The 141,550-nt window shown below is 43.7% G+C and overlaps 5 protein-coding genes and 3 long non-coding RNA genes across 15 annotated transcripts; 5 read left to right on the forward strand and 3 right to left on the reverse strand.

Annotated features, from left to right (window-relative positions):
- Positions 1-8,565: 8,565 nt before the first annotated feature.
- Positions 8,566-18,097, reverse strand: TDP2 (tyrosyl-DNA phosphodiesterase 2). Its single transcript, XM_027451871.3, has 8 exons — positions 17,981-18,097; positions 14,975-15,358; positions 14,793-14,881; positions 12,376-12,549; positions 11,012-11,103; positions 10,461-10,579; positions 9,952-10,122; positions 8,566-9,198 (listed from the first exon to the last, which is right to left on the reverse strand). Exons 1-8 carry the CDS (start codon positions 18,095-18,097, stop codon positions 8,917-8,919), a joined length of 1,428 nt encoding a protein of 475 aa, XP_027307672.3. The 3' UTR covers positions 8,566-8,916.
- On the forward strand, positions 15,185-20,929 carry ACOT13 (acyl-CoA thioesterase 13). The gene is made up of 3 exons (XM_005023065.4): positions 15,185-15,319; positions 17,916-18,100; positions 20,215-20,929. The coding sequence occupies exons 1-3, from the start codon at positions 15,227-15,229 to the stop codon at positions 20,369-20,371; spliced, it is 435 nt and encodes a 144-aa protein (XP_005023122.2). The 5' UTR covers positions 15,185-15,226; the 3' UTR covers positions 20,372-20,929.
- Positions 20,930-27,778: 6,849 nt separating this feature from the next.
- On the reverse strand, positions 27,779-34,998 carry C2H6orf62 (chromosome 2 C6orf62 homolog). Of its 2 annotated transcripts, XM_027451868.3 has the most exons (6): positions 34,420-34,564; positions 32,752-34,005; positions 31,090-31,266; positions 30,383-30,505; positions 29,619-29,753; positions 27,779-29,092 (listed from the first exon to the last, which is right to left on the reverse strand). In XM_027451868.3, the coding sequence occupies exons 2-6, from the start codon at positions 32,878-32,880 to the stop codon at positions 28,967-28,969; spliced, it is 690 nt and encodes a 229-aa protein (XP_027307669.1). In that variant the 5' UTR covers positions 32,881-34,005; positions 34,420-34,564; the 3' UTR covers positions 27,779-28,966. The 2 variants fall into 2 exon arrangements, with proteins under 2 accessions (XP_027307669.1, XP_071890947.1); XM_072034846.1 differs by having other exon boundaries at positions 32,752-34,998.
- An 8,103-nt stretch (positions 34,999-43,101) lies between these two features.
- On the forward strand, positions 43,102-48,666 carry GMNN (geminin DNA replication inhibitor). Of its 3 annotated transcripts, none has more exons than XM_027451870.3 (7): positions 43,102-43,174; positions 43,649-43,713; positions 45,485-45,583; positions 45,935-46,070; positions 46,805-46,887; positions 46,963-47,073; positions 48,175-48,666. In XM_027451870.3, exons 2-7 carry the CDS (start codon positions 43,657-43,659, stop codon positions 48,364-48,366), a joined length of 678 nt encoding a protein of 225 aa, XP_027307671.1. In that variant the 5' UTR covers positions 43,102-43,174; positions 43,649-43,656; the 3' UTR covers positions 48,367-48,666. The 3 variants fall into 3 exon arrangements, with proteins under 3 accessions (XP_027307671.1, XP_027307670.1, XP_005023118.1); XM_027451869.3 differs by having other exon boundaries at positions 43,145-43,241; XM_005023061.6 differs by lacking the exon at positions 43,102-43,174 and adding an exon at positions 43,384-43,504.
- A 3,702-nt stretch (positions 48,667-52,368) lies between these two features.
- LOC140001896 (uncharacterized) lies at positions 52,369-59,920 on the forward strand. Its single transcript, XR_011807624.1, has 3 exons — positions 52,369-52,813; positions 53,375-53,521; positions 59,748-59,920. It is a non-coding gene; the product is annotated as an uncharacterized lncRNA (long non-coding RNA).
- RIPOR2 (RHO family interacting cell polarization regulator 2) lies at positions 54,397-114,385 on the reverse strand. 4 transcript variants are annotated; one of them, XM_038173984.2, is made up of 22 exons: positions 114,228-114,385; positions 87,341-87,467; positions 86,134-86,289; positions 85,413-85,491; positions 85,168-85,191; positions 84,292-84,345; positions 81,417-81,566; positions 80,449-80,512; positions 76,376-76,419; positions 75,394-75,519; positions 73,375-73,523; positions 72,503-72,632; positions 69,552-70,244; positions 66,308-66,378; positions 64,706-64,874; positions 63,275-63,410; positions 62,229-62,390; positions 61,425-61,583; positions 60,578-60,780; positions 59,082-59,165; positions 57,204-57,294; positions 54,397-56,194 (listed from the first exon to the last, which is right to left on the reverse strand). In XM_038173984.2, the coding sequence occupies exons 1-22, from the start codon at positions 114,286-114,288 to the stop codon at positions 56,094-56,096; spliced, it is 3,033 nt and encodes a 1,010-aa protein (XP_038029912.2). In that variant the 5' UTR covers positions 114,289-114,385; the 3' UTR covers positions 54,397-56,093. The 4 variants fall into 4 exon arrangements, with proteins under 4 accessions (XP_038029912.2, XP_012958418.3, XP_038029911.1 ...); XM_013102964.5 differs by lacking the exon at positions 66,308-66,378 and adding an exon at positions 66,746-66,930; XM_038173983.2 differs by lacking the exons at positions 66,308-66,378; positions 114,228-114,385 and adding exons at positions 66,746-66,930; positions 101,873-102,126.
- On the forward strand, positions 62,323-64,599 carry LOC119715776 (uncharacterized). Its single transcript, XR_005263188.1, has 3 exons — positions 62,323-62,460; positions 62,582-62,729; positions 63,814-64,599. It is a non-coding gene; the product is annotated as an uncharacterized lncRNA (long non-coding RNA).
- On the forward strand, positions 73,438-85,416 carry LOC110353367 (uncharacterized). Of its 2 annotated transcripts, none has more exons than XR_002403765.4 (3): positions 73,438-73,585; positions 79,739-79,876; positions 80,591-85,416. It is a non-coding gene; the product is annotated as an uncharacterized lncRNA (long non-coding RNA). The 2 variants fall into 2 exon arrangements; XR_003495567.3 differs by having other exon boundaries at positions 73,439-73,585; positions 82,712-85,416.
- Positions 114,386-141,550: the final 27,165 nt, after the last annotated feature.

A 141,550-nucleotide genomic window follows, 5' to 3' on the forward strand; every position in this document is an offset into this window, starting at 1 on the left:
TTCAGATATGTCACTCGTGACTTTGTGGCAACATTATTTCATAACATATATAATGTCCATAACATTATTTTAAAGGTTTCCTAAAAACTGTCAATGGGAGGGCATCTATGTTCTCATTGCATTGCACTGTCTTGAAGTGGTGACATTGCACAAAGACAAAGTGGTTCAGTGAAAGTCAGAACTGGTTGACTTTTCTTGGAGATTTTACTTAAAACAGCCCTTTAAAGATGGATGTTGTGGTATACCAAAGCGAAAATGGAGCTACCTTTCTTACAGCACTAGGTTGAGATACAGGATTTGAGCACTGAAATTTCCTTCATCTTCAATGACAAGTATCCTGATCTATCTAAAATGGCTACTTAATGGAAAGTAGTAGTACATGAATTTGGCAAAGATAATTAAAGATCGATGACAACTTTTTGTTAGAAAATAATCCACATCGTATATGTAACTCTAAAAAGTCATTATAAACCATTGGATTTTATCATAGGAAGTACATTTACCTGACTGAAGCATATATTAAACACACACACACACACAATAATAATCCTTATTGTGGATTAAACTAAGCCTACAAAAGAAAAAAAAAAAAAAAGTAACAAACAGAATAAAGATAAGAATACGAATAAGAAAGCAGAAGCTGTTGTGAGTAATTCTGTGGTACAAAGGGAGAGCAGTTTTGATGAAAACTGCATGAGCTGTAACACTTATAAATATAGGTAGTTAAAGTAGTTTTGTAAATTATCACAAATCATTTATATGTGTAATCTGCATTCCATCATAACAATGAAGAAAAACTAAAAATATTTCTCATACCTCTTTTTCCAAAAAAAGACTGCATGCACCAAAGTACAATTTTCCAGTAATCGTACACAGGCAGATAAAAATGAATATACTATCCCACACAGAAAAATATCTCAAAATGTACTGAAATCACAGTGATTGTGGACATAAATATTGGCGATTACTACATTATATGTATGACAAGAGACATTATTATAGGAAGATGCCAACATATATGGATATTTCAAGACAAGGTGGGATTGATGTGTGTATGAGAGAAAAAAAAAAAAGAGTAAGACCCTCTACACTTTTTGGGAGGGAAATTAAAGGCTAGGCAGGGCACATACTGTAGAATGGATGTGGTATCTCTCCTTGCAGTAGGAAGAAAGGGTCAGAGCCCAGCCCAGGCCACTGGGCTGATGATATTGATGCTGGCTAGGCTTACCCAATACAAGATAAACAGTCAGTGAAAGACTGAAGCTCATCAAAAATGCTTTTTCTTTACAGCTAGCAGTCCTCTTCATTCAAAAAAGCACAAAAATGTTCTTAAGAAAACACTCTCCAAGGACTGTGATTCTGTGTGATTCTGTGTGTGACTTATTGAATGATACGCAATAAATCGTTCAGTCAAGCTTGAAGAAGAACAACCACAAAAGGTACCAGCATATTCTTACTAAGCAGGAAGAAAGGTTTTATATGGCACTTTCTTAAAATTTATGAGTGAATAAAGTAGTCTTGAGAGAAAGTTCCCAGTAATGGATTACCTATAACAAGAATGACCAAGATAAACACTGAAGGTTTTTCATAGCTGTAAACAAAACAAAACAAATCCTGGGGTGCATCAAGCACGGCATCGCTAGTAGGTCAAGGGAGGTGATTGTCCCGCTCTACTCTGCGCTGGTGCGGCCTCACCTCGAGTACTGTGTGCAGTTCTGGGCACCACAGTATAAAAAGGACATGAAACTGTTGGAGAGTGTCCAGAGGAGGGCTACGAAGATGGTGGAAGGCCTGGAGGGGAAGACGTACGAGGAACGGCTGAGGGCACTGGGCCTGTTCAGCCTGGAGAAGAGGAGGCTGAGGGGAGACCTCATCGCAGTCTACAACTTCCTCGTAAGGGGGTGTCGAGAGGCAGGAGACCTTTTCTCCATTAACACCAGTGACAGGACCCGCGGGAACGGGGTTAAGCTGAGGCAGGGGAAATTTAGGCTGGACATCAGGAGGAAGTTCTTCACAGAGAGAGTGGTTGCACACTGGAACAGGCTCCCCAGGGAAGTGGTCACTGCACCGAGCCTGACTGAATTTAAGAAGAGATTGGACTGTGCACTTAGTCACATGGTCTGAACTTTTGGGTAGACCTGTGCGGTGTCAAGAGTTGGACTTGATGATCCTTAAGGGTCCCTTCCAACTCAGGATATTCTATGATTCTATGATTCTATGAAATAAAACAAAGTGAGCAAAGGCCACAGATAAAAGCAGGAATTAGAAGTCAGGATAAAAGCAGGCACTAGAAGAATTAGAAGGAATTAAAAGTCAGCCCCTAGCTGACCAGCTTACACATGCATAATTGGTTTGGTGTAATGAAGACTACCTGATGAAGACGACAATATGGCAGTTTTCCTTTTGCATTGGCTGCTGTTTTCTATGGCCAGCTGACTATTGATCCACCTCCCTCCCATGCAGTTAATGGAAATTCCACAGGCAAATAAAAGCCACATTTCATCTTAATTTTCATCTGAAATATGATCTAATCCTTTCCACTCTAGGCAGCCATTTATTCCTCATTTTCCTTTATTGATGTCTATGAGCTAAAACTTAAAATGATTTTCAACTGCAGTATAACCGAGGCAGCAGTTGACACTGTGACCGTGATTACTGCTGCACCATCAGCCGTGCTAAGGCCACGAATCAGTGTTTGTTTTCATTTGTCTTTGAGGCAACATGCAATGGAAAGTACCCTTAAAATGTAACTCTGCTATAGCTGGAGAAATATATTGATTTGTCTTTATGGGGGGAAAAAGTGCCCAGATTCCTCAGCAAACAGCAACAGAGTTGTAAAATGTTTCTTACTATCTTATATTCAAAGACTCTTCCCCCCACTCCTCCCCTAATATCTTAAAAGTAACTTGTAAATAGTCTTTTTTGAGTTTTTAATATTTTCCACTGAATTATTAGCAGCGAAATATATAGAAAAAAGAACTGCAAGGGAAGCTAAGGCATTCAATTCATTTGTAAAATGGTAAGGACAATCAATACTGTGGGGAAGTATTATTACATCCAGTTATTAATTCATAAACTACAGTATATTTCATCTCATTTCAACAACAGCAGATGTCTCCATTTCCCATGAAGATCCCTACAGGTCCTGTTATGAGAATCATAAATAATATGTGCTAATGAGGTACGAATTGAGGAAGTTGGAAAAGCTGACATTTTCATCCATCATTCTACATGATGTTTAACAATGGATTACCAGCCAATAATTCCTCTGGTATGGGATTAAATAAAATAGCAGGCTGTTTCAGCAGGCTAGCGCAAGGAGATGGCAATAAATCTGTTCAATTATTGTATCACCAATCCAGTTTTCACTGCTAAGGATATTACTATTTCATTTCGACTTGTTCATGCATCGTAGACTATTTTATTTCAGCCAGTCAATGGAGGAAACTACAGTATTTTATAAACTGAGCTGCAAAGACCTGGGCTTTGAAGGAGTCTAAGCAGCTCAATGGACCTCAGGCAGATAGAAGAAAAGCTACCAAGCTCCCACCAGACTAAAAGGACACTGAGAAATACACATTTTAGAAAGTACTGTTTTGTTTTCAAACTAGTGTATCTAAAGACCAAAGACTGTCCTTAAGAAGCTGTTCAATGGAAACAGAATTATTGGATCCTCTATGATGATTTGTACTTCATCTTGATCCTGTGGTATATTGAGAGTTAGATCATTCAACATATCCTCTGTCCTGGCAAATTAGATTGCAAATAACTGTAATACAAAATTTATTTGCAAAAACCTTCCACAGAAAGTTACTTTCTTTGCTAGCCTGACCTTTCAAATCTGACAAACTCCCCTTCCTTGTAATGAAATCTGAGACTTTGCACTTCATTCACATGTTCTCCCCAGAACAGGTAAGCAACTCTGTGATGAGCACCTAGATCTACACATCCTCTTTCCACTTTTCATAAGTTTACCAATTTTCATAAAAACATTGAGCTGGAGACTCCACGTTGCTCAGCTGGTGAAATCCCACATGCTAACAACAAGTATCTTCATCTGAAATCACCATAAAAGTACCTGTACACAGCTTTTTAATAAAATATTAGGCATTTCTGTCTCAAATTTTGCTCTGTCCTAGTTGCCTCATTTACATTTTCTGCTGAGTGACTATGTTGTGTTTGCAGGCAAGACATGCAGAAATGGTTCATGCATTTCTTTGGTTTTTACAACTGCATTCCAAAATAATTGGCCTATTTCCATTTGGAAATACACCTTTCTCTGCTTACCCTTGTTCCATAGAAAAGTGGTTTATCTTTGTTGGTCTGGGCAACATTTCAAGTGCACAGTTTCATCTTCAAGTGAAATAAAGCACAGAAAGTTGTGAATTTCAAACTCTAATTGTGAAGTTCTTGTGCTAATTTGCACCTCCAGCCTGTCAATGTCCCCAAATCCTCTGTTCCACCTGCTAGCAATGCCCGTGTGTTGCCATGTTCTGCTTTGTCTCTCATGAATCACCAACACTTGACTCAGGAAAATGGTATTTTGAAGGAGTTACAAAATGGTGTATAAAAGAAAAGTGTTCTAAAGATGTAAAAATGTCATCTCTACAGCATACATGTACAGCTGTTTTTACCTCATCTTTTTACTTGCCTTCTGATTCCCACGTTACCCATACTTTTTAACAATATGACATTTCCTGAAGCTACTCATTTTATTTATTTATTTATTTATTTATTTTGGTATAGGGAGCCCATAACTGAAGTGCTTGCTGTATAAAGCAAGGAATTAAATCTCTGAACTATAACACTGGATTTATTTTGTATATATATGAAGGTGCCTAAAGGAATAATCGGTTTATATATATATATATATATATATATTATTTTTTTTTAATGCTATATACTCATGGCAATTTTGATTCCTCGGTTTCTGTGATTTGCATATGTTTAGGCCAACTTACAGAGGCTGAAGTGTGCATATTTGAAGTGAAAAGCACAATGTGAATTCCCAACAATTATTCTAATGGAGAAAGCAGGAGGGAAAGGATGAGAGCAGCAGCTGCCACTCTGTTCCCTTTCTCTGCACAGCAGTAGCTGCTCCAGTGCCCTTGACTTTCTTGCATGCGGATTTCCTTCTCCATTGAACAAACAGGACAGAGTTCCACGTGTCAGAGCCATGCAAATGCTGAAGTGACAGAGGCGAGAAGCTCATCAGCAGCACCTGGTGTTCACTCAGTCTGCAAGCTCCAGAAATGCTATGAAGTGGAGGAACAGGCCGAGAAAGCAGGTTTGCCACAGATGGCTGAGGGTGAGATGGTGTTTTCTTGCTGAGCCAGTTCTTGTCTTTCATAACACTGATGAACGAGTAGGCTTAAAGCTGATGAAATAATAGGCTGAGTGTGCTGCAGTGCTATCTGAAGACCACCAAAGCTTCAAAACATAGCCTACCAGGTAAATATCCATCTGGTTACTTCCAGCTGCCTTTCCACAGTAAGTGCATTCGTTTCATTTGACCAAAGCCCTCTGAAGTTGTCAACTCATTGCTGGACATCTGGAGGCTTTTTGGAGCCTGCCTCTGACCTGTGCTGCCCACCACCACCACCTAATGGCCCCTCTGAACATCCTGGTGCTGGTGGCAGGGAAGCCCTGGCTCGAGGCACCCTGGACTCTCATCCTTTCCTTAGTCAAAACTGTAGTATTATGGTAACAATTTGTGTTAGTAGGTCGATTTACATCCATGGGTATATAAATAAACATAAAAATATGGATAAAGCTTCACAATTTAAGTACATGGATATAGAAATAAAGATAGAAAATAGGGATAAAGCTTTTGTCTTGCCTGCCCTCAGCTGTGCTTGTGTTATCTTCACTTGGGGTCCCTATATTCTCCAACACCCATTTAACCCTCCTGTTTTCTCTGCTGTTACCAAAATGGCAGTGTTACACTGGTGGCTTCGCATTTTCTGGGATTCTCTTTTCTTTGAGCTGATGTTCCACAGCATGCATTGTTGCCAAGAAATAAATAGGTGTTCTTTATGCATCTTCATTAATTAATCTTAACTGTACTCTTAGTAAACACAAACCCTGGGAAAGCCATCCATTCACTATTTTCCTCCCTAGAAGTTTAACATTTCTTTAGTTCCATTTATATCTCTTGCTTTTTTACTCATTGCAAAACGTTTTATTGTGGCTGTATTTAAGACTGGCTCTGCCCTCAGAAAAAGAAATAATCTTAATATCTGCATCAAAGTACTAATAAAATAGTGTTGCTTCCAGTAGCGTATGATTTCCGGATTTCCTCAACATCCAGCGCTTATTGCGTTGTCTCACGTTTTCGTGTTTGTGCAAGTCCTTTGGATTGTATGGACACCATAGTATTAGGTCACTGAAATAGGAAAAGAAATCAAATTGCAAGTTGTAGCCCAAGAAACCTTTTGCTTTGTTTTGCTTTGCTGTTTCTACCCCTTTAAATAATTATATTCTCTTTTCTTACAAGTTTTAGTTGCCACATTCAGCAGATATTTTATCTTTTACATCACTGATTAAATTAAGAGGCAAATTGATGTAAGGGCTCTTACTGCTCTTGATTGTCAGTAATTTGGGTACTTACTAAGTGGTTCAAAGTGTATTTAATTAGATATATAGTGCTTCACATTCTATAGTCAGTGAAACATGCAGCATTTACGTCATCTTAATTTTTAAGTCTGATTATTTCTACTGTATTTCAAGAAGAGTTTTAAAGGCTGTGAGCATAATTTCCTCATTCTGAAAGAATGATTAACCACTAATTATACTGAAAAAGTCTTCTTCTTGCCCATCTTTGTAATTAGAAAAATGAGTTTGCCCTTACAGAGCATTCTGTCCCTGCTTGTTCCTAATGAAAATGCTATGTCCCCGCTCACTATTTCAGAGGTTAAGACTGCTGATCAAAACAGGGGGCAGATACTCAGTGCTGAAGATGAATCTGGAGTTTAGGCATGGAGCTACACCACATGCTGCTCTGAGTCCCCAAGTTTTCCTTCTTTCCTCCCCAAATTAAAAACCTATCCTAACCATCAGCCACTTTTTTCTTATCTTCCAAAACTGTCGGGAAGATGCAGCCACATAAGCAAAGCTAGCCATAATGCAGGATACGACATAAAACTGTTCATTTTGACAAAGCATGAGTTTATTGCACTTTCCCCTCTCCAAGAACTTTAGGAAAGTTACGGTCACCTTCTCCATGCATCCTTTGGCTGTAACTACCCGGCATGGGGAGGAGATGTAAATGGTGAAAACAAACCTCATGACATTTCTTTGCTTTTAGTGAGGAAGAAAGGGACATGCAGCACATCCAAAGGCATGACTGGGCCAGGCCCATTTTAAACCAGGAAGATAAATTCTGGCATCTATTTTTTACTTTTTTAATTGAATTATTTATTTGGGAATAAAACAAAGAGATCTTGGGCTCAACGGTGTTTTTTTTTTTAAAAAAAAGTTACTTCCTCTTCGATTTCGAAACTCAGTTATTATAAAATAAAAGGATACACTGAGAGCGATCAAGACACTAGGATTCAGACACCCTTTCCAAAAGGCAAGGGCCTCTTTCACCTTTAGTAAGAGGAATGTGGGGTTCGACATTTGCATAAATGAATGTAGAGTGCTATTTCTCCAGCTGATTTCTCTGGAGATGAATTAACATCCTGAGGTTTATCTGTTTGTTTGGTAAGGTCACCTCTAGTGAATCAATGGAAAAACACACGTACCTCTGGCCTTTCCATTCTTGGGATGAAATTGGTTAAAGATCCTCTTTCAGAGTAGGAACCAACAGATTCACCTTCCCCTGTCCTATATTGTGAAAAGTCCCCAAGACCCAAGGAAAAAAAATGTATTTTTAGACAAACATATATATAGTTTATTGTTTGTAATTAAGAACGCTGTGTGTTAGTACAGGCATTTGGTGCACTTTGTACACCAATTGACAGGGGTTGTCTGTGCTTCCTCTCCATGCGTGTGCACTGAACTTCATGCTTGAAATTTAGGAGTGAGACTTCTCATTTTAAATCAGCTTGGTATGATACCATTTGGTACTTTGCACATCTATAAAATGATAGGTTCCACAAGACTGGTTACAATGTTCTTTGAGAAAGAAAGCCTATTTATCTTCTGCAAAGTCGGTTAGACCTTGAGCTGCTTTTCTAAGAGCATTCTGTTTTTAGAAGCTCACCAGAAAGATAGTATCTTTTAATCTGCAACTCATATCCAGGTTAATAAAAATAAGCAAGGTATATAACATCCCAAGTGTACAAATTCCATGCACCTTATTACATATAGCCTTCTCATATTTTCATATCATATAGAGGGCACATTGTTTGTAAATCTATTCAGTATTTAATTCTTACTTAAGAAACCCTTTTGTGAGAATCTGCCCATTCTTTCCACAGCTCCCTTATTGTCTTGCCTGAAGGGGTACAAACCTATTTACAACACAAACTTCAGAAGCTAATACAAAACACCCCACAAAAGACACTGTTGTAAAGGGTAACAGAAATAGTTACAAAACAAACAAAGCAGTCATACTAACAGTATTTTCAAAAAGCAGCAGCATTTATTATGAGATTATGTTACATGACAAAATAAAAGCACTCTTTAAATCACCTAGTGATTAAGGAATTCTATTTAGCTTTTTCCTCCTCTTTTAAGACTGGAATGTGTTTTTGTTAAAAACAAATGTTTAAAAACATGATTCAAGAACAGACGAATACAATAAGGAAAAAGGAAACCTGGCATTAAATGAAGACATTCCAGCAAAATTCAAAAGCAGAGAATTCGCTATGCTTGAAAATTTAAATATTTCCTGCTTAAATTCCGACAGTAAAATTTTGGTAAAACAAGAACAAAACCCTTAAAACCGAACAATACAATCCTTTTTTTTTCTTATAATATCACATCAAAGTTACACAAAAGACCCCAGTGATCACTAGGGAATCTGCCACAGTCTAGTTTTTCTAATCCGATCAAGTCCATACTTCGTGGAACAATATTTCCTCCTTCTGCTGCAGGTCGAATGTAAACACGATCAAACCGCAATTTGCATTTATTCTCTATGCCCAGGTTAGTGTTGGAGCTTGTGTCCCAGGTATAGCGGCAGTGTTGAGGTTTACCCAAAAACTCCCACATATCCATGACGTTGTTAGGTAAGCCACCTAGTTTAGTAACCTGAGGGGAGAAAACAGAACTATGTTGTCAAAATACCATTTTTTTTTCCCTGCAAAACATCAGTTGTGAAAAACAAATATTTGAGAGGCATTTCTAAATTCTGGTATTTCTCAGTAGACTCTACAGCGTGACCAATTTCTGTCATACCTTCTACATCCAAAATATGCTATAACACAAGTGTTTGTTTCTGAAATTTTGAGGTACGGGGGTCAACACCATGTTCTCTGAAACAAGGTCATTCCAGCTCGCTGCAATAGAATTTCTCTATTAGGGAAGGATGAAACCCTCACCTTTACTAATAATGTACAATTTTCACTTTTAAGATCAGCAGCCAAACACGGCTTCTCATCTTGAGTATCTCCATGACGGAGGATGAATTTTCAAATCCCAAAACCTTTCACCAGAGCACCCTCTTCAATTATTTTATTAGCATTAACTCTCTGAAAATCAGAGTCGAACAAATAAAGATCATGATCTCAAAATCAGAATATGCTCTGAAATTTGAAACTTCATTAACTACCCCTGCACCTACTCAGAAATACATATTGAGAATTCAGCATTTTGTGCTACAGCTGTAACAAAAGCCTCAGCATAGCAATACCTCAGCTTCTTACTCTTAAAACACGACTAAGCAAAAAAGCATGACTAAGAAGTTGCAGATCTCTGCTGTGTAGTTCATTTTCCATAAAGACAACAGAAAAGTCTGAGAAGAGATTGCCAAAACACCTCAGAATAACCAAGTTGCTTAATTACCTCACTGTCTCTGAGGTTTGTATCCCCTCCAAATATAACAGTGGTGGACTCAGACTCCTCCTGCATTTTGTTTAGCACTATTTGCAGTTGCTTCACACGCTCCTTGGAATGGTCTTTAGTGCTCTCCAGATGGGAAGTCATAAGGCAAAGTTCATTACCAGATATGCTAACCTGTGCATGAAACAAAAGAGCAGTGTTACTTTCCACACCATGATACGAAGTTCAAAGACAAAAAGTAATCACAAAGTAAATTACTGAATGACAGAGTGCTGGTTAATACTAATTTTAAATTGGAGAAAAATGATTTATAGGAGGATTGTAGGCTTCCAGTTCGTTTCCAGAAGTTATAAGACTGGAAAACAAAGCGTGGGCAGTAACTTAATGATTTAATTTTGCTAGCATCAAATGCAACGCAGTTCATATGTTTGAGTAAGGCCAGACCAGCCTTTCCTGTGATTTTTTTGCTTTACAGACAGACATGCAGCTGCAGGACATAATGACCGACTCACATGCACAACCAAAAGGTTCCTCATCATGGATGTTGTTGGAAAGCCTACTATCTCTTGTTTTAGTAATTTCACTCTTGATTTCTTCAACAGAATGACAGTGAAATAGCCATCTATATTACCTAAAGAGGAACAAGGAAAGAAAAGGTCAAAGTTATCTTCTGATATAGCATGAAGTTAAAGATCTTAACTAGATCTCTTTACTATGAACTGGGAGAATAATTTGTAAGATATACAAAATCATTAATTAAAAGGTTCATAATGTGGGTGTGAATTTTTCAGATTTTTTAATCCAAATGTGTAACAAACTACTTATCTATAGCACTTCCTTTCGCTAATCTTGCTATCAGTCCTTCAAAATGCAGAAAAAATACAAAGGAAACCACCAGTCAAGCGAGCTTTTCGTTGGGATAATTTGCATCAAATGACATGCTGGTATCAAAACACAGGAAGTATTTTAAGTCCTTCCTTCTTCAGCTTCCTCTTTTCAGCTGCTACAAATGGTGCTTACTTTGTCTAGTTTCTGTCTTAAGAAATTGAGGCTTACTTCTTACCTGGAATAACAGTGTAACTGGCTATTCTACTCTGTAGAATACAAAGATACGGTAAGATGACCTCCTGTAAAAACACGACATCTGGACTGTATCTGAAATCAGCAAGACAAATTTTTAAATTAACTACTGAAAGGTAGTATTGTTACACTCTGATGTCAAACAGAACAAGGTCAGGGATTTCAGGTGCATTTTTTCCTCATCTTCCTACATATTTTGAGACCTCATTTAAAAAAAAAAAAAAAAAAAAGGAAGAAAAAACCTTATCCACTGTATTTAGTAGTGCATAGACATACCACCAATGTTGAAGGCATGAAACAATGATTATTATGGATACAGTACTGACATGGTAATAAAATGCATGACTTATTTATGTCTTGATCTTCATCCAGTTTCATCAGCGCCAAGCTCCTTCATTCCTTAGAGCTGTGCCATCAGTAACAGTTCATGTGGGACAGCAGTCCTGAAAGCGCCCATTTAGATGCAACTTTACAGCTGTCCCTGACAATTTTTGCTACGATGCTGCTCTAAGAAGGTGAATCACAGAATCATCTAGGTTGGAAGAGACCTCCAAGATCGCCTAATGAAGGACAAACCTAAGGCCTTATTTGCAGATGAAGAATAAAGTCACCCCAGATTAATAAAAATGAAGTAAAATTTGATTTAGTTAAGGGTTTTCTGCTGGATTTATATGAAGAATATTCTTATATGAAGAATAAATTTTGTTTAAATCAGTTTAATTAACATTGATAAATTACTGTATGAACATACACCACTTTACGTAATTATTAAATTGCTCATAAATATATTAATGTGAAGCTTCCAATGGTGCAAGTATAACAGGTGATCACAGATTCTACTGCTTTTATCTCAATTTGCACATTGCTATTTTGTATAGACAAGTAACAGTAATGGCAAGAGAGACATTTTTCAAATAACAAAACAAACAAAAAACCTTACTGACCTTTCAAATGGTTTGCTCTAGAATTAAGTTACTCATATTACTGGAATAAAACAATCAAGTTTCTTCCAGTTTCATCCTCTTTTTGCGTATGTGTGGGAAGTATGAAATATGCTCTTGATGTGGGAGTGCATCTTGATGTAAACAATATTGTTCATTAAAAAAGATTTTTAAAGTAGTTCTCATACTACCTGTAACCCTTGAAATGCTGTGCAAGTTCAGACCTCTTCCAACTAGTATTATCAACTTTTATTCAGCTATTTAGGATTTGTAAGGGTACTGCATTACTGAATCTAATTTTAATATAATTTGGGCATGAAGACTTTTTTAAAGTATCTAAAATGAGAAGCTCGCTTTCTGCTTTAAACCTGGGTACACAACACAACAAAGACGAAGCTATGCTTACAATGCCAGGTAAGAACAGACGCCTCTAGCTCGCTCTTGTAGATTTCTGGAGTCCAGCCCATCAATGTTCCAGGTTATCAGTGAGAAGCTGCTGTCATCATCTTGTTGCCCTGAGTCTGCACCAGCGTCGCTGACATTACTAGTAGCATCACTAGCATCTGCTGTGAGGTCAATACTAAAAAGATAGTCACGTGTTTGTCAACATGCATAATACTGTTCTTCCTGCAACTACCTCTAATGTCTTTGAAAGTACAGTGGTTTACATCCATTACAACTTACAGGTGGCTATCTAAAACATTCCCAACAAATAAGTTAACATACATTGAACTCTTACTGTAATTTAGAAGTGCAGTAACTAAACATACGGACCTCAATCACATAGTGCTTTACGATATAGGAGAATTAAGGGCGTCTTATTCCTCCTCCTCATAGACACAAAATAACATTTACCATTCTGATTTAAGTTATCCGATGGCAACCAATGTAATCCAATGAACTTGAGCAATTCAACTCTTTCACCCTGCCGGAGGCAGTCTGTGTATATTAGTTACGTAAACACTCTCCATTATATTAGAAACAAAGAATTGCTGCCATGACTTGCTTTTATGCGCCCATCTTCATAACCAGGTAAAACTTTTGAGTCCCCCTTGAGCAGACATGTGCAAACTCACTCTGACAAACTGACAATCATTTTCTCTGGGAATATTCACCCCCAAATCCCACCTCAAAAACACAGGGCCCTATTGGGGGCCTATTGGGCCCTGTTGACTTGATAAAGACTGACTGAATAGTACTGTCACAGTATGAGTGCCTAACTTGATGAAGACTGAATAGCACTGTCACAGTATGAGTGCCTAATCTAGCCACTGCTCGGGGATCACGTCACCAAAGGGAACCCGACTCCTCCAAAGCGTGGCCCAATGTGAATTCCTTCAGTAAAGGGAGAATCTAAAACAAAGTATGTTCAATAGGATAGCTAAGACTATTTTGGCAAAGTTGGGATACTGGACCTTTGTTTTTAACCACAGAATTTATATGCTTACATGGAAATAAGGCCTTGAAACAAAATGTATCTATTCCCTAGAGAGTAGCATTGTGTTTTTTTAATTTCATGCTGAACAAACAACCTAAGCCTCCACTGCCACACGCATAATGTAAACAGAACACAAAAAGGAAAGCATACAAAGCAGAGGGAGCTAAGGGCTATTTAGATAGGTTATCTTTCAAAATTTTCATGGTCCCATTTTATATTCATACAGTAACCTGAATAACAATGAGATGAAGTACCAAACTCTGCTTGGACTCCAAGAGGTGTGGAAAAAGCAAGTGAAGCAGTTCCCCATCCACTTAATACCCACTAGCGTATTCAGTATGGGGAGGGAGAAGGCATTTTCTGTTAGAAAAATGAAAAACAGGAATCCTAGAGAAAATGAAATTGCCTAGTACTGACACCAGCAATAGCGTTCCATTATCAAATACCTAACTTTAACCTGTTCTTCTATATCAGCTTGGTTATCGCTGCTTATGAGCAGCAGTGCAGAGGTCATGCTAGAGGCAGTGCAGATAGACCAGCTACTACAGCTCCTCTCTAGCAGCTAAAAAAATACCTTTTTTTCACTCCTACGTGCCTCACCTCCTCAAGGCCAACACGCCAAGCACCTGTCTGTAGGTGATAGGCACCGCAAGCCCCCTTTTACCTTATAGCATACCACAACTCAGCCTCCAGGATTCTCCCAAGACCAGACCTGAAAGTTTTGCAATCATTGCCCTAGCACACTTCTTTAAGTCAGCTTTTAAGCTGCCAATACCAAAGGCAAGATGGTTGGGCAAGGGCTTGCTTAAAGCCCACCGGGAAGGCCCAACACTGGGCAGCAAAACACGAGCAGGTCTGAAACTGAGCAGGTCCCTTTCCACCGAGGCCTCCATCACCTCCTCCCGACACATCCTGCATGCCCCAGCTGAAGGCAGAAGCTGCAGGGCAAAGCCAAAAGGAAGAAAAAAAAAAAAATAGACCTGTACAATTTCATACAGACGTGTTCTGACTCGGTGTGGACTGCCTAGCATTAACGTTTAGGAGGCCTGCTTTTTTCATATATACAGCTATACAAAATAAAAACAGGCATGTTGTTACCAAACACAGCTTACTCATACCAACAAAGCCCACTGGGGCTCTTCTACTAAATGTGGATGTACAAAACAAATAAACCCCCAGAAACCAGCTTCCCTCACGCCTCATCTCAGCAAGCCCTATGGGTGTGCTGCGGGGCAGTCGGTCTGTTAGAGGCACGGGGGGGGGGGGGGGGCTTCGACCCTTACTTCTGCAGGGTGTGCATGCAGGGGGCGATGTGATTTATGGAAATATAACCACGGGACGAGCCGGGCATCTTGGGGTCGGGCATCTTGGGGTCGGGCACTCACCAGCCCCCCGGGTCCATGCGTGGCGGCGGCTCCCTGCCTCCCTCGTCCTTGTCCTCCAGCGGCTGCTCGAAGTAGGCGTTCAGCGCCCTCTGAAGCACAGGGGCAGAGCTGATTTAGGGCTCCCGGCTCCCCCCATCCCACCCCGTCCCGTCCCATCCCATCCCACCCCGTCCCCCTGGTACCTCCAGGTGCCAGTCGTGGCCGCCCAGGGCTTCGCACGCCGCCGCCGCGCTGCAGCCCGTGATGGCGGCGAACTGGGCGCTCAGCGCCTTTCTCCGCTCCATCTCCTCCGTCTCCATCGCGGTCCCCCCTTCCCCTACCGCCGCCGCCGCCACCTCCATGGCTTCTGCCGGGCACAACGGGGCGGGACGGGGCGGGCGGAAGGGGCTGGAGCCGTTCCGGGCCGGGGACGAGAGGCGGCGGTGAGGGGCAGCATGCCGGGCGGAGCGGGCTTGGCGGCGGAGGGCTTGCGGGAAGCCATGAGGTACATGGTGGAGTCGCAGGGCTTCGACAGGGTGCTCCGCAAGGTACGGCGCTGCGAGGGGGCGAGGCGAGGGCGTTTCTCCCTTCGCAATAACCCAGCGCCATGATCACCTTCAGGGCTGGGAGACTGCGGGGTAAAACGTGCTCGGAAGGAGAAAGGAGCCCGTGCTGACAGCCCCTCCTCGAAGTCTGGCTGGAAGTACCAGGCACGGCTTGCTGTGGAGGGATGTGCTTGAGCGGTGTAGCTCCCGTGTAACGCTACCTAATGATCCCAAAAACAGAGCTCAAGGGACATTGCCGTGCCTTCTGGGGTCGTGCAGCCTCTGGGTTGTGTAGGGCTTTCCCGTGAGGCACTCTGAGGATCCTCGCTAAATTTTGCAGCGCCGGGATCCTGCTTTTGGTGCCCTGATTTCTCTTTGTTTACATACCCGTGACGTGCAGAGAGGAAGTAAATATATCTAAAAAATACAGCCACTTCAGAATTGATGTTTTTCCTGACAGCTCTGTGATCCCACACATTTAAAGAAAGCAGCTATAAGACATACAGGTCATATATAAGAGTCATTACAAGAGTCCTCTAGTTACAGAGTCTAATCAGTCCTTAGTGACCTCTTCACCCAGGTAGCTTTGCTCACCTTTCACCTTAAAATCTCACTATGTGGAGAGCAAATGCAGTAGTTTGGGTCGAAAAGGTCACTTTTTGAAGGAAGTGAGCCTTGGGAGGTGGGCTGCTCACCTTGCTTTGGGATACATTTTGACTTTTTTTGCAATCCTCTTCTAGAAATAGGATAGTAGGAATGCAATTCTAATAAAAATAAAAGTTTTGTTCTGGTTTGAAGTATCTGCTGCTGCACTGGGAGATAACACAAAACCTTTCTTTGCCATAACTACAATATTACTTGAATTTTTTCCTATTCTGAAGAAGACAGATTTTAGGCTGAAACTTTCCAGGTTTAGCATCAGACCAAGTTTCTGGTTTAATTCCAGTGAAGTATCTACATAAGGCTTAATGTCTGTGGGTTTTAAAGCCCATTCTCAAAGTAGTGCATTGCAGTTGTAGCTGGAAGCCAGAGCAGTGTACCTCTCACTGAGACGTGTGGGAGGACAGCACAGGGGGCTTTGAGAAGTACCAACAGCAGCTCTAGCTGCGTAAGTGTTCAAATACCAAACTATTTCTGACAAGGGGACAAGGCAGTGAGTGTTGGATCAGAGCAGTGGCAGAGAGCAGATGCTTTCCTTGCCTTGCTGCTGGATTGGAGCACTCTCTAAAGGCAGTGGAAGCCTTCTGCTCCCAGCGTCAAGCATCAGCAAAAGACCCTTATCACAAATTCTGTCTGAAATATAGGCCTCCAGTTACTGCTTCACAGCTCAGCTGACCTAAGACTTGGGATCTTCATTGGTCAGGGTGTTGTTTTCATGCTAGGGTGCTGCCTCAGCGATGTCCCATCTACTTAATTCCATTTTTTTTCCATTTGAAGTTGGACTGAGTACTCCATTACCATTTATCTTGGTAGCATTTCTTTACAAATTTCGCAAAAACTTTGTTCTGCCAGAAAGGGATTTTAGCTGGAATTGAGCTTTTATTATCACATTATACATAAACAGTAGTGAAATAGGAGACATTTCAGTCTTAATTTCTTTTAAGATCATAGAGAATAAGTCAGTCTGCTTGATATGGTATGGAAACATTTAAGTTTAAAAAAAATCCACACACAGAATTTGGTGTTAAAAAATTAGAAAAAAATGTAGGAGTTATAATAAATACATCCACATTTCACTTGTGGCAGTCTAGAGGTACTTCAAAGTATTAGCTGCAAGAGTAAATATATAAATATATATATAGTATCTATCCCAGTTCTGCACATGCCTTCAGATTTTAAATATAGTACTAATAGCTGAAGCAACTTGAATAAAATAATTGAAAATACTGAAATGTAGTAACTTCTTGGTCTCAAAAATCCAGCTTTGCTGATGACATGGGGAAGCACAGTACCACAGATGTATTGTAATTTTCTGTGTAACACCTCTGGGCTAGAATAAAAGTGTATACATATATTATTGTAGAATAAAAGGTGCTGTAGTATGGTGTGACACAGCGTTGTATAATTCTGCCCAGGAATACAAATTTCAGTTCAGGGAGGCCAATCTGATTATCTTTTTCAGCGCTCCTTCCAAAGTACAGGTTTTTGCTGAGGTTGCTCTGGTATAAAGATTAATGAACTACTGTCGGTCGTGTTTCCATTTTCACAGCTAACAAATACACCTTCACAACTATGGTACAAAGCAGTTTTGTGTTCCCTCTAATCTGGCTTTTCAGTAACAGATTAAAGGAAAAGAAAATTAAAGCAGAATGCTGTCTCCTAGGCAATTCCCAAGAGCATAGCAAGTGTTGAAGGTTTGTTAAATTGTCGGTTTAAATATTTATCTGCACTAGAAATGCAAATTTTTCTAAGGAAGCAATCTTCTGGTCAAAATTTATGGAAACATATAATGTGACAGTTAAATTAGTACATTTTTCATCTTTCAATTTGTCTCACAAATCCAAAATTGAAACAGGATTTACTTTCAACTTGATTCAGGGCAGCATCTGGAGTTGTTACTGTTGTCAGTAAACTCTTAATTCCTCTTTTGTTTATACAGATAAAACTTCTTTCTGCAACCCCAGGAAAAGTCGTATGTGAATTGAAAGTAGAGGAGGAACATACAAACAGAGGTGGCACATTACATGGAGGCTTGACAGCCACGCTCGTGGATGTGGTATCAACAGCAGCGTTGCTGCACACGGAGAGAGCAGCACCAGGGGTCAGCGTGGACATGAACATCACGTAGGTATCATCCACAGTGTTTGCCAGAACATGCTAACTTATCTTCCCCAACAAGGTTTTGACTCCGTTACACGTCCCTTCTGTGGTGTAATATGGGCTTTAAAAAGGCATTGCCTTTGGTTTCAGAAGTCTTGCTTTGAGAAATTATGTAGGGGGTGAGGGAGAGTGTATTTGACAATATTGCCAGGCTGCAAAATTTGAGTTGGAGTTTCCTAAGCTTTTATTTCCTATGTGTGCATAAGAGATGTTACCCACTCATTCACTGAATGTTAAAGGGAATGTTAGGCAGTAAATTTTAGTTTTACACAACAGGCTCAACTTGTTTGCTTGTGAAGATACGTTAGTGTGTTCTCAAACAACAAAATGTAGGTCAAGCAGCTTTCTATAAACATTTTTTATAGTATTAGTCCATTAAAGATTAAAACAAGAAACATTTTAGCTCTGTTCATATGGAGGGTAAATTACAGATTGAGTCAATTTCTCACGAGAAGAACATTCCTTTATTCTAGACCCGTTAAAGACTGAGAATAGTTCTTCCTGTAATGCAGTTTTTAAAAAGTGCCTTTAAGAAAAAATCCTGAAAACTTCTTTAATCACACTATTACAGCTTGTCAGCTTTGCTTCATTACTTTCAGTGAAGGGACTGTGACTGCTTGGAACTGAAGTAATCCTACTTGGAATAACTAACACTGAGCATTAAAAATCTTGGAGAAGTAGCTCCTCATCAAAACTGTCTAAAATGTTAAAAGGGCGTGGGGAGTGATCCGTGTATCTTTACCAGATGTCTTCCTTTCCCCCCAGCACTTTCTGATTTCTCCACTGGTAGGCTGGGACTGGAGCATCTACTTGACCTTTCCATTGTCTCTGTGATGACCTGAAAATGACTGGAAATGGAAACTTGAAATGCTCATACATTTTTTGCCTTGCAGCAGCATGAGAGGCCCAGATTTTAATTACTTACCCTATCAAAAATGCCTACCCAATTATATAAGACCTAAGATCTCAAGAAAATACCCTCTCTGGAGGTGATCCAAAATGATCGAGTAGCATAACAGGAAACATTATCTGGGTTAAACAAAACTGTAGCTATTGCTTCAGACTGCTGCTTTCAATAAACAGTTGATGTTGGCTATCAGATATTGCTGTACTAGAAGATTTTTCCTTTTGGGGAAGGCTCTTTTTAAAAAGTTGTCATGAGGAAGCTATTTCAGTAATGGAAAGAACAGGGAGAAACGGGCTATTTACTTACTTATTTAAATCACAAGGGGATTAGCAGCCTCTGAGAATGAAAGCAGACTGAAACCCTGCCCCCTGCCAAGTAACGGGGCTTGTGCGACACCAGCCGTGGGCATGACTGACATATTTCTGACGTGGTGTCATGCATAAAAGTGATCTGGTTGATGAAGGTATATATCCAGCACTTACACATTCTCCCGTGTAATTCTGACGTTTGAGTATTGTTCCCTTACCTCAGACCGTGGTTGGGCCACATCCCTCCGGATCCTTTTCAGGCTTTTTGTGGTGGAATAATTTCTTACTCCCTGGAGAGAGTTGTCAGAGCACACCCACCCACTCACGTAATGAAAACAAAAAGTTGTGTAATGAATGGAAACAGAGTTAAACCAGGAAGGTTTGAAAGCCTCCCAAATTTCCGTGACTTTTCTCTGGCCAGGGTCTGAGAAGCAGTTAACTTACAATTAGGTTCCATACAGAAATGACCTTCTGGAACATTTGTTCCAGAGACATCCCGCAGCTCAACCAGCCAGGCTGGCTTAGAAAGGCCATAGGAAGCCAGCAGTGGCTGGAATAGGACTTGGAGCTGAGCTTGTGACTGAGATCTTTGGTACCCTATTGATTATGTTCCAAAAAGGGCTTTTCATCAGAACCAGGAGATGGGTTGTCTGTTTTCAGACAACTGTTGTACTGAACTACTACTGCAATACTTAGGAGGGACTTGAGGACTTGAAGCAGCAGGGATTTTCAAGCAGGCAGTTAAAAGATGTGCCTATTACTTTTTTTTGATAATTCCCTTCACAATAATCTGAAATGCAGGAATATTCTTGGATTTGTGCTCTGTACAGACTCTTACCTGTTCATTTTGTTCTTCATTGAAGATACACTTCAGCTGCTAAGATTGGAGAAGAGGTACTGATTACAGCTCAGATTTTGAAGCAAGGAAGAAATCTTGCATTTGCCACCGTGGATTTAACAAATAAGGCAACAGGGAAGTTAATTGCACAAGGCAGACATACAAAGTATCTAGGCAATTAATACAAGTGACTTCAAAAATAAGAATGTTGGATTAAGAATCCCGTATAGAATCATTTTCACATTTATGCAATAAGACATTATCTACACAATTTTGATCACCTATATAATGTGAGTTGTCTCAGTCTCACGATAAATGAACAAATTCATTACCATCAAAGTTGTTAAATGCCTAAAATTAGTGCCTATTCGGGGATGAAAAATAGAACAAGATAGCATGGAAATGCATCTGTTTGCATGTTTTTCATTGGGGGGCAAGGTAACAAAGAAAAAGCCTTTGGAAGAGCAGTGTGGTTTGCCAGCATGACAGTGTTAAGAGATCTGTTTTCCTTTGACTGTGGTACAGTTGTGTGACTAAGCAGCTCTGTCTTCAGGCTGGTCACAAGCACATTTGAACAGCAGTAACGTATGCTTACAAAGTATTTGTTCTGTAGGATGGTGATGAAGAGGTCTGTAAGCATAACATGAGACTAGTTGGAAGTGTAAAGCAAAGTAATACTGAATGTAATTCACTGATGCTGTAACAAATTAAAAAGTATTCAATAAAGCTTTCTAAAACAACCTTTTTAAAGATTGTTACCTCCTTGTGTTGAGTTAAAGCTTGTCGGGACGGAGTGATTGAAGGAGGGTATACTGCAACCCTCATACATCAATTCACCTGAAGAGTTTCTTCCTCTTCTCTGTGATTTCTGCATGTGAAAGTAGGTAGGTAGAGTTGAGAAGCCCTGATGATGTAGCTGTAAAGTTCTGTCTACATTTGTTTGAAAATCAGGTGAGACTTAGAGGTGTGTGAAAATAATTTCTGAGGACTTTCTATCAGGCTAAAGTTGTAGGTTGTCTGACTTGCACTGAATTTGGTAGAGCTAAGTTGCTGTTTCATCGGCTAAGACTTGTCTCTTCATGCAGTGTTGTGAACAGGCTTAACTGCTTTTAAACATGACATGATCCTTGGCAAGGCTATCACCCTACAAAAAATAACAATGCTACAGGCACAGCGTAAGTTTATATAAGCCATGACCTTAGTTCTGCTCTAGCGAAGATTTGTGCATGCACAAATACACTGGTAAAGCGTGCGCAAATATCTTTTTGTCATGCAAGCTGATTCATTGACCTTAGTGATTTCAGTTCTGTGACTGAAAATGTATTTAGGACTTTCTTGTGCATTCCCAAAACAAAAGACTTTCCAATGAATTGTGCTAAGTAACCTGTTCATGCAGACTGATTTCCAAAGATAAACAATTTCACTAATATATCAGTTGTTCTGAAATGGTTTTCAAACAAGTGACACAGCTAATAGAAATAACTCTTTAATGGAAGTTTAAATTCAAAAAAAAAACAACCTCCAATGGGCTCAGGCTCTCCACGTGTATCTTTGCTCTAAGTCTGAAACAGTTGCTCATGGTGTACTCAGAAGAAGCTCTCTGAGGCTCAGAAGTATATACAGCTTACATGCCTGCAGCTTTGTACTTTTAACAGTAGTATCCTCTCTTCAAGCAACACGTTATGATTTTTCCCCTCTGTACTTGACTCATGTTCAGAACCATCCCTGAATTCCATTTATAGAAGCAACGCTTTACTGAAGCAGATCTGAGGAGATGATTACTACAGGTGCAAACTTCATCTTTGCTGACCAGAACAATACACTTCACTGGGTCAGGTTGTTTCCCACTTTATATTTTCCTCTGCCTGGAAATCAATTATTTATCTAGCATCACCAGTTCCTCTGGAATAACTAGCAGGAAGAGACAGGATTGAATACAGCGGACACGTCTGAGTTTACTAATTGCTGTTTATGGTTGTTCTAATGAAATGTTCTGTCACCTCTAATTGTCCTTCACTCTCTTCTCCATGCTTTTTTCTCACATTTCCCAAGTTTCTCTAGCATCTTCTATAGGTTCCCTGTATAGTAGAATGCAAGAGGCGAAAGAAATAGCAAGGATTCAGGCTGCTCCCCCAGCTATTACAAGTCACTGGAACACAAAAGTGATTTTGATTATTTCCAGAAGTAAAAGGCAGAGGGTGAGAACAAAGGAGGTTCTGAATCCACGTGCTGAAGGATTGAGAACGCTCTCAGTGAGCTCTGTGCACCAGGGCAACTCTGGTTGTGTAAGAACTGTCCCAGTGCAACTTAACACGAGTTCCTGCAGTCCCAGCTGGCTGCCTCAGGAAGGTACCGTAGTTAAGTGCTCTCATTCTATCACATACTATTCATCATATCTACATAATTACAATTGAAAAATGTCCAGGCAAATTAGGAATGGCAAACCTCAACATGTAAACAAAAGTATCCTCCTGTTTCTACTCACGCCTGGCAAGGACTGTCACAGGCTGCGAGGGAAACCTTCCTGAAATAGCCGAACTATTCTTTTCTCCCTTCAGACTATTCAACACAGTATTTTAGTACTGCCCATTTAGTTATAGGGGTATCACTAACATGCAGGCCAATTGGTTTTAGAAGCAGTTCATTAAAGTGATTATTTTAAGCCATGCTTGTCTGTTGCCCCTCCACCAGCAGCAGCACGGACCCCATAATTTATTTCACATCTTAGGGTTGGAGATCACCTTAGGAGTTGTCACCGATGAGCTTGCTTCGCTTTGGGAGTAAGCTGTCAAACGTCACCGAGCATTTCCAAGTGTTCTTTGCTGCTTCCACTCTAGCCTGCATGTTCAAAATTCTGTATCTTATTTTAGCTGAGCCTGAAAGGAAATGGTGGTAAAAAATTACTAAGGACAAACGGCACTTGGTTCCACCTGGCATCACAGCGAGCAGATCTCCTGTGGGGTTGACCTGGTTCCATCACAGCAGATTTAACTCCCCTTACAAGCAAATGAAGTGACTCGATAAGATCCTCTCGTGATTCTGATTAGTACACCAAATTACATACCCAATAACTGACATTTGTAAGCTCTGTACCTCACAGCTGCAAACGATGAGACTGTTCATCCCAAATTGTTATTTTTTTTTCCCCTTAACATACCAAATGCCTACACAACACTACTTGACGTCTAGAGGTCACATAGGGCCAAGCTTTTTTTTTTTTACACCATGGTACACAACACATCAAGGTTCATCTTCATCAGTTAAAGCATCTGCAGCTTCCCACTGCATGCAATATATTGGTCAGCAAAATGTTTCGTGCTGGTTTCACATCGCTGCTGTTGCGTGAATGCATTCAGGCTGACACCTGCGTAAGTCGTGCCATGGCATTACAGATCCCTTGAAAAAGATGAGGAATCAATATAAGGGGCTCACAGCTGAGCTGCCTCACCTAGGTTACTCTGCCCATTTAATTACGAGTTAGTTGGTTTACAAATCTCCAATTGGCACAAGCCACTTGTAGGGAACAGGGAGGGGGAAGGAATTAGAGTCGGGCTGCGAAGTCACTGTTGTGAACAGCAGCGAGGTTCTGTGCTGCTGAACTTACTGGCTCTGAGCCACTGCCAGGGATATGTAGGAACTTCTGATTGCATTTTCTCTCTCACCATTTCAGATTTTTTCTCTATCTGCAGAAGCCATCTGGTCAGGAGAAATAGAAGCCCCCAAAGCTCCCCCTTACCTCACTCTTCATGGGTATGAAGGAAAAAGGGCTTTAATTCCCATGTTGCTCCATAAGAGCTCAGAGACAACATAATGATAGTTATTACCCTTATGATTCTGTGATGCGCTCAGTGAACGACTCCTAACCCTGGTCCTGAGCAGCTCTGTCTGTGGGGGTACTGCAGCTTCAGCAGATCTCACCTCACAAGAGCAAATCACCTGCAAGCTCTGGTAAAACCCACCACACTGACTGTCCTCCAGAAAAAATCCCTACTTTAGCTCACTAAGACACTACCACCCAGGCTGTACCACTGCGGAAGAAATCTGCATCTTTGACATTTTTTGCTTAAAAGGAGCAGTAGCTGCTTTTAGCACTATTGAGTTTTTCAGGAGTCTGGAAAAAGCAGCTTGTAGAGCAGATGCTCTAGGCTCAGCAGGGGTTTGGCATCCAGTAACTGCTCAAATTAAGGGACCTTTCCATATGTAAATTCGTTTTTCAAGCAGAAAAACTAGGTCATAGATATCTTCAGCCCTAAAAAGCATTTCAGTCATGCAGAAGAAAAATTACACTTGCGTTATCACTTGCTCTGCAGGTTAATGGAAGGAAGGAAGCTGCTTTACCCCTCCATAGCGTCGGTGTTGTACTGTCAGCCTCATGAACCCCCAGATATGCTGCAGGAAAAAAACAAAAAACAAAGCAGCACCACTGCTGTAGATGGAACAGCATTTCTCCTAATACTTCAGACAATAAAGAGTTCATCTATATTCCAAGAGCACCATGAAAAGGAAGACTTGAACACTAAAATACAAAACAGAAAGTACCCAGCCCGTGTGCTACAGCAGGGAACAGCTAAGGGAATAGGATCAAGTAGTACAGGTGCAAAGGAAGGCCAATCCTATACAATGAAGTGTGCTTCTCATACACCAGTAGTATTAAGGGACAGGTAATACTCTTGGCCTTATCATTTGGGAAAGAGTGGCTTGTATGTAAAGATTACTAAAATGAAAGATTCATTTGTTCCACAAAAGGAATTTTAACGTAAGCACCACTAAGGCTAGTAACCATGCCTCAAAACTTTGCATGCTATACTTTTTTCCCCAAAAAACAGTTATAGCCATTTCATTACTTCATTCCAGAAAGCTCTCCCAGAATTTGTGGGCTTATGCAGCTGCTGAATTTGCTACTAGCTTAACAGCAAAGCTGAAAATGGAGAAGCTAATAAAAGGAGAAATGAAATAAATTAATATAACATGTCTACCTGCTACATGAGTACATAAATGTACTCCATAAATTCTTGACTTAAACAGCTTTCATGCTACTGGCAGGAACCTTGATGTAATCTTAAATTAAACCTGCAACCGCCTATTAGAATAAAAAAAAAAAAAAACAACTCTAGAGATTATTCTTACCATCCAACCCCCAGAGATCCTGATTTAACATGAAATGGAGCTCATTAACCACACAAGTTACTGACTCAGCACATGACAAGCACAAGTAAATAGCATTCTCCTGGCAGCAAAATCCAAGTGGGGCAAGGAAGGAAACCTGCAGAGCTCATAAAAAGAAGAGCATGCGCAACACGCAGTTCATGGCACTCACAACAAATTTTAAAGTGTTTTTAAACTACTACATTAGGCCATACTAAAACATGCTACCAAGAACACAATACTCTTTGAAATACATACCATTTTGAACACTTACCATGTCCCAGCAAGGCACTATACATTTGAACACCACTAAGAGCAGTCACTTACTATAATATGTGGCTGTAATATTTTGGAATGCAACTTAGCTTAGTTTCCAACATAGGGCACCACCACAGGTTCAACAGATGGGTTCAGGACCAGTAAGGTTTAGGCTTCATGTAGTGGTAAAAGGTGAGCAAAACAAGTTTGGAAACACTTCTTCAGGTTCTGCTGTTTCTATCTGTGCCATTTCCTGACCATTCACAAGGTCTCTCAACACCTACCTGTGGTAAAGATTAATCCTCTGTTTCAAGTACAGCCAAGCAGGTCTTTTAGAAATGGGATTGAGAAAAAAAAAAAAGTCTAGAAGATTGAAACTAACAATTCATCTTCTACCAGCTTTGTTTCTAATAGGCTTAGCATCGCAATGCAAAACATCAACATGTAGCAAGAGATCAGTAGCCTGATCTAAAGTTTTTGCCCTTTTTTTTTTTCTTCACAAAGCACTCAATAGTCCCAGCATTACTAGTATCTGAAGTATCACTAAACACAGCAACCTTAGTGTAATAAACCAGCTTTCCAGAAGCACCTTATTGCTTTGAGACGTGGCAAAGTGCACCAACTGCGGGACAGCGACAGACCTATTACAACTCCTTATCTTAGGACAAGGCTTGTACAACCAGCTACGTCCACCAATTTTTGATAACACTCATGCAGCTGAAGCAGCCTTAAAAGCCAAGATAAGCTGTATAGCCATACACAGGCGAGATGCTGACACTTAGGATGTTTCTTATCTAGGGAGCACCTATCACAAGCTTCCTTGCACCAGACACTTCATCTAGATGCAAGAAATTTAATGGGCCTCTATCTATTTCTTTTTGCTGCCTCCACATTTATTCCTGCCCCATTCACACTTGCCAAGCTTGCATGACAAATCCTCAAGCAATGACCTGGTAAAACATATCCAGGTGATACTGAGCGTGTTTCAGTTCCTAGTATTAGGATACCAGGAGCCACACAAGCAACTGACAGCATGTTGGTAACAAAGATAACTGTCTTATACAAGAGGCCTTTTTGTATTTACACACAGCTCTACTGAGCAAAGTAATTACCTTTATAGAAACTGTGCTTTGTAAGCATTAGCTGTGTGAGATTAAACCTACACTTTGAAGTTAAGAACTACCAGAAAGCCACTAAGCTGAGACAAGGCCCGAAACCAAGAACATTGCTTCCACTGACTTCCAAAGGGCATTTTGCTAAAGTAACCAATACAACAGTTTGAATTTAATCTAGATGCTCCAGTAAGAAAGACTGGGACAATTTCAAACTTCATTTTTTCTCTCTGAAGTCATCCTGTTTAGGGTCATCCTGTTTAAGGGGAGAAAGTGATGCCTTTCGAAGACGCCAAAAGATTTAAAAATAAACTTATACAGTCTGAGACTGCCATGTTCTCAAGCCTGTTGTTCCCCTTAACCCTTTTTTCAGCATACACAATGTAGATGTCCATCTAATTCAATCTGATAGCAGAGCAAAACATAGCATTTGTTAGCTGTGTTGAACAGACCATTTACCAATCAGTATTATACGTATTTCTTCTCCAAAAAAGCGCAGTAGCATTTAACTCCGGGGTCACTGTCATGAAGAGTAGACAAATAACCAGTGTGTCTTCTGCAGCCCATACAAAACACCAAAAGCAATTAAACTGAACACATTGTTCTCCGTATTACAGAGAACTATAAATTAAGGATCACACCAATGCTGACACTTGAAAAGCACTGCAGAAATCCAGCTAAGCCACACTGAGGCTTTTGTTGTTGTTTTGAAGATACCAAAATGAAGAACAAGAGTCGCTTTAGTGACTTCTTGCATTAGGTATGAGGGTATTTGCTCTGCTAATCAAGGTAACAACGGTCATATTCGCTTACTATGAAACTATTTTATGATCAAAGAACTAGAAATACCCATGTACCAATACAACAGCATGCCCGTAACGCAGTTATTTCTGGCATCTACTTTTCAAAGCAAACATGTTCCCTGCATATGTAAGCACACCTTTGCCATTAATCTTTACGTTAGCCATAATACCATTTTACGGTTTGTGTATTTTCAGTGTCTGCAACAGGTAATGCTTCTGAGGTAAGACACTGGTAAAATTCAATTCACAGAATTCCCACAAATAAACCCGGTCATCTTTCACCTAATTTATTTAAGTTCCAATTTTTTCCAATTCCAAACAAAAGCTAAATACAAGTTTTAAACAGGTAAGCACTAGTTTTATCCAAAGGGAGCAGGCTTATACAGTTTTACTCCAGTAAAGTACTCAACCCTTAAGCAGAACCTTCTTTGTCAACAAAACTATACAGTAGTCTTCCTTTTATCATTGCACAATCTGAAAATGTTCTGTCAGAACCAACTTTTGACACTCCAAACACTATTTTACATTGTTTTATAATGTCTATTCCAAAAAGAAAAAAAAAAAAAAACCTCAACAGGTTTTCTGTAAGAAATGTTTTAGAAACCAGTATTTCCTGCACAGTTCACCAGCAAGTCTACAAGTCTCAACTCTCAAGAAAAAATAATCCTCTACCAACATTGTTTCTGCAGCTACTATTTTACTTTATTTTTAGCTGCTTTAGCAACTTCAGACTCCAGGTCTGCCTCATCTGTATAAATGCATCCAACTCAAAAGAATACTTTCATACAGTTATACAGCAACTTGGGGAAAGAGATCCAAAACCAAAGTGCCAGTAAACTCAGACATGGCCCAGCAAAATAAAAAAGGCAAAAAATGCCTACACATTAAATGAGATGCTTTTTTTTTTTTGCTTTAAAAAAAAAAAAAAAAGAAGACTTCTTTCCCACATTTACTTTCTATTGTAATAGCCACTTCTCTGTTCATTAAAATGAATCTGATAGTGCTCTTTGATACAATCATTAATAGCAAAGCTATAAGGCTTTTAAACCCGTTACATTCACCTCTCACCCTCCAAATACTGATGGTTAACATAGATGTTAGGGGACATGACCAGCACAAATGGGAACACCACCACAAATGATCACCTTGTGCTTTCAGATACATTTGTTTCTGTGTACAGTCCCTTCATTTCACATTTTAGTAAGATGCTGATGCAGTGCAGAAGTGTGCAGAGCATCCTCTCTTTCACAAGGTCCATGCAGAAAACAACTAAAAAAATTTTTTTTTTAAAGTTCTGAGATACAAATGACAAAAAAAATCCAGGATGATCAAGTTTCACAATGTATAGTGTTCTGAACATGAGTCCATTTTCTTCTAAATTCTGAAAGAATAAAGTGGTGAGGAAAGTGGAAATTCACTGCTGCATTCTGTGATCTTCCCCATTTTGCTGGCCAGTACCTTACTCTGGCATGTAAGGACGGAGGTGATCCTCTATGGTACCAACCGTCCAGTGAGTGAGCTGCTCCTGTGGCAGGTACAGGCAGATGCTGCATAACTTGAAGATTGTAGCTTTGTTTTTTGGAGTCTAGAGGCAAGGAAAACCAAAGAAAAGCTATTAAACATGAAAGTTCACACAAGACTAACAGACAGACCCACAGTAGACCCGGCCCAAGTAACAGCTTGCTGCTGGTTGTGGGTGAACACCACAGGCACGTAAAAGCCACTATTTCACACACACCACGACCAGATCAAAATGCTGTAACAGCTAAATTCTTTTTGTTATTTTCCCACTTGAATAATTTATGTAGGATCACATAAACTAAGCCAATGTTTTAATTTTTCCAAAACACTGCTAATTCTTTTTTATAACTTCATTTTAATACAAGAACATAAAATTGTATGAATACATCTGTGGCCTATAATTAGCTTTTGCATGCGTGAGTCCTATTTATAGCATGTTTCCTCTGAAACTGCTGAAATGCAAGCATGAACACATGATCGGTTTTTCCACGAAAAACCACTAACATTCCTAAGAAAAAACATTCAGGACAATTCTTAAAAAGCTTTCACTCTAGGTAGAAAGGAAAAAGAGAAGGACAGGGTAAGTTTACCTGCAAGTGCTGTCTGTCAATGAAGAGAAACACTGACTGGTTAGGGTTGTTGACAACAATTCCAGTCTTGTCCTTTCGGCTCAGAACATGCAGAAACTGTTTTTCATAGTCACCGTGATGAAACTCAAACTTGGCCTGCGGTGCGTGAGGGAAAAAATGATAGAATATTTACCAAGTGAAAACTCAAAACACTAACAATGAATTTCATTCAATCTGGGGCTTTACAACCACTTCTGTTTCTTTGTTTCTTTTCTCATCTATGAAAAAAGAAATTGGGAACCGTAGCAACAACTACACCCCTGAGCCTTGGCACAAAACTTAAAAGATTTCCCTAGTTTCATCCTGCCAACACTGACATTAGTCATAACAATGATATTAACAATTCAAACAAAGGTGCAACTTTAACCGCCTCCATAAAAAAAAAGATTCAGCTGACAGAACATCTGTTATCAACAATACGGCACATTTCTGCCAATAACTTATTATTGCAGAGTGCATACAGAAAACAATACACATATTGTTGTTCAAAAATTTGAATGTAAATAGCCAAAGATGCCTACTGAAGAGTTAGAGTGTTTGAAATGTTTCTCTCGATGCAAAATTATAATGCAGAAATTTCATCTCAGATCCTCTTCCATTTAAGCAATTTGTTCCAAGATCACAATTCATAATAATAGGAAGCACAATTTGGAATTCAAGTGATTGTGTGATTTATACACAAAGAGAGCCCACATACTTCAACATTCACAGAAGTTGTTGAATACCTGAACAGGCCTAAAGGCTTCATCAGATCCCTTCCACCGAGAGAACAGGAGACAGACTATCTTCTCAATGTCATTACGAGGCCAAAGAATGAAGTCCATCTCCTGGGTACAGCCGATCACATCCTGTAATTAGTAAAGTTCTGTATTAACAGCCCATCCATTAGGAGATACAGATAAGCACCTCATCTATACAGACACTGTGTTAAAAGGTGGTACTTCCTACATTTGTGTGATTTTCTGTCTGTATTACTCCCAAAACAACTCAAGTCTTCTTTGTCTCCCATTGAATTTTATTGTAAGTATCCAGGTAATACCAATTCCAGATTTAAGAAAACCACCATTCCTGGGAAAGACCATCTACTTTCTAATATTCATCTAACAAAACCACTTAGCTGTAAACCAGGAGTTGTTGCAATAATTTATCCATGCCTATTAATAAAAAAGGCTGGCAGAAGAGAAAATTCCCAGAACATGTTTCAATGAGACAGATTAAAGGTAAAGCATGAGCACTACAGATTTAAACAGAATTTCAGAACACACATGCTAAATTACCCTTCAAACCAGACCTCACAAAAACATGCTCTCAGAATTTTCAGCCGGAATAGTTGCGAAAATAAGGCAGCAGGATTAGCCTTAAGTTTCACAAGAAAAAGTACAAATGTTTAATGGCCAAATTAAAACTCAGGAAGTACAGAAAACAACTTTACCCTGCGCATAGACTGGTAGCGGGGTGCATGAAGCTGTACTACATCCTTCTGCAGAAGCTCTAAGGAACTTTCCAAAGAATAGCTGGAATCCCGCACACCTCTCAGGATATTTTCTTCATAATTATTGGTCATGACTGGTATCACTTCAGACACTTCAAAAAGCGCTGACTTCTTCTTCTGAAAAAGAAAGCACACACTGCATTAGATTTACAATCCTTTCTAAACGGTTTTTGCTAATTTCAGAACTTATAATTTTCCGTAATAATATAAAAAATATGATTTTATAGCTCATGAGAAGCATTAATCTTACTAACAAACTATATAACAAAGCATATTTTACCAACTCCCAACTCCCTCTTGCCCAAAACACACGTAACAGGCAAATAGTTGCTGACCAAGCCAGGCTGAGCTAACCTCCTACTTTAAGCGAACTGGTGGACAGACATCCTCAGTTCACTTACGCATATGCAAACTTTACAGGATTTAAAACAGACATTTGCAATGAATTTCTACAAAGCAGTCTGAATGTCACAACTAAAACCAATCAGATGCTGATATAATCTTATTAGGACCCATATCTGCTAAGAAAATCTGATTATTATCACTGATTACACCCTAATATTTCTTGGGAAACTGGATCTGTTAGAACAAAGAGCACAGAAGGAAAAAAAGAATAAACTTTTGTACTCCCTGTACTCTCAATACAAGTTAGCTCAATAGTCTCTGTATTACTATGAGATAATACCTAGAAATACGTCACTATATACAGCAGGGTTTGCATGAGAATTGATGAACAAAAGTGAACTGGACTTCAGAATTTTAGGGAAACTTCCCAATTAAGTTTAGAGAACAGTCTCCATTAGAACGACGTAACTTCCATGGAGTGAACAGAACTATACATTTGAGCAGATTAAGCAATATTAGTGTTCATGTGCATTCACTTCCTCCTTTTCTGTATTTGTCTATTTATATCTTCACTCACTCATCGTTTCTTCGCCCCAGTTATTTTAAGCATCTCCTTTTCTTCACATCCAGTGGAAACCCCCTTGCAACTCCAGCTCAAAGTTAACTTTAGAAGTATCGTCCACACGTACAGCATCCAGTAGTCTTCCACTACAACATAGTCATGTAAACGAGGACTTCCCCTCTTCCCTCCCTTTCAAGATGTCAGCAGCAGTTTCACGTGTCTACACGCTCAGGTCATTTCGACACTGCCTTTTGCAACCACTCCCTTCAACTGCTGGCTTTTCCCTTCTGCTTTAGCCAGATAAATACAGTAGGATTAGCAATCATTCCAGACAGGTCTTTCTCATCTTAACTGTTTCACTGCAAACCATTACACCATTCAGCCCCTAATTATGCTGAATAAAGTACAGCATCAACTCAGATAAATATTTATTCAACACAGAAGTTACCAACTGATCATTTAATAAGGCATTGGCACCTTCTGCATTACAAAATGACAAACATCTGAAAAGGAAAGCCAAACTGTCACAAGAACTGATCAAATACAATACAAATTAGCAATAAGGAAATGTAAAAAAATTAAACAAAACGTCAGGATCTATCCTTAAGATGCATCAGGCAGTAAGATTTGGCCCCTCACAGTCAACTCAAGGTTTGCATTGCAACACAAGAGCAGAGAAACAAAAACCAAGTTACCTTGTCCTTGAACACAAAGGCAATGTACATCTTGAAGTCAAACTGGTCAGCTAAAGATTCTTTTTTCTTTCTAAGCTGAGCACGAAGTCTGTTCAGAGCTTGTTTCTTCCGGGAGTTTGGGTCCCCCATTTTGTTATACAGGTGGTACTAAAGCCTTTGGAAACTGTCGCTAAGCTATGGGCACTTTTTCATAAGACTCAAGTACAACAGAAACAAGTCATTTTATTCCTGCTAATACGACTGAATAGATAAAACGCGAGTGCAACCCAAAACCGCACCTCAGGCAGTATTTTATGAGAAAGTCGTATCGGAGGGGTCAAGAAACAAAAGTAGTTGTCCAGCCATGGCTGGACAACAAACAGGTTTGACAATAAACTAAGAAAAAAAAAATTTAAAGAAAACAAATTTGAACAGTTTAGCCGCAGGAATAAGTGGGTGAGAATGGAGAAAAGAAAAAAAAAATCTTATCACAATTTATGTGTACAATAAAAAGCAACTGGCACAAGCCCAATCCATGGGGGGGGTAATTTTTGTTCTGCTTACAAAAAAAAAAACAAAGCTGATATTACAAATTGCGTTTTACCCCAGCCGGATTCATGACTCTACTGATTATTATTCTCAGATTTCCACTATTGCTATGTTGCCCGTTTTTTTTTTTTCCTCCTTTAAAACGATTACACTTGGTGGAGAGCAGAGAAAAGGGTGCAAAGGAGGAGTGCACATCCCGGGAAGTATGACATTTCTCTGCCAACAACAAAATTAACTACAGACAACACAGCGCTGGTTCGCAGGGAAGCAAAGAGAAAAAACAGCGGAGTCACCTCTAACACCACCCTGCTCATCATCAGGCACATCGCTGCCCTGAGGCTACTGCTGCCAAAGGGAAGAGGGATCATGATGGCCACGGACGAGAAGCTGGCAAGGGGTTAAGGGCCAGTATTATCTCACCTAGAGACTAAACCCCAAACCGCCGCCCCGAACCCAGACTCCTTCCCAGCGCGAGAGCCCTACATCCCCCAACACCTCGCAGGCTCCCTGGGCTGCTGATCCCCCGGGGATCCTTCTCTCTCTGCCGCTGCTGAGCCCCACAGCGAGCACAGTCAGCCGAGGCTGTGCATGGCCAACGCTTCCTGCTTCTCCCCGGGCCTCTCCCTGCAGAGGCTGCGGCGGGACACCCACAGTAGCACGGCCTGTCCCCTCTCACTTCATGGTCACGACTTGGGAGACATGGAGAGCGGGGTTTCGCTTCCGCTTCTTCTCGCCAAACAGATTTCGGTGCCGAAACCAACAACAAAAAAATAATAATAAAAAATCAATTTAGAAGGTTTTTTTTTGTTTTAAATCGCAAGCCGAGGCTGCAATTTTAAACCTCCCCACCCCCTTTACTTAAAGCAACCCCCACGACTATCAGGTGATTTTTTTCCTCTCTCCAGGCATTTTTTATTATTTTTTTGCCCTCCCCACGCGAGGTGGTTTGGTTTGGTTGGCAGAGGGAGGGGGGGGGGGGGGATTGAAGGTTTTTTTTTTTAGCGAATTCGTCGGACCGGGTTAAGAAAGAGGGGAAAGGCGCATTAACCCTTCTTTAGAAGAAAAAAAAAAAAAAAGAGGGGAAATAAAATAATAATTAAAAAAAAGCACCCCCCTCCCGAAACTTGCCCCAAACTTAACCGAGAGGCCGAGAGACTCCCGCCAGGAGGCCGAGCCCGTGTCTCGCTCGCTACCCGCAGCCGGCGGGCGCAGGAGGCGCAGCGGAGGAGGAGGAGGAGGAGGAAGAGGAGGAGGAGGAGGAGGAGGAGGCGCTGGCGGTGCTGGCGGCGCGGCGGGGAGCCATGTCAAGAGAAAGCCACGAAGCCGCCCAGCCCCCCCATCCCCGCGGCGGTGGACGCGCTGACCGGGCCGCCCGCGCTGCCGCCGCTCAGCCCCAGCCTGGTCCCCATAGCCTAGCTCAGCGCCCCGCGGCCGGGGGAAATGGTGGCGGAGGGAGGAGGAGGAGGAGGAGGAGGAAGGAGGAGGATGAAGAAGAAGAAGGAGGAGGAAGAGGAGGAGGCGGCGGGCCCTGCGCTAGTGGCTCCGAGGGAAGGCGGCGGGCATAGAGGCGCCGGCGGAGGGCTCCCTTCGCCCGGGTGGTCCTCGGAGGGCAGCGGGAGCGCGGAGGGACGGGACGGGACGGGTCGGGACGGGACGGGAGCTGCGCGCCGCCACCCAGCCCGCAAGATGGCAGCCCCTGACTCACGCAGGCGCCGCCCTGCCCGCAGTGCCCGCCCGCCGGCGCGTACCAAGCGCACCTCGGGGGGGGGGGGCATAAACACAGAATCGTATTCTGCTCGCTGTGAAGCCCTGAGGTGGCTCGTCAGCCGCTGGCTCGCATTTTAACACCATTAAAAAGCGAGAACTGCAGCGTTAGGGCGGCTCTGACCCATCGCCACGCCAAAAAATGTGTCCCTCTTGGCCGCTCCCCCCCCCTCCCCGCCGCCGTGACCCGCAGGGCCCCGGATGGGGTTGCTCAATGCACTTGGTGGGGAGGGAGCGGGGGGGGGGGCATCGCGTCATGTGCTTTCCCCCCCCCCCCATCTTGTGTGGTAGCTGCCCCTCGCCCTGTGGCGGCCCCTTCTCGCTTAATTCTGCCTAAATCACTTTGTGTGCAAAGCAAACTGAATCAAAAATAAAAAATAAATAAACAGTCACTGACCATAACGTGTGAGGTGGGGACCCCCCCACACAAGCACAGCCCTGGCAGCAGTAGCCCCCCCGCCTCTGTGGCGGCTGAGGAGGTCTGCGCGTTGTTTTTATTATTTTTTATTATTTTTTTATTTTATTTTTTTTTTTAGAAATAAATAGTTGCTATTTCAGCCTAATCCTTGAAGAAAAGGAGGCGTTTGTATTCCTGTGCTAAAGGGAAGGCTTACACCTCCCACCTCACACCACCTCCACCACAAAAGAGAAGCGAGGGCACGGTTCACGTGTGCCAGCATTTCTCTAAATTGCAAGACTAAAGACGAGGAGGCAGCAAACAGACTTTCACCTCAGTGTCTGGGCATTTGAGTCTCCACCCCTCCTCGTCCCCCCTAGGCATGGCAGGGAAAGCCTCGCCACCCAAAATGGCCCAGGAGGAGGGTGCCCCTGAAATGGCGGGGAGCTCGGGTTTGCCTTGTGCTGGCTGCGACTCGCTGTTTGCCAAGGTCTGTCTGCCACTACAGGCAAAAATAGGTCGCTGGGGTGAAGGCACCTCTTCCACCTCCCCCCTGGTGGTGTCTGTGACTCACAAAAAGCAGAAGGGTGTTACACAAGATGACAAGCAGAAGGCAAGTGCAGGCACTGCCTGGCTTGTTTGGTTGTGTTTCAGAGCCCGCAGAGCACGGCGACGGGCACTCTCTGATAAACTCCTGTAAATTTCAGTCATTTTTTTACTCTTTATTTGCACTCTGCTCTTACTTGTCTCTGCTGGTTTCCTTTGTCGCCTCATGACTCTTCCTGTTGGCTATTTCCCTTTAGCTCACCTCTCCTTCACACGCTTTCCCTCAGACACCTTCCCAGTGCCCGTCTCACAGGGAGCTCTCGTGCCTCGGCCCTTAGATCTCCTCATCTTCCCCCGCCATTAGCCAAGCCCTCTGAGTCAGACACTCCATCTTGCCTTCCCTGTTGCAGGGACACTCCCCCGTTGTCTTGAACAGGGCAGAAACAGACCATTTCTTACCCTTTTGGGGGCTGCTGGAAGAGTGCTCACTCCTGGTGTTAATGCCTAGTGAAAACAACCCCGTGAGCAGAGCAAGGTGTCTAAAAAGGTGTCTAATACATTACCTCTAGGTTGCTGGGGCTATTTCAGAACACCAACATTATTTAATGAAAACACCAGCCCGGCCATAACGAGAGCTGAGTTTAGATCCCCCTTTTGCAGTCAGAGCAGTTTTGTTTGCCGTGCTGCAGCCTGAAACCCCAATCTCCGTCCCCTGCTATTTTAAGCTCTGACTCGTGCTCAGCCTGTGACCCATGTTGTGCTGCTGTGACCGATACTGCCAGGGGATTTGCCCCGGCACAGAAAGCCCTCTGAGGGAACTGGCACCTCGCCCATCTGCCAAGGAGAAAGGAAGGAGCTTTCTTCCAGCCCAGCGACTCCAGCTGCCCTCCCTAGGGAGCTGTAAGGACAGGGATAGGGCACAGCTCCTGTCTTATGCACAAGGGATCGGGCAGCTGCCCAGCCCTGGGCAAAGGAGTGAGTCCAAAAATTTGTGTCTAATGTCATGCTGGCACAAGAATAGTGTTTCTTCTTGAGGGCTTTCAAGAGGCCGCTCAAATCCTCTCACAGAAATTCAGAAGGGGATAGGGCCTAAAGTTGCTCCAAGTTGCTTGTGCAAAGGTTGCTGCTCCTCCTCCTATGCCTCTCTTACCAAACTCAGTGAAGGACTTTTTCTTCTCGTCCACCGGCTAGTAAAGATATCCTGGAAATGTTTACACAAATTAGTAGACCAAACGATTAAAGTGTGTTTATCATATATATATGAGCATATGCACAGAAATACCTGCACTAAGAATGCCATAAGTAATAGCTGTCTTGTCCTACATTGTGCTTCTTTCTCTCCACAGTGCACAATGACAAAGCTCATAGAGTAGGAAAAAGGACAATATATAGTATAAAAAAGCACAGCTCATATAGTAGAAAAAAAAAAAAGTAGAAAAATAATACATCAACATCTTAGTTAAAATAACAGACATTATTACTGAAGAAGCATTGCTGCTACTGAATGACAGGGGAGCTAAGACCTAGCAAAATAAATGTTTAAATGATATTGATCTGTAATTCTCTTGACAATTGTATAATTGTATAATTCTCTTGACAATTGTGCAGTTCTCTTGACAATTGTGCAGTTCTCTTGACAATTGTATATTGTTATGCTTCTATGAGGTTATGCAACTCTGTACCATTTATAAAAGAGGCTTGTGTGCTTGTGTGCCAGCGTGTTTTTTACAGCTGTGTCATTTGGTCTAATGAGAGACTGCCTCTCTCTTCAAATCTTGTTTCAATCAGTACAAACTTCATCACGAAGGAAAGGAGGCAGAAATGTGGGTGGTATACAAAACAAACCTGACAAGTAGGTTGTGGCAGTATATGCAAAATACGTAAGGGTTCTTTTTTAGGTTTCAATCCCATTAGCACAGCAAAAAACTGTGTTTCTCGTGCATGTTAGATCCAGGCTGAGCTAAATGGTCAGCGGCCTGGGTTAGCTTGATTAAAGCTGCACATACAAATGAGCTGGTGTCCTTTCGTCTTTCTTCCACTCAGTGTGAGAAGGACTTTGCTACAGTGTCACTGTAGTCCTGTAGCCCTTGGGGAATTGAAGGTCTGCAGATCCCCACGGGCTTCTGTCTAGCAGCAGAGGGGTGACAGTGCTCAGCTGTCACCCCAGAGAAATACAGAATCAGGCAGCATGGTCCATGAAGGAAAGACCTTGTCACAAAAATGTGTTATTGCTATAGTTTTCCTTGGGAGATAGAGAGATGCTTGAGAAACATAGTTTTGAGAAGCACAGCAAGTCTGAAATATTTGGTTGCTTCTATATATATTTTATTTTCCGCTGTGATAAACTTGCATTTCTATTCTCCATTTAACTGTTTTCGTGCTGTTTTCAGAGAAGTTAAGCACTGTACTTTTTCATATTTTGGTTACATGATACGTTGTGGGCTTTTCTGCAAATTAAAGAGGATTGATAACTTTATATACCTTGGTTATTTATTTTTAAACACCTTGGTTATTTATTTTTAAATACCTTGGTTATGTATTTTTTCAAAATTGATATGATTTCAGATTCTATCTCCTGTTTTCAGAATTAAAAGTTTTCTTATAAGCATGTGGGCAAGATTGCACTCTAATGCCAATGCTCTAAATTTCCAACTTAATAATTAGTTTTATTTTTTTAAAGGATTGTAACAAATTGATATATAAGTTACAGACGTAGATAGGAGGAGATGAGATGGAGCCTGTTATCTTTCTGTTTATACTTCCCTTTTGTATTGTACTGGCCGCATATGTTAGAAGTTGTATCAGCCCTGAAGCTACTCACTTCAAACACAGAGCTCTGATTAATTCAGTGCCAAATGTTTATGCATGAGGCAAAAATAAATTAGTATTCCTTTGTAAATTCAAACAAGACAAATTAGTGGCAATTAAAACTCTTTCATGTACTTCAGAGTATACTGTAATTCACTCTGTTCTATCTTTAGAGCAAACATTAGTTTCTAAGGCATAACAGGAATGCTTTTGTCTAGAGAAATGGCAATGTTTGATGTGGAAAACATTCCTTACAGCATGCTGCGGACAACTGTGCATCCACTGCACAGCTATCGCTACGGCATTAAGCTTCATTCATCATTTCCCTGCATCCCGCCTTCTAGCTGTAGGACTCTGGTCATAAAATGGACCATACGTTCTTGGGCATGTGAGGTATCGATCCTTAACTTTGGCTGAACTACACCTACTTTTTGATGGGTTTGTTCTATCTTAATAATTGCATTTGAGTGTGTGTGTGTATATATATATATATATAAATAAAGATGATTATGTGTTTTTCAGTTTTCACTTGTCCAGTTTGTTCTTTCCTGACCTGTTTAGGAGTGCCGAGTATGTGCAGTTACGATGTCAAAAATAGCTAAATGGTCTCAGCACCTTAGCTGGGAAGACAGCATCCACAAACATAGGCACACAGACAGTTGCCTCTTTGAGTCTGGTGGTCAGGATCTCTTAAACAGCATGGGTCTGGTTTTGTTTAAGAAATACGTCTCATCTCTAAAACTGTAGCATTTATTCTGAGAATATCTGAACTGCATATTAAAAGTGAGGATCCCTGCCTGCAGTTTGTACATAAACCTGCGATTCAAATTCCATCGGACAAAATGTTTTGCCGTCTGAAAGCCAATTGACTCTCTGTTACTGTGCTGTGTCATTTTTAACATGTTCTCAGCTAGTGCTGTGCAAATGCATTTGTCTTCATTAGACAGGTGTACCAGCGTGACAAAGGTAGTTACGTTCCAGTGTAGTTTTTGTGTTTGCTCAGCAGGTGCTTGAGAGGACAAGAGTAAAATTCCAAACAACTTGTTTTAATTATTGGGTCTGAAAACAGGATTCTAAGTACTGTCAGTCAACAGAATTGGAATTAGCTTGATTAATCAATTCCTAGCCCTTTCCCTGAGGAAAAATTCAGAAGGTGAGATGTAGATTTTGCTTTTAATATTTCCCCTCAGATTACTAATGATCACTATTAACAGGACAATTTTCTCTTCCGCACAGAAAGAAACTGCAAACTCTCTGGAGAGATTTAATTTACAGCAGTGGCCCTTCTGGAAAACCTGCTTTGCCTTGTGAGTTATACCCGGAGTGTGGTGTGTATATAATCCTTCCCTTGGAGTTTTATAAGAATACAGCCTTCTGTGATGCAGGGAAACCAGTACAGTGAGGGTGGGGAAGCGCTAGGCAAAGCGAGGCCAGGCTGCCACCTAGTGTCACCCAGGGGCTGGATGGCAGGGGAGCTTTCCATGGGCACACCGGCAGGCTGGGAGCAGGAGCGGTACGTGCTCAGTCCGCTCAGGATGCCCACGGTTTTCTTCTGAGCTGTCCGGGGACTTCTGAGGAATCCCCCAAAGATGCCACGTTGGGAGCCAAGTCTCTCAGAAGACGGCAGCTGAGCGAGATGTAGACTAAGAACAGCGAATAATTCATTGCAGCCCAGGATTTCTCAGCTTTTCGTCTCATCCCCTAAAATAAATGGCACTTTTATTCGACAGAAGAGACAGGAGAACAGCAGCAAGGCATCCCGAGAGCCACAGCTCCCGTTTTTGGGAATCTCTGATTCAGAGATCCAAAACCCAGCCTCAGGGCTTCACTCCCACTCCCTGGCTTGCACCCAGAGCAGGAGTGAGATAAGATGTTCACATGCTTCAGAGGCGCAGCGCTGCACCGGGTCTCCTGAACCTCTCCGCCGTAGTTCTCTGCATCTAGAACAGTCACAGCAGTTGTTTACATTAAATACTAACACCCAGGAAAGCATTTGTGATATTTCTGTAATAAGGTAATTTACGAGATACAAAATAATAATGCAATTTACCTGCACTAAACATAGTGGATAGAAATAGAATATTTAAGTACCCCAGAGCTTGCTAATTCTGTGGCTTAAAAGAAAGGCCTTGACAAAAGGCACAATACGTCTGTCAAATAAAATACCATTTTACCAGCACTTGATTCAGACAGCTAAGTCCAAACCCTCCGGTGCTGTACAATGCTTAGGAAGTTTCCACACACATTATGTGCTGGAAGAACTGATAACATTTATCAACAGCAATACAGTATAAAAGCCCTAAAAAGTACACATTCTCCGCTGCCGTGAACAATCTAACAAATTGGCTGAGCTCTATGGGAAACCTCAGCGTGTTTGCTCAGGCTCACTTGAAGTGCAAATAGTCATGAGTATTCATCACACCGAGTTTTATTTTTTATGAAACAAAACAAGCAGAAATGGCAGTATATTGCACTCAATCTGAAGAAATGTGTATTCTGCTAGTATTGGACTTGACAGATTTTTTTCAGGTAAAAACCCCTAACTAAATGTAACCTTCAGTCACAAAAATGGAAATTATTACCAAAAAAAATTCAACCTGAAACCTTTTTGTGAGATTTTTTTGTTTGTTTGTTTTTGATATATAATTATGCTGGTTCCCACAGTCAGACTATGAATAAGCTTCTAATAATGAGCTCTTGGTGTTCCTTCTGACATGGTGAAGGGATTCTTTACAAACCCTTTCAAACTGAAGAAACTGAACAGAAGGAAAACTCTTGAGACACAGCGGTTCATTACAGGACGTGTTCTTCAGCTGGATAAATTGGAGGAGTGGCACCTTTGTAATAAAACTACAGATCGTATGCCTCCAGCAAGGAACAGATTAAAAGGACAAACAAACAGAACTGTCACATCAGAACCACCGCCCATTACCTTGGCCCTTTCCAATTACCAACATTTCCAAAAGCAGTTATTCCACTTCTGAGCTGTAAGTTTACCTGAAAAGTTTTTTTTTTTATAAATTAAAATTGAATTTTGAAAAGGCAATCTTTGAGTAGGTTTCGCTTGAGAACATTAGCATTACAAATATTGTATCATGGCCGTAAAATTGCTTTGTAAAATTACATTGCCTTTCACGCATATAAATCTATGCACACATATAATTTTAAAAATGTATATAATGCAGTTCATGCTGTGTATTTTATTAAAAATACTGACTATTTATATTGTTAGATAACAATATTTTATGTTGTATTTATATTTCATATATTAAAATCATTTCTATTTTCACGTATACTTTACCCATATCCACATATTTCTGAAAGGGGATTTAATGCTGGAAAGAATTATGTTGAAGAATTATGTTGAGTTTAGTGTATCTGCTAGTGTTTTGCAAAATGGAAATTTCAAATTTTATTCTAGAATCAACAAGATTTAAATCAAAGCACGAACACGTTTTTACAACTGTAACAAAGCAATAGTAACTTAGACATTTCTGCATGTGTTATTTTTGTTTTCTTCATGAAGCTTACTTTATTTAAAGGCAAAGGTTACCGAGGTGACAGTTTGCCGATGGCACTGTGTTATTCAAGATAATAGGAATAGGACTGAGTGAAAAAATGCAGGAGGAAGAGGAATGATGGAGCAGACCCGGGAGAAAGAACTGGAGGGGGATCTGTGAAAGGAGGAGGTAGGTGAGGACTGGCTGCTTGTTATCATTTCCAGTTCAGGGCCTGGGGACATGGAGTGAAGCTATGGGAATCAGGCTTAAAAGAACAAAAAATAAAGGCGGGGGCTGTTCTGACAATGGCTGCTTGAGCGCTGGAAACACTTTGCCAGAGGATGTTGAGGACAATTAGAGTTTAAATGGGTCACCACTGAATGGGAGACTGAGCAAGGGAGATCAGCTCTATTTCCTTGTACTTGTTGAGAGAGATTTATTAAGATCTATTATTATTATTATTTTATTTTTTTTGTCAGACCACGACTCTCAAGACGTCCTCGTGTCATACAGTTTATTTCCAAACTGAAGACTAACATGCAATTCAGCCTGTAATTATAATAATTTCTAATAGCTTCATTGTACTGCCTGGAAAAAAAAAAAAAAAAAAAGTATTGATAGCCGTCCAAGGCTAGCGGTGAGACCTTGATTGCGAAAAGCGCAACCTTCACTGTGCGGATGTTTATTGGCATTACAGCAGGAGATAAGCTGAGGAGAAATAAAACGCCTCAGCGGCGTTACCTCACGACACCGCCCCCCCCCTCCCCTCCCGCCACCACAGGTGAGGCGGGGCAAGGAGGGGCCAGCGCCGCCTGCCATTGGCTCGAGGTCACGTGACGGGAGGGGAGGCGGGAACCCGCAAGCCGCGCCGCTTCATAGGGTGCGGTCCGCGGCGGGGAGCGCGCGCGTACTGCTGCTGCTGCTGGCGGGGAGCGGGCGCCGGGCGGGTGAGGGGGCGCGGGGCTGCAGCCGCGGGGCGCGAGCCGCGCTTTCGCTGGGGGCCGTTGCGGGCGGGCGGCAGCGCTGCGGCGTTCAGGGCTTGGCGGGCTGCGGGCTCGGCTCCCCATTGGCTGCGCGGCGGCGGGGGGCGGGGCCACGAAGGGGTGCGCTCCCGCCATTTTGGGCGTGAGGCGATGTGAGGGGGGCGGCACCGGGGGGGTGACCGCTTCTGGGCCAGGTGCCCTCCTCAGCCGCTTCTGGGCTGTGAGGGGTCGGTAACCGTGTGAGATGGGTGGGGTTTGAGCGCTGTGGTGGGAGGCCGTGAGGTGATGTTGCGGTATTAGGGTGTTTCTGAGGTGGTGTTGCAGCCAAGTGTGCTCGTCTCTGTGTTTATTTGTGTGTTTTGTCTCTGTAGGGATCCCCATGAATTCCAAAATGAAACAAAAGTTGAATGTGGAGAAGTCGTCGGGATCTTTGCAGGTATAACCTCTGATATGTTGCAATTGAGGTACAGGCACAGATAAAGAATAGATAATAGATGTTAAAACTTATTATGGCTTCCCACATAAAGTTGAAACTTACAAAGGTTGCCCTGAGCATACTACTTGCTCTGTGCAGGCACTGTACAGGCCAGTATCTGGGAAGTGGCCTTCCCAGAAGCTTTGTATTGGCTAAAGGCATGCACAGGAACCTGTTGCTGTGTGTTCCCACCCAATTTACCTCCTGTTGGCTTGGGTTATGTCCTGGTGTAAAGAGTGGCTTGGGAACACTATGTCCTGCTTGGGCATACATGTTCATGGATCCTTTTTTCAATAACTAACATGTCCTTTTTAGTTTGACACTGAGGCATCTTGCTGTCTGTCCATGTGACTCTTAGATGTCAGCTACCTGTTGCACTTTGAGTACTGACTCAGTCTGGCCATAAGGGCTCTACAGAGTAGGCTCTATAACTTTTATCCTTTCTTGGGAGGGTCTTAGAGTTAAATCCATCTTGACTAGAACATGCTTTAACTGAAGTATGTAGGTAGGCTTCTTTCCAAGCCAGCTTAAGGAACTATAGTTGCCTGGGAATTGATGTTTCCACTAACTTTCTTTTTTTAAAAGTTGACTGATTAGAAGTTACTGAAGTTTATAATTCACTTACTCTTGGTACAAGACTATTTCATGGCTAAATGTAGACCCTAACTGGAATTGTACAAATGCAATTTAAAATAGTCTACCAGCCCTCTGTCATGAGGGTAGAGAGATTGTAATGAGAATTTATGGTATTAATGAAAACAGCCATTTGATAGGTCATGCTTCTTGTACTTTCAAATATGTATGTGCCATGGGTTAACTCAAGCATTGGTCAATAGTTCCTTGGCAGAGTACACTTAAATCTAATCCTCAATAGCAGCAAGCAGTGTCTGCCACACGGTGTGATTCCTGTTCCCACAGTAGTTAGTGTTTGTCCTGTAGTTCAACAGCGGGGTAATTGGTGGCAGAAACTACCGTGGGAAAGGCGAACTCTTGTCATACGAAGCACAGTGTGAATCAGTAACTTTCTCACGCTGGCGTGGCATTGTATTCTGGCTGTTTTTGCTTGGTTGTCTGCCATTGTTTGCTGTCCCATGGTGGCCATGTAACCAACCCAATCAGGAATCTTTAATGCAGGAAATAGGTATTTGTGCATGACAAGAAAGGTGATAAACATACTGTTTATACAAAACAATAGCCCATCTGGGTCCAAGCAAGGAAGCCCTGAACTCCAGTTTAGTGGATAATCAAAGCAACATATCTATTTAAATGAATGCCACTTGAGGTGTGTTCATGGGTAATAAAAACAGGTACTGCTTAAAGTAATGTGAATGCCTTTGCCAAGTAAACTTGCAATTGCAGTGACTTTTGTCTCTGTCCCCCAGAGATTGATACTGCTGTTGTCAAGTACAGCTGTGGGAGCTTCAGCTGTAGTGTATGTGTTCCTCTGCATCTTACACAGCCTTGAAATGTAGTCATAATATTTGTGCTATGACTTTTTCAGGTTCCTTTACGAAGGCTAAGGGCAGAGACTGAGCATAACTTCATATGATTAAGATAATCTCTACTGTAAATGATTAGATCCTTTTTTTGCACAAGCCTTGCAGTAGGCTTGAGTATCATTTCTTGAAAAGATGAGTGATGGGTTACAGTAATTAGAAGCATGATAAACTCATGAGTTTCTGTTTATGTAGAAAAGTGTGGCAACTCTCTGAAGCAATGTTTGTCTTTTCAGAAATACCTCACAGATACTGCATGCAGTGCTTCCCCAAGACAGACTCTTAAAATGATTCAGCCTTCAGCAAAAGGTTGCCTGGTTGGCAGAGGTAATGAGGTATGAATTAAATCAGCTGTAGTTGTGTAGTTATTTGTAGTTTTATTGAAATGATTTTGAGCTTTAATGAAAAAAGCATATAATCCACTAACTAGTGGCTTTCTAGCCACCAAGGCTTACTATTTTAGTAATAAACATTATTAAAAACTAGTGATCTTAGAGTACTTCAGAAAAAATGTTTGACACTTCTTGTGTTAAGCATGTTTATTAAAAATGTTGTTTGTAAGCTTGAACTAGTAAAGAAACTGGAACTGGTAGACTTGCTTGAAGTTGTGGGCAAGCTGACTTATTAAAATAACTTTTTTTTTAAAAAAACTTTGCTCTGAAGTTAAACCTGTATGTCTTCTGCAGAAGAAATCTTCAGTCAAACGGAAACTCTGGAATAACAAGTTTACTTCCTCAACTTGTAAAGCTGAGGTGTTTGTGGACAAAGGGCAAGAAAATGAGAATACAGATGATATCATTCAAGCTGTAGATCTCATTAAAAGTGCGTGGTAATTCTTAAAATGTTTTCTTCCACTTATATCCTAATGGGAGCATAGCATTTTAACTTGAAGCATGGTTCTTTTGTCAGTTAGATAAATGTTTAGTGTTTTTATGTAGTACTTAGTACTTCCTCTGTAGTATGGTAAATACTATAATCTGTATATATTATATGTATATCTGTCTGCTATTCCGTAGTTCCAGATACCAGTTACCATAAACTCATGGTGTGCAGTGCTGAGAAGTCCAGTAGTTCATTACTTTAGCTTATCTGCAGGCTTTCAAATGACTGAGTTAAAATGAAAGTCTGTCTTGATGTAGGATGCTGCTGCAGAAACCCCTTAGTTTCTCAGGACCAGTATAAAATATCTTGAGTTTAATGGGAGACTGATTAAGTTCGGTGTGGACAGTGACTTGAGAATAAGACTTCTGTCTTTAACAAAGTACAAGTTAAGGCTGAGAGTTGTAAATGTGACCATCTGTCTTACACAGCATGCTGTCATGCCTGAGGCAGCTTCTAGAAGACTCAGTCTATATAGCCATTAATACAGTGTAGGATTTTTGTCTTCTGTAAGCTCATGTCTCTAATTGTAAATTTACAACAAATCCTGTGGGAAAAACCCTACACAGAAATCTTATTCTTGTAGTGTAAGGAACACTTGTATACAAGTTAGGTATTTTAAGGTGATCTCCAGAATTTAGTACTAGGCATGGACTTACTGTATCTTCTTACTTCAGAAAGTCCTTCATCTCAATACTGGAAAGAAGTGGCTGAAGAAAGGAGGAAGGCTCTGTATGAAGTCCTTCAAGAGAATGAGAAGGTAGCTAGTGAAAGATAAAGAACTCTGGTACCACTGGCTGTTGTCCTGTTTTAACATCTTGTTTTTTGAACACAGTTGCACAAAGAAATTGAACAGAAAGATGGGGAAATTGCCCGCCTAAAGGAAGAAAATGAAGAGCTAATGTCACTGGCTGAACACGTGCATTATATGACAAGCATGATCGAGGTACATAAACTACTTAAACGCAGTGTTGTAGAGGAAAAGATGTGAGAAATCAACAAGGATATTTTAACAAATATTGACTACTCTAAAAAGCTTATTTAATGAAATTCTGTTCTATCCAAGCGCATAATAGATAAAAACCTTTGTGTAAGGAAACTGATACTTTACACTGAGTTTTTTGTACAGAGCTTTTTATTAAATGTAAGCTTTTAGTGGCCAGGAGAGCGTATTTCTGCACCTCAAGCAAAGTTTTGAAAGACAACTGTCTCAGTGCAAAAACTAAGGCTGATTCTATTGGCTAGTGTTTTATGAAAAAATGCGTGTTTATTTTGTACTTTAAATTGCAGACCTAAAGTAGGTTAACTTCTGAAGGTATAGATGGACAGGTGTCTCTGTCACTCTTTCTGTAGAAACAGAAAGAGATTGTAACAGCTCCTGAAACTGACAGACTAATACCAGAGCCATGGAACCTGGAAAGTGTTAATGGTGGTTTTTGTATGGATTGAACTCTCTCCTCTGGGATAAGAGGCTAGGTGCCTGCCAGATTATTTCAATTGGACCAGGGAGGTGGTAATTAAGTTGATTATTTTGAACTACATGATTAAGACAGAAGTAAACTTGATCAAGTTAACTTTAACTTAGTACACTTTTTTTTTAGTTTAGTCCTAAGACTCCACTGATTTGTTCCACCTGACTTCTTGGTTTTCAGGCAGTGCTGATTGTTAGTGAAACTAACAGAAATTAAATGACTTAAGATGCTAATGTAGTGGCTAACTTACTAGTGGTCCCTCAGTAGTTAACTTAAGCCATTCATTTAAGGCTTTAGTTGAAGAAAAGTCAGCAGAGCTGAGCCTTAAGATCAGACTAGGTTAAGAACTTGTTTTAGTTTGTTAATCAAGTGCTAGAAGTTACATTCAAATCTAGAATAACTGAAAGACACAGAAACTTTATCTCTAGTTAAAAAGTGAACTGAATGTGTTAGTTTAATTTTAGGGAAATGATTGTAGTATATAATTAGTTTTGGTTGCTCAATCCTTCATGCAGTATTTCACTGGTTACTACTCAATGTGAACTTGGTACTTTCTGTCCTTTGCATTTTTCCAGAGGTTAACAGGGCAAGAAACTGACAATCTTGAGACATTGGAAAGTCTGGCTTTAGAGGAATCCAAAGAAGAAAATGAAGAATTTAACCCTGGAGATGATGCAGACAGTACTTCTGAAGAAGGGCCATTACAAGTATCATGTGGTTTAAGGGAGAGTGTATCAGATGATACTTCAGGTGAAGCAAAGTACTGACAGCTGGAGTGATGACCTTAAATGGGCTTGTGTATATGCCTTCTTTTAACTGCAGTCTTCCTCTTGAAAGGATATACTAAAACTTTTCAGGTATAGAAGCTTGTGGGAGCATTACAGATCATGGTTTTTAACTGGAATTATGTAGCAGTGAGTATTTGAATACTGCTTGTACAGCTTGTTACAGGCTGCAGTTAATTGCTTGTTTTAAGTCTGAATACTGTGTATTTTGAACTGTTGTGTAAATACCATTTGGTCTGACATGATGTGAAAAATGATAAATAAATCTTTACCTTAATAAAACAGCCTCTTCATTGAGTGGGGAATGGCTAGTTCCAGGTTCAGAAGTCTGATGTGGCTACTGTAAATGAAAGTTTCCTGACTTTGGGGGGAGGGCCTGGGTGGAATTGTGAAGAACAGAATTGTTTTGGGGGAATAGGAGAAAGGAAAAGCAAAAAATAAAAATAAATTGTCCTGTTGGTGAGACTTCAAAAAATCTGAATAATGGGTAGTAAAACTCAAAAAGATCCTAAGGTTTAATTAGATTTACTTCATAAAACACTACCTCTGCCTTTTAAAGTAGCCTTTTTTTTTTTTAAGATGTGTGAGAGCTTAACTGGAACGTATTAGTCTTCTGGAACTACTTTGCTTTTTTTATAGAATAGTTTGGTTGTAAGGGACCTACAACTACCATTGAGGCTAACTGCATGACTGCTTCAGACCTAACCAAAAGTGTAAGCATATTACTGAGGACATTATTCAAACATCTTTTGAACAGTGCCAGGCATCAGCCACCTTTTTAGCAACCTTTTCCAAGGTTTGACCAACCTCATGGTAAATCTATTCTAACATCCAGTGTGAACCTACCCTGGTGCAGCCTTGTGCTCTGCCCCAGGCACAGAACCCAGCGGTTACCTTTGAACTTTGTGCTGTTGATGATTGTCCAGCTCTCCAATGTATTGAGGTCCCTCTGCAAGGCCTCTTGGCCCTTGATGAAGAGATGAGGTGGGATGTTCTTGCTGTCTTTCAGCAGCTGTGCTGAAAGCTTGATGGAGACAAAGCAGCCTACACTTCAGAGCTGCTCTGAGAGGAAACTCAGTGTCTGTTTTCAAAGGATTGTTGTGGTGTTTACCAAGGCGTGAGGCAACATGTTTACTGGTGAGTGTTTATAAGGAAAAAAGGCACACTTTTAAACTTTTGATCTGGTATCCATATGGAAAAAGTTTGCAGTTGCTTGTGCTGAGGTGGAAAGGAGGATAAATTGAAGGCAGGTTTTCTAGTCCTGAGTGAACTTTGAGCAGTTCTGCAAATAACAGAGGCTTCCCTGGACAGGCTTTAAAAGATGGTGGCTATTGCAATACCTTGTGAAGAGCTTAATGTCAAATGAGTTCCAGGGGGCTGAAATAATCAGGGATTGGGGTTTATGGATTAGGCCCTGCCAAAATGGGTGCTTCAGGGTGTGTGTAAACACCTGTGGAGCTATCAGATGGGTTTCTGTAGATTCCTTTAGTACATCATTCAGTCCATGTGGGTGTCACCTGGTAGATGTTTCACAACAGATTTCAGTGGGAATGTCAGAACCATTATAGGAAGCCTTCTGGCTTCTATTTAATCTGGCATCTGGTAAAGCATCATGTTTTCCTGGAAACATAAAAAGATTACACCTTCCAATTGTGCTCTGGAGGACTAAACATAATCCTTTCCATCACAGTGCAGAAAGAGTGGCAAGTGTATTTCCTTTAACTTGCACTAACGCTCTGTTTAACAAAAAATAATAAAAAAAAATTGCTGTTTTGTAGAATAACCCTGATTTTCTGCTCAAGAGAAATGGTTAATACATTCAAGTGACTTTCTTGCTTAGATTCAGTAGTAGTAAGTGAAGAAACACAAAACTTCATTTGTTGGAACAGTCCTTTTAGGCAGTGCAGTTTAGTTTATTTGTAGCTTGTAGCTGTTCTTCAGAGGTGGCTTTGTTTTTCAACAGCTGGAGTTATTTCACATTTTCTCGAAGCTGTAGAAAGCTATAAAGCTCTCCTGTGTAATTTTTTCGCCAGTCAGACCAATCCAACCAAGGCAATGTTTGCAGCTTCTGGAGCTTTTTTCCTTTGCTAACTGCTGCGGTACAGGTGTTAGTGTTAGAACAAAGGACTGTCAGAACATAAATCCAGAATTTGCATGCATCATCTCGATCTGGCTCTGGTTTCTTATTTCCATTAAGATGGACACGAAGAATGTTTATTGGTTTTAAATTGTGAGCTTTCTTGATTCTTTGTATTTGAATAAGAAAGGCAAGACAGTCCCCTGGGTACCTTTCCTTCTGTTGAAATAGACTGTGTGCAAAGTAAATCTTGCATGTCCTTCATGTATTCTGCCTATATTGCAGCATTTGGCTCGAAATATAACAGAAGATCTTATTTCAAAAACACACGTACGGGTCAGTTAATAATATAGTATGCTTGAACTGCAAGCCTCTAAAGCAAAGCTGTTATTTTGTTACTAGCTTCAGGTCATGAGCAGAAAAGTTTGCTGCAGAAACTCCTGAAAAAGCATGCTGCAGGAGAAGACCAGCTGTCAGATGAGTGGTGCTACGGGAACTGAACCCACACGTGTTCTTTATCCATCACAGATGCATTGGGCCTCAATCAAGTAATATCTCCCTGTAATATCAGAAATACTGGTATATAAAAACACTGTCGGGAGCTTAGTGCTGCTGCAACTCATCGCTATTTAAAATGTTCTAAAGTGGTTGGGTTTTAATTATTGACTTGAAAATTCCTCAGGATTTTTTAAACACGGAGTAGAATTGTCTTATGTAGTAAGTATAAAAGCTTCGTATGCATGAGTGAAAGATCTGTCAAGGGTGTAGAAATTATATATGGGTTTATAACTAGTTCCATTACAAACTTCTGACCTTTTTATTTCTGGTGAAATATGTAGGGAAACGCATGTAACATTGAAACACAGCTGTGTAACCACTGAAAATCAACTTCACTAAAAACAAATTTCATATGCAGCTAAATTACAAATAACGTTGTCTGAGTTCTGGAACCTAACTGGAGAATGTGATTTTTCCAAGAAGTCGTAGATGCTTTTGTACAGCAACCTGACCAGCGTGCTGACCCCTCTTCATGGTACAGGCTACGGCCACGATTTTGTCTTTCGCTGGAGGATCTGAGGCTTCCCGTATGTGGGATGCATCTGCTGGGTCCTGGCACTTCTCCATAAAAAGATGTGCTTGTCCTGAGGACAGAATTTCAGGTATGTAAGACCGAAGCACTGGGAGTCAGGACGTTTGCAGATTTCAGATGTTTCAAGAAGAAACAGCTGTGCAGGGACTAGCAGAGGCAAGCAAACATGGGGCTGGGGGAGGTTTGTGTGAGGAAGAACACTTTAATTGAGGACAGGTTTAGCAAAAACAACAATTAGAGTGTAAATGCCCATTGTATTTAAGACAATGCACAGAGAAGTGAATTAGACCGTAATAACTGCTTGGCTGGGCAACTGAAATTCTTGATGTTTGGCATTGTATTGCTTACCTGAGTGCCTGCAGCGTTGTCATGTGTTGCAGCCTTTCCACAAATAGCTGAGCTGATCATTGATTTTTGTTTATTTATTTATTTTGCAAGAAAGTACACTGCATATTCATTTACTTTTCCTTAGGGGCCATCAAACATTGTTTTCGTTTCACAACTGGGTTTGAGACTTTGAGCAGAAGGTTTGAAAAGCTGCCAAGCCCATGTGCTACTAGTGCTCTGTTCTTGCGACTGAATTGCATTGTTATCAGCTTCTAATTCAGAACATGTTTGTGTACTGTGAATGTATTTTTTCCATTCACATAATAACAGTAGTTCAGCAAATAAGGATGTTCTGACAACTTTATTTACCATTTCTTGTGGTCATTCGTGTTCAGGGTTGATACCTCGGGTACAATGATACCTCTGTGGTACCCTCAGCGGCATCTGAGCTATTTGAAGGCAGTGGATTCTATCATCAGGTACGATTGCACATCAGGGGTCCATATATAGCAGCATGGTGGGGTTGTGAAAACCACAGTAGTTCATAGTGTGAAGGATAAAATAGCACGAATAAGCCACCAACAAAAATGTCAGGCAAGCCCATTTTCCTGAGTACACTTTTCCTGGCAAGCTTTTCAGACTCCACCATTGCTGAGTTATTTTGGTACAGCAACTCTTTCCTAACCTACTTTTCTGGGGTGGCCGGGACCTTTAAATTTGTTAGTCAACCAGCTGCAGCCCTGAGAAAGAGGTTTTGTAATTACTGCTTGCCAGCTCTTTCTTTGCTAGTTGGGAAGTGTCTGTCTTGTTAACATTCACCTCTCTGCATTTGGGCTTTTTTCACTGGAAAGAGGAGAGCTCTTGCATTAATGCCTTAGGAAAAGGCAACATTGTGAGCTCTGGGAGCTTAAGAACACAGAAGTTATGAGACAAATGTAAGGGTTTGTTCTTTTTTATTTGCCTTCATGTTTTGGAAGGTTTAAGGCTCACTTTTTCAGGAGTTCATAGCACTGAGGGGAGAAACTTCTGGGATTTGTTTGGTTTTGTTTGCAGTGTGTTTGTTTTTTTTCCCATATGTTGTCACGAATCATGTCAGGATATGATTCTGATCTATTTACCTTTTTCCTAAAACAGTGCTAGTACTCAACATGAAATTTAGCATTTGTACATCTGTGTGCCAGATTTAACAGTGACAACTGTCAGGTACCACAACAGGAACTAAACACTTCCACTCAAATTTTTGTGAATTTCCACATTGGTTTTGAGAGCACAATTTGCTCCTGCCAGTTTTGTGTGAGCTGTGTGTGTTTATATATATATATATGTTTTGGTTTTTTTTAATGGTTAGAAGGGTGTAGTGGATCAGCTTTACATTAATAAACTCAATTTGAAATGAAGAAAAAGTAGGTCAAACATATTATAAGCTCTGCTTGACTTAGTACCCGTGTATATGAGTAACCCTATGCTCTCTACAGCTTTGGCTCTTTGTTCTACAGGCAGTCGTGTGTTCCTCAGATCTGTGCCATATTCCAAAATTTTCTGAAGGTGAAAAGGATCACGTTCTGTCCGATAGGTCTCATTTTGTGTAAGAGGGAAAGCATAATCCGTCAAAGCTTGGAGCCTGTTTTTGTTAACCTTCCTTGGTAAGTATCTTGAATGACACACAGTTGTTTTGCTCTGAACTTAAACTAGAAGTACCTAGAAATTTTGGGTGCTAGTGTTTACTTGAAAGTAAGCTCATCTAACTAAGCAGTGGTTCGGAATGCAGTACCTGTGGTCTGACGACTTCATTGCTTTTCCTTTAGCAAAATTATGTTCTGCTCTGTGATGCAAAAACTGTAACCAAGCAAGGTTTTTGGTAGGTGTTATATATTGTAGGAACTTTTGTGTGATATGGGAATATAAGAATATTCCACGTTTTGCTCTAAACAGTATGCTTCTTGCTGATGCTCTGGGATGGGAGCAAGGGTGTGCACACAGACACCTGAAGCAATTGGAGAAGGAACATTGAGAGGATACAGTCTTCACCTTGCTTCCAAAGTACCATTTCAGTTTAAAACTTGCTTTTTTTAATGCGCTTTGCTTCACCTCAGAGGTACAACTAAGCAGTCACTTTCACTATTGTTTCATCCCTCTATTTTCCCTACCTTTCTGGTTTGTCTCTCTTTCATTTTCTAAAACCAGTTTGCCGCTTACCTTCCCTTGGCCAGCAGAAAAATGAAAGTGCACCACTTGTGCATACTAAAGCATAAGCCAGTATTGCACCATTTCTCCCACTGCTCAAGAAGGTGCAGTTCTGTCTGCCCTCATACAGGGATCTTTGCTATGTTTATTGTTCACTTGCTCTAATTTTTATTATTTTGTCAGATCTTAATGTTCTTCCAAGTCTTAACATTGATATGTTATAAAACAAAGTTCCTACATTGTAGGAAGTCTAGCGGTTGACTGTATAATGTAGCTACACTTTTTTGTATTATAAAATCCTGGGGTTATCAGGCTTGAAAAGAAAAGACAAGTATTCCTTACAGGCCTTTTCCTTTAATATATGACAAAAACTTTGGGTTTGTCCCAAATCCAGTTCCAAGTAGGTAGTTACTACTGAGGATTGGAGGTGATCTCCACAATAGTTTGATGGTTACATGAGCTTTACAATGGAGAGGCTGCTGGTAGAATGAGGGACTATACATATGGAATGATGTGCTTAGTACTTAAAAAATAATCTTTATTATAACTTAAATGTGATAGGAAATAAGGTGAGTACAAATGCCACAAAACTAAAGGCAAAAAAAAAAAAAGTCAGTACAAAAGAACACCTTGGAAGAATTCAGCTGATGGGACAAGTGTGGTACAAAACCCAGAACATGGTTGTTTCACCTTCTGTATAAAGAGTCGCTATGCCTCAGTAAACAAGTAAGCATTTTGAACTGTACAAAACGTACTTTTTTAATTAAAGGAAGAATATATATATTTATAAATATACAGATATGTACATTGTTGTAACATTCACAGTTAAAAAAAAAAAACAAAAACAAAAACCAACAACAAAACCCAAAACAAACTCTGCCTGCCAATGTGTTTGGCGCACAAGGCTTCCTTTTGATGTGAATTGTTTGCAATCTTTTCTATGTAGTCTATGCAAATTTGGATACTTTAATTGACACCTAAATAGCATTTCATGCATAATGAACACAGTACAGGAACACTCTTCTGTTAAATCCTATTTACCTCCTCTGTTATCTTAAGGCTTATAATCAACAGCTTGAAGCACTGTCTTTCTTTCTTGCAGTGAAGGGAGCAAATGCATTCAGTTCACACTGTTTATTACTGCCTCCAAGGTCCACTTTAGTTTGTTCCAGTTCTTTATATTGAAATCGCTCTATAGAAGCTATCCTCCGCTAATTAGAGTGTATGAAATCCAATCCTGCTTGCAACTTGCAGGACAGAATGGCTGTGGGGACTTGTGCAATTAGCTGTACTCACTACTTCTTGGAAATAAATAAATGCACTTCACCTTTTCATTTAGTTTTTCAAAACCTACGTGGTTGTTTGATCCCCCTCAGAAATCTCTGGATTAATAATGGTTCGTTGCTGGAGGGCAAGAGAAAGGAAATAAAAGACCAGTAGGGGCATTTAGAATGAGTCACTAAAGTGACACCTTCAGGGGTTTACATCACACTGTTTCTGGAGGCAAAACTTAAAAAAAAAACCTTGCTCTATATTTCAGGACTGAGACAGCAAAGTGGTGTTGTGGGCCACTGGAGTGTTGCTGGGGACACTGTGAGGCAGGATACGCTTGGTTCGGAGTTGCAGAGAAAGCTGCTTTGTAGTTCTGCTCAGGTAGCCTCCTACTAGTCCATTTCAGATATATATCACGTCTCAAGCTTTCACAACAACTTCAAGAAAGTAAATATAATACCCAGTAAAATATATGAAGATGCCAGATTCTAAAAACCCACAGAAGTTTGCTGAATAACTGCAATTACGTTACTACAAATCAGTCAAGAAAGTATGGTTCCTCAGCATCCAACTGTTCCATCATAAGCTGCGAAGAGGAGCCACTAGGAACTCTTCAGCTGGATCTTAGATTTTGCTTTTCCTCAAAGATGTGAATTGCTACATTTTGGGACATTCTCACAGAGTTCTTCAAAGTATTCCTTCTACTTCACATGCTAAATTACTTCACGACTGTTAAGCTCAGGCAGGTTCTTTTTCCACCTAAAAACCTGTGGTAGCTTCAGTTCCACGTCGACTTCCAACTTTGACAAATTCCCGGGGGAATTTGTCCAGCTGTTCGTATGCCAGTCTCCCATCTTCACCTGAACACAAAACGTTAAAGCATAATAGCATGCTGTATCATTGCCATACAGCATTTAAACTACTGGATTCTCTGCTGTTAGAATATACTGACTGCTTTCCCTTCTTAAAATTTGTTATATTGTTGAAGGCAATTTCAGAAATTAATTGGAAAAATTAAGCGTGATTCTCAAGGTGTTACCTAAAGGTTACTTGGAAAAAATAATGTTCAAATTACTCCTTAATTTGCTCTTCTCATTTGCTTATTTTATTCAGAGCAAAACAGAAGCAGCTGTGGCTTGTATGATTAGATGGCAGTATCTGTAAACTTGTCTTACTAAATGACCTACAGTGCTCAGCTGCAGCTGCAATGTGCTTGAGGCGGATGTTGTTTATCTGCTTCTAATTTAGACAATATAAAGTTTATCCACTTCTCGCTTCCTGGCACTTTAAAGAAGCGGCTCTAACCGCATCTCCATATGAGACGTGGGACACAGATGCTGCTGTTCTACATCAGCACAGCATTTCTGGGTTAGCAATCGCTGCATCACTGCTGCTTGTGGAACTAACAGGGCATCCAACACAATCACAGTACCTATGTGATTTCCAGGATGAACGTGAAAGGAGGCCGTGGTATACCTCAGGGAGACATCAATTAGGATATAAGGAGGTATAAAAACAGGCCAGTCACTCTCTTTCCTTGTACAGTTTTCCTTTATAAGTGTGTTGTATGGAATATTTAATCTTGTTTTTCAAATTAACTATGAAGTACTTCTTTTGTCAACTTCTCCTTTGCTATTTTTCCTTTTCTACTTCCTCCTCCAGAGTCAGACAGCTCAATTTCTTTCCTTTTGCTTCATTTTCATGATTTCCAGAATGAACAACTTATAAGAACATATATTTTAAACTTGTTTAAGTTTCTAGGTAACACATTTTTTCATTTTAGAATCTCGCACTTGTGTCTTGCAGGCATCTTACATGCTGCTCAGTCAAAAAAGAAAATGAAGTACTGCTGTAAAGCAGGCAACTCACCAAGTGAGAGCAGGGTTTCAGATGCAACTTTCCTGATGTCTTCATTGTCAGACTGGCAGAGCGTGACTAGCATTTTAATACTCTCAGTAGCCTGGAAATTGGAAAGAGAACCATATTAACACTACATATTACAATGTGTTTTAATTTAAGAACGTTGTGTAGAAGGATTGGTTATACCTCTGCGTTTCCTTTCCTACTCTCTATGCATATGCAAATGCCATCTCGCATCCTTGGGCTCATCTTAAAAAGGTTCGCCAGACACTGGTACAGACCAAACTTCATGACAGCATCCCCACCTCCCTGCTTTCTCCTTCTTCATGTAGGATGAGGTCTCTTGCTCCACCAGCTTTGGCCAGGAAATTGTGTAGGGTAAGCTGCTGGAGCACCAAACTCTGCATGTTCACCTTTTTTCCAACACCAACATGAGAACCTCCATGTTTCAAGCCTCATGCTAGAGGATGGCCTTGTTGGGAACACAGGGAATGCAGTTTTTAGGGGTTCCCCTGAGGATGGACATCTAGGAGAAGGCATATTTTCTACTGTCAGTGCAAACTAAATTTTCTACCCTTTGCTCTACAACTGTAAGTATCACTGAGCAGCCACATCTGACACTTCTGGCTGGGTGAGAGGCTATGGAACAAGGCCATAAATGTGCCAAGGTACGAGTATGGCAGTGGGAAGGACGGGAGAGAGGCAACAAGGGGATGTTTCACACTGAGCATGGCAAGCCTGGAGGTCTGAAAAGCCTGTTCTCACCAGCGTAACTGTGTCTATAGCAACATTTTGGCCAGCCAGCCAAGTCACTTGAGTATTTCTGTAGGCTCCTCACTGACACTGGTGCTGACCAACGTTTCCACATTTTTGCCATTTCTCTGTTCTTTGGGGAAGAAAGCAAGGAATGATCCTGTTCTGCTCTGCGACAAAAATGTTAGGCCTTCGGAGAGTGCAGCTGTCATGGTGTCTCTTAGACATGATATTTAATATGACAGGAATAGTGCTGAGTGAAAGGGAAGGCCAGGTGGCGTGCCATGTGGGAGCACCTCTCAGCTACAGTCAGTATCTGTGTTGATCCAAGGGCCATAGGTGGGTTCTGCAATGCTCCCAATCAAGACTTATTATCTACCACAGCCCTTAGATCTCATCACCCTGTATTGAACCTAGATACCTGTGCTTGACTAAAGGCAAGTCTGCACTGACTGCATAGTGGTGACTGCACCTTTATACTGAAGATAATGATGGAGCCAAGCAACACAGAGCGTGCTGTAATCTGCAAAACCCCTTGGAGATGCAGGCTGGCATCTTGCATGGTTGATCTGTTTGATTTCTGTGCTGAGGATGAGACTGCAATTGGGTTAGCTCACCTACACGGGTGGTAGGCACCTATCAGTTGTAGCCTTCACAGGTAGTGATATCTTCCAGGAAGGCTTCAGCTTTTTTTTTGTTTGTTTTTGCTTTTTTTTTTTCTTTTTTTCTGAAGATCTGTTCCCTGAGCAGTATTTTTCCCAGTAATTGGAAATAAAAATAAATAAATAAATTCTCACTGTTCAAGATGCACTGAGACACACTGCTCAAGTTTTATCTCTGGTTCCCATTTCCACCACTGACTCTTAGTCTGCCTTCTCCTGAGGGCTCAAAAAGCACCACTGCACCCTGTATACAGCAGAGGTGTAATGCCCCTTATCATCGCCTCTGAGAGACTCCTGATAGCATCTTGTTCAAGAAAAATAGATTTTCACATATGCTCAATATCGGATTATGTATTGGACAGTATCAGTTCTGGCAGTTGCTATTGCAATTTCTATTTTGTCATTTGCACCCCTCTGTTGTCCTTTTGTTAAAGTAACACCAAGTGCGACAACCGAATCCCTTGTCTCTTACCTTGAGGTATCTTAGAGCCAGGCAAGCTGCCTTCTGCAGCTGGAGGTTGGGCTGGGTTAGGGCTTCACAGTAATAAATCAAGGCCTGGAAACAGATAAAGAAGAGTAACCATGAAAATGTGGCTGTGTGGGGCAGCAGGCTGGAGGCATTGCTACCCTGATGGACAGAGAGGGCTTGCTGCCCTTCTCCTGACAGTGTGCATGTGGGACCAAGACACAGCCCTGGTTGCAGGCAAGGTGATGGGTAACTCCCTACAGGGACTCCAGGCCAGGCCACTCATTATGGCTCCTTGGGAGTGTGTTGTCTTGGGCCAGTTTTTGATGAGTAAACATTCACATCCATGTGAAGCACAGTCTGGCACCCCTGAGGGCCTTTATACCATGAGTCGGTAAAGAGCAGGTGGGACCTGAGGTCTGAACAGCCCAGGAGCTGACCCTTGAGTTGGTCTTTCTAATGTAGGGGTAGTGAAGAAAAGGCTGAGATGGGACTCAGCCCGAGGGACTGAAAGAAACTATTATAAGGTTGGCAAGAGCTGCTAGATCACTTTACTCCTTGGCCCTAAAAATTACTAACTTGCTGAGCAAAAAAAAAGCATGAGCAGCTGAACTTGTTGGCAGCTGGGTGCATAATGCCTTCATACAAGGCACTTTGTGGTCTTTCCCATAGGCTGTGAACCAGCTATCAGCTACATACATCCATTCCAGGAGAAGGTTGTTTTTCCCCCAGATGCTGCCTCCATGAACATGGGAGTTGGAAGGATGGCATGAGATATCAAGAGGCTGCAAAAATGGAAAATGAAGTAGGAAGGCAAGCAAAAATTGGACTGGAGTGACAGAGAAGAGCAGCAAAGGGTGAGCTCCCTTTTTCTCTTCCCTGTGCCTTCCTTCTGCCACCTTTCCTCTTCCAACTGCCCTTCCTGTCCCTCTCTCCTGACAAGGAACAAGAGGATAGTAGAGAAAGGTCTGCCACGAACAGGTAGAAATCAACCCCTAACTCCTTCTTATTCCTCTTCTCCCATCTCTTTAATTTCTGTGTTTAATCTGGCCCTGCTTGTTGCCTTCAGTATCTGTGCTAGACTCCAGTCTTAGGTGGAAGATCCCATAGATGTCAGACTCCTTTGGGAAAAAAAAAAAACACAACCCTGAAACCTACGTCCTTGTGCATTGATGATGCTGGAGCCTTGCCACGAAGCCAAGTCTGAGATAGGACAGCAGAAATGTTGGAGTGTGGAAGACAGATGGAGACTGCAGCATTTGTATGTGCACAATTTTGGTTTGGTACCTGTTTAGTATAATGACAGGTAGAAGCAGACTGACATAATGACAGAAATAAACCTGCCTATTTGCAGAAGAATTAGGTGGGAAATCCCTCTGGATCAGTTTAAATCAGGCTTGGAGCAATTATTTTATATATGTAGGCATTTGAGACACACAAGGAGAAAAAAAAGTCATGATTATACTGGTCCCTTGTGTGATCGGTGATTTTCTGCCACTTACCTTCTCCCTGAAGTGCTTGTTTTCTGCAGTAGCTGTCAGAAGTGACGCCACAGTCTCACTGACTTCATTTTTATTTTCATTGAGAAGTAAAGCCAAAGCTCTCAGAACTTCTTGCTGTGGTGGGAGGTTATTGGAATTTATTTTGGCCACGTTTTGATGCAGTTTTCCATCTTTCACAGACTGCAGCATCTGAACCACAGAGGCTAGAAGTGCAAGAGGAAGGTCTTTGTTACTATTTTTATCCTTTCAGTATTTCAGATTGTTCCTTTCCCCACCATAAATCCTCAGTTTTTACTACACACACAAAATACAGATGAAAAATCCCCATGTGAGCGTTGCAGCATTGTGGTGTGTCTGCACAGGGAGCCGTCTGGGCTTTAGGACGGTTTCTCTGACATTCTTAAAGGAGGGTATGAATAGGTGGGCTAGATGCAATGCTATGGCACTTAAATCCTCACCAGAACACGGGAAACCCAATATCCTAGCTAATGTACTGACTTCCAGGGCATCTTTGTGAGAGTTTTTCCTAGGAGACTGATGTCTCCCACCAAAAGGCAGGGCTAATGTGTCTTAGGAGTGGGCTGAAGTGCCTTTTTCCTTCCAGGCTTTTGATAACAAGCTCTCCAGTGGGCCCAAATAAAAGGGAAAACTAGGCAAGGTTCCTCAAACTGCCTCTCAACTCGAAAAGAAGAAAACCTGGCTTGCCAGGAATTGCAGTCTACACTTCCTTGCCCCCTTTCCTCCCTCTTTTCTAAAATCACCCTCAGGCCTGAACTGTTTTGTGCTGAGCACAGAAGGATGTCAATGTATTTATTCCCTGTTAGACGCTGTATTTTGCATACCCTACCTTCTTTTGCAAGCTGCAGCAAGTAGCTTCCGAGATCATTAACGCTGTGGCTTGCAAAGTAGTTGTAATACTGAAAGACGGTGATGATCTCCGAGGACATGGTGGAGTAGAGGACGGGCTCGGTCCGGTCCAGGATCTGAGACACCAGGATGCGGAAAACTGCAGGCAGCCAGGGACAAAATGATGGGTTAGTGAGAACAAAGCTGCTGGCATTCCTGCCTGAGTGTGTGGCATGCAGAAAGCTAGCCTCAGACACTGTCCTGGAGAGCAGCAGGGAGGGAATCACTGCCCTGGGTGGGCACATGCCCACTTCTGAGCAAGTCACCCCTGTTCCAGCCCAGGGAGAGCTGGTCAACATAGCTGGAGCTCAAGATGTGGTACATCCCACCCCAAACAGCAACCTATCTTCAGGCAGACATACTTGAATGCATATAAATTTCATCCTAGTGAAATGTAATGGGGCATGGACATTACATAAATACATGTAGGATTAAGTAAGAGAATTCCGACGTCATGGTATCACTTACAAATCTGTATTTGGGAATATGCTTTCCTAATACCTGATAAACCTTAAAATGATGTGTTCACCCTTTTCTCCTATTCTGATATAATTACTTCAGGCCTAAACTGTTTCAAGAGTCTTTGCATTGGTTTTCAAATGAGATCTTGGAGCCATGCCCAAACAGACCTCAAGGGGTTGGAAAAGAAAGCACTGACAGCTGAGTAAAGCCCAGTATGCAACTGTTCTCCATTTTGGTGACAGATAATATATATATATATTTATTTTTTTTCAGCAGGTGGTACCTGTTTCTGCAAGCCCTGGACATTCCTCATTCACAGTGGTGGCAAAATTAATATCCAGCTGCTTCATCATCTTGTCTGCAGATGTGTGATACACTCCTGAAGGACCGGTACATTTCATCCAGAAAGCCAGCAGCGACAGCTTCTTGTGGAACTCTGGGATTGCTGCAGGAGAAAACAAGATGAACCATGAAACACAGCTGTGCTGGGAGCACTGTCACCCCAAATAGAAAAGGTGATAGGAGTGGAGGAAATCCACCCCATCCCACTAGTAGATCACCCTGGGTCTTTACCTTCACAGGGAGTGGTCACATGCTGACCCCAAGTTTGTAATGCGTTGTTTCCTTTTCCCACAGGAATATGTGAGAAAATGTGCTCCTGATCCAGTTCTGGGCACTGATGTCTCATCCTTTTAAATACCGTGAAATATGAGGGGAAATACTAGGGAATAAAAATGGTCTGCATGAGGCTGGCCCTTGTCCTAGCGTTGCTCTGTGGCCTTGGGTAAGTCACTCAATTTTACCTTAATTTTCTGATGAAGTAAATACACCGTGGTATATTTACCCAACCTGCCAGAGTGCTTATGAGGGTGAATAACTAAGTGTTTGCCAAACTCTTCCAAGGTATTAAAATAAATGCAAGAACAACAAAAATATCTAAATAGTTCTCCACAGAGATGGCTAAAAATAGTCTTTGGGATAAACCATTTGAGGAATTGTATTATGCCTTTGATGGAACAAGGCAGATCCAATCTTTCCTCAGGAAAGAGGGGTGGAGGTCAAATTCGGCTCTACAGAGGTGGCAGCATCCCCACCCCATTGCAGCAATTACCCGTGCATATCAAGCAGGATGTTTATTTCTGGATAGCCGTGCTTAAGACAGAATAAGATCAGCTTTGGTGACTGCTGCTTCTGTTTGTAGCTGTGAGATGTCCCTTGCTGTGGTGGCATTTTCCCCAGTCACAGCGAGCTCTGTGCAGTGATTATTTCCTCAGGCACACATGCCCAAACAAAACCTTTCCAGAGGAAATCCCCTGACTTGTCTCTTACCGTCGGTAAGGGAGGTGATGTTTCCCAAGTTCTCAGTGCTGATCTCTGCAATGTTCTCCATCACGAGGATCTGCCTAGACAGCTTATCCAGGAGGTCTCTTGCCACAAATGGTGTTTTGCTGGAGAACACAATTTGCTGATGGAGACAAGTGGGAAAGGAAGAACAGGAGTCATTGAAACCTCAGAACAAATCCTCCAAAACACCTGCTACCTAAAGAAGCGCAAAGGCAAATTCATTGCCTGGATTAATAGGATCTCCTTAATCTCAAATGTTTCTAATTTCTGTGGTATTTTATGGTCCTGGTTGATGTGCACTGTCACTTCTACTTTTAACATCTGTGTCCAGATCCAGACACCTGAGTACCCATTTGCATAATTTCTGATTTATACACTCCGGTAAGCTAAGGAAATCTGTCATTATAAAGCTTAAAGCTGGAAAGAATTATTAGTCTGATTTTCACATAGCATAGGCCATGGACTTCCAGGATGTACCTGCCTGGAGGCAAGCCACAGGTTGCTCTTTCTCTGCTCTGTTTCAGCTCCGATCACCTACCCCACTGCCTGCATTTGCTTGGTGTTTTCCCCTGGGCTTGGTATTTTCTCCCTGCTGCTGACACCTGCATTTTCTTCAGCAGTCCACTTCAGTATCATTCATACAGAATCTGGACAAAGCTCAAGCCTGCCTCCCCCAGCTGCATATTTACAGCATGTTCTTGTATTTAAGCCAAAACCACCCTTTTTCTCATGCTTGTGGGTCAGCAGCGTGTCCAGCTCAGCAGTAAGGGTACTGGAATCAGGATTGCTCTGTACTGCTTCAGTGGGCTTTTTGGGGGAAAAAAAATAAAAATAGCTAATTATATCTAAGGTTGAAGAGTCAAATAATTGTAAAGAGAAGTTGTGATACGTTTTGATTCACCAACAAAACCCTGATGCCCTCACTTGCTAGAGCGTCTTGCTGGAGGTTTAAGATCACATTTATTGTGCTTAGGTTCTGAAGAACCCTGCTAAAAGGCTGTGCTAGTTAGTCTCGAGTATGAATGGATGATTTTGATCTCCCAGAGGGACTGCTATGTGCTTCCTTTGCTGTGGTGTGGACTTTGCGTGCGGATGATTTAGAGCAGATTCTTCTCCCCCTCATGCTGCAGAAATGGTTTTGCTTTTGAGGCTTTTGAGCCCTGGGCTGGGTCAGCCAGTGGGGCCACGGGCTCCTCCTTTACTACTGAAAACCTGAGATACCTGAACTGGGGAGCAACCTCCTGGCCAGGACCATCCCCTGGTGAAGCCAGCAGAGGTTCCTTGCCCAGAGCAGCGCCTGCCCCTGCCTTCTGCTGACCTGCACCAGCAGCACCTGCTGTGTGCCCCGCGGTTTGCTTGTCAGCTCTGCTCCGAGCTCTGAGCCCGGGACTGAAACAACAGGAGCTGTTGTGGTACCTGGATGAGCTGCGTGCAATACTGCAGGTGCTTAACTATGGTGATGTCGAGGCTGTCGTTCCCCGTGGTGAGTGGCAGAGGGCTGCCGGCAACGCTGGTGCCGACACCCGTGTCCTCGGTGAGGGCTTCGCTGAGGTGGCCCCTGGCTTCGGGGTGCTCCGGCCTGTAACTGCGGAGGGAGGAGGAGGTCAGTGGGGGCCGGCGGCCGTTGTGGCAGACAGACACAGGCTCACGCAGCGAGACGGGCAACGAGCACGGGAGAAGAGCCGAAAGCAGCGCGCTGGGACCACACAGCCCTTGGAAAGCCAGAAACCTGGTGCTGAAGACATCATGTCACACGTGAGCAGTGGTACCCGGGTGCAGAGCTGGGTGGGGACAGGTCGCTTCCATGGAGCCCTGGCTCGTTTGCCTTGAGCAATGCCAAGTGAGCCTCTTTAACCTGCGGCTGCTGTCGCACGTTGGTGCAGAGCCCAGGAGAAAACACCCTTCTGCTGACAAATCTTCTCCCCCGCTGGCCAGGACGAGGCAGCGTTACAGCTTGTGCCACCTCAAGCACTGAGCTGCTGAGAGCAGATCGAGGCTATTGGCACCTCCCAGTGCCAAATTTAGGACTCATTGCAAAAAGAAAGGAAAACCACTGCTGGAGTAAGAGACATGATGTTTTCATAGGCCGTTTTAGGCACACTGTGTACAGCTGAGTTTGCCAGTAGTTTCTGTAAGAAGGTCAAGCTATTCTCACTGTGTTTTAAATCATTATTTCCAACTTTGTCGTGTACAAATGATCCTCCCTGTGTTTAAATGCAAAGCCCAAGGTCAGTCCCCAGACTGCAAGCGTGCTTGGCTGCAAGTTCAGAAGTGTCAGCACTTGTGATCTTTGCACTGAGTCACACACGCATCTAAAAATGGAAGCAGGAATCCACGCTTTCTGGGGATCAGCCCAAGGGGAAAAAATGGGATTTTAACTTCTACTTTAACTTAAAGGTTTTCATTAGTTTCCAAGTTAGCTTAACAGTAACTTAAATTTCCTTTGCTTAAGTTGAACTTAGGCTGAAGCGCCTGGTTAAAGCCAGATCTTAAATCCATGCAGACTGAACTGAGCTCAGAGTGCCAGTGTAGCAAGCAGCACAATTTTCCAAGTTTTTCTTCCCACCAAGTCTTAGTCTGGAGGGAGACAGCACAGCAAGATGGATGGGAACTGAATGGTCATTGCTTGTTTGTGCTCAAAACTGTTTTGAACAGGCCATGATAAGATGTGAGAAGTATCACTCCCTTGTTAGAAAGCATGGGATTTTAGGGAACCAAGTTAGAATTTGCCTTTTTTTCCATGTCTAGTGCCACATGTGTGCCTGTTGGGCTTCGTGTCAGTGCCGAGGATGCAAACATGCTTTTAGGATTTAATGATTGAAACACAGCATCTTACGGTCACACAACAATGGCAAACCACGACACAAAACAACACAGCTTTTTTTTTCTTTTCTTTTTCTTTTTTTTTTTTTTTCTTTTTCCCTCAGAAAGACCAGAAGTGATGAAAGAAGGGCAGGTAACACGCAGGGCCATGGACAGAGTACCAGTCATCACTCTTACATTCCAAAGGAAACCTACACCATGCTGCTTAAATCTGGCCCTGTGTTATTGTTATTGACAAGCTTAATCCACTGCAAAGACTCATTCGGCTAGAGAGAAAAGACAAAGGGAGGGGGGGGAAAAACCACAGAGGAATTAGTAATTACATCCAAGGAAAACCAGGTCCAAACCTATGTCAAGGAAGAGGCTCTGCCAGTGTTGATGTCAGCTTAATTTAATTCACCCATATGTTTGGGGGAAGTGGGGGCAGATTATGCATATTTGAACAGGCAGAAAATGATCCTGGAAGCTAAAGGTTTGGTATACAGCAGCCACAGGAAACCCTCTGACCCTATAAACTCCTCAAGGATTAGTTGGTCTTCCTTGAATAATGTGTGCACCGGGATCCTCTGTTAGTGACAAAGAGCTAGGGTATCAGTTTGGCGTAAGCATAGCTGGCACTTACTACAAACTTACCTATTCTTCTCAATCTCAGTGTCTGAAAATACTGAGTCTGCACCTCCTCCACCATTACAAACCTCCTCACCACCACCATCCTCATCATCAAAGTCAGAGGTGTTCAGGAAATCAAAGCTTTCTAAAGCACTTTCAACTGTTAGACTTAAACTGGAGGACCTGCTTCGGGTTACTGCTGGCTTGCACTGCAAAGGCAGAACGAACCAATGAAAACCCCAGATATTAGCTACTACTGAAAGAAAAATAAATAAATAAATGATAAAGCTTAAAACTTTAAAATTCTTCATTTTATTTTTTAAACTTCATTTTATTGGGTATTTCACTTCAAACCTTCATATTCATAGCATACACAATCAATGCCTGAGAACTGGAAAACCCTTCCCTTCCTCCTCCCCTCCCCATCCTACCCCCTCTCTTCCCCGAAGGAAAACCCTCAAAGGTGAGATTTGGCGTGTTTTATAGAAACAAGGAGTACATCTCGAGTCCAAGCGACACAGCTTTCAGCATCTTCCAGAAGGAGAGACAGTAGTTAATGCAATGAAAGGTGAAAAGGAAAGGCACATTCCATGATTTCTGTTACAGGTACAGGAGCTGAGTTATCTGTATATATCCAATGGCACTATTGAATTTGTTCCAGATGCAACTCTAGCAGAGCTTAGCCAGGAATGAGTTTGGTCCCATATCTGCAGATGGATGAGAGGACTTTTGTGGCCATTGAAGCCACGTGGCTTATCAAGGAAAAGGCAATCACACATCAGATGCCTGGGTGACAGAAAAAGGCAGTATCATAACCTGTGAATCAACAGCACCTAGAGAGGGGGGAAGCCATCCTATCTCACTGCTGGGAAGAAACGTGACTGCAGCCTTGCTGGTGCTGTGGGAAGTATCAAAGGCCCTGGTCCCATGTGGAGATTCATCCAGACGTGCCCATACACTTGCTTCCAGGTCACCTTGCAGGAGCAGATGATGAGTCAGTAACTTGAGGGCTCACCCTGTCGTTGGTTTGTGCAGTGACTTCTTACATCTTGAGCCCCACGAGACTGACCAGAAACAGCCAGGAGCCAGCGGTGCAATTCCAGAGTTGCATCTTCCAGTCCCGAGTAAGAGACAGGACTTTGCTTCGTCTTGTTAAAAAAAATCAAGTTGGCCTCCAAGTTCAGGCTCAGCTATCCCAGGCTTGGAGTTTTGTTTTTAATTTGTATGCACAAATTGTATGCTAACATTTACAATACTTGATGCCCTAAACTGACCACACAGTCTTTAACTGATCAAACATACTCCATGGCACCTCTGTAGGGGTTGTATCCCACCTACCCTGCAGCACGGATGGCTTCAGCTACTGTTCATTTTGGGGCTGGCAGTGCAGCTTCTTCAGGCAAGGGCAAACAGCGATATGTGGGCTTCTCATTTTCTGTGCCCATCTGACGTGGCCAAGAGGGCTTTCTTCAGCTGCAGCTGGATTCCAGCTCCACCTTTTGGCACGGGGAGCCCAGCGCAGCTGCTGGGGATGCCGAGTGTTGGTTTGCAAGCTGGTCAATAGGCCACATGCAGAGAGTAGATCTGGAAGAAGTGTCTCTCTCTGGTGTGCAGGATTTCTGTCTGCACATGTCTGTCCTCCCTCTCCCCCCATCCCGTGTCCATCCCTTTGTAGCTTCTGATAAAAGGAATGTGAATGAACAGTCTCTGTTGTCCCTCTGCTGTTTGGACAGCTGACCTCTTTTGTTCAAGCTCCAGAGCAGTCACGATGTTAAAAAATAATAGCAATGGTAGCTTTGCCTGCTTGAGCTTACTGGGGTATAGTGCAAAGATCAGGGGCTGCAGGTTGTCAGAAAAAATAAACAACCTGGGGAAGTACCATACAGCTGCAAACACTGATTGAAACAAAAATGTTAACAAAGTTGTTTTTTTTTTTTTTTTCTTTTCTTTTTGTAAAAAGATAAATTCTTCCCTCCTTTCTCTTCAGCCATGTTTTTAAGTGATGAGGTTTAAATGACTAGCAGACCAACTTGCATATGAATATGAAGCATTTGAAATGATTATTTCCCATATAATACTCTCTGCACAGTACTGCATCGTGAGTTATTATTCATGGGGGAGATATGAGTCACAGTGATTGGCAGTAAACATTATCAACACACATGCAAAACCCTCTACTTCTTTCTTCAACATATTCGGGTATAAAGACAGGATGTCTCTCACTTTAAAAATGGATGGGGAAAAAAGGAAAAGGCTTGCAAAAAAAAATGTAGGCAAGGTAGGAATGGCAACGTTCAGTGGGACTTGTACATCTAAATTGGTTTGGCAATTTAGAAAATTCAGCTTCTACAGTTACAAGGCCTGATCCTCAGCTGGTGTAGTTTTGCACAGCTCTACATAAGATCAGGGGTAGTATGTCAAACTACACCCACCAAGGATGTGACCCGTAGATTTTAAAGGCAGAAGATTGGCTACAATCTGATCGCCAGTATGGCACAGGCAACAGGTTCTCAAGTGGTTTCTTCAGAGAAGGGAATAATTTAACTAACCCTCTGCCATAGTGCCTTTTTCTCTTTCCCCTGGGTTTCCAGTAAAGTAAAAAATCCATTGCTTGAGGATAAAAGGCTATGGCCAGTACATTGCAGACATGAGTTTAAAAACACAACACTGTGAAGGGATGTGAAGGGATGCTCCAAGAGGAGCAGATCTATCGCTACTGAGGTATTTTACTGGTCTCCAAAACGTCTACTTTGATGTTTGCGAGGAATGGGAGGAGATTCTACCCCGCTCAGATTTTCTTTAGGGTAGTATTTTCTGAAAACGTACTCACTTTTAGGATGTCATCCAGATGCATCACTTCCTGATCCAGGTCCTGAAACTCTTTATACTGCTCTTTGTGTGGCTCAAGAGCTAAGAGAAGCCCTTGCAAGGCTTCTTCTATGCTTCCATCCAGATAAGACTTGTAGCCTTCTGACTCCCCACTGATGGATCCCTCACACGGCAACCTCTCCAGGGTCATGGGCACCTCTACGGACGTGAGCCTTTTTACCAGCTGCTTCGTGATGTTGCCCTCATAGGTATCCAGCTCCACCGGCTTCAGCTCTGAGCCTTCATCTGTCTCCTGCAGGAGGGACACCGGGACGTTTGTCTCTATAAAGACACGATCACTCCCAGCATCGGAGGGTTTTCGGCAAACTTCAGAAGCCGCCCTGGGGACAGCCTTGTTCTCCACCACTGCTGCCTCTCCCTGTGACGGCCGGTCCTTAGGCTCGGGGATAGAGTCTCTGCGGGAGTCACTGCTGCTGCAGTCCGGGCTTGAGCTCTTGGAGGAAGGCTTGAGAGCTCGGCGCTGGGTGGGGGTGGCGGCGATATCGGGGCTGGAGCTGACATGAGCAGAAGAGGACCCCGGTGAGTTGGCAGGGGGCACGTGGTCTTCATAAGGCAGGTCACCAAAAGTGAAGGAAAGAGGCCGCTTCTCAGTGGTTGCCGTGCCATTTTCAAAGACGTCATCTGGCAAGTTTGACTGAAAGGATAATTGAGAAAGAGAAAATGGTTTTTTTTTGTGTCTAACTGGAAAGAGAAAAAATAATACTATGTTTCCAGGTGGGACAAAAAGATTTGAGAAGCATTCAAGATTTGAGAGATGGAAAAAAAAAAAACCAACCACAAACATTTCAAATCCAACTTGTGCTTGCATCTGTCACAACCCCTGACCTCAGCAGAAGTTCTGCTGGGCAGCTTGGGTTTAGCATCTCTTTGTGGGCGGGGTAAGCCAAGAGCTTGGTAAGTGTGTCCCTTGAACACAGCCCCAAGCATCTTAGCAGATTGACTCTGGCGTCAGTTCTGGGGCACTGCCCTATTTCCTACAGGACAGCTCTCCTTGCTGGGGTTGCACTTAAGCTACCTTGGCTGCATTTTCATACCTCTTACAGATTTCTGCTGTATTGATTTTCTGATAGTAATCCCTAAACTGTAAAACAGGCTGCTCCAAAAAGTTTCCAGTGTCATGGCATTTTAACGGTGATATTGCTGTGCTATTTCTTTATGTTGAAAGTATGTTCTGCATGTGGCTGTTGAACACGAGCTACAGAAAAGTCATGTTCAACATCAGTTTCTTCTGAAAGGAAACAGAAGAAATTGTGTGATAGTGTATTAACCAGGACACTGATCACTTAGGAGACACAAACTGGCTGAGCTATGGGGAAAACTCACTGCAGGTGTCACAACCTGCCTATCTGACCTACACATTTTGCTTTAATGAAGTACTGCCTCATGTAAAACTCTCTTACTGCACACCGGAGAGAGTTATAACATTTCTGCTGTCTTCTTCCCTGTCATCAGGTTTGAACCATCTCAGAGCTGTAGTACAAATCCTTCTATTATTTTATGCAATTTTTAGAACAGAGAAAAGGCAAAAAGCAGTAAGGAGCGAAAATACGAGACCCTATCTGGAGCCAGAATGTAATAAATCAAAGCCTGCAATTTCACACTGATGGGTCCTGAAACAACTTTTAGCCTTCACTACGTGGCAAACTCACACAAAAGCACAGCAAAGATGAACACAACTTCTATTTTGCTGACAATTTGCTGGAAGGAAATCTAGGCATTCACATGTTGGCAAAGGACACAAGGTTAAAACGTCCAAAACTTGCATCATTTTCCCAGCAGCTTTTTTTCCCTAAGCATACTGATACTCAAAGGTTCATTTCTTCTTTCGCCCCACATGGGTATGCTTTCAGCCTCTCCTTTACTGCTGAAAGTCACGTTACTCGTCAAATGTCTAATATCAATTTGTATGGCAGGACATTTTTAAAAATACCACGTTGGCTTGTCCTCCTGCCCTGCTCTCCTCCCCCAGATGGTTGGCTTCTGACCATTATCCCTGTAGACACCAAGAGGAACTTTGATTTAATGCGAGCAGCATGGGCTCACAGTCACGTTCTCCCCTTCCATCAGTCAGCAAAATAGGCGAGTTGCAACAGAGAGCAACACACAAAGCATGCATGGGAATGGAGATGCCACACGGGGACTGAAAGACTCCTTCACCAAACAGAAACCAGGACTCACATATAGCTCTAGCCCTGCCTTTGGGCTTAGCCTGAGCGATGGCAGGTCACTAAAAGAGCGACTGCGCCGAAGCTTGTCAAAGAAAGTGTCTTGCAGAGCATCTAAGATTGCCAACTTTGGCCTGTCTTGCAGGGGATGCAGCCATTTCTTCAGCAGTTAAAAGCAAACAGGGTGTGAGGAAGGGCAAGTTAATTGAATGCTTTGTAGCAGAGTACTGAAATTACAGGCATGGGACGTAACACTTGTAAAATTCATATCTCTACAGATGGCCTATTCAGGTTAATACACAGACCTGATTAAGCATTCAGAGTTTGATTCATGCAAAATGCAAGAGCACCGTATGAATCTCTTTGGTACAAAGGCAAATTTTACCATGGCATACATTAAAAATAATAGTGCTGTAATGGTTGTTTCACTACCGTTACAAAATGAACACGCATTTTATAAAGATTACTCAAGTATTATAGCAGTCGGGCAAGATGAATAGGTGTGCTGTAGTTGGCCATACGGTGCCTCAAGGATGCCAGGATCATGGTCACCTTCTTTTAGGATTAGCAGCTAGAATTGCATTGCGCTTGCTTTATAAGTATTTGAAAGGGTAGCCTGCTGAAGCCAGGGGAAAAAGCGTAGACGTGTAAAGCAACGAAGCGTTTGCAGTGTTTGAACTGCTCTAGGGTTTCTCATTACATAAACATGAAGCTAAGCAGGGCTTACAAAGAATGAGTGGTCCTTGAAGGTTGGCGTTTCTGGAGTGCCTTGGCTGTACATGGACATTCTTCTCTGGAGAGCAGATGCCTTGCTCACATTTCCTGTGGAGGGGGTCAAGTCTTCTACATCGAAGGGGCTGCAGACACACAGGCAGGAAAAATAAAATTGTTAGGCTAAATGAGAAGGAATTTCTGGTCCATGGAAAGAAATTTTTTTTAAAAGGTGGTTTATTAGCACATCAAAACCCAGAGGTAGCTTGCTTTTTTTTTTTTTCAACTGAAGTGTTTAAAAGAAAACGTTGTTAATTAGACAGCAGGCTCAGAAGTGTGGTTTTCATTTCTGATAAAAGCATTTTACTCTCAGAAATCATTTATGTAGCATTGTCTGATATAATTCTTCTCACATGCAAAGTATTCTTGGATCTGAGTTGTCAAGCATCATACACGATAATGAGAGAGGTGCTCTACTGTTAACAGAGCTGCTGCATTATAAAGGAAACCAGTTGCTGTTATTGCTGGCTTCGTGTTTATTGCATTACAAGAAACAGCATACATGACTGCAAAAGTTAAACGTTTCTTTAGGAGCAACAGTCACCTATTTTATTAAAAGACACTGAAAATGGGGTTTGAATCCTAACTGTTGGCTCACTCATGCCTCCCAATGCAGGTGGACAATGCCAAGAGATTTCCCACCAGGAAATCAGGCCATGTATGAAACCCACAAAAGCCAGCTTTTAAACCAGTTTCTTCTACAAGGATTGAAGAGACCACATAGACCTTCTCTGTTCAGTTGATTTATTTTTTTATTATTATTATTATTGCTATATTTTTTTTAAACAGCTACTTCACCCAGAGACTACCCAACCTATTTTTACTTACTACCAGGTGATTTCAAGGTTCAGCTTTATTGTGCCAAGGTCGTTAATATCTACTGCAACCACCTGAGGTCGAGCTGCAAACAGGTCTTTTGTTTCACAGGTAACACTTCCCACAAGGATGTGAGTAGCAAGTCCCTTCACTTCTGTGACCTGTAGGAGAGAAGAACAGGATATTTAGGACTATACAAGGTGTTGTAACCCTTAATTACAAGGTAATGTTTTTATTTTTCCTGGTCAGGACCCCTTGCTAAAAGGTTTCTGAGATATGGATGTTTGTTGCCTCTTTGGGGAAAATAGATTTTTTTTGTTGTTGTTTGGTTGTTTTTTAATAAGTGTATAGCTGCATATAATTATGCTTACAAAATGCAGGTATATTTTATTTATTTATTTTGAGTGTCAGAAGAGAACAACAACAACGGGTCAGACCAAGCGTTATCCAGCTTTGTATTTGGTATTTTACAGTGAGTATAAGCAGAACGTAAGGAAAGACCAATAACAGGCATGGTGTACTTGGTGTTTTTCCATCTAATACTCTTCCAGTATAGACAACTTTCTTGTCAGGGTATCCGCTGAGCTAACTTACCTACCTAGTAACTCCCAAAGGGAGATCTTGTCTATTTGTGGCCTGTAACTCTGAACCTGTGCAATTGTTTACATCTACAATGGTCTTTGTTGATGATTTACACAAATTTGTTAGTTGGGAACTACTTCCATGTATACTTTTATGGTAAGAGTAGAGCACAGTACTATTCAAACTTGCATGTTTTCTGCCTGAAAATTCAGAGGGATGATTATATGTGCAGCTCATCTACAAACAAATCTTTGGCTACTTACTTGAAAGTCAGTTCCTGAACCTTCATCGTGAAAGCATTTGTAGAGAGCCCATAAAGGAGTGAGAATTTACATGTTAACCTTAACAGTACTGGGGCTCTCATTTATAGCTCTTGTGCTACAGGGAAGTGTTCTTACTAAGCCTTCCACCTTAAATCTGTATCGTTAAATTTAGGAGAGTGACTCACCACGTGCTACAGCTTGACTTGCTATGCAAATCTGCTGTCTGGCACATCCAGGATTATTTTGTCGGTGTTTTGAAACTGCTTGTGTTTTTTTCACAATGCTTTTGCAGTACCTAAGTTGGACATCTCCCTTGATTTTCAAGACACTCCTTAAGCTTCAGCTGCCTAAGCAGAAACTCCTGGACTAATTTTGATAACAGTTCTTATACAGGAATTAGGGAATGAGCATCTTTGGATCGGAGGTATATTGGTAGGAAAGCAGATGAGCACATGAATTTTTCAACCAGAAGAGAACTTTGGGGAGGTCTGGGGCAGTAAGGGAATGGAGCAGTGGTGGAAAAACTCATGTCTGGGAGGAAAGGTCACTACTGGGTTGTTCCTTCCCTATGGGACAAGGCATGGAGTCTGATACACTAAGAAATTTTGGGAACTGCTGTGGAAAAAGCTGCAAAAATATCAGGGGCACAGTTTGTGTAGTGCTCCTGTTTGTGCAGGGTGCTGGGGTTGGACCTCAGGAATATTCTACCTCATGCCCAAATGTCCCCTACGTGTGTTTGAAGTAGAGACATCTATTTCTTCAGATTAACAGATGCTGTTCTCTTACCTGAGTAGCACTAACAAATTTATCATCAGTGGATTTTCTTGTTTTGTTTTTGTTGTTGTTTTGCTGAATACTGTTAGCAATCTGGTTTCTAATTTTCCCTTGCTTTGGTGCAAATAACTAAGAGTTGCTGGAAAGTGATGTGAGGCAAGGGTTGTGTTAGTAAAGCCACCAGTCTAGGGAGGCAACCTCTCCCACATGGCTCCCAGACTGATTAGTCTCGTAGCACCTTAGATCAGGCAGTCCTATACCATTTCATTCTAGTAGATGTGTTGGAAATACTAATGATGATGCATTTGCAAAAAAATTTAATGATCTGCTTCTGTATTTTTGCTAATGTTGCATGTAAAGGCAGCCTCTTGGCTTCTGCCTTGCTTGCAGGAAAAGGAGTGAACATGCATACCTTAATGGAGATCAGCCCAACAATGAGAGGGAGGAAAACCATTTCTTCTCCATCCCAGCTCTGCTTGCCATTCACCTCTATTTTGCCTTTCAGTTTCCATCGCTGGCGACCGTAACGCATAAAAATCTGAGAAAGAAAAGTCCTCTCATTATCTTGAGAAATCTACTCTCTTGCTGCACAAGTATCAGAAAGAGAATTGGGGAAAGGGGCTGAGATAGGTTGGAAGAGTTAGTGCTGTAGGTGCTGCCCTTCTGCTTCCCAACAAGCCAGGAGGAAAAGGCCCATGCATGCACGTGACAGGGGAAAAATGAATTGATGATCAAGACAGCTGTGAAATGCAGGTTGAGGGAACCTGTAAGCAAGCTGCTGCAAGTTCCTTGCAGGTGCAGCTCTTGATGTTTTCAACTGGAGCACTGCAGTGACCTGAGATATTGACACAGCTTCACAGCGTGTAGCACTGGGGTCTCGAGAAATGGTGTTTCTGTGTCTTTCTGCTGCTCTGCTTGATGATTGAGTAAAGCCTCAGCATCCAGTAAAGGATGCTTGCAAGGACTTCTTCAATTTGATCTGCATGCATGGGATGGGGTATATACTTTTTTTTTTTTTTTTCCCCTGGAAGTATTAGAAATGTTCACCAAGAACAAGATGGTGAGAAGCATGCCCTAATTCTGGGAGAAATAGGGCTTTTTTCTTGTTTATTTAAAAAAAAAAAAAAAAAAAAAAAAAAAACAGGCTTGTAGTTCATGGAGTAGCTAACACCCAGTGCTCCAAATATAATTTTCAGGTCTTGTGACCGATGTCCTAATATAGGCAGACAGAGAGAGATCTGTAATGTTTTTCAGAGAGTTTACAGGAGAGCTAACAGCTGTTCCTTGGCGTGTAGATGTCCCTAAGTTTTATTCACCATGGAGTACAAAGTGACAGAAATTTGCCTCTCATTTAATTATTTTTGCTATCAAACCAGAAACCAAGGGTGACATACCTCATACTGATCCCCGGGGCAGAGCCGAGCGAAGCCAGCCAGTCCTGGGAAGGAAAGAGGGAGCAGCGGTCAGAGTGGGTGGGCAGCCCCCCCAGGATACCCCCATCCCTCCCGGTGCCAGGCAGCTGCCGTGCTGCGACAGGAGAGGGCAGCAGCCCGCACCCTGCAGGGATGTGTGGGTTTTCTTTCCTCTATTTTATACCAAAAAAATAATAATAATAAAAAAAAATAATTGCATTGTGGTTTCATGCATATCAAAGGTTCGCACTTCCCAGCATTTTTTTTTCCTCCAGGCATAATTCTTTTTTTTCTATAATAATTATATATATAAAAAAGAAGAAACAAGCTTCCTGACGTCATCTGGCTTCAGAAACCGAGCTTAACGCCCTGACTATCGTGAGGCGTAGGCGAGCTGCTGATTATCATGTGGTGCTTGCTGCTTAGCCCAAATCAGACCGAGCTATACATTATAACACAGGCTCCTTGGTGGAACTTCTTAACAGAAACACAGTGAGAGGGGCTCCTTCTGCTTGGTGCATCCGTAACAGGCTCATTCCCACACTACCTGAGTGTCTTTCAGCAGTAACTACACCAAGAGCCGTGGCTGACATCTGTAACACAAGATCTCTCCTGCCTTTCCCCAGAAGGGTGAGGTAGTGCAGCAAAGCACTTGTGGCATACGTTTGGGAATTTTTCGGAAAAGGATGTCACGATGCTATTTCTATACTGGCACTGTGAGTACAAAATGGAAAGTTTCCTAGGGCTTGTGGCTCTCTGTAAATCCCAGGGAAGTGACAGCCCCCATCCTGGCCTTGCGATCTGCTCTTCTGCGGGAAGCAACGGGCTGTTCTCCAGTCACCTCATCCTCTCCCTCCACAGAGGGAATCCCTCCATCCTCACAGATCTCCTCATTTGGTAGCTATTGCACTTGTTTTGCTATTAAAAAATAAATAATTACTTCATTTTCTGTAGCTGCTCAGTCTTACTGCAGCTGCAGATATTTTTGTAATCTTGTATCAGGGTGCCTGCAGTGCTGCAACACCCAGAGAAACCAATCTGCAAACATTCACAAAGTCATGGCACAGATGAGAATTACATTTTCTGGGGCCTTTGGACTGCATTTATCCTAAAATACCATGGCTGAATATACATGTGTGTGTGTTAAAATAAACACAAGGTGAACCCTAGTGTTGGCTTTATTTACTGGGCTACAGCTGGGCCGTACACAGTCATGGCCAGTCCGTGTGATCTGCTGATCCTTCTCTTTCATTTCTTTGACCAAAAAACAGTTTTCTTCACTCATCTCATTGCTTAGCAGAACAGAGAGGCCTTTGCTCAGGGCTCATATTACCCATTCCTTTCTAATTTATTTACTGTTTATAAATAATTTAAACTTACTAGCGCTCTGCTGCTGCTCCTCTCTCCCTAGGCATGCTTTTATAAGGGAATTTGATCTCTGCTGGGACACATCACTGGGAGCATCTGAGGAAAACAAAAGGCCCTTTCTCTGCTCGGTGGATGGGGAGGGGGGGACGCAGCTTGGGGCTCCGTGTACGGGGTGTGTGGAGCCAAGGCCTGCGTGTGGTGACCAGCCCTGCTAGGCACCGTTTTGGGCAGGGGAGCGCAGATAGTGGGGTGGGAGCTGGGTCTAGAAATGGGCTCTCGAGGCTGTTGGTGCTGCTCAAGGCTCTCCAGCCTGATGTGGGCACAGTGGATATGTACTGTCACAGGAAACATGCTTTTGGTGACTCTTGGGGACCCAATGGTTCTGTTGTACCACTTCAAGCAGCGTGGCTTTGTAAAGGCAGCATCCTAGGCTTGCAGTGCAGGTGGGATGAGAAGTTGCTCCCAAGAGGTCAGTATAATTAATTAGGGGGCTGAGCCATTAGGTGGCTGTGGTGAAGTGTCAGGGCGCATCCTTTGTGTGCAGGGCTGCCTGAAGGCTCTTGCAGCATGCACAGCTCTGCTTGGGTGCAGGAGGTGGGGCAGGTGGGCTCTGGTGCTTGCTCTGGGATGGGTGTTGCAGAGCCCCTGGGATGTTGGACGAGTGTATTACTCTGAAACGGCTGAATTTTTCACCTTCTGCTACCCTGGAGCTTCAAAGAGGCGTAGGGACACTTCCCTGCACATCAGAACAAGGCGTACAGTGACTTCTATGGCCCCATACTGGGTTTTCCTATTTAATTTCAACACCTGACTAATCCTGAGCAGCAATCTAAGCCTGCTGGCAAGATTATTATCTCCATTTTGCAAAATGATTAGACTTCTTAAAATTATATATAACACAAAAGCAGCGTGGGCCCCTTACTTCCTGACAGTGCTGTGTGGGTTGGCTTGCTTTCAGCGTGTGCAATGGAGGACACAAAATAAAAATAACTGTCACTGGAGTGGCTGGGAACAGATAAGCTTGGGGGAGAGGAACACTTTGATTTTAACATTAGATCCTAACACTAGATGGATGTGCCACAGTGCAATGAAAAGGGGAAGCCTGCTACGTGATCTCTAGGCTTCTGTGCTAGAGCTGCTCTGAGCTGTGCCAACAGCAAAGGCTGGATTGTCCTACTAGATTCCTGTTCCTAGGCGAAATTATCTAGGCAGAAACCATAGGTGTCCTAATTAGAGAATACCTAATGATATGGCATTTCTCTCTGCTATTTTCTAATTTGGGCCCCTTCACATTATGAGAACTGTGTTTAGAAGTAGTTGTTGCCTGTGGTTTGTTCACTGCTTCTGCACCTGAGCACAACACCCTGGCTTCTCTGCAGCCCGTGGGCTTTGCTGGAGGACTTGGTCATGGAAGAGAGAAAAAGGTCCAGACCTTTTCAGCCCAGTCACTTGTGGTGCCCCAATGTCTTCTGCAACAAGTCCTGCTCCCATGAACTTTATGTTGCGCTGCATTCACAGCACATAAGGGACACGACCTGGTGCAGTTCCCTTCCTGCACTGCATGGCCTTGGGTCTACTTCACTGCACTGCTGTGGGATTCTGTATACAAATATTTGGCTCCATCTCTGTGTGTTCGACTGGTAACTTTGCATTTGTGCATCTTTGCCTTTCCAGTAACTGACTGGGGGCTTTAAAATGCCAGGTTTGGTGCTAGGGGACCTACAAAAGCTGCTGCACTTGTTTTCTCTATGATGGGAGCATGGAGTGACTAATTTTAACTTGATCTAAGCTAGATCACATCTCATGCACTGCAACAGTTGGACACAACTAACTCCCATGTGTGACAGGGCAGGCAGAGGCAAAACCCTGTGTAAGATTTGTGAGCCCTAAAAAGTCTATCTCCAGTATTTCAGATGGAGAATTACAAGTGCATGAATGTTTAGATCCTGATTTATTTATTTATTTTTATTTTTACAGGACTATTTTCATGCCAGTGATTATAGAGGGAAATGGAATCCAAAAAAGATCCCCCCCATGATCACTTCTTTAGGACATTTAATGTTACAGGAATAACAGCACTAGTGATGCCTAGTGATTCAAAGCAATGGGCTTCAGGTAAAACTGATTCCACATTATTAAAACCCATAAAGACAAGGAGTAAACCATGCTACCACAGAGTTACCTAGGTCTTTCAGTGGTAAACTACCCTTGGGTCTGCTTTTTTCCATTTGCTTAAAGAGGTAGTAGTGAAAGTTGGCAAAAGTAAAGGAAGTGGAAACAGACACTGTCAAATTAAGAAAGTGTTTTGAACTTCAGCTCTGTGGTATTCACATAATTTCCTACCCATCTTCTTAAACGGTTGTGGAGATAGAGGCACAAGGTGCAGCAGCCTTCAAAACTGAATCACTTTGGCTGTTGGGAAGGGTGTTTAGGGAGCCTAATTAGCACATCTCCCTTGAAAACAAAAATCATCATCTCGAAACTCTCCGTAAGCTTTGATGTTCCCAGCTCTGGGAACCTTTCCAGTGGGCAGAGGTGCAAGTCTGGGTTTGAAGGCTCAGCAATTGGTGCGGTGAGGGAAAAGCACACCTATTATAAGTCCATATAAAACTAGTGCATCTCAGTGCCCTCTGTAACGTACACAGACTTCTGCTGTTCAAAGAAAGGAAATGTGAAAAGGCAATTACCTTTCATCTTGATGCAAAACTCCCCCAGTAGGTTTTCCAGCTCTGCTTCTATGGTACACATGTTCTGTGTTGAAAGACAGAATAGTGAGGTCAAATAAACCCTCTTTTTTTGTTGTTTTGTTTTTTTTTTTCCTTTTTTAAGGTCTATTTGGAAATAAAAGTTTCTGTTACGCAGATGAAGGGTGTTTTGCAATTAAACCAATATGCCAGAGCTGTTTAGCTGAATCTGGCCCTAAAAACAGCAGCTGAGCTATGCCTGCTTGCACCGAAGCTGAATGTAACCCCGCGCACTTCTGTTGCTCTCTAATCCCTGTGTTGGCAACACCCGGTTGTGGCCCTTGCAGTGTAACCTGGTCACTGTCCCAGTCCTTTCCAGCCAGGATGTGTGCCAGCAGCAGCTCCGCGCCAAAGTGGCTCCTAGCATGTCATTAATCTCTCAAGAAACGTGAACTACGTTAAGGAAAAAAAGACTGTGGGAGGTGGGTATTGGACCCCTTCCAGCTCTTCCTTCAGATCGAGGAAGGATGCCACAGTTTGTGTGCTGCGATTAGATCCTTCTTAATTTACTGCCTGTTTAATAAAATGGGTGGTGATCAGAGCAAGTAATACTGGATGGGATGCAGCAGGTATCTGCTTGTTCCAGCCAACCTGCCACCCTGGCATCTGCAGGGTAGGAGGGAGCATATATAGCTGCAACGTATGTAGCTTAGGGGCAGATTTACTGCTTAACGTGTAGTGGTTCCTGGGTATAAACCTGGCCTTTTGGATCATAATTATTATTTCAAGGAGCTCTTTGGGCTCATGTCATCCATCTTTATATCAGGCATTCACCTGAGGATAAATTAAGAAAGAATAATCCTGCTTCACCAATTTTGCTGTTAACCCCTTTATCTCATTGAAGCCAGTGGCAAAGTTTCTGTGGCCTCCAACAGTGCAAGAGCAAAACAGTTGAACTAATGAAGATGTACCTCTGTGTACTCCTTGTAACTCCTGTTGATTTCAGTTAAACTCTCTCGAGCTGCTTTGCTGGCAGGAGACATTGCAAAGGCTTGCTTCATTTTGCTTGCACCATCACAGAGACGTCTTTGGATACAATAGGCTTCATAAAGCTCATCCACCTGGAGAGAAAAACAAAGATGTATTTGGAAAAAAAAAAAAAAGCAAAACAAAAAAATCAACATCTGAGAACTCAACAAAATAAAGGCAGCAAACTGAAGTAGTGTGTGATGCAAGGAAACGAAGCCAAACAAGTGGTAAACCATTAGATCCAGGGCAGGCAAATGAATCTGTGATACTCTTACAGTTGACACCATGAGATAAAAATAACTTCTGCTGCAAAAATCTCATTACAGCAACAGTAGATGCTGTCAGCAATTCACCTGCTTGCCCTGTGCATGCCTTTTAGCTATTGCTGCTGCCTTCTTCCCCCCAGTCTGGGACACGTGCAATTGCTGCCTTATGGCAGGAATGCAGCAAGCTTCTGAAATGTATTGGTGTGGAAGAGCTCTTTCAGAGGCACGTGCAACGTCCAGACTGCTAAATGGGAGCAGACACATTAAAAGGCACGTTTATCAGGGCCAGCAATGCCTTCAGGATTGCTAACACCAGCCGTGGGTTGAGACTAATCCTCCAGAACTAGGAGATGTAGCCAGAATCAGGAAAAGCTTAGGAACAGCTGATGTCAAATTAAGAAAATATTTTGAGCTTCAGCCTCACAGCCACTCACATAACTTTTTAGTGATCTCCTTCAGTCCTTGGCATGATGTAGACTCCAAACATTTAGTAAGCAGCTCTGGAGGTTCTGCAAAACTTGGTTACATGCAATTTATAGTCTCATCCGGATCTAGCTTCAGAGTGTGATGGATTTATGTGTCTCATGCTTTGGTTTTCCTTTTTCCTCTAATCCCTGCGCTGAAGGTACATGTTTACTCCATCCAAACTGTTCAGTGAGAGTCTACGATGGGATAACTTCATCTATATGAAGTTAAGCTGCTAGATACAGGAGACATAGGCTTTCTAATCTGACTTTATCAGGGTGAGGAGGGAGAAAAGAATAGAGAAAGATACATCTTCTAGCAACCCTTCTAAGATAGGATGGTATCTGTTTTTTACTTAGAATAACTGTTTCCCTTCATTCTCTCTGACACCAAGTGACTGCCCCATGCACCCTGGTCCTCACTAGTGGATTTTCACAGCAGAATTTCTCTCAGTGAAAACCTTCCAGTGCCTTGGCTTCCTGTCTATAACTGTTTTTCTGCATTAGGAATAATCCCGATATGACCATCCAGGTGTGCTGTGATTCCCACTTTTCCGAGCCTGCTTAACCTCCAACAGAAAGTGTCACCTCCTATTTGGAGCAGGACTGCTCTTCCTGACAGCTTCAAAGCATGACATTGATTTTTACAAGGTGAACTTGGACTCCTGATGGCTGAAGCGCCTACTGAGGGATCTCCAGCTGACATGGGAGCTGCTTTGCAGGTGAAGCAGTGCATCAAAGAGTAACAGAAGCTTTGGCAGCATTTTGCCATTTCAAAGTTACAGGGAAAAGCTTCTTGGAGCCATATCCACCACTATTTCCCTTGCAAGTCCACACCATTCCCCATGCTAAAGACAGCTCCTGTAAATAGTCGTCCCTTGGTATTTACTCCTGCTGTTAGTGTGGAGCATTGACCCAGTGCTGGCGTCCTGTGTGGTGGGGACAGACTTATCCACTCTGACAGACGAGCTCTCTGCTCCTCACATCTCATTTTTGGGACAGCGGGTGCCCTCGTTCAGCATGGCACAGCTTCCTGCCAAAAGAGCCCTCCTCTGGGGCTTGCTCGAAAACATCAGTGTGCCACCACCTGAGCAAGACTGTGAATTTTAAGGCCATGCACCTCTGCTCTTCCTGCCTCTGTTGCTGTGGGTTACAGAAAGTGAACTAATGTGCTCGGCTGACCAGCGTTACCTCTCGCGTTTGGTGCTTTTCGTTCCTATTATAAGCACAGAAACCATTAGCTCTGAGCAGCTGGAGTGGGAAGGACGTGAATGGAAATGTTCTTCAAGCAGTAATTTTGCCATTCATGTTGCCAGCAAGAGAGAAGGTGGTTTGGGGAACAAATTTTCAGCCTATTGCCTGGTGACTTTTTCAGCTCTGAGAGTAAGAGAACATGAAATTAAAAGGTTTGGATGGGCTGTCATAATTGGAGCACTTCAAGCTGCATGAACGCTTTTCAAACAACTCTCAAAAGACATTTCATCCGTCAGAAATAATTCATTCTTTTGTCAGGCTCAGGAAAGTAACTAATAGCTAGCAGATATGTTTATAACCGAGAGAATACATGCTGTGGATTTTGTCCAGCTCGAAAATGTATTGGTATAAATCATGAGTACCTCTACTGGGTATGATAGACTCGTTCTCATCGATGTAATCAAGCAGATGTGGGCCCACCAAGCCACGCAGAAGCAGCATTAGCAGTGAAAACTGGGAATAACTCCAGTCTAGCCATGGTGCACGGTGGGAACAACTGCTGAACTAGATTGTTTTCAGCTGTAACGCCATTTCTACCTATAGTTTGAAAATAAGCATGCTGTGAGAGAGACTATCCCCAGCAGCTGTCTTATCCCATGTTCTCTGTATGGCTGAAAACACATGGGAGCATCACGGGGCATGGAGAACAGCTGGACATCAGAAGCTGCAAACCCTTTCTTTGTCTCTGACCCCCAAGTGACTACAGCAAAAATACTGAATGTGGGAGAGGCTTTGTCAGCACTGGAGTGGAGGGGCACCTTTTTGGCCAAGGGTTTGCTTTCCTCATAATGTAAGAGCTGGTGCAGAAGACAGATGCTAAGGATGCTTGTTACCTTGCTGATGTGGAACTCCAGCCTCCTCATGTATCGCTCCACTGCTTTGATTTGCTGGAGGAAACAGAGAAGCAGAGGGTGAGGCACAACTGAATGCAGCAGCAGAACATCTCTACTAGCTTTGGTCATGTCTTTGGATCCCCAGGAGCCTGAGAAACTCCTTAAAACGTGCAGGGTTTCATTGCCCACAAATCCAGAATCGACTACAACACCTTACTATGATTAATCTGCTGATGAAAAAAATGATCTCATTGGCATCTATATAAAAAAAAAAAACAAACTTTATTAAACAAACAAACAAAAGCTTTCTGTTGGGTCTGCATAGGTTTTCCTTGATGAAAATTTCCTAGTTTGTTGTTGTTGTTAAGGAATGTGAGACTTTTTGGCTTGGAAAACTATTTTTTTCAGTACTTTGAAAACCTGTATTAAAACTGATGAGGTTTTGCATTTCAAAATGCATTCTTTTCCTGAATAAGCTGTTTTTGAAAACAAAAACAAGCTTGGTATTTTGACTGAAAAAAGATAGATTGCTCAGGAAACTTTTTTTTGAAATCTTTTCTTTTGTTTTACTCAGAATTTCCCAGGGGGAAGAATATTTTCAATTTTTCAACTTGTTATTCCCCAGTATTGCAGGAGCAGGGATGGGAGAGGACTGTGCAGGCCAGATCCGTCCTAAGGGGCAGCTACCAGCAAGCCCACCTCCAATGAGTACTCCTGTGGAGCATTTCTCCTGCTCTTTGTGAATGCCCAGATTGTGAAGCTTCGATGGTGTTGGCCTGACTGAGAGATTTGGCTGAGAGAGTTCTCCCATGCCAGCTCCATACATCATACAGCTATTAACCCTTCTTGCAAGAAGTGTCCAAGAGAGTAACATACCTTATCTAAATCATACAGGACTCCCTGCAACAGAGAAGAAGAAATTGTGATTTATTTTGCAGCATAAGAGCAACAGAGAAACATGAGAAAGCAATATTTATAAGTGAATAGAAATAGAAAATCAAGATCTGGAAGGGACAAACAGCACACATGCAAATTCCCGACTTCCCGCTCCCAGCCTGTGACTGCTCCAGTACCTCTGGAAGATTGTAGTGCATCTACCCAATAAAAAGCGTGACACGTACCAGGCGTGAGTTTCTTCTCATGTCTTTTAACTGAGCAGTCAACTTGTCCAGCTCTGTCTGGTGAACTTCCAGATACTCGCTGTAAACACAAACCAGAGAAGGGAGGCGTGAGCTCTGCGGCACGTAGCAGAGACGATTGCTGAGAGTCGTAAAAGGAAATCTCTGCAACAAATGGCTTTTCTCCCTGGGTGCGCATTCAGACAAAAATGCATTTGCATTGATCTGTCCTAAAACCAGCTTCCCTGCTGCCTTTCAGAGAAAAAGTAGGAGCCGGTTATTTAGATGTGTATAAGAGCTCGGTGTTTTCCTGTCACTGAATGACCACTTCCAAGTAAGCTGTCTGCTGCTTAGTTTACAGGCTGGTGCCTTCCAATCTCTGCTCTCCTATCTGGCTGGTAAAAGCCCCATTATCATCTGAGACGTTATCTTAAGGGTGATACAAGCCTCTGATATGACACAAGGAAATTTGGAGAAAAAAAAAATCCAGTTGAAATCCCAGCCCTGCTGGGAAAATCCAGTTGATCTTTCCCATCAAACTTAGTGGAATTGGGATTCTTTCCAATTTCTCCTACAAATAATTCCAATCAAAAGTATTACAATGAAGACTGCAACAGGTGCATTCTTCTAGTCTATGATTAAGGATCTCTGCTCCTGTGAGATGTCATTCTAGGCTCTAAAATGTCACAGAGCTTCAGTCGGCAAGCACAATAAGGGCTCTTACTCCAGGCCATTCTTCAGGGCTCTGTAGACTTCCTCCATCCTTTTGGGCTGTGGCTCCTTGGGGGTGGTGCTGTTCTTGTGGCCCAAATTATGCATTTTCTTCACCTTCGCTTGGGGCTTCTTGAGCGCAGAGGAATTTTCAATAAAAGAGTTACACCTGCAAAGCGAACATTAAAGAGGGGAAATCCCTGTAAATCATAACGATCTCAAAGAAGCATAGCTTAAAGAAATCTTCCTGATATTATCTCTGCTAGCAGAAGCGATTCTGCTTATGTGCCTGCCAGTTAAAGGGCTGTGTTTGTTTACAGGTTGAGAGGTCTGAGCAGCCTGGGACTTGCTGTCAGCTTTTGATGTGCCAGTTGCCTTTCTGAGATATGGATGCCGGCTTAAGTCCCAGGCTCAGCAGCCCTTTCTCTGTCTCATCCCATGCCTGCCCTGCCTCACGTCACCATAAAGAGGCTAAATACAAAGGGGAGCCCAGATAATATCAGGCATAAAGCCTGAGGGCTCCTAAGGAAGACTGGGGGGTGGTTAAACGTGTGCCTGGAGGGCAGCATCACGCTGCTGGTGTTGAGCACGGACTGCAAATAGAGGAGAGTTGTGCTGCATGTAGGTGCCTCCTTGGACTCTTTTCTCTAGATCAGCATCCAACAACCATCACTGACCTGAGCTGGCAGTGTGGAGGTGCACGAGTGGAAGCTAATTATAAAGTAGCCTCTGGGGTTTCTTTCTGGCTTGGGAAATGCCTGGCTCAAAGCCTGAAGTCCTGTCTAGCCAAAAGGCGATGCACGGGAGGGTTCTGCCCCCCCTCCCAGCAGGATGCTGAGGCAGCCCCCCGAAGGAAGGGGACTCGCTTTGAATTCACAGGGAAAAATGACTTTTAGGTAGCGGCAGTCTGAAGCTGGGGGCGGTGGGAAGCGTAGCATGCTTCTGTGCACTTTACGTGTGAAAAGATCGCTGTATAAATTAGGGAATTAAAGTTGTTCTCTGAAATGTTCTCACAACTCTAAGGCATGTGAGGAAGCCCTGCGTTAAGGGTGGAGGGGAAGTATTTGGTAGTTAAGACTCAGGGTAACAGCTTGATTATACACACAATATAGAGAGATATTTTAGCCTAGGAAACTTTTTTGCACCTTTTCCACCTTCCAAACCCCAGCACCTCTTTAGCACCTGATGCAGAAGCTTCCTGTCAAGAGCACAGTACTTGCCTGGAGCGTCTCTCTTGAAGCCCGCTGAAGCCAGCAAAGGACTGGCTCCTGATAATCCCATTAGGACCTCCTGGAGAGAATGAATGTGATCCTATTGACATGATTTCTGGGAGCCGGGAGGATATTCCTGAAAAACAACAGAAGGAACATCAGGGTAAAAAGGTGGGCAAGAAGCACGCGGTAAGGCAAGGACTCCCCAGCATCCCGGGGGTGACCCAGCCCCATCAGGGGCTGTGAGACAGGGCACAAACATGACTCCCTGCTCCAGCCTACAGAGATCCATCACTCTCTTTTCAGAATAAACCACAAGAGTGCCTGCAAGGATGTTGAATTTTCTTGGAAAACAGCAGAGATGGTGAGGGTTTTACATGTTCTGTTTCACACATTGAAGGGGGCCTTGGCAACACGAGAGGAAGGTCTTGGTATGTGTGTGTGCTCATTTCCAGTGCCCAGCTCAGCATTTGCACTCAGCCTCAGTTAAGGAATCAGCAAACTAAGGAGGAGACAGTGGTTCTCCATCCTGCTGGACCCACCACCTCCATCCCTCACAGGGTGCTAATGCTGTCATGCTGCAATATGCATGGAGAAATTAGGCCAGCTTGAAAATGACCAAAAAAAAAAAAAAAAGATTTTTTTCCCCATCTATTTTAAAAGGCAGCCCTGGCATGTCCTGTACCCCCTGTTCATTTCACCTCCAACAGCTGTGGATGAGGTTGAGGCTGAGACAGGACTGCATAGCAGGGCAAGAGCTGCCTGTAGGTAGCAGAGCTGATGCTTTGTGAAACTGCAGCCTGCGGGGCTGAGCGGGTGCATTTAAAGCAGCCTCACATTTAAAGCAGTCCCCACAGATGAAGAACAATCCAGAGCTGAGTGCCCCGAAAGGAGCCACTTGTGAGGACCACAGATCTGCAGCATGAGCCTTCACAACCAGATTTATTTATTGAAGATAAGGAGCAGAGCTACATGGTGCCTCCACGGCAAACACTCACTGGAAAAGCAAATATGTGGGGAAATGTTGTGTGCAGTCCAGTTGTGTTTAATTTGTAATGCTAGGCTGGACAAATACTCTCTGAGGTGGCGTTAGGCATCGTGGTAAGCTACTTCTCTCTGGAGAGGACTGCATTGCCCAAGAAGAGCTGCTTTGTCAGGAATATTTCTGTAAGAGCTCTGCCAAAAATATTTCTTCCAGCTCCAGAATTGTCAGCGCCATTAGCAATGCGAAGTTCTCCCTGTTACACAACCCAAACGGCATCAACCTCCCAGCTTCGGGAGTGAGAACTGGATCGGTTCCCGTGTGACTGGGCAACCCTCACAGATACGAGCTTGGCTTTGTGATATGTGTATTTAAGTTGAATATTCTGGTCTGCTGTGACCAGTAGGTAGCTGTGATCTGCCCGGGTAGTCCTGGAAAGCTCTCCTTGTCCCCAGTCAGCCTGGGGAAGAACAGCCGCCAAGATCTCTCTCATGCTGGCTGCGCCAACCAAAACCTCCTTGAATGATCCCCAGGCACGTTTGGGGGATTAACGCGGGCAAGAGGCTATTCCAGTAAGCAGCCTGGATGTGGCCAGACCCCATTTTGGGAGACCTTTACAGCTGAAGGCCATTCCAACCTGGCTGGCCCCGCTCCTGGAGCACAGAGGCAGGCGTGACAGGTTTACCCCACTGTCACTCATGGGAGATTCAGCCCCACGATCATCAGCTGTTCCTCGGGAAATAAGGGCAGCAAGAGCAAACCTGAAACCAGGTGCTAGTCCTGACCACACTGGCTATAAAAACACAGGTACTTTGGATTCAAAACTCATATAAAAATGCTAGCATCTTCCGCACAGTGAATATCTTCTGTGCTAACATGAATGAAGGGCAAAGGTCTGAACAAAACCTTTGAGCGTTTGTATGCACACTGGTAGCATTAGGTTTTCTTTTGCTTTGGGGAAGCTTAAAAACATAATAATCTCAAAAAAGGAATTTACTGATTTATTTATTTTACTTATTTTGCCGAAGTGCTCAGGAGGCTTTGCAACACTTTAGTAGTGAAGCCTTTCCACACAGTACCAAAAGGAAGTGTGGATGAAGTGCAATTGAAATGCAAACTGGAGACCTGCCTGGAGCTACTTGTGCTTTGTTTTTGCATAAAATGTTCAGAAGTCAGAGCCCAGATTGGCTTATGCTCTCTCTCTATAAATATATGTTATGTATAATCTTGGCGATTAATGTATGTTGAATTTCTGTACAGCAGAAAGCTGTGATAAAAGGAAGTAACGGAGTCAGAAATGATGAAATCTCACAGTTGGGTTCAATTACTTTTCAGTTCATCAGGTTAGAGGTTGCCTCCACTGTACAAACACAATCTGTTCTTAAGATTTAAACTTACATTGCCGACATCTCAGACATTTCCAGCTGACCTCATGCTGCTGCACTGACCCTCTTTAGCAGCAGCAGCAGCAGCAGCCTTTTAGCCCAGATTCGCATGGGCACCGTGTCCGTGGATTATTTATGATACTGACATCTAGCAAATATGCTTTGGATGATGAGTATTTGTCACATTGTTGGAAAACGCTTTGTTGAGGGGGATTTATTTTCCTGCCTGTTAAACCATTCATAGGCCTCTGTGCTAGCAGCAATAGATCAACTAAACAAACCTACCTCTGAATTTAGTACTAGGGCTGTTTGCTGATTATATGCATATATGTAGTCACTAGGGTAATTTCAGTAAGGCTCATCACACAAGGACTGACTCAGATCTGCTGCTGAACTGACCGGTGTCCCTACAGATGCACACCCCAAAGGGGATTTGGGGGATGCTCCAACAAAGTGACTATCTCAGTCCATCTTCAGTAGTTATCTGATATAATGCTACCATCTTCTAGATACAACATGCATTTTTCTCTCAATACTAAAGCATGCTGTACATTTCAAATGGTATTAAAAGCTTTTGAGATCTGAGACTTCTGCCTCATCAGTGAACCCAACAGGTACACTTACATTTTAAAATCTATGCAGTTGAAGAACAACTGATGTTTCATTTCTTAAAAACCACCACTCTGCTTACTAGCGAATATAAACATGCGCTGTGTATAAGCACAATTAGTGTAATTAGTATTGCCCCTGCTAAGTGTGTGGCAGCTGAATGATTAGCCCATCAGCAGTGTCAAGGGATAAGGTGAAATTGTATCAGTATTTTTCACTGCCTGACTCACTGACAGTGTGCAGCAGGGAATGGCAGATAATTGATGATGTCTCTGTCCCCAGGGAAATAAAAGCCCCATCTCTCCTTTCAGTCGGAACAGCTGAGCCTGAGCTAATGAGAGGAGAAGGGACCGCAGAGCCCATCACTTCCACAGGACTGCCCCTTTTAGTCACCCTCTGAATGGACTTGCACCTCCTGTAATGCCAAAATATCTGATAAACAGTGTGAACTTCCAGCTAAGAGAGGTGAAATTCAGTGAGAATTACATTTGCTAAATCTAGACTGACTTTTTTGTGGACCCTTTTTGCTCGTTTCTTTCCCCATGACTAACCTAGAGACCACCATACGATGAGGGAAGTTGTTTTTACTTCACATGTGCTAGCAAACAAAGCAATAAATACACGAGTGGTGGTGGTGTCCGTGATTGCTCCTGTTCTCTCCTTGTAGCATCTACAGTTACAGCTCTGGGCCTAGGGCTTGCTGTAGGGTGTTAGGAAGCTGCATGAGGGTTCGTTGCACAGAGGCTTTGGGGATGCTTATGGATTATGTATAATCCTTGATTAAATGGGAACGTGAGAGTGGATTCAATGGGCTGAAGTGATCCTTGATAATCCCTTCGTTCCTATCTTATCTTTTTTGTGCGGCACACATTTCAAGGCCCACTCTGAATCTAAGAAGATGCAATCCCCATAGTGAGATGTTTTGTCTGCCGTTCCCTGTGCTGATCTGTGCTCTGCACACTGAAAACATTTGGTGATAATTGTTTAGGGTAAGGTAAGGTGAGGGGGTCCAATAAACCTATCTCAGCAGAAGCCAATTGACTCAGTTTTTCACACTAGGAACCTCTCTTGTCTGAAAACCTGGCAATGGGGTATGTCTAACAAATGAACTGGAAACTTGTTGAATAATGAAAGGAAAGAATATGTTCACCTCTCCTCTGTGTCAAAGATTATGTTCTGCTAGTCAGACTAGCTGGCCAATTTACAAAGGTGAAAACACTTTATTGCAATAAAATCCCATTTAGAAGCAAGCACCTCCAAAAGAATAAATCCAACAAGGGAAGAAACTGATTATACCCTAGAAGTCATGTCCTCTCAGCCAGCCAATTCTTTCTGCTTTGCATGAATAAACCCAACGAGCATAATTCAGTTCTAAACTCAGTCTCAGTGCAATTCTAAGCTCATTCAGCGTGCACTCAGCTGGTGCCACTTGCATTTGTAGTCTGAAATCTATTCTTTTTTAATATCAATTTTCCAACTTCTTTCAGAGTTAGTTGAATTACCTTGGCAATACGAGGCCAGCATGGCCAGTAGCCCAAACAGCCACCTGGAATTTATGGTTTCCATGCTCCCTAGCCTCCTAGAAGGCATAGAGGTATGCATCTTGGATGACAATTTAGAAATTCTTGGGGATGATTTTTTAATATAAAAAGTTGACAGTAATATATGGGTAAGGGCACTCAAAAGCATTATAAAAGCTTTCACAAGAAAATTAACTCTCTTGCACGTGTTTCAATATTTTTAGGATGAAAACTCATGTGTTAGAGCACTGGCTCCTAATTCCTGGTGTATCAGGATCATTTCTGTGGGATAGGATCCCCTGGAAGCATCTGTAGAAGGGTGTCTTCTATTGATCATTGGGTTACTGCAATTACAACTTTGATGGCAGTTTTTATGCTCCCAGCAACTGGGCTGCTACTTCTTGTGCAGGGTAGCATTTGCCAGAGTTGTGCAGACATCTGAGCTCCATCTGAAGAACTATTCTGGGTTGCCAGAACAAAATCACGTGCGTTCATTCCATCAAAGTCCAAAACTATGAGATATTCCTAAATAGCAGCATATGGCTACACTGACAAGCACACTTCCCAAGCCTACATCAGCCGGTGAAAGGCCAGCAGATCTGTGAGCTTCAAACATTAATTATAGCACACAGAAAAAGAGCCACGTGGGCTTATCAGCATGGCTGTGGAGAGCAGTGCTGCACGGAGACGGAGCTATAGCCGAGATGGCTCCCTCTTCTTCCAGTCGGAGATCTGGGAGCACCCGAGTCATGCTTGGGTCGGTTCATCAAAGCGGTTGATAGCCTCTTATTCTTACCCCAGCAGAAGGAGGCAAGTTCTGCCCCACCTCATGCATCAGCAGCTCTTAGTTTAAACCAGCACAGCCCGAGGTGGGTCTCCTGCCTCCTGTGGACATCCAAGCCTCGCCTCTCACACTGCTGACCCACCAGCAGGATCTCCCCAAAGGCGTGCGCTCGCTTCTTGCCGACAGCTTTGTTTGCACTGATATATTCTTTCATTAGATGTATTTTAATACCTTCGGTTTGGGTGGATTCAGTTTTTATAACACTCAAAGAAGTGCTTGTGCTTCCTTCCTAGCCCTGCTTAAGTCGTAGCTGAGAGATCTGCTTGATCATGCAGAAAATCCTACGAGCAAGCACAAGGCGCCATTACCTATTTCTAATAAACATGAATGTTAGCTTTGGGTACTTTGGGTTTAGCTTTTGGTTTTTAGCTTTTGTTTCAAATAATATATTTTCCAAAACTTGATACTAATAGCAAGATTTATACTTATTTTTTCATTTCCATAAGAACATTTTTTAATGCCGTACGTAAGGATATTTTCAACTGAAATGCTGCAGTATTTGCTAGCTCATCACTAGACACCCTGAGTAGAAACACAAGTTGTCTACCATCTGGAATAGCTCGTGCTGTTTGTTTTGCTCCTCCCACCCAAACTGGATGAAGTACATAAACCAAAAAGCAATAATAATCGTAATAATAAGAAAGCTAACAATCCAGGTCACCCGCAGAATGGCAAAGGAATCTGTGCATGTATATACACAGGGAGTTCATGCTTGATGTTCTTATTGCAATGTAACTCCATAAATCCAATACACATCAGTCTTCTACACCAGTACAGTGCCAAATTCAACGTGGGGACTTTTAGCTTGCTTTTTTATTATTACAGAAAAACCTGCCTTTGGCTCTAACTCTCATGGCCTTGCTAGCACACAAATAATGACTGATGGTGGATGAGGCAAAAGCAGCGTGTCATCTTGCTCCATTAGGAGCCTGCTTGTAGCTGCTCCCTCTCCAGAGCTCCCGGCACGTGGAGTCACAAGCTGCCCTTTCCTCTGCTTAACCCCCCCTCCCAGAAACACCTACAGCCCTGTTCCTTAACCTTGGCTTAGCACACGCTGAAAACATAAGGAGAGGGAAATGCAAACGAGCTATTTCACTGTAATAAACCCAAGGAAAATAAGTTTGAGACTAAATGGCTCCCACACATGACAGATGGGTTCACAGTGGCTGACCTCATTTTTTCAGTTCCAACATTTGTTTTGCACAGGCAGCTGGAGCAACTGCGAGCACGAAATACACCCAGGGCCGCCCTTAATGCCATTCTCTTACGGCAGTCTGAGTACAGAGCAATCATATTCAATTGGTATTAGTGTAGATTAGCAAAACTCGCTTTGTAATAGCATATAAGAGTGTAACTGAGAGATCAGAGTCTGGCTGTCTAATTAGATTTCATGTTCATTCATTTTAAGCTAACCCTGGTGTGCACAATGATCTTTGATTAGAAGTCAACTCTAATTCTACTCATCATTGATTATTGTTTTTGTCAATTAAAGAATTAATTAAAATCAAAGCCCCCTACCATTCAACTGCCAGAAAATAACATAAAGAAAAGCACTTGTGAAAACCAGCTGAGAATGAGCATCATGTTTGAAATCCACCTTTCACTGCATTTGTAACAGTGGTTTGGTGCGAGTGACCCATGCCTGTATCATACCAGCTGTCATTTCAGCAAAGCAGCGTGGGGGTAAATCTGCAAGGCTTTGGGTTACAGTGCTATCTATCCCTGTATCAGGAGATAAACTAAATGGGACGATCTTGTGAGAAGTAGTAAAACCAGGAGGATGTAAAATGGGCTGCAGGGATTAATTCATCTAGCAGCAACCTGGCTGCTTCACCACCTCTTCCACCCTAAGCAGAGAGCCACTGCACAGTTGACCTTATGTATCAGGTGGAATTGCAGTTTCTCAGCAGAGATCACAAAAAGTCATAAAATCTGCCCTGCTTTTTTGCCATCATTAACAGTAGGAGTTAGGGAGTTAGCAGTCCTAGGTGACCATGAGTGGTGCTGCCCTTTACAGGTCTAACATTTGGGTAAGCCCATGAGTAAGGCCTGAAAGCAACTGGGCAAAGCCTGCCCTGATGTAACTACGTGCAACTCCAGTGGGAGTCTTTGGCCAAAATACATGATGACACCAGGCAGCGTCCCAAAGTTGTATGTCAAGTGTAAGCAGTGGGGTGGACTGACTTTCTCAGACCCTGTAAGCAGTGAACATAAAAACCTTCCCACTGTCAGGAGACAAAAGCAATGACCCAGCCGTGTTTAGTATAGTCCTTAAGACTGCGGCTTTCTTTTATTACTTTGCACCAGTACTTCTGTTTACACCCCTCATTTTGTGCAGACAGCAGCAGCACAGACAAGGACAGCAAGCTGAGGCCACCTCTTTGCATGTGCAAGAAAGTAAATGCACTGTGTGGGACAGTCTAGGTAACCAGTGGGCTACTCTAGACATTATTCATTTTGCTCCAGCCAGGGCAGGCAAACCATTGCCATGCTCAGTATCCACTCCAGGTATGCTCTAATATAAGCACAAGTGAGATAAATTAAACAAGAGAGACAGGATTTTCACCCCTGAAAGTAAAACATCACTGTTGTCAAATCCTTTCAGGCGCTAATGAGATACAAACACTTTGCTGCTCCTCTTTAAATACACAGGATTAGGAAGACTTAAAATGCCTTGGACGTTTACATGCTAGTTCTGATTCAAGGAGTGTTTTAATGGCACACTGCCCATTAATACGTTGTTGAAGATGCATCCCTCCATGTTTTAGGGCAGAACATCGTCCTTAAAGCTGGACATTCTTGTCCCAGGTATGAGTACTGCAGCAATATATTTATTTTTTTGAACACTCCACAAGTGTGTCCATTTCAAAGGCATTGCCATAAAAGTCCCGTGCTACTTCATTTATACTTGGCTGAAGCTCTCTTTTAGTGCACCCCGCAGTTGAACACTGTCCATGCACAATCAAGAGAAGCTGTGTGCTCTGATGTAACTCTCATTTCTTGGCTTCAGTTCATCTACATGTACAACCTGAACCTTATATTAGACAAGAGATGTCATATATGACTTGGATTTTTTTATTTTATTTATTTATTTTATTTATTTAATTGTTCTTCTGACTGCAATCTTTCTTTCAAACTTTAAAAGCTCTCAAAGTTATAGGAGACACCAGTACTTATCTAATAGCACCCAATAGCCTCAAATTCCCCCAAACCACCACCATATTCTTGAGCTGCAAACGTCAAAGGAGCTGTGAAAAGCAGATGAAAAAGATCTGATATAGGAAAAAGTGCTAAGGGGAGCTTGTGCAGGGTAAAGGTTGATGGGAAAGCTCATGTTAAAGACGCTGGTACCGGAGAAGGGATCTGCCAACCAGCTGGACAACCAATGGGTCTGTTCAGCAGAAATGGAAATGGACTGCCAGAAGGCAGAGGAAGCCCAGCTCCCTGTCACCATGTGGCTGTGGCATATTTAGCAGTCACAGCCCACCACAGCAAGAAGAAGGACAGTTTTATAGACATGCATGAATTTACAGAAACTATTTGAAGAAGATATTGAGAATTTAAGGGAGAAGTTATCTCCTTGCTGCCAGGGTCCTGAAAGCGTGTTTAATTTCTGTTTTGGAGGACAGGGCAGCGCAATGCCGTGGGTACAGGCTGGTCTGTGCCTGGTGCCATTAGTGCTGGAGAACAATCCTGAACAGACATAGTTTACTGCTACTGATGTAGCCAATATAAACCCAATGAGACCCTTAAGTGTACTCCAAATAGAGCTAGTCCAGTTAAATTGGTAAATTTAATCTGTAGTGAACATTAAAAAAGAGAAATCGTGAGTTTCAAATGCCACACACTCCAGCCATGCTATAAGATTAGTTACTGTTTAAGACTTTTTAGATACAGAGACATTAAAGATAAACCAAGGCTAGATGAAACAGATCTGACAGCATTTATTATTGCTGAACTACAAGGTAATTACCTCGTGTAACTTTTCATTACATAAATTAAGGGTGCACGGATCTCGGGACAAGCCTGTTTTTTCCCTATTTTGCCATTTAAAGAAGAAACCCACTGGAGCCACTGAAGGCTAATGAAAATGTTATAGGAAAAGCACTGCACTTTGTCCTCCTCTGTCCTCCTACTTTTTCCTCATTTCATCCCCTGTTGGCGTTTCTGCATTTTCCAACTCACATAACAGTAATAATGGGCTGTCATTCCAGGCACAGAAAAATGAGGATACAACAATTTTTCTCCCATTTCTTGTTTCCTCTGAGGGAAAACACCATTGTCCTTTTTCCAATGGAAGCAATCGTCTTTCCTACCTGGTGGCAGGATGCTGGTCATGCCAGAGGGAAGCCTGTGTTTCCATCACGAAATACGCACTTGCGAGGCACTGTGCTCTGCAGAGATGGCAGCCTTTGCCTTCACTTCACCTTCCTCATTCATGAGGTGGATGCTGCAGCATGGGCAGGAGCAGTGCACTGCTATTATCTAACAAGTGTCTGCTTTTTCCCCATGCTTCCCTGGCTCTACCATTAAAAAGATGCCAGAGAGCTTCTGCTTGAAGCACAGGGCTTGGAAATGAAATATATGGCATGCACTACAAGTACTTCTCCTGCCTGCATGGAAACCAGGCTGCATTTGAAACAAGGCTTTGTGGCCCACTGCCATCTGGGGAGAGGAAGGCAGCATCACCCCCAGATTGCACAGACAGCGAAGCTCTGGTATATGCAGGCAAAATTTTAAGCTGCTTATCCTGCAGCCTCGGCAACAGCTGAAGTCTTACCATTTTTAATACGGGCTCGGGTTGGTTTTGTGTAGAACAGATGACTTAGTGAGCATTCCCAGCTCTTGGTTTTATTAATCTAAACATCTAATAAGCCAAGCAGTCACCTCTGTTTACTTTGGCAGATGGCTATTCTTATTAAAAAGACCGGGTGTATATCTAAATAGACATGGTCTGCAAGTGTTACGCAGAATTCAGGAACACGTCTCATGCATCAAAGAGCACCTCACAGCCAACTGCTTCCTAGCCCACGATCAGCTCTGTGCAGAAACCCAAGCCCTTCTTTGAGCTAACAAATGGTACTTCGCAGACGTACTGAACGAGACGAGGAAAGGGCACTCATTCATGCAAGACTTGACACGTTATGCACTTGACTGAGCAGCAGCAGTGTTTTCAACAGCACCATTGCCCACAAACATGCCTGTACATTTGGGGAAGTGCACGGGATGGCAGTTTGTGCCATAATCCAATGATGCTCAAAGTGATGGGCAGAGAAGAAGATGTCCCCGCACCCAGGAAGACTCTGTGGCCAAAGGCTGCTTGCTAGGATGTTATTTCACAAAGGTGTAACACATGCCCTCCTTCTTGTTTTAAAACCAAATGTTCTTAACTTAAATACTTAAATGCAGGATGTCAGGTTACTTAATTACAGAAAAGGTATTTTCCCTCTTGCATAAAGTTAGAAAATGCCCACCAGACTACCACATTTCTCCCCGTTTTGCTTCAGTCTTCTAGCAGGTGTGCGATAAATTTGACAAAGGGGAGAGATGCCTCATGAAGGGACAAACCAAGTGGTTTTGGCTGCTCACCTGCTGAGGTATGAACCTCCCATGAGCATTTGCAGGTGCTTATTTGCCTGTCTCCAACAGATTTCACTGAAAATGGGTTCCTTCCTTGGGTCAGCTTGAGCAGAAAGGTTTAAGTAAGAATACATAGGGTTGGTCTAGCCTGAGCTTTTGTGGACATGAATGCTCATAGACATGAAAATACATAGAAAAGCTAAAACCAGAACCTCAGTGATGACTGGATTGATTTTCTCTGCTGCAGCTCCTCAAGCTTTTTTTGGAGTTGATGGATGGCTTGAGGTTTTCCCATCAGTGATATTTTTAGGACAAGATCAAGTCTGACAGATCTCTGGGTGCTGCAGCTAAGTATACATGCATTTTTTTTTGAATTACAAAACAGGAGTGCCTTGGAGAAGTGATTATTTGAAATCAATCTGGTGCTGCTGAAGGTCTACCAGCAGGCTGCCTGGCCTGGGGAGCTCCAGCAGCAGTGGTTAACGGGGCTGCTTGAGGGCTGGTGGAACAGTAAGGAGGTGTCTGGCTCTGCCAGGCAAGGTCAGCTCACGAGAGGCATCAGGGACCGTAGTGCTCTCAGTGCTTTAAAAGGGCTGGCAGATTAAATGTATTATTGTGGCTACTTCATGGGCTGCACTGGTTCCAGGGAACTGTCAACTTCGATATGTGGCTCCCATTGAAGAGAGGAAAGATGCTAAGATACTTCTGTGCTAATTCGTCGTTCCTTTTGTGCTGGTTGGGGGGTAAAAATTAGAGGGTACCCTCGTAACATAAAAATACAGCAGAAAAAGGCAACTTTAAAGAGAAAAAAAAACAAACACACACACAAAAAAAAAATAGTAATTCCTGTGTCATGCTTAGAGGACTCGCTTCTTACAAAGGGCACCGGGTGCAGAGCTTGCATACAAAGCCCAAGGCAAGGTCTGTGCTTGTGGCTGCCAAAAAGCAATTTCAGAGTGCCAGGGGACCTACTCTTTTCTGTACCTTGGGGTGAGTAGGGCAGCACATCCCGGGATCTGCTTTTTGATCGTGGCTGGGCTACAGCCTGGTCCTGGGCACCTGGGCCATGTTGGGAAGCGGGGGCATTGTTCTGCCCAACAGCACCGGCCCCAGAGCAAAGGCACTTAAAAGCAACAGCTGGAGAGCCCAAACTCAGGGAACTGAATGCAGGACACATTTTGTCCCAGCCCTGGGCTGGGATAAAAGCATGGCAGTGAGATGGGAGCAGCACCAGGCACTGCAGAGTGCAAACACACAGAGCCCCTGCTTGGACTCTGCTGCTCCCCTGGGTGCAGCCAGCCCTCCCTCAGGCCACAGCCTGTGCAGAAAGGAGCTGGTGAGTCCTCTTGCTCACCATCATTTCCAAAATCTCTTACCAAGAAAACACTTCAACAAGCCAACACCCCCAGTTGGAAAAGCAGCAAGCACTGTAAATTGAAAGGGCAAAGCCAGTGACCTCTGAGCTCCTGGGAGGGGAGAAGACAGTCAGATTTCTTAGCACTGTGTTAATGGAGCCATCCAGGAACCACACAGCCTGAAAGTGACATGACAGGCCCCCATCTGAGACTAATTCAGGTCCTGGTCCTCTGTGACAAGCGGTGTGTGTGTGCAGGCACCGCTCTCCTCCCCACCTTCCTCATCTCCCCGCAGCCGAAGCTCAGTGCTGCAGGCACAAGCCACCCACCTCCCCTTAGCTCGGCTGCGGGAAAGCACCCCAGCGAGTGGGTTGTCCACGAGCTGCTTGTCCCTGCCACACTTATAGCAAGGGGGAAAACAATAGAAAAGCCAGAGCAGCCATCCCTTTTTTGGCAAAAGGGACCGCTGCTTTCTGCCTTGCTCCCACTCCTTCCCAGTGGGGAAGCAGGGCAGCCTCCCCCTGGCACCTCTCCCCGCGGTGGGTGCTGTCGGGGGGTTACCTTCCTCCTCGCTGGGGTTTAAAGGCATAAAGAAGCAGGAGGTAGCCCTGCGTGGCTCTGGGGCCGTGCTTTGTACAGCTGGTACCCCCAGCATTTGCTCTGTGATATAATAAAACAGGGTTGAATGAAGTGGTCACAGGCCTTGAGACCGCAAGGAGGTAGAGCAGCCTGGTCACCGAGGGATGCTGGGGATGTCTCCTGCACAGATCAGACTTCTCCCATTATGCATACCCAAACGCTTGAGAAATATTAATTCTATTAAAACCCCCAAAATGTCACCGTGCTGTTATTTTAGAGAGGAGCACAGAGACATAGAAAAGCCAATTGCTCCGTTCCTTGAGCAGGAACCTGGAAATAAACACAACCTGTTGCTCCTTAGGAAGAAAACCAAAGCACACAAGCAAACAAAACACCCGCACCCTACCGAGCTAGCACAGCTGGATGTCAACATTTAAACCAGCATCGGGTTATGGATGTGGGGTTTTTAAAGTCCTCAACACTGTGCTTGCCTGCACCAAGAGGCAGCACAGACACCATCTTAAAAGACTGTCCTAGGATTTAGTTACCGGCCGAGAAAATGCTGAATTTATGGAAGAAAAGATGTGCTTGATGCCTTCAGATGGCTCCTGCTGCCCGATACCTGCCCTCCCGTACTTACTGAAGCCTTGGGGCTGGCGTGGAGCAATCTGTCCTGCGTGCCCGCTAGGGTCACAAAGCCGGGCTGCTCGCTCGTCCCAGCGGACGCCGTTCTCCAAAAACCCAGCTCACGTTGCGGGGACCAGCGCAGGGAATATCCCACAAGAGGCTGGGCAGTGAGCACGGAAACCTCTCCAGGAAAGACACCTTCCTCTTGCCCCTTCTTCCTCAAGCCCCCCGTTTGGGTCTGCTCCCACTTATTTTGTTTATTCGGAAAGGAGAGTGACGCTTGCGAAACCTAATTAGCCACAGGGGGATATGAAGATAATGTTCCTGCTCGGGAGCCTTCCCTGCCCGGGGCTCCAGCTGCGTGACAGCAGCTGAAACACGGTAATTAGGAGGAGCGGGGCAGAGCGCGGCCGGATTAATTACTGAACGCAGAAATCAGGCTGGAAACACACTGAGCTGGTAACAGAGGGGTGTGCGACAGGGCGCGGAGGCAGCGTGGCCACACGCACAGCTTCCAGAAGGGGTTTTTTTGAAACTTTGAATGAGGGACAGCAAAGCAGCGATAGGAAGACCTGGCGTGGGATTTGGATGACCTTTGGCAGCCAGGGCACTCAGAGGTAAACCGAAGAGCAATGCCAGCGTGCAAAACGTTTGCATCAGTCCTTGGGAACGAGCCAGGGACCGAACGGAGAACTTAGGAGGGTCTGAGCTTGCCTCAAACCAGCAATACCATAAAAGCTCACTGGAAACAGAAAGACGGGACCCGAGGAAACGCTGAGACTCGGGGAGAGGGGGGTGGGAAGACGGCTGAGCACTTCCACGAAAACATTAAACCAGCTCCCCCAGGCACCTTTTCACCAACCCCTTCACCGACACCCCCCAGCCGAGATTTTCCCATCCCCAGCCCCAAAGCGCACACGACGGAGCCAGCAGAAGCCCGACCTCCTTCCCCCAAATCCCGACTCCTCTCTGCAGGCGGCAGGGCTCAGCTGAAGCACCTCGGGGCCGGCAGCTCCGCACCCCTCCCTCCCTCCCCGGTGCCCCCCGCTGCCCCCGGTACCTGCTGCTGTCGGCGGGGCTGCCGCGGCTCACAGCCCGCCCCGGGACATCGCTCGCCCACCGCCGCAGCCCCGGGCTCCGCGGCCACAGCGCCGCCCCATCCCCGGCGATAATACAATAATATTCAATATTTTTAATTATTTTATATATATATATATATATATTTTTTTTTTTTAAGAGGATGGGGAGCAGCCTCTCCCCGCTCGCACTGCCCCGTCGCTCTGGCAAGCCAGCGCAGCCGCTGCCGGCTTTTCCTTGCTGAGCTGCAGGAGGAGGAGGAGGAGGAGGAGGAGGAGGAAGAAGGGGAGGCGGAGGCGCTGAGCTGTCCTGGCCCGCCCCCGCGGGCGGTGCGGGGTCCCGCGGGCGCCCCCCGGCTCGTCCCGGTGCCGCTGCCCTTGGCTTTGCGGTTTTTTGGGGGGAACAATCAGCTCCTTGTGGCCCCGGGCCAAGTATGTTTGATTTTTCCTGGCTTTATTATTGTTATCATTAATTCATTATTATTCATGTATTATTATTATTAATTTACTATTATCGATTATTTTTCTATTACCGATTTATTATTATTATTCTCATTACTACTCTTATTATTATTACTATTACTATTATTATTTTCAGTCGGTTTGAGCAAAAGGAGAGGGACAGGGAGTAGCTGCTCCAGGTCTCTGCTCCCCATCCATAGGATGCTCACCGGCCCCTCCGCTGCCTTCAGTAACCTGTATGCAAGCAGACCCTATGCTGGGGTACATTGAGGGCTGCAAACAGCAGTTAAAGATGAATATAGAGAATCACAGAATCATTAAGGTTGGAAAAGACCTCCAAGATCATCCGGTCCAACTGTCACCCTACTACCAATGTCACCCACTAAACCATGTCCCTAAGCGCCAGGTCCAAGAGGAAGGAGCACGCCAGCAGATGGGACTAACATTTCTTCCTTTGAGCCCCCTGCATCACGCTGAAAAAAAAAAAAAAAAAAAAAAAAAAAAGCAGAAATGCTGCATTTTCCCAGAGATTGTAGGGAAAAGGAAATTTTCTTCAGTTTCAGTCTTCCATCCAAAATACACAGTCCTAGTTACTATAAACGCATCTCAGTATAGGTGAGGATCCTGAGTGTATTTATTGCTGGCATTAGGACCTTGCCCTTTCTCTTCCACAGCTCTTTTTTTTTTCATTATTCTTATTTTTTTTTTCTTTACTCCAGACATCACCCAACAGAAGTACCAAACACCCATGGCTTATTCTTTTACTATTTTTATATATGTTTATATGGGGTTTTATATATGTTTATATATATGTATATTTATATGCAATCTGCCGTCCCTCTTCCAACACTTCAAGCTGCTGCAGATTCCTTTAACAAGCTCTCCCTTGTGTCTCTGAAACAACTAGAAGTGCTTCTTTTGGGAACTCCTGGCAAGGCTGTGGGATTGGTAAATCGACACAGTTTGGGAGGTGGCAGTACTGGTACTCTCCCTGTACGCCCCTGTCTTTCCCCATTTGGGTCAGATTCGCCCTTTCAAATGCAAATGTTGTCGACGGAGCACAGAGACCTGCCACACACAGGATGATACTGTACAGAGGAGTTTGTGAAATGACAACAAAGAGTTTGGGTTTCACAAAGCATTGTTCTTGGAGGGGAAAAAAAAAAAAAAAAAGGCAGCTCGCTGAATAAAAAATCTGAGCTGCCAGTTCCAGCTGACCTATAATCTTAAGTAATTTTCAGCAGTAATAATGAACATGTGGTATTTATATTGTATGCCAAATATAAACAGCACCCTGTTGCCCTCAGAAGCAGAAATGAGAGAAAACCACTCCAGATTCAGCAAAAGCATAAAAATCATAAATGGGTGCTCTTTCCAAGAGTGTGCAGACCTCTGGGACCTGAAGGTTCCCAAAGCTTCTGAGCTTGGCAGTGGTCCTGGGGGTGACACTTCCAGAGACACAGAGGTGCTATTGTAGGTCCCAGGGTACATTTTTGGGGTCATCTGTGGAGTTCCTCTGCCTGAACCAGCTCTGCCCCTGCTTCACGTGTTTCTCATGGGACGTGAGCTGGGGGGGGCAAGGCGGAGAAGTTGCTTTCTGGAAAAAGGCAGCTGCACGCTTTGGGCTGTGGAATGTCAGGGGAAGAGAAGAGGGAATATTTGTGGCAATGCTGAAAGCTATAAATGTCTCATCACGCATACTTAATATGCTTTTGAGTCCATTTCAGCCTTTTAGGGGGTGGCAGCTCTCACTGTGGAAGTCTGGTTAATTTGTTAAAGGTTTCCAGTGTCGTCTGCTAATTGCAGCATCTTACTGCAACCTTGAGCCTCCTACAGTGGTTCCTGGCAATTACCCTGTGTGCCCCATGTTGCAAATTCCCCCTGGCCCTGTCAGTTGTATCGGAAGATAAGAAGATTTTTGGAACCTAAGGTTGCAGACGCGAACGCCTCCTTCATTTGCAGCCTCCTCTTTCAAGGAAATGTTCTCAATCCTATGCAAATAACATGTGCTGGGGATGTATGAGCTGTTTCTCTTGGTTTCTCAATAGAGTTTTGCATAGCAAACACGGAAATCTTATTCACTCCTCTCTTCACCCTCACCCCTACATATGCATTCCCACTTCCCTGCTCCCCAGGGCTGTTGCTTGTCAAAGCTGCTAGGAGGCTGAGGAGGTTTAAGGATGCTCTAGATAAAATCTTTGCCCCACATAGCCCTTCTGAACACGCATTCATCCTGACACACAGGCTTTTGAAAGGATCGGGTCAGTCATCCCACGTGTGTCTTGTTTTGCTAGTTCAGTGGAAAATGCCAGAGAGCTCTGCCTCCCTCCATCGCTAGGCAGGAACCGAAGCTGCCATTGTGTCGTGGCTCTGATCATGCTACTGCTCCTATAAATTATTCACTGTATTGCAGCGTAATCTGCTGTTGTGTTAAAAACAGGTCAGCATGAATGTCCCCAGCGCAATTTCTAAGTGACAACAGCAAAGCTGATTCTGACTTTGTCTCCTGAAAACACGGTGACCTCTCCAAAACAGCAATTGTCAGTTGTCATGCACTTTATCCTCTGCCAGCTCCCGTGCACCTTTACAAGCACCAGTTCCCAGCAATGTCAGCCCACGTTATACTTGAGAGATCTAAGCCTGAGTTCTTAAATTACCTGCTGGGCTTTACAGGAGCACTTTGCTTTCTATTAGCCTTTGCTCCCAGGCCAAAGAGCAAATCAGGATTTCCAAGGAAGAGATTAGGGCATACCTAAATGCTGTGCTCCTCCCAGACACCTGGAAGGCTTCTTGCAAGGTCTGAGCAGGATTTTCTGGCTGATACACATCACTGAATCACAGAATGGTTTTGGTTAGCAGGAACCTTAAAGCCCACCCACTTCCAGCCCCCTACCGTGTGCACGGACACCTCCCACCAGACCAGGCTGCCCAAAGCCCCATCCAGGCTGGCCTTGAACACCTCCAGGGATGGGGCATCCACAGCTCCTCTGGGCAGCCTGTGTCAGTGCCTCACCACCCTCTGAGTGAAGAATTTCTTCCTTATAGCTAATCTAAACCTACCCTCTTTCAGTTTAAAGCCCTTACCCTTTGTCCTATCACTACACCCCCTGACACAGAGTCCCTCCCCAGCTGTCCTGTAGGCCCCTTTAGGTACTGTCCCCATTATGTTACACATCTCTCTGGGTGGGGAATGTAATGACAAATACTTCAGTTTTGCCATCACCCCGATTCAGCAGAACAGGAAGACCAAAGCAATGGCCTTCAGGACTAATGCAGCTGCCCTCTAGAGAAACCTGGAAAGAAGGAGGTCTGGGGGTAAGCCCCTTACCCCCCTAAAATGCTCAGAGAGAAGACCTTTTGAGGACTTTGGCAAGTATTGCTTATCATTCCCTGGAGTGCCACAGGGACGTATGCCTGTTGTGCAGATACAAAGGCTCAGCCCAGTCCTGTCTGATTTCAGACACCTGAAAGCGGGGGCTGGTGGCAGCAGACCATGCAGGGGCAATTTGCATGGGCGCCTCTTGTTAGTGTCTTCGGATCAGCCAACATGTAGGAGGAAGCAGCCACCAGACAGTGGCTTGGAGCTTTGGTTTTCTGAGGCAGATTAGCCCCCCCTAGCCCTTAAGGCAGATTATTTGTGTACATTTTTTTTCACGAGCAAAAAACTGGGCAATCTGTCCTAAGCAACCTGGGCAAGGCTGACCCTACACCAACCCACAATCACTTAACCCAGCTCAATATCCTGTGTTGCCACAGCTCTCCTGCTCTCTGCACCTCACCCTGCCCGTCCTGCTCCTTGGGTTGGCTCCGTGCCTGTATTTCTACCTTCTCTGCCAGATGAGCCTGCTCAGTGCATCCGACTTGCGCTCACCATCAGTCACCCTGTAGCTAACTCTCCTTGCTCTCCTTCTAGAAGCTTTTGATACCCACTTGTTTTTCACCACTTGCACCCTGTAACCACTGTGCAACCATTTCCCCCCTTCTACTTCCCATCACTGTGTTGCTGCTCCACCCTCAAGTTCCTCATTTTGCTTTCTTCTTTGTGTTGCTTTTGCAAAACTTTCCACCTGCAGGTCTCAGGGCGATTTATGGGAAAGTCAGGTCACTCGAGCTGATGTTCTGGGGTGGCTCTGGGACAGATTCAACCTCCGGGGGCCTCTGGCCAGGTAGTTGGCACTGCTGGGTCTTTGGGAATGACTGCAGCGTGTGTAACGCAGTGGGGGTATTACACAGGGTGTATTACCACAGGGTGGTCAGGGCACACGTGGCATACCAAGGAAAAGCAAGATACGGGAGCAGAGGGAGAGGACTAGGGACAGATGAGGGGATGAGGGCTGGGGGAGCCTTCATCACACCCTACTGCACCTGTGGTGGTCTGAGGTCCCTGCACCTGAAGACAGCGAGTTCCCTTCAAGGAGGCACCTTCACAGGCACACAGCCTACCTGCCCTCACATACGTAACTTAGGGGACCAGGCGCCACCAATTACACCATTTTTCCCCCAGAACTCTCCCCTTTCAAAACCAACCCTGGTGGGCTCCAGCCCCTCTCCAGGGCAAGTTTTGGTGGTGAGGATTTCGTGGATGAGCTGGGGGTGTCAGCACATTCCTGCTTCTCAGCCTGCTCAGTGACCAGACCAGGTTGCCCAAGGCCCCATCCAGCCTGGCCTTGAGCACCTCCAGGGATGGGGCAGCCACCCTGGATGGTCAGGTAGGAGAAAGATGCAAAGGCTGGGGTGGAGGGGAAGGAGCCAGACAATTACAGAATCAAGCGCCCTGTGGGAAGGCTGCATTGGTGGCCATCTGGATTCCTGCCAGCTCCTCACATGACAGTTTTTGCAGCAGAAACCCAAGAAGAATCCTCTGGGATAAGGCTCCGAGCAATTTCTATCCTCTGTAAAACCACGGTTGCCCTGAAATCTCTTCCAGACCGACGGCAGTACGATGACTGCAGCGCAAGTCTCCGTAACCCGACTGCCTCCGAGACACCCCCACAGCCCCCTTTTCCTCATCGGCGCATATTTCTGCGGCATAAATATAGCAGATACAAAACAAGTGCAGCGCACATGAAATGCCATTCGGGGGAGCGCGCCGAACACGCTGCCTGTGTCATGCAAGGAGCCCGAAGAGCATCTGCCAAATATTTGGGCTGGGATTCCAGAGCAGAGGGGGGTCCTCAGTGCTGACTGAGCCCTTGGGACAGCACGGTGTGTGCGTCTTTTTTGGGGGGATGCAGGTTGCCTGCTGATCCAGCCTGCCCTCCACATGAGGGTGTTTAACCACATGCAGGACATGTTTCCTCCAGGGAAGGTGAAGGGCAGCTTCTTGTGCCACTGGGGCTGCGAGGGGAAATGAATTTAAAAAAACAATCACAAATGAAATGAGCTGTAAAGCAGAGAAAGAGTGCTGCCTCGGCGGCACGGCCTGGTGCTGCAGCAGAGGTTACGTGATACCAGCGAAACGAGGCCAGTTTTTGAGCATCTGACCCTGGGTACTATTTTCGGCGCAGTGATTTTTGGAAGCGATTAACGACAGCAGCTTGGCACTAATCAGCGGCTGGTGTTGCTGATTAAGCTAACTCTTCCTTGGCTCGTGGCCGGCATCAGGAATAGAAAGGGCAGGAAACTCCCCAGAGTGGCAGGAGAGGCAGAGCAGCTCAGGACCTTCTAAACTGCCTGTTGTTTTTTTTTTGTTTGTTTGTTTGTTTTGTTCCCCCCCCCCCGTGGGAAAAGAAATAATAATAATTTAAAAAAACAAAACTATAACCATCCAGCTCCAGAGCTGTGCTCAACAGTGCTGAAGGGCTTTGCTTCTCCTGTGGCTTCATTTCTCTTTGGCAATATTTTTATATGGATTCTTTTCAATGTTTCCACCCCTCTGTTAATAAAAAAGGGCCTCACTCGTTAAATGTATGATCGCATTGCCAGTGTGGCACTCCTCGCATATGTTTGCTGTGGGATCTCAGAGATGCTATCTAGCTTCAAATCTATCTACATCTCTACAATCTTCCTGCGAGATGCTGGTGGGAAGGAAATGTGCCAGCTCAGTGTGAGCAGTGCGAGTTATGGCCCGATCCACCAGTCCTGACGTAACCAAAACTCCCCAAACCATCCCATTTATAAACAAGGCAGCTTCTCCAGATGCCACCACAGAAGTCAATGATTCCCTAGAGGAGGCGGGCTGCGCTCTCTCTGCTCCGTACATCTTCACCGCTAAGAAGCTGCGATGTTTGAGGCAGAAAAAAGATCTCATTTGCTCTGTGCTACCTCTGTTAGCTCCGTAACATTAGCTGCATCCTCTCATGTCTTTTTATTTTTTCTCCTCAAGTGAGGAAGTCTAGTATGTGGGGATCTGAAACTCACAGGGAGCTCTCAATCTCATTCTACAAAGTCACAGCAAGCGTGCTAAAATAACCGCAGTGCCTTGTTGGTCACATCCGCACTCCCAGTGGAGCTATTCCACCACCCTGAGCTAGCATGGGGTGAGAAGGATACGAATAAAACTCCTTTTGCTCCATGGAGTCCGCGTGCTGAGCGATGCTGACATGATGAAACAGGAGGTGTTGCAAGAGCTCGTGTGCAACGCTGCACATACCTCAGGCTTTTGGGGAAGTTTGGGGTTTGGGTTCCCAGGGCGGTCATTTCACTGAGGGTCCTGGGTCAAGGAGGGGGCTTGAGCATTTTCAGTATCTTTTCTTCTCTGTGGGGTGGATCATTATTAATTATAGGCAGGCTCCTCCTAATTTTTTGTCTTTTAGTGTTTTTACCATCATTTCCAAGTTCCAGGTCCCTGAACTTTCCAATTTCCAGGCTCCTTGCATTTAAACCAGAGTGAGCCAACATTATCCCCCTTTCCTATCTGTAAGTTATGCAGCATTACACCTGTTGTGCTGAGGATTTCGTAGTGGGTTTGCCTCATCTGTTACCCTACTATCATTTTCCTGCTCTTAGACGGCAGGTCCTAGCTTTGGAAATGTTGCTTGAAATTCTGCAGGGCCTGACAACAACCCTACCATCAGGAGACCAGCCCACTGTCGGCCTTGTGGTGCCTCACCGACCTTGCAAAGCGCCTGGCTGCTCTGTCCGGTCCCTTTAATTCACGTCCTGGTGCTGTTTTCTCTCATTTTTACTCACAGCCTTCAACCCTGCACTTCCTGAGCGGGTTGCTCTGTGTGTCGCGCCCCTGGTGCAGCAGCCACAAACCTTTGTTTTCAGCACACACACAGGCGGAAGGCTGCTTCGCAGGCAGCAAGCTGTGCCCTGCATCGCTAAAGGGGTGGTGTTGTTTGTGCCATCAGCTTGCTCCGGGCACATGCTGTTTTTGTGACTTTAATAGAGGGACCAGATGACCAATCCAATCCAATCCAATCCAATCCAATCCAACCCAACAACAACAAAACACACACACACAAAAACCCATGTGTTTCATGGAGCTTTGTAAGGAGGCTATCTAAAAAATGTGAATAAAATTGTGGAAAGGAAGGCAGTTTTGCTTCAAACTTTGGCGAGATGCTGGTTTGGAAAGCCTAGAAGGTCACCTGAGCACCACTGTCTGTGGCCTCTCTCTGGCTTGTAAGTACCTTCCTTTTTTTCTGAGGACTGGTTAAATGCCACTTGTTTATTATTTGACTTGTTTTTTTTTTCCCCTTGCTGTTGTTATTAATAGTGATCCGGAAATATTGCCGACAAATGCAAACCAAACAAGTTGCCATCCAGACAGAGAAAGGGAAAAAAAAAAAAAAAAAAAGATCAAAGACCTTTAATTAAAAAATAGGGAGACAACAAAGCAGAAAGTGCCTCTGATTTCAATTATTTTTTAATTTCAGGCCTGAAGGACTCAATCATCCCTGCTGCGACGCCCCATTAAAAATAGGACTCCAGCTGCCCTGGGACAGCTGGAAGCGGGGCGGGCGGGTGTGGGGATGTCCGGGGTGGGGACGGGCATCCCACACCACCTCCTCACACCAGAAAAGCTCACACCCGCCTGCACAGCTCTCTGCCTGCCCACGGAGCAAAGCCCCGAGCAGCAGCTGTGTGAAGCAGGTGAGTATAAACAGGAACAGGCGGAGCTGTGCCATGGCGCGTGGCCTCCTTTCGGCGCTACCCTCTACATGGGTCTGTCCATGTTCCCAGAGAAACGTGCTCAAACCTGAGTTTATAGGCCAAACATCTCGTATTAAAATCTATCTAGTTCAAGTCTACACTGTTACCTTGGTGATGAAGAGTGGGAACTTTTCCTTCCCCTGTGCCGCAGTGAGCGTGCCGCATGCCTTTTCCATCACCCAGCACGTGAAACGAGCTGAAAGGACAGGTAGGGATGGAGGTGGGCTGCAGGACAAGGATCCCTGCTCTCACAGTGGTCAGGAGAACACCCAAGATTTCATCCTCATTTTTCCCTAACATCAGCAGCTACATGACAATACACCAGGTGGTGCATGTAGCTGTGAATGGTAGCTACATTTCATTTCAGCTAAGCCTCAAAGCTGATCCCAGCCCTGGCCTAAAACTCTTCTCTCTCCTGAAAAGGGCAGGCAGGCTTTAGTTCGATGAGGAGATGTGAGGAAAGGTAAGGGTGAAGTAGCTGTATAAAAAGATCTGTAAGATACCACAGGATTTCCAGAGAACTATGAGTTAATGCTCTGTCACAAATGGTGTGGCAGCCTGGCAGTGGTCCTGGCCTCCTCACAGAACAGCTGATGTAGGAGCCACATAAGCCATAAAATTAAAGGAGATGGAATACAACCCACGGCACTCATTAGGGTTTTATAGAAAATAATTGTGTTGATACTAAACTTGGACTTCTGTGAGAAATAAGACTTGGTACTGCATGAAAGCTCGACTAAGAAACTTGAAGTGGGGTAGATCAATTTGGGGCATGCTGGATGGGTTCAAAACAAGCATGAGTGACAGAAGTAACCCAGCTGAGGAGTCATCAAGGATGCCTGCATCTAGTGAGGCCCTGCACAGATTGGTTCTGTCCCAATGGGGTTTAACTCTATGCCCATGACCTGAAAGGGAACTTTATGTTGTGACTGACTGAGTATGTAGATTGCCCAGTGTCTGGGTTGGGAGAAAAGACTACCGAGAGAGTGAGCTCTCCAGAGGTCACCTGATCTGTTCTTAATATATATATATATATATATATATATATATATATATATATATTAAGAACAGATCAGGTGACCTCTGGATTTGTCCCTGGGGTAGCAGTCTTGGAGCAGTTTGCTCTATGCTGGTGTCCACAGCCCCAAGGGGCTGGTTCCAAGCAGCTCCATGAAAATGCTTAAAAGATTAAATCTCACACTTTATGAAGAAACACTCATTGACAATAGTCTGTTTGACAAAGGGCAAGAGTGGTGTGGTCACAGCCTGTGGGTAGCTATGAGGCACACACCTACAGCAAGAGCAAGTTCTTTGCTCTCCTAGACAAAAGGGCAACAAACTCCAAAACCAAGACTAAATAATGCCAAAAGTAAGATGTAGCAGTTTTTAACCGGGACAGCAGCTAACCACTGGGACAACTTAAAAAGGCATATGGGTGCCACTACCCATTTCCAAATCATGCCAGATGTGGAAAAAAAAAATACAAGAAAGCCCACACCCTGAAAGTCCAAGCTGGGCACCTGAGGAGTGGCTCCATCTGGCCTGAAAACCCACAGCCAGGCCTTGCCGGGTGCATACATCTCTGCAGCTTGAAGTTTCAGGTGTCACAGCTTCGCATTCCCTCTGAGGCACCAGGGAAGGCACACCCAGCCCCCAGATCAGTGCTACCAGATTTAGCAAGGTTCTGACAGAAATAGATTTCTTGTATAGTTACACAATGACATGGGTTTAATTTCCCGTCTCAACCTAAGCACGCTTAAGAGCACTGGCGCTGGCACAGCCCCCTGCAGGATTAATGTACTGAGGGGAGGGTGGATGCTGAGCTGTGCTTCTCCTCCCCCTAGCTGGGGGGATGAACATTTTACCCCGGGTGAGAAGAGCAGGTTCACCCCTAGCACTCGTGCATCTGCGTGGTCTCAGGAGCTCATCTGAAGCACTACAGGGGCCAGCAACAGACCCACACAAGATTTTGGCAGGCTGGAAGAGGTTCCCATGTCTGCTACTACACATTTCTCTCCACCCTGCCCTGTAACCAAGGCAGGCATCGCTCCTCCCCGCGCCAATCCCACCCAGCCCAGGGGAGCGAGCTGGGCTGTCCAGGGTCAGCAACGCTACAGAAATACCAGCCAAAAATGTAACGTTGGCGTGCTGAGCCATTCAGGAGAATGGAAGGAGGGCTGAAGGGAAGGTGAGCACTGTGCCTTGTTAATCTGGGGCTTCCCAGGCTTGGGAGCCAACACTCTGGCCAGGGGAGCAGCTGGGGTGAATTTGTCCTCAGCTGCACGCAGGTGGGTGGAAGAGGCAGGCACCAGCTCGTAGGCTCGCAGGATGAGTCAGGTTGGAAGGGACCTCAGAGGTCATCGGGTCCAACCTCCTGCTCCAAGAATGATCATGGAGAGGTTTGAAAAAACATCCCTGCCTTCAAAAAAACAGACTCCTCTATTACTGGGTCAGCCCTGCCAGAAACAACCTAGCCGAGAGGCTGGAACAGATTTCTTGGGCGCTGTATCTTTCCCTTTAGATTAAACAACATATATGCCAAATGACCTGCACACATCTCTGTCCTTCCCTCCTACATTTCTGATGAAGAGCATAGACTACAGGTTGCAGAAACAGCAGTGAAGCCCAAATCCCATGTGGAAATACCCGTATTGAATGGGAGCAGGCGGTGGGCTACCATGAGAGGCAGCTTCCACCTGCGTGGGGGCGAGCCACAGGGAATGCAGCTTTCAGTGCAAGTTGGTTTGCCCAGTGGTGTCAGCTCCTCCCTGGCCTGTTGGGATTTTTGCCTGAATGCAAATGCTCTGACCTCTCCTTTCTGCAAATCCGTTGCCCTTCTGAGCCAGGACTATGTCACAGGGCGAGGAGCGGGGTCATATATACGTGAGAAATGTATTTGAACGCAGACAGTACATCACTGAGGCTGCTTTCTTTTCTGCGCTGATGTCTTTCACTGAGGCTCAGATAACTCGATTTGGCACCATTCACGGCTAAGTTTTCCATACCAACCGCAGCTGAGCTTTGTTTAAATGAGGTTTGCTGAAGCTGTGCTGCGAGCGAGTTTAAAGGTTCACAGTCTCTGGAGCCGATCCAGGCGGCTCTTTGTGCCTTCAGCTCCCTTGGAAACTGCCAGGGGCCGGGGGAAGATTTGCATGAGCGGGCTGTCCCCCAGCCTCTGCTCAAGTGCAGAGGGGAGCAGAGAGCAACAGCAGAAATTACACATCGTGGGCCAGATCCTTCTCCTCCAGACTGCCTTATCTCACTGTCTTTACTACTGTGGTCTAGCAGTGCTCGAAGCACGTGTACACGGCGGCACGGGCTCCAAGCAGCGAGCAATCAAGCAGTTGTGGGGGTGAGAAACCCTGCCCCGTGTTGTGGCGGTCGGAGAGGAGGAGGCTAATTTTGCTCAGAGGATTTAGGTAGGCAGGCGCCTTTAGCCCCGACTGCTTTAAGGGCAGCTGCACCTGCGGCGCTGAGTGCCGAGCGTGCTGCTTTGCAGCTGCCGTAGCAAACACACTTGGTGGCCCCCCAGCTTTCTTCTCCTGCAGTCAGCTCCTTGCTGAGGAAGTAAGCTGCTGAACAATGTGGAAGTTGTTGTTTTTGTATCTGGTGTGCCTTTGTTCTCCATTCTCTCAGGGGGAAAAAAGAAAGCCTGGTCAACCTGCCTCTCTGGAGCCCACAGAGAACTTCAGATTTACCAAGAAATACAACCCATGCTAGAAAACTGCCCCTAGCCTGCACAGGAGAAGGATTAGTTGAATAAAAGATGATTTTTACCTTCCCCAAAGGCATCATCTTCTTCTCCGGGTGCAGTCGGGTCTTCTTGGGCGTGCTGCATCGCGGCGAGGACGCAGCTTGGGGCAGCAGCCAGAGCTGAGTGCCTGAACCGGCCCCTACGCTACTGAGAGACTGCTTCCTTTCACCAGTTTCCTAAACATCGTGGTTGTAACAGCTTCCGCATCTGCCCCAATGAAAACAGGCTCATTCATACAAGTAACGCTCCTCGTCGCAACCCACAGCCCCTGAGGTGGGGCATCCTCCCTACTGCTGTGAGGAGAGGAGAGGAGAGGAGAGGAGAGGAGAGGAGAGGAGAGGAGAGGAGAGGAGAGGAGAGGAGAGGAGAGGAGAGGAGAGGAGAGGAGAGGAGAGGAGAGGAGAGGAGAGGAGAGGAGAGGAGAGGAGAGGAGAGGAGAGGAGAGGAGAGGAGAGGAGAGGAGAGGAGAGGAGAGGAGAGGAGAGGAGAGGAGAGGAGATAGGTTTTCCCAAGTCACTTTCTTTGGAGCTTTGTCAAGCCTAAAGACCTTTCTGATGATCAGGTGAATGATATAAAAACATCTGGAGCAAAACCAGTGATAGGCACATTATTTGGACATCGCTGTCATTGCTGATTCTGCAACACACCATCATCCTTTTCTGAATTTTATAAAGCAGGTTGACTCTCTCCCACCAGGTCTCAGTTTATGAGAGGACCATGCCCACAAACTGACTTACCCTGGACTTGCACAAAAATACATTTGGGCCTCGGGTAATGCCTGAGCCTTGGATAGTCCTGCTGGCTCCATGGGGCTGCTCACGTGTTGTTCATGTGCATGTGAATGCACATACAGGTGTGGGGCCTGAAACTGGTAGCCTGTAACATCTCTGCTGTCAGCATAACTCAGTGGACTGAGCTTTGATTACCCTGTCTCGTAATTGCATGTGTCACCACACCCTTGAAAGTGAGATTCCCAGCACAGCAGTGGTGGTCGCTGCAGCTTCCAGTAGATGAGTCATTCCAGATATGAGCTCATCCCTAATTAATCTAGGTTTTTCATTATTTATTTATTTATTGAAAGCTCTACCGCTGGGTTTCTGCAGGGCTGAAAATGGAGACAGCTGGCCAGTGAGTGGGAGAGAAGACTTGGCTCTGGCCCCGCTGGGCAGGCTTGGGGAAAATACTTCTCACTAAACTTCCTCCCTCACCCTCTTTCCTGTCCAGTCTGTACACAGCAATTTCTTCAGGTGGGGACCATCTCTGATGAGGTCTGGTGGCTCCAGCCTATAGAGCTCCAGGGGAGCATCCCTCTGCCTCAGTGAGGCTCTCTGGCCCCTTGAGCAGTGGGAAGTAAATGAAGAAGGGGGTAAAAAGAGAGAAGCACCACTATGGGATGCTGAGAGGAAACAAAGCAGGAGAAGGGATCAGTTAGAGAGAGGAAAGAAATGTCACGACAGGAATAAAGTGATGGAGAAATGAGAGCTGGGGAGAAAAAGCACTGATCTGGAAGGAGGGAACGGCACTACCGTGGCTGTCCCAAAGCACACGTGGGGACAGAGGTGGAAGTGCTGAGCTCACAGGGGTGGTGGGAGCTGGCCGTGAGAAGGCTGCTGGGGGTAAGGGAAAGGAGAAGTGCAGAAGGAAGGGCAGCCACAGGATGTACCTTGCATTAAAGCGCTTCCTGGCAAGAGTTGCTCCTGGCAATGGGCGGCCACTGCCCTATCATTTCCTTGAAACAGCAGGAGGTGGGTGAGAGAAACCTCCAGCCCTGTAAAGACATGGGGTACCACGGAGCACATCAGCCTCTGAGGACCAGGGAGGGCTAAAAAAGGCTTTGCTGATCTTAATGATTTCTTTTTATTTTTTTTTTTTTTTTTTTTTGTGGGCTCGATTCAAGTAAGTCAAGGTGAGCAATGCTGCACATACAGGTACAAAGCACTCAAACCCTGCAGCCAACTTTACAGAAAGAAACCTGGAGAAAATACTCTGCTCACTAAAATACAAACGCTAACTTTTCTGTGCTGCCCTGAAAAGGGAACTCATTTGTAAATTGGGCATGGGAAGTTTTAGCCATTTACTGCTTCCTTCAGAAAGATGAAGGAGCGAGCCACACTATCCTGGTGATTGTGGCAGTTCCCTTTTGTGCTGCATTTCCCTGAGACTTAAAGTTATTTCCTTACCCACTGCTTTCCCTCAGCCTCTCCGGATGCCTGTTACCTTGACAGCCCTTTTTTCTTTTAGTTTTGGGAATTAAAAGGCATCAAAAGCTGTCCTCTCTCCCGAAAACAGCTGTCACCAGAATGAGCACACCAGCCGGGCTGGTGATGAATGGTAATGACTCAGCCTCCATTGCTAATGCACAAAGACGAGTCGCTTTGATTCGTTCCCGTTTGCCACATCGGTTCCTGATGGCAAACTCACCTACACTGCCCGCAGCATTCGATGTTCCTCCCATCCCCGAGGCAATTGCTGTGCTCCTTCCCTCGAGGTGGGATAATTCATCATGTACAGAAAGCCCACCTCGCTACGGTGACTGGCCCCCTTTGCCCTGCCCCATCTTTGCATCTAGGGAGGTGTAGTTTTGCCCTGCGGGTTTGTGTGCCCATGTCTCTGCTGTTCACTGACCCCAACCATCCAAACTAACAAAGTGGTTTCCTCCCAGCTTTATTTTTGTAACACCTCAGCTTTTCTTCTGCCCTCTGAATGCACGAGAAGTACTTCTGTCTCGAACCTGTTGAGCTCTTTCAAATCCCAGTAGCTTTTCTTTTCACCTGTTGGCTCATGAAGCCCCACTCCACACCCCAAAAAAAAAAAAAGAAAGAAAAACAACCTAATCAGCTCTGCAGTCACTGTAAAGCCCTCATGTATGTGGTTTTCATGTAACCACATCTGATGCTTGCTATCAGAAAAAGCCACCACCCATCCTCTAAAAGCCTGTCAACAAAGAACGGGGGCGACAAGGGCAATGTCAAAAACAAGGGTGGATCAAGCACGAGCAAGCAACCTTTAAAGAAGCTCTTTTTAAATTGCCCTAAACCTACTCCTCTTTCCCTGCAACTTTATTTGAGCAATGCCCTGCTCAGCAACCTGTCCTGCCACACCAGCTGATGGGTGGTGTGTAAGTTGAACCTCCACGTGTGTGCTGTTCTGAGAGCCATGTCTTCTCCAAAGGAGACTTCTGGGTCTTACTAGTGTCCTCAGGAAAGGACACTGGGCCTGAGAGGGATGCATTAGTCATGTGCTAAATACGGGATAAAAATAACCATTTAGCACTTGCGAAGAGGGCAGAAATTGCATCGTGGTTAACGTGCAGCCCCAGAGAGTGGAATTATGTTTAGTACCACAGGGTAGACAGGAAAATTGCCTTCAGTGGTGAAGGGCTGGGTTCTTGGACAGCATTTCTACCACTTTGTAGGTGGCCTTCCCGAGGAAGATATTTGCCACGCCGAGGAAAGAAAATATTTTGCATTTGTGGGGTTTGTTTGCTTGTTTGTATTTTCTACAAGAAGTATGAAGTACTACACCATCTAATCTGTATCAGACAGCAATGCTGAGTGAAAACAAGGATTTCTGACCCAGGAGAAAAATCCAGTATTCTGGCATTTTATTTGCAAATACAAGCCATGATGTTTTTTTCTTTAAAAAGGTCTAAAAAAGTATGCCATTTATCACTGTCAGATGGGGTTGTTTTAATTCACCCTTATGTTAGATTCAACATGTCCACAAGCAGCAGGAGAGAAGGTTTGGACCTGGGGTCTTCAACCGCATCTGCTTTATATACATCCCCTCCTGCTCCATTGCAAGGGGAAGGCCCAAGACACAGCAAGGTCATGCCCCAAAGGGTTTGTTAGTGCTCTGTTTTTTGTTTTGTTTTGTTTTGTTTTTATGGGGCTATCGAAGAGTGAAAATTGCCCTGGGGGGAGAATCTACACAGCAAACAAGGAGAAAAAAGCAGGGGGGAAGGCAGGTGATAAAGGAATGGCAGATGACCCTGTTGGAGCAAGGTGGAGCAAGTATGAAAGGGCCATAGGAAAGATATTTGAAGCTACTTACTGATCAGTTGTGGGAAGGGACTACTCACATGGGCTTAAAGTACCTGTATAAATTTTGCTCTGGATGTTGCTGCATTGTCAGTTCTCCTCATAAACATCCTCCTTAGAAACCTCGAGGATTGAGTTACAATATCATGTCTAGCTGTTAACTCATTTGCAAGTTACAGGGACTCCGGGGACTTGGATTATATTTAGGCAGTCTGTGTCAGTGACTGACTGAGCTTAGTATAATTTTTTCTTTGCCAAACTTTGAAACTTTTTACTTTTTTTTTTTTTTTTTTTTAATGGGGATATTCAATTCCAGAGAAAACTTGGCAGACATGCTCCCTTTTGCTGTGAGGGAGAAGAGTCAGCAGGCCAGGACAGTAGAAGATATGACAGACCCACTCCACACATCTTTACAAATTTTAGACCTGTGCAAAGATCTTCATAAGGATACAAAATAAAAACCATCTATTTGGAACTGGTCACCCACAGGAGAAGACAGTGATTTCTGAGGAACCTTGTACTGTTTTAGACAGTGGAGATAAATGTATGAGCTGACCTCCAGGAAATCCAAACTCTTGTGCCTGGGAGGTTATGGTGCCAGTTTGGGATGTAGCTTAATGGACTTGAACTATGCAAAAGTGATGGTGGCTGAAGAACTGTGTGTTGGCTCCCCTAGACCAGCCAGTGCCCACAACTGTCTCAGACACCTTAGTTTCAGGTATTGTGGGGATGTCTGCTCAACATCTTGCAGTTGCTGCCCCAGCAGACATTGCAGTGAGCAGGAACTTGATGTGTTTTTGTTGCCCTATTGTTTCTCTTCATGTGCCTCCCATGTTGCGTGAAGTGAATCCGTCACATGCCCTGGAGGTCACTTGTATGTGTGTCCATTCAGGTGTGTCACTGCAATTCACAACGCCTACCACATCCCACCAGGCCCATCAGAGATAGCTTTGGCTTTCTTCTTCTGCTCTCTTACCCCATTTTTCAATCAAGCATCGCTTGGCCTATGAAAGTAAATTATTACCTTCTCAAGGCAACATACCATTTCAATTTGAAGGGAGAAAGCAAGACAGACTGGACGAAACCCCTACAGAATGATGATAAACTGGAAAATTGTTCTCAATACCTAGTTCCCAGTGGTTCATTATCAAAAAAAAAAAAGAACATGGCTGAGCGTGATTTTGCAAGGCTCAGCCTTGGATCTGGAATTATCCAATGTACTTTAATACTGTTGATGATAGAACAGATATGATAACACTCATCACATTTGCCTGGCTTCCCAGGAGTGTACATACACTAGAGGACAGAATAAAAATTCAGGCTAATCTTGACAAACTGGAGAAGTGGTCTGGAAAGAATTAAATGCAATCCAAGAGAGAGAGCTGTGAAGTACTTTGCTCAAGCAAGAATAATTAACCTCACAAATGCAGACTGGTAGCTTAAGTAGCATTTTGGATGGATGGTTGCTTAAGTAGCATTTTTTTTTTCCGGAAAAGAGGCTGGAGGCAGCCAAATGTGAGTCAGCTTTAACACCTGAAAACAGCTGACAATGTGCCATCAGGTGTGATCAAAAACAAACATGAAGTAATTCTCTCACTGTGGTCTGGGTCAGCAAGGTCTCTGACAAGGTAGGATGCCATCTTCAGGTATCTCAGTTCAAGGAGAAGAGGGACTATTTGGTGACAAATTTGAGAACAACAACATCTGATCAGAAGGCTAGAAAACTGGAAATTAAGGAAAATACAGGACAAACTGGAATCCCTTTGCTGGAGGGAGAGGAGATTGAGACAAATAATAAAAGCAGTCCTGAAGACCTCTTCCAACCAGTGTACAAGGAGTCATGGATTTAGACAGCAGAACAGAAGAGGCAAATTAGGTAAGAAACTAGCAGAAACTAGGGAGAAACAAGTTAGGAAAAAGCTTTCTAACAGTAAAGGCAGTGAAGCGGCAAAATAGTCCTTGAGTGAGTCAGTGCTGAGTGAATCAGAACTGCTTTAAACTTGCAAAGCATCCATAGAGCTTTGAAGAACAGAGTAGACAAGTAGCTATCGGGAATAATATAAGAATAGCTGATTCTGCCTTAGGGAAGGGTGGTGGGAGTAGGGGATCTCTTGAGGTTATGCTCAGTGCTATTTTGATAGAGCAGCTATTGAGTAATGCTTGATTTCTACTTGTTGGCTTTCTTTCTCAGTGACACTTAACTGAGAGCTATGTTGTCCCGCTGCTTGAAGGGTTCAGCACATTCCAGTGGCTCGTGGTTGGCATGGGAATATCTCTGCTGTTTCAACTAATTTAAGTAACCCTATCAACTTTGCCTTTATGTAAGAAATCTTCAGATCTTGTTCTTCTGGATCTTCACTCTTTCCTCCTAGTTATTTTCATACGTATTCCTCTGTGATCTGGTGAGGTCATTTTCATCAACAAAGGCTACAAGATGGATTTTTTCACCCTTTGATGATTAAATCCCATGGGTTTTTCTCAGAAGCATTTCAGATTGTTTCCATAAATTGTTAAAGAGAAGCAATCTGCATACAATAACATGCTAACTATCTGACGCTACCCCCAGCAAAACCAATAAATATGCTCAATCCCTGTAAGCATCAAAACCTTATTTTTTAGTAAGAGTTACATAACAACCATGTAATCTCTCTACCAATGTGAATAAATTCTAAAATCAACCAAAGAGGTCTACACCATACTGCAATGATGTTGCCAAATCCACAAGATTTCCCAGTTTTCTGTATCATAGCATTTATTAATCAAACATTTTTGCCAAATGCTAATTCTCTTGGGGTTTGGAGGAAATACAGGGGAAAAACATCTCATTGTTCAGCTAAATGTCTTCCATCCTAGGCAAAGTAAATTCCAATAGATAAGGGACCCTCTTCTCACCTTCCAGATAAACCACAAGAAATTGAGTGAAAGCTCAGGATCATTTAATTTGGACACTTAGGTCACACTGTCAAACAAATGGAACAAACAGATTAATGCTTCTCCCTCACCTTAAGTTAATTCAGCTTTGGGGACTTTACTGCTCTTCCTTGTGCACTCCCCATTTCTAGTTTCTCCAGTAACTGGAAAGAGTTCAGGAATTGGCTTTCTTCCTTTACTTCTTTCAGCTCCAACCAGCACATCATTCTGCTGCTGTGAGATGGTTTCTCACAGTGCTGACCCCAGGCATTTTTCAAGACATTTTTTTTTTTAAATTTAATTTAATTTAATTTAATTTAATTTAATTTAACTTAATTTTATTTTATTTTATTTTATTTTATTTTATTTTATTTTATTTTATTTTATTTTTTTATTTTATTTTATTTTATTTTATTTTTTATTTTATTTTATTTTATTTTATTTATTTTCTGCCAAAGGAATCTTTAAAGACATTTTGTCATATTCTTGCAAACCATGGTTAGGATGGGCAGCTTTGGTTGTGTGATGGCACAGACCCTGCCTGTAGGAGCTAGAAAAAGTTGCATCTGTGCATTTTTCTAAGAGAGTCTGACCTAGCCCCTTCCATCACAAGGCCACTGATGGTCTCAAGTCTCAGCATCTCCCCCCTTGCCCACAATGCATTTTTTAATCAGTCTTTTAAGATGCTATAAATGACTGTTTAACGTGACTGCTGCTGTCTTGCAGAGCACCACCAGCAGGGCCTGGCAGGTATAAGAAATTGCTGCTGATTTCTGTGAAACCTGACTTAGGTGCTTACTTCCTGGCCATATGTTACTCAAACCTGATACCAAGGTCACAGGGGGGCTGAGCATTTAATTCCAAATTTTGCAATAAAGCCAAGATACATGTTTTTTAGACTTCTGCAGTTGCTTGTTCCCTCCCGTGCATTGCAGGTGACCGTGGCACCGTCAGCTGTGGGGTTGTGTCAGAACCAAAGCACGGAGCTTGTCTTGGTTTTAGAACGATAATCAAATGCTTGTCTCCAAAGGTTGGATAAGCTCTCCTATATTGCGTGTTGTGAATGTGGTAGCAGATGAGAACTTTGTGTTAAGTACGCGGAGTTGAAATGAGGATGTTCTGTTCTGGCTCTCAGCCCATTTTTTTGAGAACTCTTTCTGAAAAATGTCTCCACTTTGTACTTGCAGACTCTTGGTACATCGGTGCCACTCTGGGATCGAGTTCTCCGAATAATTGCAACAGCAGGATTTACTTCTCTCTTTTTTTTTTTTTCTTTTTTCCTGCAGCCCCAGAATAAAAGCATCGCTGAGAACGGAACCTGTGGTAAAGGAAACCTCACCGCAAGGCATCCCCGCCCTGCTTGCCTTCCTCCTTGAGCAAGACATACAGGGCATGCGCAGGGCTGGATGTGCACAGGGCTCTTAATAGCTGTCCTGGAGGGATTGCTTCATTTTTACTCCTACAAAGTAGGACAGAAAAGAGGAATATATATATATATATTTTTAGCAGTGCCTCACTTTTGCTGAAGTGATTAGCAGTTCAGAAACGGTGTAATGATCACAGCAGACAAATTTAGCATTAGTGTTTTTGGTTGCTTTTAAATGAATAACACCTCTCGCTTCCCTTCCACCAAAAGATTTGGTGACCACCAAAGAAAGAAGTGAAGACCCTGATCCATATCTTTAGGGAAGAAATGTTGGTGTCTGAGTGGACAAGCAATGATAATAGCCATAGAATGAGGAACTCCGCTTTGAATGAGGAACTCCCTAAAATCATGTATGTGCATCTGCAATTCCATATCCCATGAAGGTATGGTAGGTTAAGATAGGACATAAAGAACAGCTTTCCCACCTTCATAGGATGGGTTAGCATGTACTTATTGTGCCTTCTGTTGACCTTGGTATGCTGATCGAATTGCACTTGTAAAATGCACCTAAGGCTTTCTACTGGTGATACATGACAAGGGTTTTGATCCCATCCTGCTGCACTGCTACACGAATATATAGCTGGCTCAAAATAACATAATTACCCACTGCATCAGTGTTTCTTCAGCAGCCTCGATTTTGTTAATCAGTCTTTCTTTCATCTTGGCCTTGTTTGCTGAGAGAACTACCTCACAGAGAGCCTGACAGCACAGAAGAATAAAAATAACAACACGGGTTTCAGCAACATGCGGCATTTCATGCATTTTTTTTCCCATTTGCAACTCCTGAATTTTCTTTTTCTAATTGACTTAACTCACATGTAGAGGCCACCCCCTTCCCCCGTCCCCCTCCCCTCCCCCCAGCATATTTAGGCTAGTGAGAGACTCTCCCAAATAGCAGAGGAACATGGAGCTGGCTTCTCAAAGTAAATAAAAAATAGCTCAGCCTGAACTACAAGTGCTAACAGGTGTTAGTATTTTATACAGAGGCAGTTCAGAAATAATATTCGCAACTGACAGAAAATGACATAAGCGGGCCAGAAGGAAAATCTGAAACAAACTAGCTCATCTCCATGGGCAGACTCTTTGTTCCAGTACAGGACAGCGCTTGGTTGATCTGACAACCTTGGTACAAGCTTTGGTGTTGCAGAACAAACAAGACGTAGCAAAGTGATAGCAGAGTAGCGACTTCCAGCAAATGACAAAGCAGCTATTGTGGGAGATGCACCGGCATGCCCTACTTAATGCTCTGCGCATGGAGAGTGCTGCCATCTCTGAAACAGCTTTAGGGGGTGGCTCAGGGGAAGAGAATATTTCATCTCAGTGTAGGTTCATGCTGCCCATTTTGCTTGGAAGCCAGGCAGGGAAACAAAGGTCACAGCCCAGGGATTGCTGCAGGGATGGAGGAGCCCAGGTGCTGGTGCTGATGTGGAACCAGGGGGCTCCTAGAGCAGGGAGCCATGCTCTCAGCAGGCTCCTGCAGCCCCTCATTTGGGACCCACACCTGACAGAGAGAAACATGAAGGACACCCCACTTTGGCCACAGAAGCTGCAGCCTCCTGGTGGGTTAACAGGTCTACCTGCAGGCTAATCACCCCATTCCTCATTACCGAGGCTGTTGCTGCATTCTACCACACAGCAATGCCATCTACTGCAAAGCAGTAAGTGGCAACAGTCGTCCACCAGAAGGCTGGAAGGTTTACTTCATCTTTGGTACCTCTCGTGTGCAATAACATCTCCCTCACTGTCTACAAGATGAAGCTGAAAGGATTGTTCTGTCCTGTCCTTCAAAGCCTTCTCCTACAACCCCTCCTCCAAAAGGGAAAAAAGGTTATTTTTTTTTTCATCGTGCTTCTTAGCAACAGCACCTACACGAAGATCTGAGAGTAAGATCTTCTGCTTGTCCCCTCCTCACCCCTTTCCAAGCAATTAGCATGCTGAAGCACAGGCAGGAAACAGGATGGCAATGTCAAAACTGGCACACATGAAGTCTGTTGCCTTTTTGCAAGGGTTTTCACCATATGGACCAAACTGACAGTGCAGTTTCTGAATCTTTCTCCTCCCTGTGGAGATCTGCCTCCACAGCAGTTTTGCTCAGTGCCCCAAACCACCTGCTTTTTGTGATGGTAGTTGTTGACCAGAAGGTCGTACATTTTCAAACCCAAAAATTCTCCATCCCCAGGAACTGTTGTCTCCAGGCCTCTGATGGGGAAGGTGTGGAAAGACTTTAAAAGTAATGAGCTGGAGAAGCCCAGTCCATGGGTAATTAAATCCAACCATTAATTAAATTAATTTAATTAATACAGTTAATAAACAAGCATTTCATGTGAGAAAAGTGAAAGAGGCCACGGCAGTATTGATCACCGGGGTGTTCCTCCTTCTCACAGTCCTTGGAGGAAAATGCCAAGCAGAGCTCCAAGCTGTGGATCAGTGAAACTGGGTTGTTCAGAAACATCTGAGAAATGTGGAAAATGAAGGCTGCCTGTCTGAAGTTGCTCATCTTTTAGAGCAGAGTAGAGCAGAGAAAAAACGCAGCTGGTGACATATCCAGTGCAAAGCCAGTGCTGTCTGAGCCTTGGTTCATCAGCCAAATCTTAAATTGATCTCAATCTGGTCTCTGAATCTTGATGGCAAATTTTCAGGTAAATTCAAGACTTAAAGGAGGCTAAAAAAGATGCAGGCCAGATAAATTCACATTGGGGTTTCCAGGTATGACCAGAGGTGCCTGGGACACTGTGTTTGTGAGGTTGGGGACTGCTGTGGAATGTGGCCCTGTGTGCCCCTCCAGCACCGCACGCCCCTTGCATGGGATTCACACTTAGGGTGGACAGGCAAAGAGCCACCCGCTGAAACACAGTGTAGCTGGCCACAAAATAAGTCTGGGTATGCTCATGAGCTGTTTGCCAGGACCTGGATCTTGAACACAGAATCAGGTGAATCCAATCTTTCCACTTTTGCTGTGTTTTTCTTCCCAGAAGCAAAGACTGTGTGTATATATATCACAGAGTCACAGACTCACAGAATTGTAGGGGTTGGAAGGGACTTTGAGAGATTGTCAGGTCCAACCCCCCTGCCAAAACAGGTTCCCTAGAGCAGGTTGCCCAGGTAGGCATCCAGATGGACCTTGAATATCTCCAGAATATCTCTTGAATATCTCCAGAGAAGGAGACTACACAACCTCCCTGGGTAGCTGGTTCCAGTGCTCCATCACACTCACTGCGCAGTTCTTTTGCATGTTTTGTTATATTTTGCATATAACCCAGGGACAGGAGGAGCACTTTGCCCCAACTTGGTGTCATCTGCAAACTTACGTTGCACTCAATTCCCTCATCCAAATCATCAATAAAAATTTTGAAGAGGATGGGCCCCAACACCAACCCCTGGGGAACACCACTCGTGACCAGTTGCCAGCTGGATTTTACTCCATTCACCACCACTCTCTGGGCCTGGCCGTCCAGACAGTTTTTAACCCAGCAAAGAGTCTACCTGTCCAAGCCACGGGCTGCCAGCTTCTCCAGGAGAATGCTGTGGGAGACCGTGTCAAAGGCCTTGCTGAAGTCTAGGTAGACTACGTCAACAGGCTTTCCCTCCAGCCTGAATGATGATGAGAGGATTGGAGCCCTCTGGTTTAATGAGCTGTGACAGAGCCTCCCTAACATCTCTGACATGCACTCTTGGAGGACAACACACCTCTCTGGAGAGGTTATCTGGACGGCAATATATATATATATATTATATACATGTATGTATATATATATATATATATATATATGCTGAACTCTCTACAGAAATTTTCTTTTAATTCCTTCACATTTGTTGAAATTCGCCCTCTGAGTGCCTCATCTGACTGACAGTCTGTCTCTTATTTCTCCTCTTGCTCCACAAGGCTTGGACGATGCATAATCCCAGCTCATCCAAACATCCCTTCCCAGAGTGCCCGCTTATCCCTGAGCTGGGTCTGGGGCCTTGTGACTGATCAAAGTAAGAAAAAGGATGCTGAATTTAAGATATTAATACAACCCCCAAGAATCCCTGCTTACTTTAGCAGTTCAGTCAGCTTGCTGACCATTTGACCACCACTGTGATGCAAACCTACCTCTCTAAGTGTGCCTGGGTAAGGCTTTTTCTATTTTCAAGGCCCAACCTCAACTTTTGAGGCAGTCCATAAGCCTGCAATTAAGCCGTTGGAGTAGAATGTGTTTTAGGAGCTGCAGTAACATGTGGAATGAATCACCAAACTGGATGTTGCCAGTTGTGTTTTGTTTTTTTTTTCCCTTAGTGGTCAAGGTTAAGTATGAGAAGAAAGTAACTCAGTGTAGGAGGACCACGAAATATGTTGACAGCATAACAGCAATTGAAGGATTGACCCAGCCCTATGAATCTGTGGGTTTTACTTTGTTAATTGCTGTTCTCTCTCCAGGGAACTACTGGAATAGAAGTACTCCGAGCTTTTAGCCCACGTTCTCCCATTCCTTCATCTCAGTCTCACCCTCAGTCAAAGCCAAGTGACTCCACCTGGCCTTAGCACGCTTGAGCAAGCAGCCCTTGCTCAAGCCTTCTTTCCTGAGAACAGGGAAGGCAGAGCAAAGCTGTGCTGCATGGGACAGCCTCTGCCTTTCAGACCGTGTCTCCTAACACACAATAGTGTCATTGCATTAATTAAATAAACCTCACAACCCAGAAGCAAACAGCTGACCACAGAGGGTAGGAAAATAAGGGAGCTATGGCAGATGCCAGTAATGCCACCCAGCCTGTCCCTGTGAGGTTGCGCTTGTCATGGGCCTGAGCCCAGACCCAAACCTCAGCAGAAAATTGTATTTAGCTCCATGCAGGCTTGCCTGGTACTCGTTTTACCTGAACTCAAGGAAAGCCTTTTAAGCAAAGATCTTTGTGTAAGAACAGTAGCCCATTCTGAAGATCGGGGTCATCTTTATTGGCAATGTTCAGAAGCTCTGCTAATGGACATATTAGTGCTGTCTGTAGGTAGCATGCTCTGAGTTACTTGGAGGAAAGGCATCACAAAGCAGAGCTGGACACTTCTCTTGCCTGAGCTGTGTTTAAGATGATGTCTCTTGTGCTCTAAAAGAGAGATGTCCCCAAGAGCACATAAATACATTACAAAGCAGCAGAATGGTCAATAATTAATTTTCAGCAAGGACAAAATTTTATTTCAGCCAGAACAAAGTAAAAAGCATTTGGATTTGCACCACCTGTAAGTGAAAAGCTGAGACTATTCAATCCAAAGACTGTCATGAAAGGGCTAAGCCAACATGATCTGATCCCCACGCAGTGACATCCTGACTCTGTTCAGGAACAAATTTAATTTTCAGTGCTGTTTCTCAGTAACAGAAGTGTCAAGCAGCAGACCCCCTTTCAGTCCTTTCATCTTACTTTGCAGTTCAAAACGGTTTTGCAAAGTGCCAGAATTACACCAGCCCAGGGAATTGTGACACTCTTTTCCATCAGCAGTGAACTCTGCTAATTCCTGATGCTACTCCCTGCTCCTATACAGCACATTGGTACTTTGGGAAATTGAGTGTTTCAAGTACATTAAGGCAGGGAGGGCTGATATATTGTACCAGTGCTGCTTCGGATGTATTGTGAACAGCTAAATAATTCCTTTGATGAATTTTTGAGATACAAATGGAAGCTCATGAAGGACTCAGTCGCAGAATGAATGACTCAAATAACTCAGCTCCACTCAAGTAACTCTAGCTGAGGACAAATAACTCTTTTCATGTGCACTTTGAATGGCAGAAGGCAGAGAGGCAGTTATGCTTGTGTAAGAAAGATGAGGTGCCTACATGACATAGCTAGCAGAAGAGAAGTAACAGAAAGAGGAGATTTTCTAAAGATGCAAAAAACCCACGTGAAGGAAACTTCTACAATGCTAGCTATTTTTAGTAATTTTATCAATAGGAAGGTGTATCAGTTACTGACTGAATGACCATGTATAAACCACCTACGTTAGTCCAGGCAGTCATGTATGCACACTTATGGGACCCAAACATGTAGAAGCTGTGATTCTTCATGGGCATGCAGCAAAATCCAACAGCAGATATATGAACGACCCTATGCACTGCATTAATGCAGTTTTCTTTTGCGACTGGGTTTTATACAACTCTGACTCTTATTTTTTGTCATTGCTCGTAAATCTTGCCAGGGCAGTAGCTTGGCACCAGCTGGGCTTGTACAGCCCACGGGGCAGTATCTCCTTGTGATGTTTCCTTGGCTCTGCCCCACCTAAGGAGACGTGGGCAGAACTTGCAAAGGGGCAGCCCCAGATCCAGAAGCTGCAATGGCTGCACCAGCCCCAGGCTAGAACCTGGTAATGCAAATAAAAGCCAGACACACCAGCTCCTGGTGTTACGGCTAAGGTTCAAGCCAGGAAGGTTTCCTGTGAGGTTGGTATTTCCTCACTGCTTTATCCAGAGGGTGTGGAAATTGGAGACAGGGAGGTTCGTCTTTGCTGAGAGTGCTGCAATTTAAATGCAGTAACAAAGCCATAACTCCTGCATGACTGACAGCCAGCAATAGGGTTGCAACCCTCCAGCAAGGACTGAAGTGGCTGCAGAAACAGGGTGCACTCATAACCACCTCCCAGCAGATTCAGCAGCAGCTCTACAAGCAAGACGGCAACCCCAGTGCTCTCGGAGTAAGGGCTGCCTACACCTTCTGCCATTTCTGCCACCCGTGGTGACATGTTATCTTACGTTATAATATCTTTGTCCACATTTCTAATTGCCCAGTGGTGTTCCTGCTGGGAAAAAGCCATCTCTCCCTTGTACCAGCGTTCTGTGAATTCTTATGGGAAATGTTTTAGAGCTCACTTCAACAAGTTTCCTCAGTCTTCCTCAGTATGAAGTGCTGCGTGTTCCTATAATAAGGATGCCACTTGTAGCTAGGAGGTATTTTTCATACATTATTTATTCATGTAGTCTATGTGATGGATGTGGGAGGTGCGGTGAATCCATGATAAGAGACCTGGAAGTAGACTTGTTTGCTCATTGTACTGTGCGATTAAAAAGAAACTCTCTGCTTGCGTAGGCAAGGAAGGTATTGAATTTCTCTTATCACCGAGATGGTAAAAAACTTCATTTCTTTAATTTCCTCCATCAAGGAAGAGATGACTGCCAGCACAAGCACACAGTGTGATCTGTTCAGAAGATACACAGTTGCCAGACTAGACCTGTTCTCATCACTTGCAAAATGAAGAGCCAGGAAGTTTGCAGTTAGGGGATAAAACTAAATATTTAGGAGATAAAATCTGCATAGAGTGTAAAATGAAAGATTTAATCTGAGCCTTACCTTGAAGACCTAGGTCTGATTTCCTGTCTAGGATCTACTGCCCAAATCCAAATGAAATGTTAGAAGATATTATGCTTGGGTTTAGAGAGTGTACAGTTCAAATTTGCCTGCTTTGGGAACTCAGAGGTTTGCTTCTGCTTATGACAGAAATACAGACCATAATAATAATAAACAGGAGAGAGGGCCAGGGGTTTCATGAGAGTTTAAAAGTGGATAAGTGAAGACACATCCTTTTGGTTTCTTTATAGCCCTAGAGATTCACCCTCTCCTTACTACAAAAGAACCCAAACCAAAAACAAACAAACAAACAAAACCAACCACAAACTTCAGCAACTTGAAAGAAAAAAAAAAAAAAAGAAAGAAAAAAAGAGGTCAGCCCTTTCTGAAAGCAGGCATGCAGATGTCATTCAGGAAACTGCAGGGAGGACAAACACATCACAGTGATGCTCCTTAGTGGGGGGGATATAGGTACCTGCAATCAGCACCAAGAGGTTTGTCTAGATGTGGAACAAAGAACAAAAAAATTTTGTTCACAACCAGTAGCTCGAAGCCACGGAGATGGGAGGAGCAGTCTGATGGGCATGCCCAAGGAGCCAGAAGATGGTGGCCTTCTGAGGCAGAAGACAGTCCTTCTTCAGATAGCTGATGGCGACGGTTGATGGTGGCTCAGTAGTCACTCATGGTGGCCTCAGAGACCCTGAAGGTGTTACTGGGGAGGCTGTGTGGATGTACTGCTGGAAGCGTGGCAGAAATCTGCTTGGCTGGAAAACACCCAGGGGCTTTCCCTCCACACTTCTCCTTGCACATGCCCCACAGGTCAGCCATTGCCTCCCTTTGGCAGAAACCTGTTCCAAGAGCCAACAGCACAACATTTTTACACAAAGCTTTCCTCTGCTCAGTTTGCCTGGTTTCACTTCTGACCATGTTCGCAATGTTCCCTTTGACGAATTGTTGCATTTTGTTTCTTAGCATGTAACTTGCTCTTTTGCTGAGTATCCAGTGCTGAAGGAAAGGGCTGGAACAGGGAGATCCAAGGGTATAACATGTCCTTAATCTGGTAGCTCACTGAAGGCCAGGGAGCCTGCAGGCTGGGAGTCCCACGCTGCATGGGAAAACCTGCTTATAAAGGCCTGATACACCAAAAATCAATCCTGGCAGTTGGGTTGTGGGCTCCCAAGCCACCTGTAAGCCAAAGAACCATCAGACACAAAACACAGCAGACTGAAAGCCATGCTCAAGCTAATATTCAAAAACCTATTAATTTATTTTATTTGTTTTCCAGAAAAGAGGATAGCAGCCATCAGCAGTCCCGCCAACAACAGATATCAGTGTGTGGTTTTTGAGCTAGCCTGGTGTTTTTCTGAGGACAAGGAAGCTGTTCTGACACATGGCAGCACTATGCCACTGTCCTGATCTCCTGCTCTCAGCTTTGCCAGACCTTATCCTGGGGCTTACAGAGGCAGTGAAGAGCACAGCTGGCAAATATCTCTCATCCAAAGGCTTTCAGCAAGGTCTTGGTGATGTTCCTTGGGACAGTCCAGTGGTTAAACGGTGCCTTGAGAGCAGCGTGAAGCCTCACCACCCTCAGCAGCGAGGCTGCCAAGTGTTGGGGACAGATAATGATGCTATCAATCTCGGCATTTCCAGAGCAAGTTGTGAAAATTCACAGCATCACACCCTTGACTGAAGCATCCACAGCTGCTGGGTACAAAACAGCCTAGTGGTCAACCACAGGCTGAAGGTGGGTGGAGAAACAACTTTTCCTGTTACAGCTGTCTTTATGTTGGGAGGGGAGGATGAAGAGCACAAAAAGTTGGGATATATGTACACTTAATCATCACAGAGCAACTGGAAAATGAAGTCTAGTCAGCCCTATTGAAAGCAATGAAAGTTCAAACTATATGTGAAATAAAAAATTATTGGTATAGCTTTCTAAGCACATGTTTACTGATACCAGGTCTCTCCCCTGCTGTTGAAATGGTGGGAGTTGTTTTTTGATTTTGGTGGCAGGAAATGGGATCCAAAGACAGATTTTCTATCCCTATGCTTTAAAAGGATGCCAACAACAACAAAAATAAAAATTGACATGCAACAACAAAAAGGGACCCACAAAATACCCATAGTGGAAATACAGAGCTATACAACTTTTTTCTGTGCAGTTGAAATTCTCATTTAAGAATGCAAGACATTTTTTTTTCTATTAAAAACAAAATAAAGAAGAATCAAGTAATTAATACATTTCCAGTACACTGGAGGGTGAATGCAAACACCATGAAATCAGCATGCTCTCAGGGCTGGGAGTTTGGCAAAGCTTTGCTAATGCCCCCACGATCAGGCTGTGTGAGTGATGGCACCTCAGGTTGCGGCTACGAGCACTGGCAGCTCTGGTGGACTCAAGGGTAACTTCTTACAACATTTAACTTGTTATCACTGCTGTCATGAAGACAATTTGTAAGTTATAGATAAGTGATGGGGTTACTGAGCTGCACAAGAAGAGTGGTATAGAGCCATGGGTACCAGAGCTACAGCATGGGTACTTCTGAGCCAGATTTTTTTCCAAAGGAGAGGAATAAGAGAAAAGTGACAAGGAAGGAAAGAATTTGGGGAACTGGAATTTAGTATCAGCTAAATATAAAGCCTCTGGCCCAGCTGAGACCCAGCAGCTGGGTGGGAAAGCCACTCCCTGCCAGAAGGCCTCAGAGAGCCACTCCCTGCCGGAAAGAGATGCCGAAATCCTACATGAAAGTTGAAGTTAACCTGAAGTTAAAAATCTCTTCAAGATGATCCCCAGCAACTTTCTCACAGGGCATTTTGCAAAACTATCTCAGTGAAGTTATGCAACTTCTGGTAGAGACAGAAGTGACCATCAGCTATAATTTCTATTCACTGTGAAAACTGTGGTTATTGGGGGAAGGGGATGTCTGTAAGGGTCCATTTCACCAGAAAACCCTCAGCAGCCATATAACTCTCTCATAAACATTTGAGAGTTGACAAAGCTCAGGCACCAACCAAGAAAATGGTTACCCAAAGTCACCAACGAATCTGTGGGAAGTGAATAGAAGAGTTTGCTGAAGCTGCTTGGCAAAACATCCTTTCAGAGCTGAACCTGACTGTGACCAAGTGTCACCTCTGATAATGCAATTGGCAGGAGGACCTCAAAACCTCTGCCTCATGGCAAACACTCCTTCTGATCAGGTCGACAATAAGTCAGTCTTTAAAGAGAAGGAGAAATGCTGAGAGATAAAAAATAAAATAAAATAATTACAAGTTATTGATCCAACTGTTTGGTAACTTTATGCAGATTCCTGGCCATGGAAACTCTGGGAATAGGCAGGACACCCACCTTGCTTCTCGGTCCCAGGATAGGACCTACAAGTGACAGCCACCCATCGTGGACAGGGGACATCAAGTTGAGGACAGAGTTACAGAGGAGAAAATGTAGAAAGTAAAATCATAGAAAAATAAGGCTGGAAGAGACCTCCATAAATTCATTCTTCTGCCCCGAGGCAAGGCTACTCTTGACAGATACTGTCTCAATCATTCCCTAAGATATTTGGTGCTGGGGATCTGAGCTTTCCCAGGCAGCCTGTCCCACTGCTTGTTGACATCTACTATTAGAAAAAAAATAACATAAAGTCTAACTTAAATCTGTCCTGCTGCAGTTTAGGACCAAACAACAACTCAGCATTTACCTTTTAGCAAATAATTTGTATTTATAACCATTTTAAAGGAAATATATTGACTTAATATATTGTATTTTCCTTTACTTCTCCTGAACAGGATATTTAGGAAGCCTTTATTCACAGCAACCTCAAGCCTTTCCCCTGAATTCCTTGTTAAAAGGAGTCAGCAGCCTGAGGGATGGTGCAAGAGCAGAGATTCTTTCAGAAATCAAAAATGATGACTCCTGTGGGTGAGCAGACCCCTTGCCTTGTGAAACCAAGCCCGTGCTGGTGGCCCCCAGCCCCCAGGAACTCACCCCCACCCCGGCGCCTGCTGCATGCCCTGCCAGGGGCTCCTCCCACCCCGTCCGTCCTGCTCTGACCTCGCAGATGGCCTTGCACAAGCAAAATGAACCACACCTGATCTGTGCTGCTGCCAGGAGGGGAGCTTTCGGATGTTTAAGTGTGGCCACAGCCCGCGCACTTGGCTCTGGTTCAGCTCTGCTTGCTGCCGGCCACTCGTGCTAGCAAGCATCTGATAATGTACGTACATTGAGCTGCAACAGGGAACGAGCTGCCGGGAGGTAGAGGGTGAGGTGGAGAGCAGACAGTCTGAGTGAAGCAGTCCCACGTTGGTGGAGGTGGGAAAACTCATTCAGTACATGACAAAGAGGGGCAAAATTTGTGCTGCGTGTGGTGAGGAATGAGTGGGTTGATTCAGCTAAACCGCATCCCACATCATCTGTTGCTGGTCATTTTCACAAGCAAAGGAAATGCTTTGCATAAGTAAAGGATTATTAAAACCAGTAATCAAGCAAATGAAAGCCAGGGAGGTTCATATCTAAGTTAAGACACATTAAGGAATGTGCAATGCCCAGCTGCAAGCAGCAGAGCTCTCCAACCACCAGCGCAAACAGATGATGCTATGCTGTACTGCTCTCGTTAATGGCTGATTAGAAATGTCTCGCTGAGAAAATTGAGGGAAGTCATAAAATTGCAGCAAGTTGTTTGTTTGCATGGCTGTCCCAGCAGGAGAACACGGTTTTGCGCAGGGTTTGAAATCCCAGGGAGCAGAGGGTGTGAGCAAGGGAACACTCACCCAAAATTGCAAAGCACGGACCAGCAGCTCCAGCAGGCCCCCAAGGAGAAAAACCCTCCAAAGGAAATGTTTTGCTTGCGTCATCAGTATCACAGGGGGTTTGACAGGAACAAACTCTTTCTGTGTGTTATCAACATCATGAAAGAAGCAAAATGGTTATTAAAACTTCTCTAAAGCCACTCCTGGATATCAGCAGTAAGAGGCAGGACTTGGTGTGGCTACATGCATGTTTCTACTGCTTGCTTTACAAGGGTGTGATGTCCAGTTTTGTGGGGTTATGCAACTAGTTTTCCCTCACTTATGTATGGTGTGGTGGAGCTACTGATGTCCTGTTGTCACGGAGTATTTTCTTTAGCCTCTTGTTCAGTGTCAGGCCAGGTCATTGCACTGTCATCACCCTGGAGCAGCAAGCTCAGATGCTTCTGAGGTGGATAAATGAAGCCCCCTGCTTTTAGTGCCTGTAAAGTTATTGTCTGGGACCTTAGCACTTCAAACTCCTGCCCATTCCATGGGACAGTGGGAAGTGCCAAAGCTCTTCTCCTAAAGCTGGTTTTCCGTAGGTTTCCTTGGTTATAATATGTGCCTCTACCTACTGCAGCACACTATTTTTGTGGGTGAGGTATTTCAGTTTCATTGATCTGAAATATGCTGTGGGCATTTCCAAAAAGCCATACGTGAGTTATTGTATCATTTAGGGATGCTAGTCACAACCCAGAACTCCTTCCTTTTTATACCCAAACTGGTTAAAGTTAGTTGAGACAAAAACCAGCGGTTCAAACCAAAGCTGGAAAGCCTGTGGCTCTCCTCAAGCTGATTTACTGGAACAGCCCAGCTGTGCTCAGCTCCATCTTCATTAAACGTGGGAGCTCCACAACGGCACAGCCTGTGCTCACAGAGCCTGGCTGCAATTGAGCGCAATCTTTGACTGCAATAAAGAATCTTTAATGATAAGACACACTAAGGAAACATGATGGAGATAAGATCAAAATAACTTGAAATTGGAACGCTCTAAAATTTGGCAGAAAATCTGCTTAGAAAGTTTACATGGCAGGGAGGAGTGTGATCCCTCAAATGCTGGGGTTTAAATTTCCAGAATTGCAGCAGGGATATGCAATAACAACTCCATAATATTTTGATTTGGAAGGAAGCAAATAACATACTGCAGGATGCTGCTTCCATAGCACAGCCCATTGGCAACACCCTCTTCCAAGAAAAAAGTAAATTAAAATAAAAAGGAAAAAAAGAAATCTTCCCATTGCTTGAAAATATGTGCTGGTAGAATTCAATGCTTAGAGAAGGCATTTTTCAAGAATTCCTTCCCTTGCCACCATTCTCCTCCTTGAACCCATCAAACAACAATCTGTCTTTACAGAAACCCGGTTGTAGCCAAGAAGAAAATCTCTTTAAGACCGTCACAGCCAGTGATGGTTTCTTTGGGATTTAACTGGTCTGACAGGCTTTCCTCCTTTGCTTTTATATAAATTTCCTAATTTATTCTTCATTCCTGGTCAATTCCATTAACACACACCTCTCAGACAGTGGCATGCAGTGGCCTCTAGGAGTTGGGAGAGGACAACCTCTTTCTTAATGCTCCATTTCTGATGCATGGAAGTTCAGGGCATTTGGGACTGAGGTATAAGATGCAGCCATAACAGGAACTCAGGAGCTATTCTTTCTTTGTGGGCTAGCTTGTTCTTGAAACCAGGTTATTGGGTGTTAAGTAGCACTATCAGTTCCTCTTTCTGGGTGCCAACGTAAAATAGAGAAGTGTCCCAAAAACTGTGTGCCTGTCCAGGGCACAGGAGGAAGGTAATGGGTTATTCTTCCTAATGCTGCAACAACTCTCCGTGCTTAAGTTCTGCTTTCATCCTGGAGGGACTTTCTTGCTGTATCTCATAACAGACCCCAAACCTAAAAAAATAAGGTAGGCCTACCTACAAAATATTTCTGAAGACTAGAGTGGAAACTAAAATTTGTAATTCTACTAATATTAAAAAATAATTAATGCAATAGAAAATTTGATTCCATAGCACATAGTAATTCCCCTATGTCTTATCCCAACTAATTCCTTTATAACTACCCCTCTCTTGCTATCTCTATTACAGGGGCTAATGACTTCCTCACCCTATTTCTGTCTAGTGTTCCCCACTAGTCACAAGCCACCATTTTCTCTTAAGACATCTAAATGATTAGCATTGTTAGGATAAGCTGCAATTTTCTGAAGCTATTGCTTAACTCTGAGTGTGTTTGTCTTGCAGTTAAAGCATATTGCTTCCAACCTGAAGAGCTTCTGGGCCCCGAGACATGTCTTTTTATTTGCAGTTACCTCTGTAATTGAATAAGAGAAGGTCCCCTTTGGTCTGGTCTCACTGCAACTATTAATCTGTTGGTTTCTCCAACAAATGACAGAGCCTTTTGAGCTATTGACTGAACAGTTTTACTGAGGAAAGCAGCGTGTGTATCTAACAATACAGACTGCTGTGAGAAGACTCATTTCAGGCAGAGCAACCACCTTGCAGTTAGAGAACAGACTTAGAAAATGCTGAAATTCAGAACTGGGTTATATTCCTGACCCCTCCATTACACAATTTGTATAATTAGGCATAATTGCAAAGTAACTACTTCATATGTGGCATCTGGTCCTCCCACAGACTCTGGTAACTTAATGTAGCTTCATAGATTTCCCGTGTTTTCCTCCCTAAGTGTTCCTATTGCTAAATATTAAATGTCAGCAGTTAGCAAGTAAAACCTCTCACACCTAAATGGTATCCCAGCAGAATGTTTTTCAGTCCAAAACAAATCTTTGGCCTTATTCTTGACAATTTAAAAATGCTTTTTAACAACCACTAATCTACTTGTAAAGGGTCACTAGAAAATACATAGGTTATCAGTGAAACTATCTTTATGCCATCCTTCAAATTGAAATAGGTTCCAAAGTTAATTTTACCAATCCTGAATCCTTTGTGACTATTGTTACAATGATAAAAACTTTCAGAGGGAAGAAAAGGAAAGGACATTATTTTTCAGAATCGTGTGTTGCTACAAACATAATTTTAAACACAGCAAAAGACAGTGAATGAAGTGCAGTGGAAATGTGTCAAAAAGGACTTAGAAAATGTTAAATTAGAATTCCACTGACTCTCTTGTATGATCCTGGTTGCTTATTCATAAAGGACAAGATGAAAAAAAAGGAAAATAAAAAAGCATGCCTGAACCTAGAGTGCAACTTGGGTTGGACCTGGACATCTCAGTCCACTGATGGCATTGAGACCCAGTCTAGCCAAAGCTCCTCAAAGGTCATAGGCACCAAATATTCACCAGTAAGCACATGCATCTGAAGTCTCACTACTGACTCCCAGAGAGGGAGGATCTCAGCACCTCTCAGACCTGAGGCTGCTTTCAGTGCAGTGTCCAGGTGACCCCAAGAAGCAGGAGGAAGCTCCTTTGCAGCATTAAGCCATTTATGTGAGCCTCGTAGTGCTGCCACCCACCCAGATGTTGACACCAGTATTCCTCTGTTCCCACCATGACCCCTTTGATGGTCTTCAGTCAAGAAAACCCAACCTACAAAAAAATCCCCAGAGCAGCTGGGTCTCCTGGGTGTGCTCATGGTACTCCCAACATATGCACCAGCACGTGGTTTGGCACAGCACAAAGCAGCTGTGTCACTTTATTATTCAAAATACACAATTGTCAGCCGTGCTGGCCGCACCTAAATCCTCTTGTGGCTCTGGGCTTTAATTAGCAACATTTTCAAAATACTTTCAGTGCTTCTGAACAATAGCTATAGGTGTCTGCCGGCATGCCTGATGGTGCCAGCAGCTCTGTCTAAAAGGCAAATGGAGATGAATGTTAATGAATGTCATGGATGCTTAGCATCACTCACACAAGATAAAGATTTAATTTCTATCAGCGTCTTTATTTATAGCATCTCTGTATATTTCACAGAGAAAAAACAGTGGCAAGTCATTTAAATATAAAAAAGTCAGAAAATAAGATTTTTAGACCATTTAAAATACATGAAACTATTGCGGCTGATTAACCTGAAATCAGGAACTGAAGGTAATGAGAACAAAGTCAGCTTCCTCCAAATCACCCCAAAGCTTGACCACACTACTGATGACACACAAATCAAATAAACATAGAGGAGCCATAGAGCAAACAAACCTCCAGATACACATCTCAGTGCATGCACTTTCCAGTTTTGCAGAAAATTCCCTGTGCACTCTCAGACCAGTGCTAACAGGAGGACCTTGACCCTCCTGCAGTATTTAGGGTTGTTCACTGTTGCAAGAAATTCACTCTGCTTCCCTCTTGGTCTTTCTATTTTTGCCAAAGCCAAGAAAATGTTTGAGCAGTGGTGGTGGCTATCACAGAGCATCCATGCATGGTGCAGCTATCACCACGCTTCTGCTCCAGCAGGGAGCTGCTGTCTTGTAAGGATCACAGCTCTCAGAAAAACATCTCACGTGGGATGAGACATGCCTTCCTTATAGTCTGTCACATTATCTGAACAAAAATGTATTTGTTTGTCTTGTCTTGCATTTTAGCTTTATGAGCTGCAACATCTCAGCATGACTGTTTTGGCTTCAGCTGATAATTTTACTAATTTTTATTTCTAAACAAAGCCACACGTATTTAGGAGCAAAAAACAGTCACATTACGATGTGTATTACAGAAATGTTGAATGAGCACTATGAGGAAATGCTTTTGTGATGATTGTCAGCTGCCTTTCTTGGAGCAAACAGGCATAAAGGCATTGTGAATGAGGCAGGCTTCTCTTTTCTCTGAAGAAAGAGGAAATTCTGTTCTACCTGTGTCTTCTCTTTTTAAAATTTTCCTTTTTGGACAGACTTGATAATGAATGCTCCATTATTATTATTTTTTTGTGGCAATGAGAAGCAAATTGGGTCTCACCTCCCCCAGGCAACACTTTCATAGAGTCACGACTGGTAGTATACAACAGATCATAAATTTTTCAGGAAAGCTTCATGTGTCACAAGCTCTGCCAGACATAGATTCGTTCAGTCAGTGCTGCTAATTCTCTGAGCTCACTGTCTTCCCAACAACATGACATATTTGCTGGAGTTTCACTGAGCCCGAGGCAGGAGGTTTATGGGGTGTTGGTGGCCTCCTGGCACTCGAGTTGTGGTCGGTGGCCCAGGGACAGAGCTCCTGGGTGGAGCGAGCCAGGGACCATCCACCTGGGCAGAGTTGCTCAGAGGCTGACTCTTGGGTAGACTGCACCTGACTTACCTTCCTCTTTTCCCCAAACCACAGGAAGAATACCTAAGAGACAAAAAATACCTCTTTGAATTAAAAAGAGCAAGGACATGCCATCTGTGAAGATGTGGGGACAAGTTTTGAGCCCAAGAGGGGGTGACTCTGTAATGAAGGTGCTTTCTGTAGAAGCCAGACTTTGGTGATCTCTTTCTTTTAGACCTAGGGCTAAAAGGAGAGTTTATGAGAGTTTTGAGAAAGGTTGTTTCCTTTTAATTGTTCATTCTGTGTGTCTGCACAAGAGATACACCCAGCTGATTGCAATGACCTTGCAGACTGCAGACCCAGCTGGTAGGGCCAGAGTGAAGATCTGGTTCTCCTGTAGGTAGGCTCGATTTCAAAGAGCTGTGCTCTTTGTTAAGAGGCCACTGTAAGCTTAACCTTAGGATGATAAAGTTCTAGTCCTTAGTCTTTTTATGGTCTTCAAAGGAAATTCCTACTGTGTTTTAATCGCTCATCTAAACCAACAATAGGAGACTTGCTCTGTTCCTCAGCTTTACAGGGGGGTTTGCTTCTTTTGTGTTGTTTCATTTTCAATGCCTGGCAATTTCTACCTAATTCTGCTTATTTTTGGACAGCTGATCATGAGGCCTACCTTGCTGGAAGCCCCAGCTTCCAGAATGACTTCTTCTCCTCAGGACATTTAGAGGGAAACGTTCCCTTGGGAGATTTTGGAGTTTTTATGGATCTTTGATGAGCTGACTGCACGTCTACTGGTGATCCTCAGACCCAGTGCCTGGGAGAGGAGGTATGAGCCCTGCTTGGGAGGTACAGGGTGGGCAGGACAGGCTGCAGGCTGTGCTCTGTACCCATTCCTAGGGAAAGTAAACAGTTACAGTCTCCTGTGGGACCCACGAGGACTGGAAGGAAAAGGAGTCAAGTTTATCTCACAGGGCATGGACCTCTTGAGCCCCTGACTGTTTGCTGTAACAAACATGTGCCACCAAGAGTTGTGACCAAGGTACTTGCTCTATTCTGTGTTAGTAATGCAAGTGGACCTACCAGGGTGTATAGATTTATTGGGCAGATAATTTATTTCCATTTCTTTAGACTTATCCTGCCTCCAGCTGGATACTTGCAGCTCTGACCTGAGTATTTCTGTGGAGACGTACTTCGTTTCCAGATGACTGAATAACCCTCATGAGGTAACAGATTAAAAAAAAAAAAAAAAAGTCCCCTTATTTTTGGCACTTTCTTTTAACAGAGCTTAATTAGGGGGGTCTGGCATAAGCAACTCAACATCTCTGCCACAGCCACGTTGTAAGGTCACTGCTCAAATGAGGTCATAATTTAGATGCTCATTTTTGCCTTCAAGGAATAAATGCATCCCTAAATGCCATCTGCCACCACAGCAAGCAGGCCTTAAGCTTCTGCTTTTCATCGACAGCAAGAGCAAAACCCACAAAACAACAAAAGTCAGAGAAAGGCCTTCCAAGGGTGACTCATGCTGCAGGATGAGTTGTTTGATGGAGCAGAGAGCAGTTTAAGGAGATGGGCTTGCTGGGGCCATGCACAAGTGCAGCTCTGCCATTCCCTTCCCATGCAGGTAAGGTGCACTCAGAGCCTGCTGCCTGAGCATCCAGCTCTCATGTTGCTCTCATACACATGGAGCCTGTGCTGGAAG

The sequence above is a fragment of the Anas platyrhynchos genome, chromosome 2 (assembly GCF_047663525.1).
Source record: "Anas platyrhynchos isolate ZD024472 breed Pekin duck chromosome 2, IASCAAS_PekinDuck_T2T, whole genome shotgun sequence".
Classification (NCBI taxonomy): domain Eukaryota; kingdom Metazoa; phylum Chordata; class Aves; order Anseriformes; family Anatidae; genus Anas; species Anas platyrhynchos.

What these genes read in the sequence shown, in the direction of transcription:
- C2H6orf62 (XM_072034846.1), bottom strand. Translation starts at nt 32,880, where the DNA reads ATGGGGGACCCAAACTCCCGGAAGAAACAAGCTCTGAACAGACTTCGT. An exon ending in AAGCCTTTAGGCCTGTTCAG is followed by an intron (nt 29,754 to 30,382) that starts GTATTCAACAAC and finishes CACGCACCGCAG; the next exon opens with GCCAAGTTTGAGTTTCATCA. An exon ending in TTGACAGACAGCACTTGCAG is followed by an intron (nt 29,093 to 29,618) that starts GTAAACTTACCC and finishes CCTTGCCTCTAG; the next exon opens with ACTCCAAAAAACAAAGCTAC.
- RIPOR2 (XM_013102964.5), bottom strand. Translation starts at nt 114,288, where the DNA reads ATGCAGCACGCCCAAGAAGACCCGACTGCACCCGGAGAAGAAGATGAT. An exon ending in GCCCTGAAGAATGGCCTGGA is followed by an intron (nt 85,492 to 86,133) that starts GTAAGAGCCCTT and finishes TTGTGTTTACAG; the next exon opens with CGAGTATCTGGAAGTTCACC. An exon ending in AACCTTGAAATCACCTGGTA is followed by an intron (nt 72,633 to 73,374) that starts GTAAGTAAAAAT and finishes GTGTGTCTGCAG; the next exon opens with CCCCTTCGATGTAGAAGACT.
- GMNN (XM_027451870.3), top strand. Translation starts at nt 43,657, where the DNA reads ATGAATTCCAAAATGAAACAAAAGTTGAATGTGGAGAAGTCGTCGGGA. An exon ending in AGTCGTCGGGATCTTTGCAG is followed by an intron (nt 43,714 to 45,484) that starts GTATAACCTCTG and finishes TTGTCTTTTCAG; the next exon opens with AAATACCTCACAGATACTGC. An exon ending in AGCTGTAGATCTCATTAAAA is followed by an intron (nt 46,071 to 46,804) that starts GTGCGTGGTAAT and finishes TTCTTACTTCAG; the next exon opens with AAAGTCCTTCATCTCAATAC.
- TDP2 (XM_027451871.3), bottom strand. Translation starts at nt 18,097, where the DNA reads ATGTTCATGTCCACGCTGACCCCTGGTGCTGCTCTCTCCGTGTGCAGC. An exon ending in CGCATGGACCCGGGGGGCTG is followed by an intron (nt 12,550 to 14,792) that starts GTGAGTGCCCGA and finishes CTATCTTTTTAG; the next exon opens with TATTGACCTCACAGCAGATG. An exon ending in GTCTGTTCTTACCTGGCATT is followed by an intron (nt 11,104 to 12,375) that starts GTAAGCATAGCT and finishes TGCTGATTTCAG; the next exon opens with ATACAGTCCAGATGTCGTGT.
- ACOT13 (XM_005023065.4), top strand. Translation starts at nt 15,227, where the DNA reads ATGCCGGGCGGAGCGGGCTTGGCGGCGGAGGGCTTGCGGGAAGCCATG. An exon ending in TCGACAGGGTGCTCCGCAAG is followed by an intron (nt 15,320 to 17,915) that starts GTACGGCGCTGC and finishes TTGTTTATACAG; the next exon opens with ATAAAACTTCTTTCTGCAAC. An exon ending in AGCGTGGACATGAACATCAC is followed by an intron (nt 18,101 to 20,214) that starts GTAGGTATCATC and finishes TCTTCATTGAAG; the next exon opens with ATACACTTCAGCTGCTAAGA.